The 117,852-nt window shown below is 38.9% G+C and overlaps 17 protein-coding genes and 1 long non-coding RNA gene across 21 annotated transcripts; 13 read left to right on the forward strand and 5 right to left on the reverse strand.

Annotated features, from left to right (window-relative positions):
- The first annotated feature begins 6,419 nt into the window (after positions 1-6,419).
- On the forward strand, positions 6,420-7,853 carry LOC133724688 (uncharacterized). The gene is made up of 2 exons (XR_009853906.1): positions 6,420-6,487; positions 7,608-7,853. It is a non-coding gene; the product is annotated as an uncharacterized LOC133724688 (long non-coding RNA).
- A 718-nt stretch (positions 7,854-8,571) lies between these two features.
- On the forward strand, positions 8,572-9,755 carry LOC133734535 (uncharacterized). The gene is made up of 2 exons (XM_062162188.1): positions 8,572-8,991; positions 9,132-9,755. Exons 1-2 carry the CDS (start codon positions 8,572-8,574, stop codon positions 9,753-9,755), a joined length of 1,044 nt encoding a protein of 347 aa, XP_062018172.1.
- Positions 9,756-10,572: 817 nt separating this feature from the next.
- On the forward strand, positions 10,573-14,598 carry LOC133713437 (casein kinase 1-like protein 1). The gene is made up of 14 exons (XM_062139470.1): positions 10,573-10,984; positions 11,081-11,121; positions 11,630-11,699; positions 11,801-11,949; positions 12,030-12,125; positions 12,239-12,309; positions 12,453-12,514; positions 12,626-12,689; positions 12,774-12,858; positions 12,945-13,071; positions 13,200-13,282; positions 13,358-13,415; positions 13,547-13,692; positions 13,991-14,598. Exons 1-14 carry the CDS (start codon positions 10,909-10,911, stop codon positions 14,276-14,278), a joined length of 1,416 nt encoding a protein of 471 aa, XP_061995454.1. The 5' UTR covers positions 10,573-10,908; the 3' UTR covers positions 14,279-14,598.
- Positions 14,599-17,901: 3,303 nt separating this feature from the next.
- On the forward strand, positions 17,902-19,215 carry LOC133735691 (DEAD-box ATP-dependent RNA helicase 21). Its single transcript, XM_062163111.1, has 2 exons — positions 17,902-18,333; positions 18,379-19,215. Exons 1-2 carry the CDS (start codon positions 17,902-17,904, stop codon positions 19,075-19,077), a joined length of 1,131 nt encoding a protein of 376 aa, XP_062019095.1. The 3' UTR covers positions 19,078-19,215.
- Positions 19,216-21,041: 1,826 nt separating this feature from the next.
- LOC133727089 (uncharacterized) lies at positions 21,042-21,721 on the reverse strand. Its single transcript, XM_062154718.1, has one exon. It carries the CDS (start codon positions 21,584-21,586, stop codon positions 21,197-21,199), a length of 390 nt encoding a protein of 129 aa, XP_062010702.1. The 5' UTR covers positions 21,587-21,721; the 3' UTR covers positions 21,042-21,196.
- A 446-nt stretch (positions 21,722-22,167) lies between these two features.
- On the reverse strand, positions 22,168-26,843 carry LOC133713440 (diacylglycerol O-acyltransferase 1). Its single transcript, XM_062139485.1, has 16 exons — positions 26,054-26,843; positions 25,807-25,887; positions 25,640-25,713; positions 25,442-25,517; positions 25,261-25,328; positions 24,843-24,966; positions 24,513-24,611; positions 24,267-24,368; positions 24,039-24,175; positions 23,871-23,952; positions 23,730-23,750; positions 23,352-23,414; positions 23,195-23,242; positions 22,898-22,960; positions 22,719-22,772; positions 22,168-22,608 (listed from the first exon to the last, which is right to left on the reverse strand). The coding sequence occupies exons 1-16, from the start codon at positions 26,390-26,392 to the stop codon at positions 22,504-22,506; spliced, it is 1,536 nt and encodes a 511-aa protein (XP_061995469.1). The 5' UTR covers positions 26,393-26,843; the 3' UTR covers positions 22,168-22,503.
- A 1,128-nt stretch (positions 26,844-27,971) lies between these two features.
- Positions 27,972-34,772, reverse strand: LOC133734627 (eukaryotic initiation factor 4A-15-like). Its single transcript, XM_062162257.1, has 17 exons — positions 34,410-34,772; positions 34,283-34,314; positions 34,090-34,188; positions 33,925-34,001; positions 33,729-33,774; positions 33,364-33,424; positions 33,203-33,256; positions 32,954-33,034; positions 32,835-32,874; positions 32,534-32,640; positions 32,297-32,407; positions 32,022-32,138; positions 31,789-31,870; positions 30,242-30,305; positions 29,966-30,072; positions 29,370-29,800; positions 27,972-28,928 (listed from the first exon to the last, which is right to left on the reverse strand). Exons 1-17 carry the CDS (start codon positions 34,602-34,604, stop codon positions 28,293-28,295), a joined length of 2,340 nt encoding a protein of 779 aa, XP_062018241.1. The 5' UTR covers positions 34,605-34,772; the 3' UTR covers positions 27,972-28,292.
- A 550-nt stretch (positions 34,773-35,322) lies between these two features.
- On the forward strand, positions 35,323-37,365 carry LOC133713448 (glycylpeptide N-tetradecanoyltransferase 1). Its single transcript, XM_062139489.1, has 2 exons — positions 35,323-35,488; positions 35,796-37,365. The coding sequence occupies exon 2, from the start codon at positions 35,842-35,844 to the stop codon at positions 37,144-37,146; it is 1,305 nt and encodes a 434-aa protein (XP_061995473.1). The 5' UTR covers positions 35,323-35,488; positions 35,796-35,841; the 3' UTR covers positions 37,147-37,365.
- Positions 37,366-37,768: 403 nt separating this feature from the next.
- Positions 37,769-41,677, reverse strand: LOC133713458 (single myb histone 4-like). The gene is made up of 6 exons (XM_062139500.1): positions 41,382-41,677; positions 40,368-40,636; positions 39,438-39,522; positions 38,730-38,831; positions 38,173-38,518; positions 37,769-38,030 (listed from the first exon to the last, which is right to left on the reverse strand). The coding sequence occupies exons 1-6, from the start codon at positions 41,529-41,531 to the stop codon at positions 37,999-38,001; spliced, it is 984 nt and encodes a 327-aa protein (XP_061995484.1). The 5' UTR covers positions 41,532-41,677; the 3' UTR covers positions 37,769-37,998.
- Positions 41,678-43,645: 1,968 nt separating this feature from the next.
- On the forward strand, positions 43,646-47,049 carry LOC133727090 (lycopene epsilon cyclase, chloroplastic). Its single transcript, XM_062154719.1, has 11 exons — positions 43,646-44,138; positions 44,243-44,408; positions 44,514-44,652; positions 44,740-44,850; positions 44,940-45,042; positions 45,169-45,312; positions 45,389-45,496; positions 45,672-45,768; positions 45,851-45,979; positions 46,326-46,458; positions 46,653-47,049. Exons 1-11 carry the CDS (start codon positions 43,845-43,847, stop codon positions 46,834-46,836), a joined length of 1,608 nt encoding a protein of 535 aa, XP_062010703.1. The 5' UTR covers positions 43,646-43,844; the 3' UTR covers positions 46,837-47,049.
- A 1,187-nt stretch (positions 47,050-48,236) lies between these two features.
- LOC133727091 (UDP-glycosyltransferase 91C1-like) lies at positions 48,237-50,063 on the forward strand. Its single transcript, XM_062154720.1, has one exon. The coding sequence runs from the start codon at positions 48,536-48,538 to the stop codon at positions 49,922-49,924; it is 1,389 nt and encodes a 462-aa protein (XP_062010704.1). The 5' UTR covers positions 48,237-48,535; the 3' UTR covers positions 49,925-50,063.
- Positions 50,064-58,909: 8,846 nt separating this feature from the next.
- On the forward strand, positions 58,910-60,786 carry LOC133727092 (UDP-glycosyltransferase 91C1-like). Its single transcript, XM_062154721.1, has one exon. It carries the CDS (start codon positions 59,236-59,238, stop codon positions 60,661-60,663), a length of 1,428 nt encoding a protein of 475 aa, XP_062010705.1. The 5' UTR covers positions 58,910-59,235; the 3' UTR covers positions 60,664-60,786.
- A 4,340-nt stretch (positions 60,787-65,126) lies between these two features.
- Positions 65,127-69,169, forward strand: LOC133713466 (U-box domain-containing protein 34). Of its 3 annotated transcripts, none has more exons than XM_062139509.1 (9): positions 65,127-65,498; positions 65,602-65,723; positions 65,809-65,924; positions 66,130-66,251; positions 66,331-66,626; positions 66,745-66,846; positions 67,156-67,584; positions 67,902-68,654; positions 68,752-69,169. In XM_062139509.1, the coding sequence occupies exons 1-9, from the start codon at positions 65,351-65,353 to the stop codon at positions 68,944-68,946; spliced, it is 2,283 nt and encodes a 760-aa protein (XP_061995493.1). In that variant the 5' UTR covers positions 65,127-65,350; the 3' UTR covers positions 68,947-69,169. The 3 variants fall into 3 exon arrangements, with proteins under 3 accessions (XP_061995493.1, XP_061995498.1, XP_061995502.1); XM_062139514.1 differs by having other exon boundaries at positions 66,757-66,846; XM_062139518.1 differs by having other exon boundaries at positions 65,360-65,498; positions 65,605-65,723.
- A 4,670-nt stretch (positions 69,170-73,839) lies between these two features.
- On the forward strand, positions 73,840-75,215 carry LOC133734697 (U-box domain-containing protein 34-like). Its single transcript, XM_062162337.1, has 2 exons — positions 73,840-74,325; positions 74,444-75,215. The coding sequence occupies exons 1-2, from the start codon at positions 73,840-73,842 to the stop codon at positions 74,726-74,728; spliced, it is 771 nt and encodes a 256-aa protein (XP_062018321.1). The 3' UTR covers positions 74,729-75,215.
- LOC133713488 (glyoxylase I 4) lies at positions 74,768-76,439 on the reverse strand. The gene is made up of 5 exons (XM_062139528.1): positions 76,280-76,439; positions 76,047-76,191; positions 75,665-75,748; positions 75,366-75,569; positions 74,768-75,271 (listed from the first exon to the last, which is right to left on the reverse strand). The coding sequence occupies exons 1-5, from the start codon at positions 76,343-76,345 to the stop codon at positions 75,183-75,185; spliced, it is 588 nt and encodes a 195-aa protein (XP_061995512.1). The 5' UTR covers positions 76,346-76,439; the 3' UTR covers positions 74,768-75,182.
- Positions 76,440-82,746: 6,307 nt separating this feature from the next.
- Positions 82,747-84,553, forward strand: LOC133713495 (protein ALP1-like). The gene has a single exon (XM_062139541.1). It carries the CDS (start codon positions 82,839-82,841, stop codon positions 84,393-84,395), a length of 1,557 nt encoding a protein of 518 aa, XP_061995525.1. The 5' UTR covers positions 82,747-82,838; the 3' UTR covers positions 84,396-84,553.
- Positions 84,554-86,892: 2,339 nt separating this feature from the next.
- LOC133713501 (uncharacterized) lies at positions 86,893-94,628 on the forward strand. Its single transcript, XM_062139548.1, has 13 exons — positions 86,893-87,142; positions 88,211-88,385; positions 88,680-88,763; positions 90,178-90,419; positions 90,551-90,794; positions 91,394-91,473; positions 91,668-91,752; positions 92,009-92,134; positions 92,224-92,337; positions 93,182-93,229; positions 93,707-93,773; positions 93,960-94,010; positions 94,103-94,628. The coding sequence occupies exons 1-13, from the start codon at positions 86,931-86,933 to the stop codon at positions 94,192-94,194; spliced, it is 1,620 nt and encodes a 539-aa protein (XP_061995532.1). The 5' UTR covers positions 86,893-86,930; the 3' UTR covers positions 94,195-94,628.
- Positions 94,629-99,163: 4,535 nt separating this feature from the next.
- On the forward strand, positions 99,164-110,565 carry LOC133713510 (uncharacterized). Of its 2 annotated transcripts, none has more exons than XM_062139558.1 (15): positions 99,164-99,389; positions 100,978-101,513; positions 101,597-101,876; positions 102,576-102,871; positions 104,746-104,928; positions 105,112-105,873; positions 105,997-106,091; positions 106,208-106,267; positions 106,349-106,431; positions 106,704-107,270; positions 107,611-107,685; positions 107,881-107,951; positions 108,037-108,094; positions 108,976-109,243; positions 109,455-110,565. In XM_062139558.1, the coding sequence occupies exons 2-15, from the start codon at positions 101,098-101,100 to the stop codon at positions 110,165-110,167; spliced, it is 3,927 nt and encodes a 1,308-aa protein (XP_061995542.1). In that variant the 5' UTR covers positions 99,164-99,389; positions 100,978-101,097; the 3' UTR covers positions 110,168-110,565. The 2 variants fall into 2 exon arrangements, with proteins under 2 accessions (XP_061995542.1, XP_061995549.1); XM_062139565.1 differs by having other exon boundaries at positions 108,976-109,231.
- The last annotated feature ends 7,287 nt before the right edge of the window (positions 110,566-117,852 follow it).

Consider the following 117,852-nt stretch of genomic DNA (forward strand, 5'->3'; position numbering starts at 1 on the left):
GACCGCATCCGCTTCCGTCATCATATTTTGTAGGTTATTCATTTAGCCTACTGTACTCTATGTTAAACTTATATTTCTAGAATGCTCTGATTACTAAGGGATATGTGACCCAAACTTGTATGAATTATATTTGAGGTCTATGACCTAACTTTGGTGATTGTAGTAACTTATACCTTTCGGAAATTATGTGTGATGTTGTTAGCTTTGAGATGGGATTGTGGAATTTGGGAGCAGGGTGGCTCCAGGAGTTTGTGGTTGGATTATTAGAAGTGAATTTTGTTTTCCGCAGGATTTTGGGTTATCCATTTTTTAAGGGAGGTTATGCCGAAATTTTTGGTAAATCTCCTTTAAAGGTGGGTCCCGCAGGGCCACTTCGGATTCCAGGGTGGAATTCGGGGCGGGTCTTGTCAGTTGGTATCAGAGCACTAGGTTTCTAGATTCTGTAGACTTCCTTACTTCCTTGCTACTTTATATGCCTAATGACGCCTAGTACCTCCCGAGTGATGGCCCGACCGCGGCGGATCCCCATCGTGTGCTCTTCGGTACTAGTGTGTTATTATGCATGTAAAGTAGATACTTTGTTGTACTGATCCTTGAACTTCTTAATATTCTTTCTTCAGGCACTATGGCTCGTAATCGCCGAGCACGTAGGGAAACTCCTCCTATTGAGGATGATGAACAGATGCCTAGGAGGTTTGCGGATACTTTTGGGCAGTTCTTTCGACAGATTGCTGCAGCGCTCCCCGGGTCACGTACCGACTACTCGGTGGAACGTGCTAGGAAGCATGGGGCCCAGACTTTTGCTTCTGCCGCCTCACCTGTTGAGGCTCAGCGGTGGCTTGACAGGATGGAGAGAGTTTTCTCCCAGATGGACCTTCCAGAGGACAGGAAAGTGAATTTGGCAGTACAGTTCCTTGAGGATACCGCCTGGCATTGGTGGACTGGTGTGGTCAATGATCCTGCAAATGCTGGCCCGATGACATGGGATATGTTCAAGGCCCATTTCTATGGACGGTACTTTAGTGATGCCCACCTTAATCGGATGCAGGACCAGTTTTTGAATTTGAAGAAGAGAGGGGATCAGTCAGTGTTAGAGTTTGAGCAGGAGTTTCTCTCCTTGGCTCACCATGTGCCGGATTTGGTTCGTACGGAGCAAAGTAAGATTCGTAGATTTGTCCAGGGACTTGGAGGAAAGTTTAAGGATAAGATGTTAGGCACACCGTACAAGAGTTTTGGTGAGGCAGTATCTTATGCCATGGACATTGAGTCGGACTCACCTGCTGGATTTCACCCTAGGGATCCTGGTGGCCCTAGCCAGGGTCCATCTAAGAGGGCTACTTCCACATCTGGTTCTGGTTCTTCAGTTGGTAGTGGAAAGAGCAGTGGTTCGAGTTCGAGGTCCCGTAATAGAACCAGGGGACGTTTCAGCAGGAGGTTCTCTCAGGGTCAGTTTAGTGGACGACAGTCTGGGCAGCTTGAGAGGTCCAGGAGTTATCATGGTGGTTCGAGTGGGGCTTCGACTAGCCAATCAGCTCAGTTTGGGCAGCATCAGACAGTGGGATGTTTTATGTGTGGTCAGCAGGACCACTTCAGGAGAGACTGCCCTCTTTTGGCTCAGGGAGCCAGATCTATCCCCACTCAGACTGTTGGTCAGTCCTCTGCTAGCGGATCGACTAGCGGTGCCCGCACCAGCTCGGTAGGCCGAGCTAGTTCTCAGCAGGGCAGGACTCAGCGAGGTCGTCCTGTGACACATGCTAGACTGCACGCCATGACCCAGCAGGAGGGCCGTGATTCACCGAAAGTTATCGTTGGTACGTTGTTTATTTTTAATCAACCTGCTTTAACCTTAATTGATCCCGGTGCGACGCACTCTTTTATGTCAAGTAGATTCGCATGCTTTGCAAATGTGCCGTCATCACTCCTTATAGGCGAGTGGTATGTTTCTTTACCTGCGGGAGAAGCACTTAAGATAGAATGGGTTTTTAATAATTGTGGGGTAATGGTTGATGGTTTTTGCCTGGAGGCTAACCTAATTCCTCTAGATCTTGTTGAGTTTGATGTGATTTTGGGGATGGACTTTCTGGAGACACATGGTGCATTGGTTGATTGTTTCCGTAAAGAAGTAGTGTTTCAAAGTCCTGGAAAACCGGAAATCACTTTCCGTGGTGAGCGGAACATTCTCTCCTCTTGCCTGATTTCGGCCATTACAGCTGAAAAACTTTTGAATAAAGGTTGTCAGGCTTACTTGGCACACATTGTGGATACCAAGAGGGAGGTGTTGAATATTGAGGATATTCCGGTGGTCAGGAAGTTTCCAGATGTGTTTCCTGATGAACTACCTGGTTTGCCTCCAGCAAGAGAAATAGACTTTACCATTGAATTGCTCCCTGGTACTACACCTATATATCAGGCACCTTATAGAATGGCCCCAGCCGAGCTAAAGGAGTTGAAGACCCAGTTACAGGAATTGTTGGATAAAGGTTTCATTCGGCCAAGTGTGTCCCCTTGGGGTGCTCCGGTGCTTTTTGTTAAGAAGAAGGATGGCACCTTGAGATTGTGTATTGATTATAGAAAATTGAATAAAGTCACAGTGAAGAACAAGTACCCATTACCACGAATTGATGATTTATTTGATCAATTGCGGGGTGCCAAAGTCTTTTCTAAGATTGATTTGAGGACAGGTTATCACCAGTTACGGATAAGAGAGTCTGATGTACCCAAAACTGCTTTCCGATCACGCTATGGTCATTATGAGTTTGTGGTGATGCCTTTTGGATTAACCAATGCTCCTGCAGCCTTTATGGATCTCATGAATCGAGTATTTCGCCAATACTTGGACCGTTTCGTGATCGTGTTTATTGATGACATTCTGGTTTACTCCAAGAGTGATGAGCTTCATATTAAGCATTTGAAGATTGTACTTCGGACTTTGAGGGAGGCTAGACTTTATGCTAAGTTGAGTAAGTGCGAATTCTGGCTTAACAGCATAGGATTCTTGGGCCATGTGGTGTCAGCCGAAGGTATTAGTGTGGATCCTCAAAAGGTGGAAGCGGTTTTGAATTGGGGAAGACCCACCACCGTGACGGAGATTCGTAGTTTCTTGGGTTTAGCCGGTTATTATCGACGGTTCGTGCAGGATTTCTCTAAGCTTGCAGCCCCCCTCACTAAATTGACCAGGAAAGGTGCTAAATTTGTTTGGTCGGATGAGTGTGAGCAAAGTTTCCAAGAACTCAAAAGACGTTTAACTTGTGCCCCGGTTCTAGCATTGCCTGATGATAGCGGGGAGTATGTAATTTACAGTGATGCCTCAAGACAAGGCTTAGGTTGTGTGTTGATGCAGCATGGAAATGTGATTGCCTATGCATCTAGGCAGCTGAAACCTCACGAAATGAACTACCCGACTCATGACCTTGAGCTTGCTGCTGTAGTTTTGGCACTTAAGCTATGGAGACATTACCTTTATGGAGCACGATGCCAGATTTTTACGGATCACAAGAGTCTCCAGTACCTGCTTAACCAAAGGGACTTAAATTTGAGACAAAGGAGGTGGTTAGAGTTGATTAAGGACTATGATTGCACTATTGAGTACCATCCAGGAAGAGCCAATGTGGTAGCTGATGCACTTAGCCGAAAGCCCTCTAGCTCTTTAGCCCATTTGAAGGCAGTTCGAGTCCCTTTACTTTATGAATTGCGATCTACAGGAGTTAATTTGGCGATTGAAGAAGGGTCTGGAGCATTGTTAGCTAGCTTCCATGTGAGGCCGAATCTCATTGATAAGGTGCGGGAGGCACAAGATGAAGATGAATATTTAAGACAATTAAAAGAAGCAGTGAGTGATGGCACTAGAACGGACTTTATTCTTAGAGGAGATGGAGCCTTAATGTTTGAGAATAGAATATGTGTACCTAATCTTCCGGATATTAAACGAGAAATTTTGGAGGAGGCTCATAGTTCTGCTTACGCTATGCATCCTGGCGGGACAAAAATGTATCGAACTTTAAAACCATATTATTGGTGGCGGAATATGAAAAGGGAAATTGCAAAGTATGTGAGTAGGTGCTTGATATGCCAACAGGTAAAAGCAGAAAGACAGAAACCTTCAGGATTGCTACAGCCGTTGCCTATTCCGGAGTGGAAGTGGGAGCACATCACCATGGATTTTGTTTCAGGTCTTCCACGAACTCGCGATGGTCATGATAGTATCTGGGTGATTGTGGATCGACTCACCAAGTCTGCTCATTTCTTACCTGTTAACAAGACTTATGGGATGAACAAGCTGGCGGAACTTTATGTAAATGAAATCGTGAAACTTCATGGACCACCCGTTTCCATTGTCTCTGATCGAGATCCTCGTTTCACATCAAAATTTTGGAAGAGTCTACATGAGGCTTTGGGTACCGGATTGAGTTTTAGCACTGCTTTTCATCCACAGACTGATGGACAATCAGAGAGAACTATCCAAACTTTGGAGGACATGTTGAGATCCTGTGTTATGCAATTCAGAGGGAGTTGGGATAGTCATCTGGCATTGATTGAGTTCGCTTACAATAATAGTTATCATTCTAGTATTGACATGGCTCCTTACGAAGCTCTCTATGGAAGACAGTGCCGTACTCCCTTGTGCTGGAATGAAGTGGGAGAAAGGAAGCTCATAGGCCCAGAGATTGTGCGGATTACCACCGAAAAAGTTAAGTTGATCAAAGAGAAACTCAGGACAGCTCAAAGTAGGCAGAAGAGTTATGCGGATAACCGCAGGAAAGACTTGGAGTTTCAAAAAGGTGATTGGGTATTCTTGAAATTGTCCCCTTGGAAGGGCGTTGTAAGATTTGGAAAGCGGGGGAAGCTCAGTCCTCGATATATTGGACCTTTTCAGATAAAAGAGCGAGTTGGCCCAGTTGCTTATAAGTTAATACTACCTCCGAGGTTATCAAAGATTCATGATGTCTTCCACGTGTCCCTGCTCCGCAAGTATATTGCTGATCCTTCTCATGTCTTAGAAGAACAACCTATTCGATTGAAGGAGGATCTAACTTATGAGGAGGAACCGATCCAGATACTCGACAGAAGAGAGCAGGTTCTTAGAAACAAAACAATACCTTTAGTTAAAGTACTGTGGAGTAATCATCTAGTGGAAGAAGCTACTTGGGAACCGGAGGATCTAATGAGACGACAGTACCCCCATCTGTTCTGACAGGTACGTAAATTTCGAGGGCGAAATTTTTTTAGGGGGGGTGAATTGTTACACCCCACACCTGATATGTCTTTTTACCGAGTTACACGAAATTCTTATTGGTTACCGTTCACGATTTTAAATTTTAACGTTTAGGAGGGGGTTAAAAATTGACTTTTTATGAGTTATTAATTTGAGAAAATTTCCTTCATGAAAGTTGTAGAGGACGTTAAACCGAGCGCGTGCATATGTGGTACGTAAAAATCGGAGTTCGTATGTGAAAGTTATAGCTTGAAATGCGGAAGTTACTGTTCATGGTAAAAATTGAATAAAAATGGAAAGTTACCCGGGTAGGTTTCCAAAACCGGAAACCCACCCCTCCTTCTCTCTCCTCTCCCCCGATTCTTCCCCTTTCCCTTCGGGTTCTCCTCTTCCCCTTCGATTCTTCACTTTCCGGCCACCAACCAGCGTGCAACCGGTCACCACAGGAGCGCCTCAACCCGATCTTGACATTAGTGACCTAGGATTGTGGAGTTTTGGCCGTGGAAGTCCGGATCGAAGCAAGATTGCTCCGGCTGCAGTTTTGGGATTTCGCCGGTTTCCAGCCATTCCGGCCACCTCCGGCCGCCATATTCCCATCGAAGGTTTGGTTTTTGATGGTGATCATTTCCCCTAAGGTAGTTCGTTCCAATTTGCATTGTAGAGGTTGAATTGACGATTTTTCATTTCTAGGGTTCTTGAAGCTTCGGGGCTTTCCTTCACCGGCTCGATTCGGCCACTTAGAGGTAAAATTGATCAATGTTGTAGTTGAGAAGTTGTTTGGGTCTGTTGAGATGATGTTGTTGCCGGAATTTGGTGGTCATCGGAGAAGGTCGCCGCCGGCGCGTGGTCCCCACGCGCCGCCACTGTAGGTAGCGCGTGGTGGCGCGTAGAACTACATTTTAATTACCGTTTTAGTTCCATAAATTCTTTAATGATATTGGAAGCTTATACATGAAGTTTGATGGAAATTGGAGGAAGTTACGATTGAGCATGAATTGTTGATTATTGATTCACGTGAATTCGATCGCCGAAATTCTTTCGAATTCACTTTAGAATTTATATATCGATGAATGAATATTATTGGAGAATTACGGATGGATTCGATGTGAATTGAGAAGTTGGATTTTGAAGGGGGACGTTTTGAATTTCAATTTCTAATTATCATAAAGTTAATTTCCGTCCTGTAAATATATATTTATGAATGTTATTCGTACAGGACGAGAGGAGTCTCCATACGAGGAAAATACCGAGCGACGTCAGGATTGAGCATATATTGTGAGTGGACTTTTGTTTTTAAGTAATTGATGCATGCATTATTTCTTAAAGTATGCTCTATTTATTCATCAATTTACATTTCGAGTATGAGATTAGAAATTGATTTCGTATTATCTCATATAAATACTTTCATTATTGATTCGTTTCCGAAATTGCTTTTGATTTATAATCTTAATGGTGAATTATCTTATTTCCGAGGTTATTTCCGGAATTATTCTCTAATTAAATGTTATTTCGATTTGAGACTTTTAAAGGAGTTTCGAAATGGGATTTCGATGGAATTATTTTTCTTGTTTATTTATTTGATCCTTGGTTTTGGCATTGGGAATGCCTTAGCAATAATGGCGGTTTGAGAACTTTGTTTATTTGAAGATTTTATGGCGTGCGGGGTCACGTCATTGGACTATGCTTATTTTCTTTTATTTACTTTTGAACTTGAGATTATCTTGGCGTGTGGGACACGTCGTTGGAGATTCTTTTACGAGAGATGGGGGAAGCCTTATGGATTTTGCATTTACTGGATTTTCGGTTATGTTTCCCTGTGCCATACTGAGGGGTGATTTTATCATGCTAGCATTGATTTTCCGCCTTTGTGGCGCGGTGATGGGATCACCGTAGCCCTTCCGCCTTTGTGGCGCAGGTTACTGTCTCTGTGATAGTAATTCTGTAGCCCATTATCCTATCGCTACACTTAGTGGCGTAAGGGTATATTACGGGAGTTATGGGAGTTCTTTAGCCTGGGAGGCTATCACCCAACCAAGCCTGCGTGGCTTATTCGTATGGCTATCATCTTCCCCTACTTATACTATTTTTGACTAGCGGGGACTAGTCTGAGTTTTCTTAACCAGCGGGGCTGGACTTATATTTTCGAGTATTGAAATTTCAATCTTTTACTCTACTGTCGTGACTAGCGGGGCTAGTCGGTTTTCTGGAGTTCAATGTTTTTCGAATTATTTTCTTAAGTGTTTTATAAATGTTGCATGCATCCGGATTTTATATATATATATCGAAAAATGTGGGAAGGTATAAAATCCATTTGGTTTATATTTGTTAATTTTTGTCCACTCACGCTAACGTTTTTATGTACTTTCCCCTGGGCCCTTCGGTTTCAAATGCCCAGTTTTCAGTGTTGCTGCTCGGCGTTCGGGAGTGAGCCATAGTGACCGCATCCGCTTCCGTCATCATATTTTGTAGGTTATTCATTTAGCCTACTGTACTCTATGTTAAACTTATATTTCTAGAATGCTCTGATTACTAAGGGATATGTGACCCAAACTTGTATGAATTATATTTGAGGTCTATGACCTAACTTTGGTGATTGTAGTAACTTATACCTTTCGGAAATTATGTGTGATGTTGTTAGCTTTGAGATGGGATTGTGGAATTTGGGAGCAGGGTGGCTCCAGGAGTTTGTGGTTGGATTATTAGAAGTGAATTTTGTTTTCCGCAGGATTTTGGGTTATCCATTTTTTAAGGGAGGTTATGCCGAAATTTTTGGTAAATCTCCTTTAAAGGTGGGTCCCGCAGGGCCACTTCGGATTCCAGGGTGGAATTCGGGGCGGGTCTTGTCACAGGCTATACCATCCTACACCATGTCTGTCTTCAGGCTTTCCAAAGGTATTTGTCATACTTATCAGTCAAAGGTAGCTAAATACTGGTGGGGATCGGGTGGGAAGAAGAGGGGTATCCATTGGTGCAAATGGGATATGCTTTGCAAGAATAAGAAGGAAGAAGGGCTGGGGTTCATAGATATTGAGTGTTTTAATTAAGCGCTACTCGCAAAGACCATTTGGAGGATTGTTCTACATCCAGGATCTTTGGTTAACCGTGTACTACAGGCAAAATATGTAAATGGGGGTGATTAGGCAGCAACGCCGATTGGTCCAAAACCATCTTTCATCTGGAGGAGTTTGGTATGGGGAAAGGAGCTGCTGTGTGCTGGTATTCGGTGGAGAGTAGGGACTGGAGCAGCAATCCGGATATGGGAAGACAAATGGCTACCTGCACCTTGGTCTTTTTGGGTGGCTACGCCCAGATTTTTGGAGAGTAATACGACGGTGAATCAGCTGATGGTACAACCATGTATGTGGAATGTAGATTTTATTCGTAGCAACTTTCTTATAGTGGATGTGGAGAAAATTTTATCTATTCCTCTTTGTGAAAGAAGTTGGGGAGATGTGGTTATATGGCACTACGCAAAGGATGGTTATTATACTGTGAAGTCAGGCTATTGGTTAGGGATGGAATTAAAGCGGGTGGGGGTACATACTGCTTGTAGTGGTGAGAATGCTGTTTCAAACTCCAAAAATATATGGAGTATTATCTGGGGTCTTTCGGTCCCAAACAAAGTCAAGTTGTTCCTTTGGAGAGCTTGCCATGCATTCTTACCTTGTGCTGAGCGTTTGTTTAAACGCAAAGTGTGCTCATCTGATGTCTGTGGGAGGTGTGGTGTGGCACAAGAATCGGTTTTGCATAGCTTGTGGGAGTGTCAAAAGGCTCGGAAGGTTTGGAAAATTACTTGGTTGGGAGGGGAAGTGAACTGTTGGCGAGAACGCTCGTTATTGATCTGGTTCATAGAGTGGCTGCAGAAGGTACAAACAAAGAGGTGGAACTGTTTAGGCTGCTTTCTTGGTGGATTTGGAAGGGTAGGAACGATGTACTGCATGGAAAACCTGAAATGGACCCACTGATCCTTGTTCAACGGTGTCTGGAGTGGCATGAAGAGTTATCCAAGTTAATGGGTAGCAACTCTATTGCTGCTACAGGTGCGATTCGAGTGGGTGATTTGGCTATCGAGGTTAGTCATAATTCTAATCCAGTTGTGTTTTTTGATGGGGCTGTGAATAAAGATACTGGAATTGTTGGTTTGGGAGCTGTGGTGTTGCGGTCAGATAGGAGTCTTTTGGGGGCTTTATCGGTGCCATTACCTTTCCTTCTCACTCCGGCAGTAACTGAAGCTCTTGCGTTGTGGCATGGGCTTAACTACTGCAAGGAGTTGGGGGTTCAAAGTGTTGTGATAAAAGGAGATGCCCTTAATGTGCTTAATGGACTAAAGGTTGATGGTTGGGACCTTAGCGAGATTGGAGGAGTCTTAGATGCAGTGGGATTGATGATGCATGAGTTTGAATTGGTGTCTTGGAAGCAAGTGAAGAAGCGCTTTAATGCCATAGCCCATCACTTGGCCAGATCAGCGCTGACTCTGCCACAAGCTTGGTACTGTAAGGAGCAAGGGACTTTATGGATTTATGACTTAATTGCTGAAAACTAGTTGTTTTGCTTGGGGTGCTCCGTTGAGCATAAGTCCCCATTTGGATGTAATCCTTTACAGTCAATAAAATTACCTTTCAATAAAAAATAAAAATAAAAAGTGTTAATTTTGAGTATTTTTGAATATTAACAGTTTCAGAAAAATCAATCAATTCGATCTGATTTAGATATTATCATCTCGGATTCGGACGGTCGTCGCGACCCATCACATTTTTTTGTGACTGTAAGTTGAACGTTATAAACGTTGAGACTTGAGAGTAAACTTTTTAACTTTTCATGATGGTTCCAATTCTCTTACTTTTTACTGTACCGTAAATAATAATCATGGCTGGTTTCCTTATCTGGCCAACTTTAGGTAGGATTAAGATTTAAGCTGATCCCACCTGCCAGCGCATATGCAATGATTCAAGTCACCAAATCTTTATTTGTATTCTAATACATACACGCATCAAGGAAATTTCTTACCGTTATTCTATTTACTAACGCAATTGAAAGGTAAAAAAATATAGTAATTTTACAGTACAGGACTACAGGGGTCCAGGAAAAACCAAACACAGGTGGTCCACGTGTCAGGCACGCTCCACCTCGTTGGAGAAAAAGTCACGTGACACCACAGCTTTCGTCAGCGTGGACGTACTTGTCTTTTCCAATGAGAAAAAAAAAAAAAAAAAAAAAACATTTTCTAATCCCACACACCAAACTTTAGGTCTCCCAAAGTTGAATCAAAAGCAAACGAGACTCTAAAACATTATCAATAAGAGCCCCCCTTGCTTTTTCTCCTCCTCTGTAAATTTAACCCCAAATTGCTTTTAACCCAAACCCCAAAAAAAAAAAAAAAAAATTAAATTTTTTTTTTTCACTAACCCTAGATCTCTCTCTCTTCTTTCTTCTCTCTTCTCTCTCCAAGACGAAGAACCCACACAGCGTGCATTGCTGTCCGTACAAATTTGTGTGCTTTGGTTTTGCTCTCTGCTTCTTCTTCTTTGTTTTGCTTCGATTGGACGGCAATCATTGCGGTGCGAGTCGGCGGAGCTTTTTGTTATGCTGCTCGGCGCTTAGGTTCTCACGAAAGCTTTGATTTTTAGGAGGGTCTGTGATTTTTAGGGTTAGGGTTTATTTATTTATTTCTGAATTGGATTCGGGTGGCTGCGCAAATGGAGCCTCGTGTTGGGAATAAGTTCAGGCTGGGACGGAAGATCGGTAGCGGCTCGTTCGGGGAGATCTATCTTGGTTCGTGTTTCTGATTCTGATTGTGGGTCAAAATTGGATTTGGGTGATTTTCATGGAGGTGATTAAATTATTGATCGGTTTTGGGTGTTGTTGTAGGTACCAATATTCAGACGAACGAGGAGGTTGCGATTAAGCTGGTGAGTGTTGCCCTCCCTGATGTTGACTTTTGTTTGGTTCTGTTTGATGCCAATTTGGATGGTGGAAATTGAGTTTAATCTGTGCTCTGAAAATTTGGGAGAATATGGTTTATGAGTTTGTGGTGTGCTTGGTAGAAATGCTTCAGCTTTCAGTTTAGTAGTAATGCCATTGAACCTTAGTTTTGGGGGAGCAACGAATTCTTTAGATCAATAGATTTTCTGGTTATGCCGATTGCATTAGTGGTATAAGCTTGCTTTGTCATGTACTTTTCCTGTTTTGGTTCGTAATGAACCGCAATTGTCTTCAGTCTCTGACTTTTAGGTTAATAAGAAGAATCAGTACCACCGGCGAAAGTGGGCCAAATCCTATGATTTCCTTGTTTCGTGCTGAGTTCTGTCTAATGAATTTGGTTGATTAATATCTACAAACTGCTTGAAATTGTATTTCCTTGTAAATGATAGTTCTTCTGGAGCATATAAAGCTAATGACCATGTTTCCAATATTTAGGAAAATGTGAAGACAAAACATCCTCAGTTGCTGTACGAATCCAAGTTATACAGGATCCTACAAGGAGGAAGTATGTAATTTTCTGTTGATGAGTAGTTTTGTTATATAGAGTTTCATACTATTGGTTTTAAGCCTGACAAGTTTTCCTGGTTTGTAAATTTGGTATTGCAGCTGGGATACCAAATGTGCGATGGTTTGGAGTTGAAGGAGATTATAACGTTTTGGTAATGGATTTGCTGGGTCCTAGTCTTGAAGACTTATTTAACTTCTGCAGTAGGAAACTTTCTTTGAAAACAGTTCTTATGCTGGCAGATCAAATGGTACGTGCTGATTGAGTGTGTACATAGTCATTGTATTGGTTTACTTACTAATTTCTGACAGTCTTTACATTTATTTTTAGATCAATCGTGTTGAATTTGTTCATTCCAAATCCTTTCTTCATCGTGATATCAAGCCAGACAATTTTCTCATGGGATTAGGAAGGCGTGCAAATCAGGTTTTGCTCTATTTTTTGCATGCAATACTGATCTACTTTGGTTTACTTTGAGTGTGTATTTCATATATTGAGGTGCTTATGCTAATATTCATATTTGATTTCCACTTTTGTAGGTATACATGATTGATTTTGGTCTGGCTAAGAAATATCGGGATAGTACAACCCGTCAACATATTCCATATAGGTGAGAATGAATGATGCATGCCTATGGGTGTGGCTTCTAATAAGTTCTGTGTATATGAAACTGGATATGGTGTACGAGAAATATTGGGAAAGAGAACATGTAGTGACATAAAATTTTCATGTTGCGTGATATGAATGCTGCAGAGAAAACAAGAATTTGACTGGAACAGCAAGATATGCAAGCATGAACACCCACCTTGGGATTGGTATGTTTCAATCCTTCCTTTTGTATTTTGGTGTTCTTTGTAATGTAATGTTGTTCCAGTTAAGTGTTATATCTCATTTAGTAATGATTTCTGCTATTTTGAACTTTATAGAGCAAAGCCGGAGGGATGATTTGGAATCTCTTGGTTACGTCCTGATGTACTTCCTTAAGGGAAGGTGATTATCTCTGAAGACCCTATACTAGTTTTTTTGGCACTGCTACCTGTTGATAGTTCGTTTGATAATGCTATTTGCTCGTAGTCTTCCTTGGCAGGGACTAAAAGCGGGAACTAAGAAACAGAAATATGAAAAAATTAGTGAGAAAAAGGTTTCTACTTCAATTGAGGTATGATGTTTGCAGATATTTTGGTTGTATGCAATTCAGGCCTTTTGTTTATCTTCTTCTGACTGGTCAATTTAATGTTTTATCAGGCCTTGTGTCGTGGTTATCCAACAGAGTTTGCATCATATTTCCATTACTGTCGCTCACTACGATTCGATGATAAGCCAGACTATGTTTATCTGAAAAAGATATTCCGTGATGTCTTCATTCGTGAAGGTTTGAAATCTATTTGCTATGCTACAGTATGCGTTTCTGGTCTCATCTTATGCGTTTCTGGTCTCATCTTATGCTTATGTGCTAAAGTCATATTTTGACGCTTCCTGTATCCCTTGTGTGCCCTACAGGTTTCCAGTTTGATTATGTTTTTGACTGGACAATTTTGAAGTATCAGCAATCACAGCTGGCTACACCTCCCACCCGTGCCCTTGTAATTTCTATGTTAAACTGATTTTGTTTCTTATGGTGTACGGATGGATTTGTATTGACATCTTGTTTCATTTAGGGTGCTGGAACTAGTTCTGGAATGCCGCATGCTCCTGCCATTGTGGACAGGCAGACTGGTAGTTTTTAGCATTGTTTCAGATGAATTTTAACATTATTCTAGGAGATTATCCCATGCTTTGTTCTTGTTCTTATGTTAAGTTGTAAATGTAACTCATTCCTTCAACTACATTTGCTTTCTGGCTTGCAGGTGAGGAAGATGGGCGGATAGCCGGTTTATCCTCATTGGATGCCTCTCGGCGGAGAATACCGGGACCAGCTCTGAATTCTGCGAGTGTGTCAAGGCAGAGAAATTCAATTGCTATGGATTCTGCGATAACTAGAGAGAATAATCTGGTGGGTTGATTTAAATTGCAGTATTCTTAATGTAGAATCTTTTCTTTTCCTATTTTTGGGGGTCTCAAAGGGGTGTGGAAACGCCTGATATGTTTCTATAGGCAGTAATGCTAAGCTCATGGTGGTTAGTGGCTTTTCTTGCCGCATTATCATGGTGGAATACCAGCATTTGATTCAGTGCCTCTGTTACACACATTCCCGACTCTCAAATCTTCTTCCTCTTTGACACACTTGCTGGACAATAAATAATCGCATGCCTTTTATATACAATCTTATGGGCATGCTTTGCACCTTGCAGTTATCAAATCCCAATATGTTGGGCCGATCTAGTGGATCATCAAGGAGACCTGCTGTTTCCAGCAGTCGTGAGGGATTTGGAAGGAGCGAGTCTGAACACCGTGTTCGCACAACCGATGCTAGTCCTGGAACAGGCCACAGAATTTCGAGTGGCCAAAGAAGTTCACCGGTTGAGTCATCGGACCCTACTCGTACCGGAAGACATAGCTCACAAATTAGAAACTATGAAACTGCCATTAGAGGCCTTGAAGGCCTGCAGTTAGACCATGAGGAGAGGATCCATTACTAGATGGTGCTGACTTCTGCTGGTTGCTGTAAATCTCTTAATTTGATTGTATGCTTTCTTCAGAATAGGTTTTCGAAAAAGAAAAAATATATATATCGAAGGTGAGAGTCTGAGAGGTGATTTTTACTTGAACTCAGTTACCCATGGAAGAGAGCTGAAAGTGTTTGTTGATTCAACTTGTGCTTTAACACGTTGATCCATTTGCGTGATAAACAATGTAAATTTTCTTTTTCCAAAAGAAAATAACAAAAATTGTTAAGAGATGGGTGCCTGTTTTGCCCCAGATTTAAAGCAACATGTTAAGCTCTATTCTATTCTTGTCATTTGTACTTCTAAATATGCTACCGGCTCTGTATGAGAAAAATGAAAATGGCATTGGCATTGGCATAGGCTTTAAGGTTATGTTATGCACTAGTGCTCTAACCTGGTTCAGTCTTCCTTTAAGTTTCCACGGTCAAGATGGAAGATCTTATGAGCTAGACCTACTAACCAACCCATGGCAGTTCCCATCAGTGTACTAACCATTAATAAAATATTAACGGAGATGGGTTACACAAAATATTAACGGAGACACACTTTTGTCAATAAAAATTTCGTCGGCAAAAGTTAGTCATAAAGAAATATAAAAATGGACAAATATTTTGCCAAATGAAGTTTACGTCAATAAATTCCTCGTAAAAAATAGGGGAAATGCTCATTTACCCAATTTTAGCTTAAAATGTGCCCACTTGCCCGACTAAGAGTTTTTAAACCCCATTTACCCAAAACACTCTAAGGGATTATTTCCCCTTTACCCAATTAATTCTTTTTATTAATTTTTGGGACTTTTTTGCCCTCTCCTTCAATCTCTCTACTCTCAGTTTCTCTCTCTCTCTCTCTCTCTCTCTCCCCCTCACCGATTTCTCTCTCCTCCCCCCTCACCGATTTCTCTCTCTCTCTCTCTCTCTCTCTCTCTCTCTCTCTCTCTCTCTCTCTCTCTCTCTCTCTCTCTCTCTCTCTCTCTCTCTCTCTCTCTCTCTCTCTCTCTCTCTCTCTCTCTCTCTCTCTCTCTCTCTCTCTCCAGAAGACGTCGGATCTCTCTCTCCCTCCCTCCATCCCTCCGGCAGGTCGCCCACGACGCCTGCTCTAGCCATCGCCGCGCCGAAACTCGTCGTCGTGCTCTCCGCTGCCAGGCTCGACGCCAAGTCGACGGTCCTCGTCGCTGAGAAGCTCGGCGAGGCCGGGGTTGACCTTCTGAAGGAATCGACGACGGACTGAAAATGGCTATCTGCTATTGTGCAGTCATAACCATAAAAGTTGTAACATTAGTGCCCCCCAGTAGACTTTGTATTGGGGGCCAATGATGACTGCTTTATTTATTGACGGACTGAAAACTGCTATTCCAAAGTAAATGTAGTGTTAAATTGCAGTAGTTGATAAATGAAAAAAATTGTGTTGTTTGTGTCAGTCTAGTGGGGGGCAGTAGACAGAATATTGACCCTCATAATGTGGGTTTTTAGACATTATCTGTTGTTTTGAGTGTGAATAACTTGTATAATCTGCGAAACATAGGAAGCGGTGTAATGTTTGATGGTCTATTGGGGGGCAGTAGACACATTAGTGCCACCCAATAATGTCTTTCTTAGGAGACAGTAATCATCTCTTGTTGATTTGTTTGTGATAAAGTGCAATACACTGTGAATCCTTGAAACTGGTGCAAGTTTTAATGGTTTAGTGGGGGGCAGTAGACACATTACTGCCCCCAAATAATGTCTTCATACGAAGTCAGAACCCTTCACTTAACTGGTGCAAGTTTTAATGGTTTAGTGGGGGGCAGTAGACACATTACTGCCCCCAAATAATGTCTTCATACGAAGTCAGAACCCTTCACAAAACTGGGGCAAGTTTTAATGGTTTAGTGGGGGGCAGTAATAATGGTTTAGTGGGGGGCAGTAGACACATTACTGCCCCTAAATAATGTCTTTGTGTTAAGTTTAGGGTTTAGGGGCAGCGTTAGGGGCAGTAGACACATTGCCGATGAACTGCGACGAGGACGTTGGAGTGGCTGGATCGCCGATCAATCGAACGGCGACGAGAACGTTGGATCGCCGACTGGAGCTTCATCGTCGTGTTCAGATTTGGACTGCATCTCCGGCGCGGCGATCAGAGAGAGAGAGAGAGACAGACCGGAGGTGGAGATCATGGGGAGGAGAGAGAGAGAGAGAGAGAGAGAGAGAGAGAGAGAGAGAGTGGAGGTGGAGATCGGGGGGAGAGAGAGAGAGTTTGGGAAGGAGAGAGAGACTGATAAGAGATGGATGGGTTTTAATTTAATTAACAGGGGCTAAAATGTCAATAGATGTAAGATTGGGTAAATGGGGTTAAAAAACTCTTGGTGGAGTAAGTGGGCATTTTTTGGGCTAAAAATGGGTAACTGGTCACAGCCCCTAAAAAATAAGTATAGACGAATGCACATTTCCGAACGAATTATTCGTCACTCAAAAAATAAAGGAAAGGAGCAGATTGTCGCTATTTATGGTGCAACACTTCACCACTTCGTCTAAAAATGTGACACTTATATTGCTCTCTCACAACCCTATTTTTACAATTTAAGGCATTAAGCTGCTTGCATTTCGTCACCGAATTAACAATAAAGTGCAATATGACATGTGTGGTAAATATTTTCCCCATATGTCTTCTACGGATTCGTTGTATCCTAAATTAATTATTGTTTACTTTCCTTGTTGTAGGAAGCTTGAACTAAGGATTTGAGTTCGATATATCCCATAATTATACTTTCCTGGTGATAATTGGAAAGCTAGCCTGTATTATAAATACCTCAAGGTGAGATTGTCAAGGGACCCCTTCGTTAAATTTGTGTATCGCCAAGAAATCTCTCTGGTAGTATCAATTTTGTTTTTGGCAGAATGGAGCTCTCAAAGAAACCCGTTTTCTTTACAAAAGCCGAACGAGAGCAGCTAGCCCTAGAACGCCGCCAACAAGAAACCCAAGTCACGTATCTCTTCCATTCTCGCTCTTCCTCCAATGATTCAGGCCCAAGAACAGAGCGGGAATCATCGGGGAGGCGGAGCCACCGTGAACGCGACCACTGTAAGAGGAAGCGTGAAGAGGAAGCTAGGGCAAGCCGCCTAGAGAAGGAGCTTGAAGCCATTAAAGAGCAGTATCTAGGTTCCAACAAGCCTAAGAAACGTGTTATTAAACCTAGCGAGAAGTTCCGGTTCTCTTTCGATTGGGAGAACACCGAGGACACTTCTCGTGACATGAACCCCTTGTACCAAAACCCTCACGAGGCCCATCTCTTGTTTGGGAGAGGGCTTCGCGCCGGGATGGACCGGCGCGAGCAGAAGAAGCTGGCTGCCAAGCAAGAAAGGGAGCTTCGGAACAAGGACGGCCTAGTGGAGGAAGTAGTGTATGATTCTTTTGATATGAAGGTGGATCAACATTGGAGTGATAAGAAGCTTGAGGAGATGAATGAGAGGGACTGGAGGATTTTCCGAGAGGACTTCAATATTTCATACAAAGGGTCTAGGATTCCTAGACCTATTAGGAATTGGGATGAGAGTAAATTGAGTAAGGAGTTGCTCGAGGCTGTGAAGAGGGCTGGTTATAAGAAGCCGTCTCCCATTCAGATGGCGGCAATCCCTCTCGGTTTGCAACAGCGTGATGTTATTGGCATTGCAGAGACTGGTTCTGGCAAGACTGCTGCCTTTGTTCTTCCTATGTTAAGTTATATTTCTAGGTTGCCTCCTATTAGTGAAGAGAATGAGGCTGAAGGGCCTTATGCTGTGGTTTTGGCGCCTACTCGCGAGCTTGCGCAGCAGATTGAGAAAGAGACTGTCAAGTTTGCGCATGACTTGGGAATCAAGGTGGTTTCTATTGTTGGTGGGAAGTCGATTGAGGAACAGGGTTTTAAAATCGCACAAGGATGTGAGGTTGTCATTGCCACGCCGGGGCGTTTGATTGATTGTTTGCAGAGGCGTCTTGCTGTTTTGAATCAGTGCAACTATGTAGTTCTTGACGAGGCTGATACGATGATAGATAAGGGACTTGAAGACCAGGTTGTTGGTGTTTTGGATGCAATGCCTTCGAGCAACTTGAAACCTGAGAATGAAGATGAAGAGCTAGATGACAAGAAGATTTACAGAACCACTTATATGTTCAGTGCAACTATGCCTCCTGCTGTGGAGCGACTCGCCCGCAATTACTTGAGGAATCCTGTTGTAGTCACCATTGGCAGTGCCGGAACCACCACTGATTTGATCACTCAGAATGTGGTCATGATCAGCAAGGAGTCGGAAAAGTTTGAAAAGCTAAAGAGATTGCTTGATGAAGTACTTGGTGATCATAAGACTGCTATTGTATTTGCTAATACCAAGAAAAATGTAAATATTCTGGCGAAGAGTTTGAGCAAGAATGGATATCATCATGTGATCACTTTGCATTCGGATTTACAACAATCACAGAGAGACTCTAACCTTGAAGGTTTTAAGACCAAGAGATATAATGTCCTCGTTGCAACAGATGCTGCAGGACGAGGTATTGATGTACCTGATGTGGCACATGTAATTAATTATGAAATGCCACCGAAGATAGAAAAGTATACCCATCGTATTGGACGTACTGGTCGTGCAGGAAAGACTGGTTTAGCCACAACATTCTTGACAATGCAAGACACTGGGGTGTTCTATGATCTCAAGAAGATGCTCATTCAGAGTAACAGTTCTGTTCCTCCTGAACTAGCGAGACATGAAGCCTCAAAGTACAAGCCTGGCACAATTCCTGACAGACCACCCAGGCATAACTAGACTACTGTCACTCGTTGACAAGTTGGAGTAAGAGGCTGAGACATTTGCTTTCTGCTGGAACAAAGTAAGTGAGTTTCTTTGAACAGGATTGTGTACTGGAATTGCAATTGATGTTTTTCTATTTTCCGGAATATTGGTTTTGGTCCTCCCGATGTTCATTTTGAATTAGTTAGATGTTTATGGTGATCTCAGTTTGCAATGTTTACCGTTACTGTACTATAATTTTCATAATTTCACTGTGCGTGGTCGTAATTTCATAAATGCTGCAGAGAAACAAGAAGTTGACTCGAGTTTTTGGTATGTTTTAGCTTTCCTTTTGCACTTTGGTGTTCTCTGTGATGCAGCAACTCTGTCATATCTGTTTCGGTATTCAGAATCTCTTTTCTACCCTCCAAACTTTATAGAGCAAAGCTGGGGGATTGATTTAGAATCTCTTGGTTATGTCCTTGTGTTCTTTCTTAAGGAAAGCGATTATCTCAATAACCTATGCTTCTGGTATCTGTTGATATTTTGTTTAATTCCTTCCCAGGAACTAGAGACATGCCGGAACTAAGAAACAGAAATACTGAGAAAATTAGAGAGAAACAAAGGTTGATATTGATAAAATATGAGAGGAAGAATATCATTCCTCTTGATCTTATTTCTGATATTGAGATGATTCAAACATACAACATATGGTGGCCTTATTATATAGGCACCTTACAACCAAATACCAGAAAGTATTAAAGCTTTGTCTATGGTAAAACTGATACAACTTACTAATGCACATGTGAAGGCATTAAAGATGCAGTCAAAGAAATCTGCCTAGCTATGTATAGCTTAAAATAGCTATAAGGAAAAACATGTAGAAGTTGTAGGCAGCAGCCAACATTGACCACTGCTCCTATACTTCCAACAGATATCTATTGTTATTTTGTCAAGTTTTTTCTTATTTGATGCAATTGTATTGACACCTCGTTTGATTCAGGGTCCTGGTGCTGGACTAGGTCTGGGACGTTTCTACATTATGTTAGTAGATCAGGTTGATGTGTGATCAATAAGCATGAAGTTCCTAGCCTTTTTTCTCTTGTTGCCTTATTTTAAGATGTAAACTTTTTAAGATAATTTCTTTCGAGTTTCTTTATCCCTTTGAAATATATATAGAGATTAGCTGAGACAAAGAAATCCAATTGATAATGAGTCTGCGTTCACCAGACAATTTATAAGAAAGGATGTTCATCAAAAATTTTGACTGTGATCACCTAAAATTTAACAATGATTCTGTTCTACTGAACTGAGTCTGAACATCCCGTTCAGATAACTGAAGCTTAGTGCTGGAGCAGGCCATAGAATTTCAAGTGGCCAAACAATTTCTCCGGTGGAGTCATCAGACCCCAATTGTACCAAAATCATTTAGGTACTAAGAAAAAGCCATTAGAAACCTTGAATGACTAAAAAATCAGAGACAGACATGCATACCTCTCAAAAACTGAAATGTAAAATCTCTGCAAAAGCTTGACATTTAGAAAAAAAAAAAAACTCGGACATACCGAATTAAGCCGATTCTTTTCTTAAGAAAACCTACATCCCTGAAACACACATGAAAGGTCCACAGATGATAACAAAGCACTGCGAGACAGTAAAGAAGTTTCCTGAGATGATGACATAGCAATCAGGTCTGGCATTTCCAAATGAGTATCTCTTGTTAGAGGCTATTCTACAATACTAAGGTCCTAAAAGTTCATTTTGAGGTATCATGTCATTCATGTCCAAACCAGGAAAATCCTTGTCATTTTGAAATCTTATGGCACCTATTGGTTGAGCTGTATGGTAACCCAGTAAGAAGACTTATATGATGCCTTGAAAGAAAGTTGAACCCATATATTTACCAATGTCTACTGTAATAAGCAGACTATTATCAACCAGCAGAAACCAAGTTATCAATGGAACTGCAGAAACCGAAATCTCGAATATACAAATACTCATCACCAAAACAACAAAGTACGGATTCATTAATCTTCATAATTTTTGGTAAGAGATTCAGATACAGTGCGCACAAATCAATCAACCAAAACCAATATATATATATATATATATATTATATTCATATTCCTCAGAAAAAAGATTGATGATTCAACCATTACCGGCCATAGACCACTCTATCACAGGTCTCCTTGAGCCACCTGAAGCTCTTCCTGAGAGTCCCCTTCAGCTTCCCCTCCACAGTGTACACCTTGTAGCTAGCCACCCTCTTCTTCCTCTGCAGCTCCGGATCACTGAAGCTCCAGCTTTTCGAAACCGACCCATTTGCAGACTTGCCCTTCTTGAACTTGTTGGTGGTGTTGCTATCATTGTTGTGCGTTTTCGATGGGCATGCATAGGAGGCGCTGTAGCACCTGAGATCTTGCATCCCATTAATGGCGGAGGAATTGGGTCCTCCTCCAGCTCCATTGGACCCAGTTCCGTAGTAGCTATCCCTATCCAGCTCCATTCTTCCGTGTCCATACGATTTGGATCGATAATCGTCCATGGGTTTCTCACTGTGTTTCAGAAAAGATCTGAGCTTTGGAGTCTCACTCACTCTCTTGAGACTTGAGAGTTGAGAGGAGGAGGAGGATCCGATTGTGTCAAAGAGTCAATTGTGAATAATAAGGTTCTTGTGGGGATAGTGACACTTTTAACGGCAAATTATTCATCTTTTTCATTCTCCAAGATATGATTCGACGGGGAGTTGACTAAGATTGTGCTTTTATATTCTTTTACAAAATAAATAAAAGGTTTTCTATTGGCTCTCGTCAGTATCACTGAGTTTTATTAGATGCTGATATTCACGTGAGGATCACGTGACCCCAGTCCATTACGCAACCAAACGGCCTAATTTTTCGTTTCAACGAAACAAGGAGATTTGAGTCCAGTTTCTTCATTTTATTTTGGTCAAGAATGTAAACTGCAAGAACACTCTTCATGAACGTCTCTATGGTTTCCCAAACAACATTTTGGTGAACAACAATTCCCCTCTGTTGTTCACCTCTTATGCATACGAGGAGAAGGTCGCAGTAGTTCTAGAGTTTTACATTCAGAAATCAGAACTTGCTTCACGTGCAATATTCATAAAGAAATATGGAGGATAATGAAATGATCTACTGATGGAACTTGAAAACATTTACAAAAGTTCTAACTATACGTAGATTAGAGAAAAGCAACCAGGTAATTACTGCTACTGGTCATTACATTCCCAAGTTGTATACAGAATTAATTGAATTAACCAAAAAAATATGCTCAAGACGAAAAATTTATGGATCAATGAGTGCATTCCAAAGGATGCGCAGCATGATGCTCACCAGCAGCAGCAATGCCAAGAGGGAAGTTGCCTTGTACAGGAATATGTTGGGCAAAATTGCTTCAAGAACAACTGGATCCACATTTTGGTATGAAGAAGGCGCAAATTTACCAGTTTGCCCCTTTCCGATTCATCAAGTCATGGTAATATAGAAGCACAGTCATGGGTTGACCGAGGATGCAAAAACTGAACCAGAAGATCATATTTCCAACCTACAAAAGTAGTAGAATGGGAAGTAAACTTAAGTTGTAAGGTGATAATATAAAGAAAGTTAACTGGATAGTGAGTAACATTGATATAAATTACTCTTAACAAGACGTACCATCGAGTTCTGGAATTTATCCCACAGGTAATTTGTGATCAAGACCAGTGGTACCTGTGATAAAAAAGAAGATACAACCATTACATCAAAGCATCATCTTCTAAATGAGTACAGGAGTGCTCGTCCAAAATGTCAATTATCTGAAGCATAAAGGCTTACAAAAACTTGAATGTTTATACCTGGAACATAATTCCCGCAAACGCCCACCCCTTGAATATGTGACAAGGAACAGCAATGCATAGCTGTAGATGAATTAAGAAGAACAATTCATGGTGTGTAAGTGGCTCAGCTTAAAACTTAAATCAGTTGAAAAATTCTGAATCTAAATATTCACTCGAATAGATTTTCTGAACAGCACTAAACTCAAAGACTGATCAACTGCTCGTATGAAGAAGAAAGTCATAAAATACAGTTCTTCTTATCAGCAAGAGAGTCAATAATATAACAACAAAAACTGACTTAACAAAACAATATACCTCGTGAAATATAGCAGATACTAGGAAGGCAATTATGACGGCAACTCCCTGAATTAGAAGAAGTCAGAAAGCAAACAATTAATTTGGAAGTTTCTAAACAAGTTAAAATGTGATTCATCGAGCATCACTTCAGATGGAAATAGGGAAAAATTGTTACCTTTGGTATTCCATGTCGCAAGCAAGGAAAGTAGATATGGCGAACCATCCACTTATGCACAGGCTGGAGTGAATGGACACAATTAATACAAAATAAAGAGATTTAAATGCTATAGTGTCACAGTTGAAAATTCAGCGTACACATATTTACAGAAATCTATGCTACAATCAACTATATTAAAGCAGGTGATGTTGATGACAGTGCGAGCTGTAATTGGGAATGCATCTATTCACTTATGAATATCAAACAGAAACCAAAACTTGGAATCTATCACCATACCAGATCAGAAAAGTAGATGATCCAAAACCATAATTTATCCAGGTAATGTTTACACACATGGAAAATAACCAAAGGAACTTAAGAGTTTAACTTACATACCATATTCCACAGTTTCCAATACTGATGCAGCCAAAAAGCCAGAAGACCCATACAACAAAAGTCAATGGTCAGAAATTTCATGTCAGCAAAGAACTTAAAGAGGACAAACTACTAATGCACTTCACAGAACATAAAACCTACCTCCTCAACTGTTTTTGCATTCCACCAATCTTTATAGAACTCTCGATCCCCAAAACACAGCAGCTCAGCAAGAATATTTAACCTATATTAGCAATACTGTATGTAAGCAAAAGATTTTTCGAAATATGAACCAACATGGGAGAGGGAAGGAGTGCACCGTATACACACCAGAGGTGGAAAAAGCAATAGAACATGCATAGCCACACATATAAACATGGAAGAGAAAGCTTCAAAACCCTCTCTATTGCATATAAAAGGTTCCCCTTCAAAGGATGTTGTGAATTCTTGATAATAGGATTGATGTACTGCACAGTGCAGACAAATACAAATGTCACAATCGATGATCAAAAGGATACAAAAGAGCAAAGCTAGTAAAAAGTTCCAATTTCAACTTACTTGTTCTATCATAAATCCCATCACTCCGGTAAAAATGATCAACTTGACAAATTGACGGCATACCCAACTCTTTCGAACACATGGGGTACGAGGGTAACTAGTCTGTAATCATGTGCAAATACATGAGTAAAACCAACAAATATTAAATAAAATAAAATGATTAAAGGCCTACGAACTTATACTAGCACTTCACAGATATAACATAATAATAATCCTAAATTAATTTCTAAAGGAATGTACAACTACCTGGTAACATAACGTTGGAGCAACCATGAAGTATGTCAAACTTTTCAAGCTAAGTTCATGAGAGCAATCACCACTTGGAGAACCAGGCACAACATCCACCTAACATAAGACAAGGATTCCGAGGATTAAAAACAATCACATATCAGGGAAAAAAATGAAAAACAATTGTTGCAAAACATTGAACTTTCCATGTGGTAAAAAATCTATAAATAAAGGGATCATCTGTGGATTTTAGCTTTCTTCACTCTTCAAAACAGGGCGGGAAAAAGACAATTCTAATTGTTAATTCAAAAACTTCTGAGAAGATCCAAATGAGAACTTTGTTCCTACCTTATCAACCGATATGGTACCCTTTCTCATATCATAATTTGTATGCACATAGGAGACGAGTTTTAACCACACAATGCAAGCAAAGAGCATCAATGTAACGCCAGATAAAACAGCAGAGTCACATCTGCAGAAATAGAAGTTATTGATCAAATAGACCATCTTAACTGAATATAAGCCATCTACAAGATATCAGCAACCAAATGGAGCAACAGCCTCTCCTATTGAAGTTTATTACAAATTGAGACAATCATTCCAATAGTATCAGAGGAGCATATTCAGCAAGAAAAAAGAAAGGCACGTCTAATGGTGACAAAGTCATGCCTCCTACAAAGTCACTATGAAAAAAAATTCCCATCATATACACCAAAAAACTGGGAATGCAACTTGATGAAAAACAACCACCTATGTTAAACCTTACCTGAGAATTACAAGAACCGGATACAATAGTGAAGTTGTAGTAATGGCAATATGAAGAGAAATAACAGCCTGTAATGTCAAACCGGAAATTCATATTTCAGAGATTGAACATAAAACATGTCATTTATTCCTCAGACTTGGGGAAAAAATACTTGCGAAATAACACTAAATGGATTACTCACAGATTCGTTTATACGCTTTTGTAGTGCTAACTTCTCAACTAGAAAGGCGGCAAGTGGGAAAATAGGAAGAGTAAGGCTGCAAGTGAAAGCAAAAGGCAGAGTAAATATTACCAAAAAGGAAAGGAAAGAAAGAGAATTTGAACATGATGACCTCAAATATTAACCAAAGAGCATAGCAGAGATACAACAAAGCATTACCAACACATAAGAAGGGGCCAATCTCGCAATGATCTTGAACTAAACCAAAAACCGGTTTTAATCAACCAACCATACTGCAAGCGAAACAAACAATAATCAAAGAGAAATACAAAGAAGTGGGGATGCCAAACGGCGTAAAGAAAAATAATCAAAGACATTGGGGTAACCTTCATTAAATTCTCGATGATGAGCCTGCTGTTTACAGCAACAAGCACTACTATACAAAGGTTGAAGAGACCTGCATGGCTCTGCTCATCAAACAACAAGTAAAACTAGCAATCAGGATCACAACTCAATGTAGAAAACACATTTTTATTACTGAAATTACTTGGAGAGAAACAAAATCAAAAAATGAACTAGCATTCCGCAATTTAGCTTCAAATTGACTAAAAGCAAAGTTTTAGCTATGACTACCTGTCTGAAAATGGCATCGGAGCTAAGCGGACTCTCCTTAATTCTCCGGTGAGCCGGAATTTCAGAAGGCCGGTAAGCGAATTTCGCACCGGAACCGCCTCGATCCTCACCGCTTTGCTTCTTCTCCTCCACAGAAGCTTCATTCTCCACCTTATTCTCATCCCCGGTGATCTTCGAGTCCTCACTGGAGGTCTCCTCCGCCACCAAATTGCCGTCCTTGGATTCCGAATCCTCCACCTCGCCTCTCGCGATCGGCCTCCGCCGGAGATCCGACTCGGCCACGGGACTCGCGGCGGCGACGGTGACGGTTTCGCCCTCCGGCGAATCTGACATCACCATGGAAAAACCACCTCCACTACTCCACAGAGCGAAATTGAGAGAAGGAGAGAGAGTTTGAGAGTGTAGAAAGCTCGTTAGGCTTAAGCAAGTGGCAAAAGGAATCGGCGAAGTGGCGGTGAATGTGTGGAAGAGGTGAGAGCGGTATTTATATAATTATATAATAAGAGACAAAAGCGAAGAGAGAGAGAGAGAGAGAGAGAGAGTTGGTGATTTTGCTACTGTGGTGATGGAGGTGATGATGTAACAGAGAGTGAAATAGAAAGCGAAAAAGATATTGGACGTCTGGGAATTTGAAATCGACGATCAGAAGAACCAGAGAGCGGCTTGGCAGAGGACGCTTGCCTCTTGGGTTAGTGTGATTTGGTCCTTTCTTCCCGGTACCAAAAAAGGGAGAAGAAGAGTTTTTTTTTTTTAAAAGGGAGAAGAAGAGTTTTTAGTGTGATTTGGTCCTTTCTTCCCGGTACCAAAAAAGAAAGAAAGGAAAATGATTTATTAAAAAGAAAACATTTTGGGGGGAATATTTTAGTCAAGGGGGGTTTAATTAGCTTAGCGTCAAATGAAGTTTGCTGTCACTTTTTGTGTAGTATGTCGGCTCCAATTAAAATCTAGATCGACTCCCTAAGTAAATGTTTTTGTCATTTCTGACGCTAAATATGATGTTTACTTGTGGAATGGGAAATTCGTGTATTATTTTAGTTGTGTGTGAACGTATAAGAAATGCAATGTGTTTGTGATCTCAATCAATCAGGACTATCTTAGTGGACTATGTAGGCGGGTTCATCTTATATTGTATGCGTCAGTTCTCTTTATTTTAGTTAGTTTTGAATTTGTATTATTTATTGAATGAAGAAAAAATAATTTAAGTGCAGTTATAGAAAACAATTAAAAAAGAACAGTCTTATCTCACTGTTTATAATAAAGAGTAAGATATCTAGAAATCAAAATAGAGAGTCACTTAGAAGTCTGCTGCAACAACTAAAATTAATAAAATAACTAAGGAGTCAAGAAAGATTATATGTGTGTCGCTAAATATGATAGGGGCATTCGTATTAGCTAGTTGTTCTTGATCTCAACCAATACACGTGGTAGTCCATAATTACTTTAGCGAGCTAAATCTTACCAACTAAATGTCATGTTCACTTATTCAGTCTTTTTAAATATGATAGGAGAAGCTCGACATGCAAACAAGTATTCCGTCGTTGTATGATTGATTAACATCTAAGAGTCGTTAAGAACGCGTAGTTGATGAACTAGGCAATTTAATAGGCTGTCTCTCCCAGTAAAGGAGATGTTGACCCCAAAATACAATTATGAAACAAGAGACTGAAAGATCAACTGCCTCTCCATAAATTATGAAGACAAGAGACAATTCAAAGACCCATTACCACACCATTACAATGGTCGGAACATGAAGAAAACCCTACAAAAAAGAAACACCAAGTTATAAATGCAAAAACCCGAGGACAGGATATTGTTTGTACTACTTTGTAGACCATAACACAATAACCAACCATTCTAGTCATTTTTGGCTACTACTCTATTAGAGTGAACATTCATATGGAATTTCGAAAACTTAAAAGACCAAAACCAAGAAAAACTAAGAAACCGAAATACATACATTAGGAGGTTTAGCAGCTAGAAAGTATGCAACAGCAGTCGCCACCACACCAATTCAGGAATGATGGATTTCACATTGCAAATGTACTTGTACCACTTAAATAATCATTCCAACAACCACAAATTGAAGAACTAGGCCCTATATTAATTAATATAAGAGAGAGACACAAAATGGCGGGGGTGGCGGGGCTGAAAGGACCAAAATGAGAGAAGGAAGAAACGTCAAACAGCACTTACTAAGCAGAACTTTCCTCAACCAACTTCCCAAATTCATAAAATCTCATCAGAGGAGATCAGCAACATTTGAAGGCAGCTCCTCTACTACCACATTGTAGAACTTCTGGATATCAAACAGCATTCTCTCATCATCCTTTGTAACAAAGTTGATTGCAACTCCCTTCCTACCAAATCTTCCACTACGACCAATTCTATGGAGGTAGTTCTCAGGCTGGGTAGGCAGATCATAGTTAATAACAAGGGAAACTTGTTGTACATCAATACCACGAGCCAACAGATCGGTGGTGATCAAGACACGAGATGACCCAGAACGGAATTCCCTCATGATGATGTCTCTGTTGTTCTGGTCCATGTCTCCATGGGTTGCAGAGACTGTATGGTCCCGGCTTCTCATTTTGTCAGTCAACCAATCAACCTTGCGTCGAGTATTCACGAAAATCACACTCTGGGTAATGGCCAAGGTTTCATAAAGATCACACAAAGTGTCAAGCTTCCACTCCTCCTTGTCCACATTGACATAAAACTGCTTAATTCCTTCCAGGGTGAGTTCATCACGCTTCACAAGAATCCTCACAGGTTTGTTCATGAACTTCCTTGTGATCTCCAGGGCCTCAGGTGGCATGGTGGCAGAAAACACACCAACCTGAATCTTTGGTGGGAGAAGCTGGAATATATCATAGATCTGAACAAAAGAGAAAGTTCAATTATCAAGACAGAATGAATCACATATCACCAAGAAATATTGTGAAGCAATTAATCACTCCTGCAAAAGGAAACTAAAGAGAAATACAGCAAAATCAGTCAATCAGAATATTTGACAGCATATAATTTGTAGTGATTGGATCTTAGCCTTTCCATTTCATCATATTTTCTTAATTCTTACTTATTTTAAGTTCTTACAAACTCCAGAGAGAAGTAGAAACAATATAATTTTCAAACAGAAAGGCAATCATCATTGCAGGGAAAAAACCCGACAGAGTTCTGCTTTGTTTGTTACACCAATAATATGGCTTTTAACATACTCTTGATTCTTTTCATTTCATGCATATGTAATACTGCAGGATATACTCATTGATCATAAAAACACAGAAATAAATATGAAGAAATTGTCTTGGAAACAAACCTGGTCCTTGAAACCCCGAGAGAGCATTTCATCAGCCTCATCAAGAACAAACATCTTGATATGATCAGGGCGAAGTGACTGCCTTCTTAGCATATCAAAAACACGACCTGGAGTTCCAACAACAGCATGAACTCCATTTGACAGAATACGTTGGTCTTCACGAACACTAGTTCCACCAACACATGCATGCACCTTAACACCAAGATAATCTCCAAGGGCCCTCATGACCTTCTCTATTTGTTGGGCAAGCTCTCGAGTGGGTGCCAGAACCAAGCCCTGGCAGTCTGTCAAACTATAGTCAAGCTGTTGAAGAATACCAGAACAGAAGGTCGCTGTCTTCCCAGTTCCAGATTGAGCCTGCTGAATCACATCAAGACCCTTAATAAAGGGGACAATTCCCCTTTGCTGAATGGCAGAGGGTTTCTCAAAACCTGGATAGAGAATAATCATGTGTTCAAACATTCACCCGTCTAGAGATAAATAAATATAAATTCATTATGACATCAATGCACAACATGTAACGCAAATGTCAAGGTTATATCATAAAAAACAGAGAGAGAGAGAGAGAGAGAGAGAGAGAGAGAGAGATTATTTACCGTAAGCATAAATGCCCCTCAGCAGGTTCTCTTGCAAGCCCATGGAATCAAAACTGTCGTAAACTTCATCGTATGATGTAAAGAAATCTTGTCCATCAGTTGCAAGCCTGTAACAATGAATTCCCCATACATTAGCACCACGATATAAATACCCATTGGAAAGTAACAAAAAGACAATAGTGGAATCACACATGCCAACATCACTTCCCTACAAAACATGTGTTTCGCACATCAAAACATGTAATAAAGTACAGAAAGAGAAAAAAGTATTCTTACAACTCATTCATCTTGGTGTCGAACTGACGCGTATCAAACTGTGAACCTTCAGGTGCCGCCATGACTGCAAAAGTACAACAATTGAATTATAAAAAAAAAAACAGACAATCTTCAAAAGCAGTGCACCTAATTTCCCATTGTCTCACACTTGTACAATTATAAACCAACTCAGACGCTCAAAACTTGAGGATTGAATATCATGACAACAGCGTTAGCGATTCTCGTACCAACTATGAAGCTAGGAAAAACCACACGGTGAGAAGAAACAGCAATGAATAAAACAGTAGCAGCTGCACTTCAACAAAACTTTCAAAGATTGAAGCCAGAAAACTTGTGGTAACAACACTAAAGAAAAGAAAAAATTACTATACTCTTCTAATAGACAACCAAACTAAAGATCGATACCAAACCAAACGAATTCGGACACCAAACTAAACGAATTTCATTGACAAATACAAAGAAACGAGTTTCATACGGGTACGGACATCAATATAGCTTCAATGAAGAGAATGCAGAAGATATCCAATAGAAACACAGATATTGCACAAAATAAATCTCAATAAAAGAAACACAGAGAAAATCAAAACCAAAGCGAAAGAGACTGATCCAGATTCCACCAGTTTCTATGAAAAAAAAAAAAAAAAAAAAGAGACGAAAATATACAGTAGCGGATCGTAGTGAGCGTAGGAGGTGGTAAAGATAAAAGAGGGGACCTAAAAAGCGAAGAGCTTAGGAAGAAGAGAGGAATAATACCTGTGGATGATGATGTTGATTTGTTCGAAGAGTGAAAAAGGAGGAGAAGGAAATCGAAATCTGAGAAAGGCTAGGGTTTCAGAAACTCCTCGGATCTACGCCGCGGAGTTAAAGAAGGTTTGTGCGAGAAAGAGCGAGTCTCTTTTTAAGTGTGTAACTGGGCCACTTCCCCCAAGGGTTGGGTCCTATACGATATGAGGAGTCCAAGTACGTGTCGGATACTAATTGGTTGTACAGGAATCGAGTACGTATGGGCCTGGACTTGCAATGAGAATTTTGGGTTCGGTACGACCCGTTTCATTTAATTCATTCTTTTTGGGTTGGACGTTGACCCAGATTGTTTCAAGTCGTTTGTTCTGTCCAACCTTTTTTAACCTCAAAAGTGCTCCAGAGCAATGCAGAAGCTCTCATTTTCTTTCAAGAGAAACACTATCATATTTTGCTTTTGAAAATTTAAAGTTCAACTTCTATTCATTTTCAGTAGTGAAAAGTAAAAAAAGTACAAGAATAAATACTCGATATGTGAATAATACACGCATATTTTCATACACCTATGTTATGATTGTTATCTGAATACCTTGTTTCAGAGGGAGGAAAAATGTGCCAGTTACATTTACAACAACAAGGTTCAATGCTTTATATGGTTCTTACAAGGTTTGCCCACCAGAACCTTCCAAAAGCCCATGTAATGTTTACCAACCATTCTGTAGGCTTACTCTTCTTTCGCCTTTCAAGCACACCAAAAAGTGCACTCTCTCTCTCTCTCTGAAGACATCTGCGCGCTGCTTAAACACATTTGCAGCCAAACGTGCACAAATGGCTTCCGAACTGGGAAATAACATCCACAACTCCTCCATAACCTCCTATTGCTGTAACCTGAACAGAAGAATGGTGCAGTGGCATGAGAAAAGAGAATGGATTTTCATGACTAATAAGTATTCATATTCTTAAAAAAAATGACCAACATTTTGAAACATAAGCAGCCAGACAGATTGTTTAAGTACGCAAGATCAAGCTAAATTCTTACCCCAGATGCGTGTAATGAGACAGAAAAGGCTGACTGAGGGGCACATTGCATTTGTGAAAGAATCACCCCATTTATGTCAAAACGGCTAAGTAGAGGCTCTGCTCCAACTGCTAATATCTGGGAAGGAGAGAAGCAACGATGGCTAGTGAGTAAAATGAAGTCTATACAAATACAGAATTTTCTTTTAGAGAAATATGGAAGAAAGTTAGTCTGCTTTTGTATGACACTAGTTAGTAGCAATAGCAGCAAATTATAATAGAGAGGGAAAACCTTACTTGATTTTCATCAAATACTACATCCTGTACAGATGCACGAGTTGAAGTCCTTGAAATGCATTCAGATGCAGGAAGGTTCCAAACTGATAAACTCCGACCAGTACCACAAGCCTATAAAAGAAAATGAGATTAATCAGGTCACAGCACGGACCAACTTGAAGAGAAGAATGATTTGAAGACCAACCAGTTTGAAGAAAAATGAGACTAAACACTTGCAGTAGTAAAATATATGCTTACCAACCAGCTTTCACTTGCATCAAGAGCAATGCAACTGACGCACGACCCTTTCAATTTATTATTCTTTAATGGCTCAATCACTTGAACTGACTTTCCACTTTTGCAATCTACGTAAGAACCATAATACACCCACTAAGAACAATTGCATGTAACTTGCTATCTAGATACAATAAATTGGTCAAAAACAGGACTGTACTACTGTAGTAACTATAAACGAACAAAAAGTTGTTATTGGAGAGAATTCAGTTCCTTAAATAGTTTTCTGCCATAGTCCTTGAAAATTGAAATGATTGGTTCTTACCCCATATACGTGCCGTCCCATCCTCTGAACCAGTTATGATCTGAATTCAATTTTCACTTCTCAGAACAAATCACAATAGAGAGTAACAACAAATCTGAGAAAGAAGAATATAGCTTGACCTGATTTGTAGAGTTTCGGGCGACTATGGAATGCAAGTAATCCGAGTGCCCCTTAAAAATCATTTTGACTTGACCTGTTTCCTGGAAAAGTTCCAATAAAAATCATGCTGAATCAGTTGGTGCAGCAACTAGATTAAATAAACAAGAATGTGACATCGTGGAAGGTAATATAAGTAAATCTTCCTACACTTACACTTGATAATAGAACTTCATAATATGAGTAAAAATTCACCTTCAACGAATACATACCACATCCCAGCAATAGACACAAGAATCGCCAGCAGCAGAGAAAATGGACCCTCCCTGTTGTAGTAAATGAGGTATTAATACACTTGGAAAACATACTTATTTCCACTGCTCATAAGTACACAATATATTGACTTTTAAGAAAAAAATTCACATACTTGAACTTGATTATCAACAGCAAGAGCATTGTTTTCAGGAATTGGAGATAAAGCCCCCCAAGGACCCCTGAAAAAGATGGCAGTAATATACAAGATGTGTTAAAGAGAGTAACCTAATGAACAATCAAAGAGCACGTCATAAAGCATAATGAGCAAATACAATATTTAATGTCTTTCTTCCAGTAGAGTTATACAAGTGTAAGATTTCCGGACACAAACATGATGTTGTCCTCTAAAGAAAATAAAACTTCTCTATATGTTGTAGGTTCATATCTACCTATCTCATCTGATAACCCTACATAGTTAAACACTAGAGTACACAACTTGAACGAAAGAGTGGCTGAAAATCAGGTGGCTTTTCAATAACTTACTTATGTTGAGGATTCACCAGGTCAAGTACTGGCTTCACTTGGTCTCCTGTACAAAGAAGAAGAAACAAACAACTTAAGTGCGATAAAGTCCATAAAAAAGGATCAATTTCAATATCATATACAGAAGAAACATATCAAATTCAAGCGAGAATGCAAAATAATATATATTCGCAAAATGCGGTAAGCCCTATATTACCTTGCAAATGAATAGGCACGTCGGACTGTATACAATCCTTCCACCTCCATCCTCGAATTCGACCATCGTCCCCACAGCTACATGTAACAATCCCACAAAAATCAACTACATCAAAATTAAGAAATGCCGAAACGTAAATTACAATACTACCAGTACACAATGTACCTTAGCAGCATAGACTCCTCGCCGTGGCCATAAAATTTAACATCATATGCAGGCCCCTCATGCGCTTTAAGGAAGCAATTAGGTTCCGCCATTAACAAGCTACACAAAAAAAAAAAAAAAAAAAAAAATCCAAACTCCATCACCATCACAATATCTAAACAGTCAAAACGACACCGTACAGTTGCAAACTTACTATGGAGCTTTCACATTGCTGAAACCTAGTGGCTGCAACCAAAGCAATTCATTTCAGCAAATGAAAAATGATAATAAAATTAATAAATAATAATGTTGAAAACTATAGAGAGAAATGAAGTAGGTACGAGCTTGGAGACGAGGGAGGGGATGGAGTAGGCAGAAACGGATCCATCGCTGGAGGCGACGACGATGGTGTCGGGGTTAGGGTTAAGGGAGGGAGCCCAGGCGGTTCGGAAAACGGTTCGGGTTTGGATCTCTCGCTCCTTTAGAATGGTTTCCCTGTAGGCTTCTTCGTCCCAATTCCTTGCGTCGCCGCACATGGTGATTTGGGCTACGGCGGAGTTTTGAGCTTTGTGAACCTCACTGACTCCGGAGCAGAAATCAAAACGCGACGAATGCTATGACGGAGATCACTGGAAGTAATTGGGCTGGACAATCGGGCCCGGTACTTGGTTGCGCACAACTATCGTTGGGTTGGATTTAAATTTTGGAGTGGAGCTACAAACTTATAATTTTTATTTTTGGATATAAACCTAACGACATTTGAGCACGACTTAGTACGAAATCAACTTATCACATGAGTGTGATTGATATCAGTCTAGAGATGGTAACCGAGGATGGTGAAAAGAAAAATAGTAACATGCGGTGTACGAATACTCGATTATGAGTAAAGTATGGAAACAAGCCCTACTCGCCAACCTAATCTCATTCTTCTTACTTAACTTGAAATCGATCGACACAGTCGTGAGTCGATTGAAGAGAATTCTAACAGGCTTTAAAGGATCGAGTTCATGAATTTGACAAAAGCACGAGACTAGTGACTAAGAAGTAATTTTCTCGTATTTTGCCACATTCGTGGATGAGATCCCCGAGTCCAATTATCGAGTCTGGTTTGGCTCAGTGTGCTGTTTTGAGGTGCCTGAAAAACGGAAAGTGTGATATTATTCATAACCAGAAGGGTTCTCTTGATATTAAACAAAAAGCGGAGGGCAACAGACGCAAAATCGTAAAAGTCTTCGTTGGTTAGTTAATACTGTGAAACACTCCCCCTCGTATTCTCCCCACCCCAGCGGCATCCTCAAAGCCGCTTGCTTTGCTCTCACCAAAAACCCTAAAAGGTTCTCTCATTCTCATCCCCAAATTCCCAAATCAAAATCAAGATCCATTCTCCTCTGCTCACAACCCTAATCGCAGAATCAAGCAAGTAAGCTCTCTTCCACTGTGACTCTATGTCTTCTTTTTTTCTTAGCTCTTTGTGTTAAATTTCACAGATCTGTTTGATTACTACTGGGTTAGATTTACTGTGAGATTCACCAATTGCATGTAGATAAATTTACAGTTTTGGGTTTGGTTTGAACTTGGGTGAAGAATCCAAAGATGAAAGCTTTATGGACTGTTAATATTCTTGGATTAGAAACAAATTGCTAGTCTAGCTAATTTGCTATGTTAGTTTTTGCTACGGTTGTTTAGATGTTTGTTTTAGTCTGAAAATGGTTGTTTGTGTGGTTCAGATTACAATTCTTTGACTTGAGAGGGATTTTGAGTTGAGTAGTTGAAATGGGTGATAACAATTCTCCACCTGGCTCTCCTAAAGAAGCTGATCATGATTCCGATGCTAACGCGCTTGTTAAGGATGATAATAGCTCATTGGAAACAATTGTTCGAAAGTTCCAAGATTCAATGTCTGTTGGGAAGAGGCACGCATTTTGGGAGACCCAGCCTGTGGGGCAGTTCAAGGATCTTGGTGATGTGAGTCTGCCGGAGGGCCCGATTGAGCCTCCGACACCATTGTCTGAGGTCAAGCAAGAGCCGTACAATCTGCCGAGTCAGTATGAGTGGACCACTTGTGATCTGGACTCGGAAGACACCTGCACTGAGGTCTACAATCTGTTGAAGAACAATTATGTTGAGGATGATGAGAACATGTTCAGGTTCAATTACTCCAAGGAGTTTCTTAGGTGGGCTTTGCACCCTCCTGGTTATTATAGGAGCTGGCATATTGGGGTTCGTGCAAAGACGAATAAGAAGCTGGTTGCTTTCATTACTGGTGTCCCTGCTAGAATCCGGGTTCGTGATGTGATTGTGAAAATGGCAGAGATTAATTTCTTATGTGTGCATAAGAAGCTCAGGTCGAAGAGACTTGCACCTGTCATGATCAAGGAGGTCACAAGGAGGGTTCACTTGGAGAATATCTGGCAAGCAGCTTATACAGCTGGAGTGGTTCTCCCAACTCCAATAACGACTTGTCAGTACTGGCATAGGTCTTTGAATCCAAAGAAGCTTATTGATGTTGGGTTTTCAAGGCTTGGTGCAAGGATGACTATGAGCCGAACCATAAAGCTATATAAGTTACCAGATTCACCAGCTACTCCTGGATTCAGAAAGATGGAACTTCATGATGTCCCTGCTGTTACTCGATTGCTCAGAAACTACTTGAGCCAGTTCATTGTTGCACCAGATTTTGATGAAAATGATGTGGAGCATTGGCTTCTCCCTGAGGAAAATGTGGTGGACAGTTACTTGGTGGAGAGCCCAGAGACTCATGAGATCACAGACTTCTGCAGCTTCTATACTCTTCCTTCATCTATCCTTGGCAATCAGAATTACTCAATCTTGAAGGCTGCTTACTCATATTACAATGTCTCCACTAAAACTCCATTGCTTCAGTTGATGAATGATGCTCTTATCGTGGCAAAACAGAAGGATTTTGATGTTTTCAACGCATTGGATGTAATGCAGAATGAGTCATTTTTGAAAGAACTGAAATTTGGACCTGGCGATGGGCAACTTCACTATTATCTTTACAATTACCGGATGAGGAATGCATTGAAACCCGCAGAGCTTGGGCTTGTACTGCTATAGATTTTCAGTCTCTGTTTTGCACTGCGAACTGAAAAGTTTGATTTGGTGTTTTTGTTTTCATGGCTAGGTACCTTTTGCTTTTCATTTGTTTTGTTCCTCTGCATCAACACAACAAAGATTTGAGATTTTGTAATGCATTTTAGAGAACCAGTGACTTGTAATGCTTACTGCTGAGGCCATGGCGCTGTGTTGTTAGCAATGCAAATGTTCCTTTGGAGATTTTTTTTCCCTTTAAAGAAAAGTTTTTTCAGAGCAAGAATTGTGTTTACAACTCATCCTTCTGATATTTCTTGATCCTGTAAAGTGCGCCTTGGTACTAGTTTGTAATCTGTTTCCGCATATATGCGATGCCCCTTAAGTTTCACAATATTGGTATGCATAAACGAAATTGCTTGCTTGTTCCATCGCCAAAGCAAGAGATTGTCGCCAATAGGAAAAGGTATAAATTCCTCTATTTTCTTTAATAAAGTAATTAGGCACGACCAAGTTACGAATTCTTTTTCATAAACAAGCTGGCTATAAAGGTTCCATTTCACCTGTACTAGTGAATCACTATGTAACTGAAGCCCCTAGCTTCACTGGAAAGCTGCAGTTCTTTGATTAAATGAAATAGTAAAAGGCATCAAGAATCATAGAATCTATACTGATAGACAGATCAATCAATAGTACTTCTCCATCACCAGGTCCAGTCTGAAAAGGTATGTAGTATCATTATCCTTATTAGAAAAATGGGCTGCAAAAGTATTTGCTCGATTATACCTCAGGAGCAAATGAAACTATAATAAACAAAACTTTACAAATTCTCTAATCACAGAGGTCATCTTCTAATTGGATAGCACAGCAATTCGGATGTTACACAACCAGAAGAACTTCACCTTGCGAACCTGTCATTAGGAACAACATTAGTCAAAGAAAGTGGAAAATCTGTGATCAACACCACTTCACCCTGCAAAAGCGGCGAATCAGGAACAGCATATAATCAAAGAAAGTGAAAAATCTATGATTATTAAGAATTTTAAAAATTACATTTCTTAAGAAACTCTTCTGCCAACTGGAGCACTGAGTTTGTGTCTTCGAACATCTGTGAAACCCTCTCCGACTCTTTCACTGCTTCTGCAGCCACAAATGATTTGTTTTCTGCTTCGGCAATCTTGTAGGCAGCAGCCACTGCCGCTTCCTCAACTGTTTCATAGGGGATTACATCAGCATGACTCTGCAATTGCGTAAGTTGGACATCATTCTGTTTTGGGGCCGCTGGTGTGTCATTCTGTTTTGGGGCGTTTGGGGCCAGTGGTGCATCATTCTGTTTTGGGGGCGGTGGTGCTTTTGTCTCACCTGACGAGTCACTTTTTATCTTGAAGCAATTTTGAAACTACATTTTCAAAGATTTAATAACTTAAATAAGTCGCTATTCTGCATGTAATTCAATGTAATAGGCAAGAAACAATAGTTGCTGAAATGCACCGATGCATAAAGAACATAGCATTAACAATTTAACATATTCAAGTAGTTTAGTTTTTTAAACAACACCTTGTGAAATATTTTCACTGATAATTCGAGCTGAAAGAGTCAAAACCAATCACCTTTTCAAGTTTTTCTTGTGCAACCAGCCTTCTTAACCTTGAGCTCAATAACCTTCTAAAATTTTGGGGCACCTCATTCTTTTTCTCCAAAACATACCTTTGCTGCATAACAAAATTTCATTCTATGAAATTTCTGTAAGAATAAAAAGTGAAAATCAAGCTATAAAAGGTAACATTCAGTACAACTCATGACAGTACAACAGTAATAGCAGGCGGAGAACATCTTCAGAGGCTTCCAAAACAAACTAAACTGGGAGAGTTTTTATTTAAATTTTCAGAAAACTTCATTCTTGGCAGCAAACGAAGTAAAAGAAAAGATCAAACAAATACTGAATATTTCTATACAATGATTTGGCCTATCTAACTGAAGAAAATTGACATACCGAGCTTGACTGGTAATAAAGTACTAAGATATGTGGTATTAAATTACTGAGTTATAAGTTATATCATCTATCGATTAGCTAATATAGGATTGAAAAAGTACACATGAAGTTGCAGCTTTAACATATGGACACAAGATGTACCATCACTCCCTGAAACTTGAATCTATTAGCTATAACTTGGAAGAGAATCGCAATTATACTTCACTTCACAAGAAAATAAACTACTTTGCCTATAGTAAAACAGTAAATAAAAATTGGCAACATTTTAAAAACAAATTTAAGGGAAAACAGAAACAAAAAATGAGAGCTTAATGTTCAAGCATACCTCAATAAAATTAGCAATAGCACCAGTCTCCAATCCATTTGGATCTGTTGAGTTAGAAAGTGCTTCAAAAATCATTGCATTGTACCTATATTTAATAATTGGGAAAGTCATCGACCCAAATAAGAACACAGAACTATCTCTTGCTAATGAAGTAACTAGAAATTGAGACAATGCAAGGAGAACTGAGGGGTCCAGAACACAAAATTCCTCTATTAATTTCTGCCGTTAACCATAAAGGCAATATAATCTCCAGATGTTTGATGAGAGAGTTAGGAGTGATAAAGCATAGAATTGTGACTAGGGCTAAACTATAATATGATTGCAGGGAGAGAGCTCATCTAATCCCATGGAATGCAAGGCAAAAGAAGATCCTCCCATGATGCTAGGTATGGCACCAAGGTAAGAATTGTAAGGGAGAGCAGTTTTACAGTTCAGATGATGATAGCTACAGTTCCTCATGCAGCTCAGTTATAGTTTCAATTAGTTGGCATTTTTTTTTAATGTGAGAACCTATGCCATGGAACTGTGCATCCATATTGTATGAAGGAGGTACTATACATGCTAAGATGAGGAGTTTTACATGTGAAACTACTTCATAGTATCTATAAAGGTACATAGAACTTCAATTGACCCAGTCTTTATCAACTTAGCTGAAGGATTATATATGTGTTTACAAACTTTAGCAAATGACATCTACTTATTAAGTGAAGGGTCTTTGGCTTCATCCACCATTGAACCAATTCTGAAAAGCTATCTTGTTTAATATTGTATCCACGTATTCTTCTGCCCTCATCATTCCTCACAATATGAAACTCAAAAAATTTTAGTTATTATTTAGTGAAAACTAGTAATACAACATCATGTTACTACCTGTACAAATTTTATGTTATAAAATTAAAAAGCAAAGGAAAGGGGAAATAAGTATCATACATTGGAGCTGTTTTTGCTTCAGTTTTTGCTTCTGTTGGGGAATCATCTGCCACTGGCTCGCCTTTGACAAGAGATGCTGCTGCCTCGCGTTTGACAGGAGCTGCTGATGACTCACGTTTGAGAAGAGCTGCAGCTGGGTCACGTTTAACAGGAGCAGCAGCAGAAGGCTGTGGGGTGGAGAATAGAGTAACAGGACTATCTCTTGGTCTCATCCTTGCTTTTTCTCTGGGACCCCCCACGCCACTAACAGACATATTCCGCCATTTGTCCTACAAGAAGAAAACCAATTTGAGCACAGACCACACTCAACAATTGATTACTAAGATATAGTGTGGTACCATAACTCATTGACATCAAAATTCAAATTTTCAGGCCAATAAGACTACACACAATTCTCCCTTTTTAAACACAAATTCCATGTAGCAAATTAATGAGAGCACGTTTGAAAACCAAGCAGAATCCAATTGCAGATTTTACGCCAGTACAATGCCTCAGAACTTTGCACAATGTAACATTAACAAAAACCATGTCGGAAACAGTCCAACGGGCAGCAGCCACACTGACTCATCAAGCTAATCAAAGTTTAATCAAGTACACTGGACACTGGGACCAAACCACGAATCTGCTAGTTTATTTGACCCAAGGTTCACCATTTGAATCCACAAAACAAATCGAAAAACCACACCGCCTCAAATTCATAGGTCTCAAACTGTTTTTTTTCCAATAACCATTACAATTCACAAGCAAAATTTCAGTCCAAAACACACGTAACACCTTACCTTCACCAAAAGACCAAGGCTATTAGCATTCAATTGCCTCTTATTTAACACCAATAAACCCTAAAAACGCTAAACGCCATCACTTGTACAGCCTAAAACTACTTCCCTCGGGTTTCTTCAACACTAAAACTCAAATTCTTGATTTTCTATACTAATACACACAATATATATACAGTTTGCGATATATAAATATATGTATAGAGAGAGAGAGAGAGAGGTGGAGAGAGAAAGAGACCTTGAGATCAATATTGGAGCGAGAGGAGAGGAAGGGGTTGAACTCGGGGTCTTTCTGGATATCCTTCCACTTTCCGGTGCCGTGCTTTCTGACGCCGGCTCGGAGCGCCTCTTCTTCCTCCGACGTCCATTTTTGCTTCGGATTTCCCATCTTTTGTGGCTCCGGCTCTGTGTTTGAAATTTCGGTATCGGACTCTCTAAGACTGCCGCGACTGGTTTTGCTCGAGCGAAGCCAAAATTGAAAAGCGAGGGTTGGTTTTGGTTTTGGTTTTGTGTAAAAGAGAATGGGAGAGGATTTTCAAGACGACACCTTTAGCTGGATTCAGTCCATAAAAGGAAAACGGGTACGGTCTGAACTGGACCCTTTAATTTGTCTCCGGCCCATGTTTAGGGCCCACGTTGCTTTAAGAAAAGAAAAAAGAAAAAATTCATTCATAAATGAACAACCATGACTATTTGAATTTAATCCTAATCATAAAATGGCACGCAGCAAAACGTGGGCTATCTGACTATAACCGTGCTACATATACATTATTTTCAGCTACCCTCACACATCCGCGAGTTGACATATTAGGAATTACTATGCTAGGAGCCTAGGACAACAATGTTTGATTTCTAACCAGCGTTGATGAAATATTATGCTAAAGAAACGATGTTTTGTAACCATTGTAAATAAAAATCTCCGTGACTATATAATTCATTTTAACATATCTAAAATGCATTAATACAAAGTATAAAGCCCCAGATTCTGCAGGTAAGGTATTAACTTATTGGGTAGGTACATTGTGAAAGTGCTGCACAACTATGATAGAGCAACTACATAGAAAAAAGCGCATGTGTTCATATATAAAGATAAGCACAAAGCCTGCACATAAAGATAAGCAGAAACAAATTGGAAAATAGAAAGAGAAGAATCATGACAGGCATCATGCTTATCTCTCACTGTAGCTGCAGTGCTGAATATACACGCACCGCTGAGATTTGACGGTTTTGAGTGATAAATAATGGATCCCATATATGAACGGCTGAGATTGCATAATTTGTGTATATGGACTTGCTCCGCCGTGTATAGAAGAATTTTTGGCTTTTAAGTAATTTCTTATGTGTCTGGACAAATCTGGGGTTCATATATTGCTTTTAAGTAATTTCTTATGTGCCTAGATTAAACTAAAACTACTATTTATATTATTGGGTTGTTTGCACCAATAGTATCCGGATACTTTGAGGACTGTCAAAGTGATATCTAAATTTTTTTAAAATTTATCAATGTAATTATTTTCTTGTCAATGTAGTACTTATATCAACTTTCCGTCACGGCACAGTCAATTTTGATCACGTGAAGCTGAAAATAAGAGCAAAAAAAACTTTTTCATTCCATCAAACCCTAAATGAATAAATTCAAAATTGAAATTAAAAACTGAATAATTTATTATATTGAAAGTAAAAGATAAATAATTTTTTTTGCCTTTTCTATTAACCAAGATCTCAGTCCAATACTTCTCAAAAAAAAAAAAAAAACCCAATCCAATAAGTATTTGAACCTAACAATTCTTCATGTTCATCTTCTTAAACCCAGTAAAAAAGTGAAAAAACAAAAAACAAAAGAATTAAAACCCAAATGATGTGACCGGGCGTTCGGCGGTTTATTTCACTTGCTCCCCGCCAAAGCTTCCCAACGGAAGCATGCACAACACAAATACAGCCGCAATTAACACACATTCCAAAAGGCAATCGGAGCCCGGCCCCTTTCAATAGAAACTCTCCACGTGTCTAATATCGGATGACCGTCTTAACTCAGTAAATTAAAGCGCACCGTGTAATTTCTTTTTCATAAGAGGTTATTTTCCCCCACTTTTTTTCTTTTCATTTGAAAACTTGTTTGTCTTTTTGTGGTTGCCAAACACATGAAGTAAATCAGTTTTCTTTTCTAAATCTCAAGTCATCAAATTCGCGAACATACCAAACAGTGAATCAGTTTCATTTCCCTAGGTCTAAGACGCCAAAAACCCAAATGGTGTGACTTGTGACCGATGAGTCGGTTTATTTTACTTGCTCCCGCCAAAGCTTCCCCAACGGAAGCACACTCGCTCCAAACGCAGCCACAATTAATACACGTCCCAAAAGGCAACCACGGACGACACGTATTCAATAAGCCAAAATAGGGACCACTTCTCCACGCCCAGTCCAATAGTGTCTCTCCACGTGGCAGATTTCTGGATGACCGTCTTTAACTCCTCAGCAAATTAAAGCGCACCATATAACTCCCTTCCCTATCCGCAACCCCCCAAGAACCAACCAGTTAACTCAGCGACTCCCCAGCTCCGTTGAAGCCCTCGTTTGATATTTCTACACTTCCAAAATATCACTCACATCCCTGGAAGTATCTACAGTGATGATGGTTTGAGTTGTGAGCTGTTACTGTTACTCCCGAGAAAGTTTTAGACCGGCCTTTGTTTTGGTGGTCATGGACTGCATTGGAATCGGAGCTCGGAACTTTACGGCAATGACGGTGTCGTTTTGCCCCACTGGGAGAAGAGGGTTTATCCCAAGCAATAAAAAGGAAGCTTCTTTCTTTCGCTACGGTGCTTTGTGTAACAAGCATTCTCTGCTGCAAGTGAGAGCCACTGCCGGAAGTGTGGCTGTCAAGGAAGGCTTTGCGGATGAGGAAGATTACGTGAAGGGCGGTGGGTCGGAGCTTCTTTTCGTCCAAATGCAGCGGAACAAGGCCATGGAGAAACAGTCTAAACTCGTCGATAAGGTTACCTCTCTGCTTTTCTGGTTTTGTTGGATTGTAGGTGTTTGTGCATGGTCGGATTTGAATTTAGATTCCCAATTTAGTGAAATTGTTACTTAAATATGCAGCTGCCGCCAATAAGGGATGATGTACTGGATTTGGTGGTGATCGGTTGTGGTCCAGCGGGTCTTGCTCTGGCTGCCGAGTCGGCTAAGTTGGGATTGAAAGTTGGGCTCATTGGCCCTGACCTGCCTTTCACAAACAACTATGGTGTTTGGGAAGATGAATTCAAAGGTAGTGAACTCATGATATGTATCATAAAATGTACCAAGTATGCAATTAAAAGCACTCGAAAACTCTGCTGATATTGGTCTCCGATTCAATTTTTACATTTTTCAGACCTTGGACTAGAAGGGTGTATTGAGCATGTTTGGCAGGACACCATTGTGTATCTTGATGACGAAAGCGACCCCATTTTGTTCGGTCGTGCTTACGGTCGTGTGTGTCGAAATTTGCTCCATGAGGAGCTTTTGAGAAGGTAATTAGATTCTACATTTCTACTCCATGATGCGTGTGTGTATAGTACAGTTCTTGGTAGATACATAATTCTTATTGATTCTCTTAGGTGTGTAGAGTCAGGTGTTTCATACCTTAGTTCAAGGGTGGAGAGTATTGTTGAAGGTAGCAATGGCCATAGCCTTATAGCATGTGAGCATGGTATCAATGTCTCCTCTAGGTATTGTTCAATTCAAGTTTTTAGTGATGGTATACATGGTTTTATGCTGCTGCCGGACATTGTTTCAAACATCTAACGCGGTATTATAGGCTTGCTACTGTTGCATCAGGAGCTGCTTCAGGGAAGCTTTTGCAATATGAGGTGGGTGGTCCAAAGGTCTCTGTCCAAACAGCTTATGGAGTGGAGGTTGAGGTAGGAAATTTCGTATTAGTGCTAGGCCGAAGTCAGAAAACGTATATATATGATATGTGATAACTAGTTCCTCTCTGGGGTTGAGAATCAATGACTTACTATGTCTATTCTGACTTTCAATTTCAGGTGGAAAGTTATCCATATGATCCCAACCTGATGGTTTTCATGGATTATAGAGACTACACAAAACAAAAAGTTTCATGTTTGGAAGCAGAATATCCCACATTTCTTTATGCCATGGCCATGTCCCCAACAAGAATATTCTTTGAGGTTTGCCCAATGTGCATTAGCTGTCTGTTAAACTAGTGATCCATGTGCGAGTTATTTACAGGAAGTTAATTTGCAGGAAACTTGCTTGGCTTCGAAAGATGCCATGCCTTTTGATTTATTGAAGAAAAAGCTCTTGTCAAGGTTAAAGACATTGGGAATTCGTATTGTAAAAACTTATGAAGAGGTTAGTTTTATGGACAGAGTATTATTCTTTCTTTCGCTTCAAGAAGGCTGGAGAGGGCTTAATGCATGTGCCATGTGAAGGAACAATTACATATTCATCTTCATCCATTAAAGGAACTAACCATGGTTGTCATTACTTACTCTTAAGGGGTATAACTTTACAATAATCAATGTAGGAATGGTCTTGGATTCCAGTTGGGGGGTCATTACCGAATACAGAGCAAAAGAATTTGGCATTTGGTGCTGCTGCTAGCATGGTACATCCAGCCACAGGTAATATCTAAACCAGAATCATCAAGGTTATTCCAATTGGTTAGTTTAGATGCCTAAATATAGTTCTACCATCTTCAAGCAGGGTACTCAGTAGTGAGATCTTTGTCGGAGGCCCCAAAATATGCTTCTGTGATTGCAAAGATTTTGAAGCAGGATCATCCTAGGGCCAGTCTTAGCCGTCAAATAAATAATCAGAATATCTCAATGCAAGGTATACATCGTTTGGACTTCATACTTGAATCTCCATTGCTGCCTTTCCAATGATAATTTTCTTAGAAAGGACGCTTACATGTTAACATCTGTTTGCCTCTCCGCATTTTGTAATTTAGGATTGATAACTATAAATCATTTGAATTATGCTTCATATGTTTTCCGTACTTGGCTGTCAGACTACCCTTTAGTGAATCAATTCTAAAACACTTTCAAGTTGTTATTAGGATATATACCAATTTAGACTAAATTCTGATATTTAAGAGCTTATGTATGCCGAGAGACATGGTTTGTGATCGATTGGTAATTTGCATTTCAATTCAGTTGATATGATCTTTTCGTTTCAGCCTGGAATACCCTCTGGCCACCAGAAAGGAAACGCCAAAGATCATTCTTCCTGTTTGGACTAGCGCTCATTCTGCAACTGGACATTGAGGGCATTAGGACATTCTTCGATACCTTCTTCCGCTTACCTACTTGGTACGATCAATTTTCCACATCATATCCGATGCATTTCCTTCAAAATTCTTGCTCCTCAGATACTGATCACAAGAACCATACATTATAGCCTACAACTCAACTCGAAAGCATTATCTCGTATACAACTGTAAAGCTGTTTAATTCAACCTTGAACTAAACTTGAATATTGGATGGTGTTGCTTCTTCCCTTGCAGGATGTGGCAGGGTTTTCTCGGGTCTTCTCTGTCCTCGGCTGATCTCATGCTCTTTGCCTTGTATATGTTTGTTATAGCACCAAATAGTTTGAGAAGTCGTCTTGTCAAACATCTATTATCAGATCCTACTGGAGCCACTATGATAAAAACCTATCTCACAGCAAACTTGAATTCCTTCCCTTAGAAGTCAGAACACAGTTTAGATCAGTTATTTATTAAGAGCCCAGCCACGCACTTCTTAAAAGTCCCTTGTTTTTCTATGTAAATACTAAATACATACGCATTATAGGTTAATGGAACAAATTTGATAATGGGTCTCACCTGCTTGACAGAGTTGTGGTAACAATTTAGTAAATAAATATGGTTTATATATATATAGCATTATTTATTTGATATATGCATAGTTACTTATGAACTTTGCTCTTCTAAATATCAACTCGTTTCTAGCACTTTTAGAATTCAATCACTGCTACTTATATTTCATGGACAACACATTACTTTGCGTTTTTCTTTTGGTTTAGTTGAAGCATTGTCCCGAATGACCCGATGCACACTATTTACATTACACCTTTATGGCTAGTATTATCATTTACTTTATAAATTTCTCATATCATCCCACATACTCGTCTCGCTTGTCAAGACTACATGAAAAATTAATTTTACTCTTTACACCTTTATACAATTTTCAGAATGCCCTCGTCTCACCAAAAATTATATATGCTCATCTAACCTAAACCCTTTGTTGTGTACACCTAATGAACCTAACCCAAAAACTATATATATTCTCGCCTAACCCAATGTGTCTTGTCCAAGGAACAAAGCATTTAATATGTACTTTGGGTGGGGTGGGATCCAAAACGGTTCGGTGTATTTTAATTTCGGATCAATTTTCGGTCCTGTAAATTGGGACAGACAGACTTGTATATCAAAAGTGACAGAAGAGACAGACCGACCACCAATGGCTGTATGGTGACTGTCCACAACTCCACATCAGAAATCCTCCTCGACCTGGTTTTGTCCAGTAATTAAACGTTGATCAAATATATTTACAGAACGAAAATTATTGAACCACTTGGGACCAATTGCAAAAATAAAATCATAAAACAAATCCAAAAGCAATGTCGCATCACTGCATATAATTCATCACTTCTTTTTATGCTTCATGGACATATTGCCTTCTTTCTTTTCTTTTGATTTAGTTGGAACGAAGTGAACACACCCGAAGTACACGACTACACGACTTAGCAAACTATTTACAAATGTGAATTTCTCATCTCATCCTACATGCTTGTCTCAATCAAACAGTATGAAAAATTAATTTTGCTCATTACACCCTCCAATTCATCACTTCAGAATGCTCTCATTATTGAACATAACTGACTTCACCTCACCTCGATCACTAAAAATATATGCTTAATTATCCAACCTTAAACCTCGACCAATTAACCTAATTAACCCAAAATATATGCTCATCTATCCGACTATCCCTATCCCTTGGCGAACCTAACAGCTCAGCTTTCTGTTTTCAGGCATGAACAATGATCCAAATTTATAAATAGACGAAGCATGCATGTTAAATATGAACGACGATACAGATTTATAAATAGGATGACACTGAAAAGCACTGAAAACAAGTTGAGAGATGAGCTGGAAAATGCACGGACGACATTGAATACCAATAACTGTCCATGCCATGTCGGAGATCTAAATCTTCCTCTCGATCTGTTTTCTCTATAATATATTGATTAAATATCATAAAAGAAGGAAATTAAACAATGAACAATGGGACCTCTTCATCATTGACTGTGATCTATGAGTATCGGTAAGAGTAGTAACATCCATGTATATTGTTGTCATTACTGGTCGATCTTGAGCTCACAATTATGGAGCACACAGAGAAAAACCTTCTTCACATAGCCATGTTTCCATGGCTAGCCTACGGCCATCTCATGCCGTTTCTCGAAGTCTCCAAGTTCCTAGCTCAACAAGGTCACCGCATATCCTTCATCTCCACCCCTAAAAACCTCCACCGCCTCCCAACCTCCTCCTTATCCCCGCTCATCAAACTCATCGAGCTTCCGATGCCCGCCGTAGACGGCCTTCCTCAGTCGGCGGAGTCCACCGCCGACATACCCATCAACAAGGTCCCGTACCTCAAAAAGGCCTACGACAAGCTCGAGCTTCCTCTCACGCATTGTCTCGAACATTCCGACGTCGACTGGATCGTTCATGATTTCGCGTCGCACTGGCTACCCCGAGCCGCGACTCGGCTGGGGATCAACTCGGTTTACTTCACCATCGTCAATGCCACTTCCATGGCCTTCTTTGGCCCGCCGTCGGAGCTTCTCGCCGGTCAACGCCAGCGGCCGGAGGACTTCACCGTCGTCCCTGAGTGGATCGACTTTCCTGATTTTAACGTGGCGTTTAAGCTGCATGAGATGGTCAGTCACTGGGACTCCATGGAGGATGAGGTCTCCGATTTCCGGAGGTTGGCCGGTGTTATTCAAGGTTGCGATTTTGTGGCCACCAGGACCTGCCCCGAGTTCGACGGCGACTCACTGAGTTTGCTCCCGATATTGTACGGCAAACCGGTGGTTCCGGTCGGGTTGTTGCCCCCGGTTTTACAAGAGGACCAATCGGAAGATGACACGTGGCGGGTTTTGAGAGAGTGGCTCGATAAGAGGAGAGAGAAGTCGGTGATTTACATCGCACTTGGCACGGAGGTGACTCTGAGTCAAGAAGCGATGCACGAGTTGGCACGTGGGATAGAGAAATCCGGGTTGTGTTTTATTTGGGTGTTGGGCAATCGTCAAGTAGCTCAAGGTCCGGACATAATTCCTGTCGGGTTTGAGACCCGAGTTCGAGACCGGGGTTTGGTGTGGAGGGGTTGGGCTCCACAACTTAGGGTTTTGGGTCACTCGTCGATTGGGGGTTTCTTGACTCATTGTGGTTGGAGTTCGGTGATCGAGGCGCTCGGGTTTGGTCGGGTGTTGATTTTGTTTTCCGGGGCAAGTTCGGATCAAGGGTTGATTGCGAGACTGATGCACAACAAGCGAGTCGGGTTGGAGATACCGAGGGATGATCGAGATGGGTCATTTAGTAGTGAAGCAGTGGCCGAGTCGATTAGACGAGTCATGGTGGACAGAGAAGGGGAGCCACTCAGGGCAAATGCTTGGGCCATGAAGGAAGTTTTTGGCAACTTGGATTTGAACAACAGGTATCTGGATGAGTTCACTCAATTCCTTGAAACCTGGCCAGCTTCAATGTCTTAAATAAGTTTGTATCTTTTTAAAGAATTAAGTGTGTATCATTTTCTTTTAGAAACATGTCAATTTATTGCATTGATTAACGAAATTATACACAATGATCTTACCCCCATGGGGCTATCAATAGAGTCATTACCTAAGCAATTCAACATTTTTAAAGATCATGAAGCTCAACCAAAACTACCCAATAAACATCAACAAAAATCAAATGATACATATGTCGTGGGGCACTCTTGGCTACATATTATCAAAGAAAAGACCCTACGAATTCCTTCCAAAAAAAAAAAAGGGATTCTTGCATAAAAACTGTTAAAAGTAAAATAGAGAGCTGAAAGACAGCCCAAGGCCAACGGACCCAAACCCAGGCCTACTGTTGGATCATATTTCATATACATATTTGTGTCCTAAAACATGGAAATTCCTTGTTCTAAAGTCCAATTTAATGTTGACTAATCTAATTCCATGTTTTGTAGAAAATCGTGACAAGAGGAGAAAAAAGTGCAATTCTGACAAATTTTCCGTGCACCACCACTTTTGGGGGCACAAGAGGCGGCGCACCACCACTCACGGTGGTGCCATGTATTTTCCGGCCATATTCATGGAGGAGCAAGGAGGATGAGTACCATAACATCTATTTCATTACATCCATTCACCATCATTCTATCTTAACCAAATTCCAAAACCTTTTGGTTCCAATTCAACCAAAACTCCCTGTTACTCAAAAGTCCATCATCATCAACACTCCAATATCTAACATGTTTTAGGCTTAATCACCATCCCTCACTCATTATTTCCTACTCCAACCTACACCATCACTCCCATGCTATTTTTCCTTGATTTTGGGATCTATTATCACTTTTCTACTCTACTTCTATGCTTCTTGCAAGTTGTGAGTTGCTCCCTTTTGCTTCTCAACACCATTTCACACATCTCTCTCCATCTATTTAAGGACTCATTCTCTCAAGGAAGAGGCATCACCCACACTAAGCCATTACATCATTTTCTCTCTCTATTCTCTACACAATCCACTACCATCTCCTCCACAAAAGCTTCATCTCCACCACTTCATTTTTCAACTATATCCCTACTCATAACATCTTACATATACCAAGCATCATCATCATCCCAAGTCTTGAAGAAGGAGTTCAAGGAAGAAGCTAGAGCACAAGAGAAACCACCACATCGACAAAGTTTCTATGATCAACCACTTCATCATCTTTCACTTGTGATCATTCCTAGTTATTTCTAAACTCTATTATTTGATAGCTTAATGTTTTCCATTATGTTGATGCTATTTTATGTAGATATGTGTGAGTAGTCTATTGTTGGGGCTAGGGCTGAAACTTGTAATGAACTGATATTTGAATCTTATTTGATGCAATTTCCACGATCATCTTTGTGGTGACCCGAGAGAGGGGTCCCACAGCGCCGTGACCCCGAGTCAATGAGAAACCGACATGTCACGAATGACATCCCAATAGCTCATCAACCCGAAATCGCAAGGCATTTTGTCTTTAGATTGTTGGTTTACAAAACACTTTCTTGGACAAATCATTCTAGCAACCAAACAGCATATTTTCAAAAGCGGAATTTAAAGTGGGCTAAAGGATTCGGGCTTACAATAGGAGCCCAATTTGGAAAATAACAAATCACTAAGTAAATACAAGTATGAGAGACGCGCCCCAGAGTTACGGGTTTTCCGAAATTTTGTAAATAAGCGAGCAGAAGACAAATAAAAAGTAAATAAATAAGCTACTTCAAAATCCGATAAGGGGTCAAAACCTTCTTTTAATAAAGTCAAAGAAGAATACGCCAAGCCGAGCCATGTGCCTCCTCTGTACGCTCCCTGACCACGTGCTCAAACCTGCACACTATTGTAGGGGTGAGCTTTCGTCCTCGCATGCCCAGTAAGGGCCGACCCAACCATGCTAGGTTTGAAAAATAATATACTTGAAAATATTTACTACATAATATTGTGCACGTTTATCGAAAATGCTTTAAAGAGAGGTAGCCACAAACATTTATTCTCTTTTATAAAACAAATGCAGCATGCTTCACACAACTTGGAGCTCCGAGATACTTACATGCCGGCTACTCTAAATCAATCGGTGACCGACCCGGTTCGTCATCCTTCGAGAACCAACCAACTACTCTGTAGTGCTTGTGACTACAAGTAGTGAAAGTGTCCATTTCCTGGCCCTGAGTGTCCTATGACTGGTTCACTGTCGGTACTCACCCTTCCTCGACAAACATAAGAGCACAGCCCCCTCCGGAGTTTCACGGTTATCGACACCGTGAGATCCCTAGGAATCAATGCGTCTAGGTCCCATTCACTTTCAGGTCACAAGTACAAACATACTATGGGTACAGTATCTCAACATGCAAGTCTATCCTCGGTTTTTGTAATCAACAATTATTAGTTATGAAAACACAAGTATCACGAGGCATCGACTAATGAACAACCAAAAACGTACTTGCAGGCAACATACTATTTTAGTAGAGCATTCCACGTATATCGAAAAACCTCTAACAAGGAAGGGACAGCTCACCCTACCTGGAATTGGAGTGCTCGCCAAACTTAGTTTCGTTTCCGACTTTGGATACTTCGTTCAATTCCTTGTGAACACGCTCGAGTCCTTTGAAATAAATTCAAACTAATGAGTAACCTCACATTGTCATAGTGTAATAACCGAACAACCAAAACTTTGATTTAATTTCTTTGAAGTCTAACGAATTCCCCTTTAATAGATAAAACCTATTATCCATTCCCAACTAATTCAAATGATATGGCATTTGAACCATTTAAGATATGACCATTATACTTAACACTTTGACCTTCATTTCTTTAACATTTTTGCTTTAAGAAAACAAATGACAATTTCCATTCCCGAACATTCCACTTAGGGCTGTCAATGGGTCGTGTCGGGTTGGGTTCGTGTCGGGTCAAGGCATTTGTCGTGTAGTAAGATACAAACCCAAACCCAACCCATTTAATAATCGTGTCAAAAATTTAAACCTAAACCCAACCTATTTATTAAACGGGTTACCCGTTTCCAACCCGCTTAACCCATTTAATAAATAGGTCATGTCGTGTTGGACAAAATGACTCATTTAAGGGTTAACAATGCGACCCATTTAACTAAAAAAATGCATAAATTGATTAAATTTACTAAAAACTCCACAAGACGAAGAATATAAATAATTATATATAATTCATAAATAATTAAATCCAATAATTATGAAGCAAAATATTTCAAATTGTTTAATCCTATGATCAAATACTCCCAACGTCCAAAATTTCAAGAAGAAGTATAGCTAATCGGGTTATACGGGTTCACTTCGTGTTGGCGGGTTAACCCGTGGCCGACCCATTTATTAAATGGGTCATGACGGGTTGACCCACGGCCAACCCGCTTTTTAATCGTGTGGGTTCAACCCGCTTTATTTCGTGCGGGTTTCGAGTCGTGTTATCGGGTCGTGTCGGAATTGACAGCCCTAAATTTCCACTAAACATAATAAGCTCATTCGGGATATGGTGATCGTACTTCTTTCCTTAATGTAATTTCGGGTCAACCAAGTTGACATTTTTACTTCGTCTTTAAACCTTAAGCAAATAAATAGCAACCACCATTCCCGAATAATTTCATTTTACGGTAATTCCGGGATATGATAGGTTTGGAATATTTCTATTCACGGATCTTAAATTGAACATCCCACATATTAATTCACTTATCAAAACCGGTCCATTCTTATTTACCACTTTTCTCATGCATTTGACCAAACCACCGATTCCATTCTTATTTTACATTTCGACGTCCAAAACAAATTCGTCCTTTTAATTTTCAAGACAACTCTCCTCTATTCAACAAGCCGATTCATACTTATTCATGCCAAGTTTCCAACATAACTGTTAATACACAAGCAGCATAACCATATCTCATTTTGTTTACTCAGTCATACCATAACTTTTATCAATACAAACAGCACACAACCATATAGATTCCAGAATGCACAGTCCCCTTACCATTCTTCTTTTCCCTAAATTAGAAGTCGAATCGTCAAAGCTGCACTCTACCACCATTAATCCTTCAGATTCCCTAGTACGCAAAAATAGGATCAATAATCCATTCTCAACCAATCCATATCCAAAACAAAGTCTCGAGTTTCTTACCATTCCTTAACATCAACGTAACTGACCCAGCAGCTCCTCTCTTCCAAAACTCCAAATTCCGTAACTTCACAGACCTAAAGTCCTCCAAAATGCAGAACTCCTCAAACCTCAAATCAAACGGCAATAGATTAGGGTTTCTCAATCCACATCGAAATTCGGGGTTTTAACCAAAAGAGGGTACGATAATTACCTAATCGAAACTGTGTGGAAATCTGGCATCCATGAGCGGCGGTGCTGTGGTGGCTCACGTGCTAGCGGCGGCTCCAGTCGGAGTCGGAGATCGGGGTTATGGGGTTTTGGTCAAGGGAGAGATGCTGACTCCATGTATGGTGGTGGTTTGGCTCGTTTCGGATTGGAGATTGGAGAACGAAGGCATGCAGAGCCTCGAGTTCCAGCGAGCTTGCACGGCGTTTTCCAGTGTCCGAGTTTGAGGCTATGGTTCGGGTTTTGCACTCTATGGCTTGGTGCTTCAATTTCTGATAGCGGTGGTGTAATTAGCAACTAGAGATCGGATGAGTAAGGATGGCAGTGGTGTCGCAGGTCTGGTCGTCGCGTGTGGAGGCTAGAGTTGATGCATTGCGGTGCTGGGCTCGGGTTTTGGTCGGATTTAGGTGTTACATCGAATGATGGAGGCGGTATGGTGAGATGGTGGCCGGAGCTGGAGTCTCCGGTGGTGGCAGAGAGAGGGAGCGAGAGGTCGGGGGAGAGAGAAAGAGAGAAGGACGCGGGAAAGAGTGTGTATCTCTAGGGTTTTCTAGTTGCCAATTTTCTATTTATACTTATGAGTGGGGAAGGACGTTTTCACCCTTACGATAAATTACGGAATTCTCCAAGTTGATCACTTCCGGGTTTTGGACTCGTAACTTTTCTTTTATTTATTTTTCGTCGGAAACCTCCTAAGTTATTTCTCGACTCCGTCCTAGGCCCAAAACTCGATCTCGTAAAAATCCAAAATCCAAAACTTTGTCACAACTCAATTTATCGTCTTCGAAACTTCAACAAACGGTCGCCTCTCTAAACTTCTGTAACCTTCTAGGCCCAAATGAAAGAATCTCGGCCCAAACTTAAATCATAAGGCCAAATAGGTGGTCTCAACACCAAAACAATCTCCGAAATCGATTTCTTCACTTAAATCACCTTGTGAAAATCTTATTGGTGAAAAATTACATTCTAAAAATTAAACAAAATTTTTGGGGGCTCACAATCTTCACATGCTAATTCAAGAAGTGAATGCTTGTATTTGAGTCTAGCTAATTTGAATACTTTGCATTTGTCATTACATGAACAATGTTTAGAAAGTAGCTAACTTTGAACATTAATAGCATGATAGCACACTAGGTGTGTATGTGAGGGTAATGAGTTAAAATCACTTAGACCTAGGATTGGTTTGCTCGCTTGATTATCTAAACTCAAACCTTTATGCATCTAGGAGCAAGGAATTGATACTTATCCGGTAATATAACTTGTTTTTAGGTAGTTAGATTCGCACTTATCCGGTGGGAATTGATAAATCAAAGGAGTTTAGGTCTTAGTGGTCTTATCCGGATGTTAAGAGGGTAATTGGATACTTGGATTCTTTACTTATAGTTTGAACATCAATGCATGCAAGGGAGGCTATGGTGGACAACCTAAAGCTCTAACTTCCATCCATTCTATCACATCTAGTTTAGAATTGCCTAATTTACATTTCAAGTTTTTATCTTGTGCTAATTTGAGTTGAAACCATCTCTAAAGCCAAAATCAAACCACTACACCATCTTGCATATATTCACCATGAACTTTGATTCATTTGTGAGCCATTGTTTGTGATTTGCACATTTGCATATTCATCCAGCACCCTTTAGGTTTTCCCTAGCTAGAGTGGGTTTTCCAATCCCTTGGGTACGATATCCCCTACTGATAATCCCTACACTATAAATTGGCCTTTATATTTGAGGGTGGCTATTTGGCTAACAAGTTTTTGGCGTCGTTGCTAGCTTTGAACATTAATAGCATGATAGCACACTAGGTGTGTATGTGAGGGTAGTGAGTTAAAATCACCTAGACCTAGGATTGGTTTGCTTGCTTGATTATCTAAACTCAAACCTTTATGCATCTAGGAGCAAGAAATTGATACTTATCCGATAATATTACTTGTTCTTGGGTAGTTAGTTTCACATTTATCCAGTGGGAATTGATAAAATCAAAGGAGTTTAGGCCTTAGTAGTCTTATCCGGATGCTAAGAGGGTAATTGGATACTTGGGATTGTTTTACTTATAGTTTGAACATCAATGCATGCAAGGGAGGCTATGGTGGACAACCTAAAGCTCTAACTTCCATCCATTCTATCACATCTAGTTTAGCATTGCCTAGTTTACAATTCAAGTTTTTATCTTGTGTTAATTTGAGTTGAAACCATCTCCAAAGCCAAAATCAAACCACTACACCATCTTGCATATATTCACCATGAACTTTGGTTTACTTGTGAGCCATTGTTTGTGATTTGTACATTTGCATATTCATCTAGCACCCTTTAGGTTTTCCAATCCCTTGGGTACGATATCCTCTACTCATAATCCCTACACTATAACTTGGCCATTATACTTGAGGGTGCTATTTGGCTAACACCCACAGACCCAAAAAAAAAAAAGGGAACCCTAGCAGATAAAGGCCCATGACAAGTCCAACAGCTAAGGGCACCAAGCCAAACCTGCCGCGATAAGCCACTGTGCCTCCTCCTAGTATAACCGGTTCCACCTGATCAGAACCACTCCACCAACAACGTAGACCATATCGTCTTCGGCCGTTGCCCAGGCCTAAATAGATCCACAAACAACCTCAGTCCAGAACTAACACATGTTAACGTCCGCTTACTGTGATCTGCATTGCTCCATCTAGTCGCCAACCCCACTATAGGTTCAAGAATCGTTGTCTCCTCACCTTTGTTTAGACGATGACCTGAGACAGACCACCACCCTCCACTCCATCTTACCACCCAACATGACGCGAGAGGGCCGAGATCCACCACCGGTGAACATACACACGGGACGGAGAGCAGCCTGCTAATAAGGAAACCAAGCAAAAAAGTTGAAGCCATCGAAGGAGGGAATCCCTACCGCACACAGACTCCCAATCACTAGAGAAAAGAAAAGATCCACCTCTAGCCAAGCTACCATCATCACCACCGAGAAACTTTAGTGGCGGCCTACCGTACTCTGTTGTGTTGAGAGGATTTTTCATAGTTTTTTAGAGTGTAGAGTACGTTGAGTTCAATTTATTCATTAAGTGTGTGTCTTTAGAAGCACTGAAAACACTTTCCGAAGATTATAAAGTATAAACACACTACTAAAAGTGTCTTTTTGTTAAATTTGAGGGAAAACTAATAGTACTAACATTGTTGTGAAATTAGAGGGCAACCTAATAGTACTATTATTGAAAGTGTCTTTTTGTGAAATTTGAGGGCAAACTAATAGTACTAACATTGTTGTGAAATTAGAGGGCAACCTAATAGTACTATTATTGAAAGTGTCTTTTTGTGAAATTTGAGGGCAAACTAAAAGTAACTCCAAGAGTTTGTCTATAATTTTTGTATTATAGGGAAGCAAAAGTCAAAGCTTTCCATAATTTTTCCCCTCCAACTCCAACAAATTCCTTATTTTACAGCAATCTCTAAAATCTCCATAATTCTTCCTTAAAATTTTAGAGATTGCTATAAATTTAGGAAATTTTGTTCTCTCTTTCCTCACTATCTCTAAAATAGGAATAGTTATAGGAAATCTGTTGGAGCAAATTAAAAAAAGTTTATTTTCCCCTAAAACAGAGAAAAATCAATATATAGAGAAGCTGTTGGAGTTGCTCTAACAGTAATAACATTGTTTATATACATTTGAGTGATTTTCATATTTCATAGATATTTTTGTGTGAAATATTTTTATACTTCCACAATTGTTATATGAACCTACCCTGATTTTTGTAATATTTATTGTCTCATTCTGCCCGTATTAAATCTTTACTAAAAAAAACATCGTCTTCTATCTCCATAACTGCAACCAAAGTATGAATATTTTTGGGATCAATCCACTGCCCTGGACAATGTCATAGAATCTCAATATTTTAAGACTCCTCTTGTTTGAATTTCCCATCATTCAACAATTTATTAAAAGAAAAGAACAATTTAATTAATGTTCAATTAAATCCTTTTGGTGCGGCTAAAAGTCAGGTTATAGTGATTTGTATTGGATGTGAATCATCCTTTATCTCTGTAATTATTTGTCTCTATCAATCATGTCCTCCTTTTAAAAAAAAAATTATTATAGAGCTACTGTTCATCATTTAAGAGCTTCGTGTTTCTTATCCTCTCTTTCTTAGTATTATCATCAAACTTTAGCATAGTTGATTGAAGAATGACCCTTGTTTGAGCAATTAAGGGACTGAATTGTCCGGCTGTAATTCATGAAAATCATACCAGTAATCATCTCAGAGCATCTAAATGGCAAATTGAGGGCCTTTCCAGAGTCACCATTGGGAGTGGAATGAGACACAGTTCAAATTATTATTTTTTTGGGTAAAATAGAAAATAAAATTTTACAAAAATTAGAGGAAGTCCCTATAACAAGTATGAAGTTTTGAATAGAACCACTCAAACAGTCAAACTAATAATGAGGAAAATAACCACTCTTCTAGCCTAGGCATGACAATCCATTCGACATTTTGAGTTAAATATCAGCACCAGAATATAAAATTAATCAGTTAATAATACTATCACGTTATTTCTTTTGGCTAAATATATAGCGCTTGTTTTTAGTTGGGAACTCGGGATTATTGAACGGAGCATGAGAGCCCAGCAATGTGTGGTCACTCTCGATCTCTCCTCTCGTGTTACTACAAATATCATATATGTATGTATGATTGAGGATCATTAAAGAAGGAGCACACCTACTAGACTTCCACACACTCCCAGGTTGAGTGTCCCAGCTCTGTTCATCTTGGGGTCCTCATCATCCTTACCGAACGACTTTTCTCTCTGTGGGCCTGTGGGGATCGGACATGATAGTACGGAGAAATTCTTAGGTGGGGGTTTCCCACCACGTGGCTTTAGGCTCTTCAAGTACGTGCATATAATCATTGCTGCTAGATCTATGGAACTCGATCAACATAGCAACAACCATGGAGACGATCAAAGCAGAGAGCCACAACCAGAAAAAGCTTCTTCACATCGCCATGTTCCCATGGCTAGCCTACGGCCATCTCATGCCGTTTCTTCAACTGTCCAAGTTCCTAGCTCAAAAGGGTCATCGCATATCCTTCATCTCCACCCCTAAAAACCTCCACCGCCTCCCAACCTCCTCATCCTTATCCCCACTCATCAAACTCATCGAGCTTCCAATGCCCGTCGTCGAAGGCCTTCCGGAGTCGGCGGAGTCCACCTCCGACGTGCCCATCAACAAAGTCCCGTACCTGAAAAAAGCCTACGACAAGCTCGAGCTCCCTCTCACGCATTGCCTCGAAGACTTGGAGGTGAACTGGATCGTCATCGATTTCGCGTCCCACTGGCTTCCCCGAGTCGCGACTCGGCTGGGGATCAACTCGGTTTACTTCACCATTTTCAATGCTACCACCATGGCCTTCTTGGGCCCGCCGTCAGAGATACTCGGTGGCGAACGCCAGCAGCCTGAGGACTTCACTGTAGTCCCCAAATGGATCGACTTCCCTAATTACGACGTCAAGTTTAAGCTGCACGAGGTGATCACTCACTGGGAGTGCATGGAGGAAGAGGTCTCCGATTTCCAGAGGATCGCTGCCGGAATTCAGGGTTGCGACTTTGTGGCCACCAGGACCTGTCCCGAGTTTGATGCTGACTCACTGAGTTTGTTGAATAAATTGTACGGCAAACCTGTGGTTCCACTCGGGTTGTTGCCGCCGCCGGTGTTAACGGACGCCGACGGTGCTGACGAATCAGAAGGTGACAAGTGGAGAAGTTTGAGAGAGTGGCTTGATAACAAGAAAGAGAAGTCGGTGGTTTACATTGCACTGGGGACCGAGGTCACTCTCAGTCGAGAAGCGATGCACGAGTTGGCACGCGGGATAGAGAAATCCGGGTTGTGTTTTATTTGGGTGTTAGGCAATCGTCAATTAGTCGCCGAAGGACCGGATATGATTCCGGTCGGGTTTGAGACCCGAGTTGGGGACCGGGGTTTGGTGTCCAGGGGTTGGGCTCCACAACTTAGGGTCTTGGCCCACTCGTCGATTGGGGGTTTCTTGACTCATTGTGGTTGGAGTTCAGTGATTGAGGCACTTGAGTTTGGTCGGGTCTTGATTTTATTTTCTGGGGCGAGTTCAGACCAAGGGTTGATTGCGAGACTGATGCACAACAAGCGATTCGGGTTGGAAATACCAAGAGATGATCGAGATGGATCATTTAGTAGTGAAGCAGTGGCCGAGTCGATTAGACGAGTCATGGTGGACAGAGAAGGTGAGACACTCAGGAAAAATGCCTGGGCCATGAGAGAAATTTTCGGTAACTTGAACTTGAACAACAAGTATCTAGATGAGTTCGCTAAGGTCCTCGAAACATGGCCGACTTCAACATCTTAATAATAACCTCATATGGGAGTATAAAAGTGCTCGAAATGTTTTTAGGGCTGTCGTTATTGTCAATAAAAATATGTATTGTATTGTTTGAGATTAATATTATAAGAGTATTGCATGTTTTAGATCTTTGAAAACAGTCCGGTATAAGAACGATTCTAATCTTTAAAATTTGTGATTTTGCATAATAACTCGTGTTTGTATAAATTATATGTCACTTTTCATGTCAAATATCAAATAACTCCAAGCAATTGGACTAATCAATTGTCCCCATTATTTTTAATACAAACCATTGTGAATGATCAACGCAATATGCTAGGTGTATTCATTTGCATCTGTATTAATAGAGACTAGACAGAAAACATTCATGGTATCATAGACACTTACCATCCAATATGTAATAGCTGTTATAAAGTTCTTTCGAAAATATCCGATAAAATTGAAACGATACAGATAACATTTAATGGCGGAGCTAGAATTTAAAAAGAGTTTTTGTCTATTTACCTTATTTCTAGATATTTTTTTTCCCACTTACCTTATTAAGTTGTTTTAATTCTCTCTTACCCAAAACACTCTAAGGAGGACTTTCCTAATACCCCATTAAGTTTTTTTTTTTTTTTTTAATACCATTTTACCCTCACCCCTTTGTTACTTAGAGAGAGAGAGAGAGAATGGAAGAGAGAGAAACCATAGGAGACTTCGCCAAAGCCGATCATCGGCCGCCAGAATTTTCTGAAAACCTCTATTGCCCCTCAACAGAACTTTCGGTCGCCGAAATAGGAACTAATTTTCCTAAAATTAGACAAATAAAATTTTGATTAAAGAAAAAAACAAAGAGATTATATCAATTCAAAACGTCTATTGCCCTCTAATAGACGTCTATTGACCCCCAATAGACATTCAAATTTTTTTTTTAGAAAATTACATATAAGTGTCATTTTGAGACTTATATTAGCCATAAGGCCACCTAAATTTTTTTGTACACATAAGGCCACTTTAGGGTCCAAAACTATCAGCTTCCTTTTATGCTCTGCCTATTTTACCCTCAACTATCTCTCTCTCACTTTATTTTCTTCGATAGAGCTATGTTTTTTTCAAAAATGGATCCACGTTCTCTCTCTCTCTCTCTCAACTTTTTGCTGGAAGGACCGTTCGTCTCCGCCGGCGCACCATCCGATCTCAACCGGCATCCAATTGCTCAATCGCGCGTCTTTACCGGTGCATCGTCGAGTAAGCTTTGGGAGATGAGGTTCAAAACCAAACCCTAGAAAAAGCCAGATTCTCAATTCCACTAGATCCATCCACCTATATTTCTCGATTTCTCTGATAATTGAGCTTTCTGTGAACAAATCGACGTCGGTGGATGGTCGTCCGATTTTCTGATTCACCGGGCTGGAGCGGTGTGCGTCACCAGAGGTAATGGCTTCATCGACGACGGTCGGGGTCTCCTCCATCTTCCTCCGTGACTGGATCGTCGTCGTTGTCATCCAGAAGATCTGGTATGTGAGCTCCAGTGTCGGCAAAAGCACCTGGCCCTAAGACTCCGGCGTCTGGTCCAAAAACGACAGCGACGACATCGTCTCCGCCTTCGAAGGCAACTCCAACCTCTTCTGGCGGCTTCGACCTCGTTCCTACCGCCGAGATCTGAGCTCCGATTTGAATCCGTCAGGATCTGAGATTGCATATCTGAGCTCCGATTTGCTTCTTTGATGCGGTGTCGTTGACGTCCCTTCCCACACCACCTCTGTTTCATCATCACCGACCTTAATTACACCTCCGTTTTGCTTTTTTGGTTTTGTTAATCATTTTTGTTATCGGAAAAAAATTAGACATGTACTGCATGATTAGAATTTGTTTAGTTTGGTTTGGTTTGATTTGATTGTGATTTATTGGAATAAATGGGCTTGGATTTGTTTGAATTCATCTGTTGTGGAATTTTGCAGGGGAGAGAAAGTGTGTTGTGCACTTGTGTGATGGGGGGATGGTATTGTGGTTGAATTCTGTTTTTTGATGGTGTTGTGATGTATTTTGATTGATGAATAATGAACCATTTCTTGTATGTTATTTGTTGCAGTTAGTAACTCTCTATAACTGTTATAGCGGCTTTTCAACATAGTGATAGTATCTTTCTATATCTATGTTAGTATTTTTTCAACATGATGTCAATAGCTTCTATTTTCATTTTCATTATTTCAAGTTAGCAGCTCCGTGTAATTGTTCTAGTTGCATTTCCATATCGTGATAGTAGCTTTATGTGTCTATGTTAGTATATTTTCAAGCTAATGTCAATAGATTTTTTTTTTTTCAAATCAGTAGCTCTCTGTAACTATTATAGTGGTTTTCCATCATAGTGATCGTAGCTTTCTGTACCTATGTTAGTAGCTCTCTAATGTTAGTGAGAGTAGCTCGTTGGTGTTGGTGACAATAACTTTTGTAGTTGGTGAAAGTAGTTTTCTGGTGTTGGTGAGAGTAGCATTTGTGGCTGATGAGAGTAGTTTTTGGTATTGGTGACAGTATCTTTTGTTGGTGGGGATAGTAGCTTTTCGTTTTGGGGAGCATAGGTTTTTTTGGTAATGAGTAGCTTTTGTTGTTGGTGATAGTAGCTTTTGTTATGTCGCCGGAGGTTACCGGAAATCTCACCAGAGTAGCTTTTGTTGCTAGTGACAGTAGCTTTTGTGACCTCACCGGAGGTGGCCGGGAATCTCGTCAGAGTAGCTTTTGTTACTAGCCACAGTAGCTTTTGGTGTTAGTGACAGTAGCTTTTGTGGTCGCTGGAAGTTGGCCGGAGGTCTGCCGGATACCCGCCGGAAGTTGGCCGGTGGTCGGCCGGAGACCAGCCGGAGTTCGCCGGAGGTCGGCCGGAGACCCGCCGGAGTTGGAGAGAGAGTGATTGTTGATTTTGTACTCTAGTGGCATTTATGTAAATATGTTGGTTTTTAATATCCAAAATATAATACATTTTTTAGTCTAGTGGCCTTATGAGGGAAAAAACTAGTTAGTGGCCTTATGGCTAAAAACAAAATCAAATATGCACTTATATGTAATTAACTCTTTTTTTTTCCCTTTCCTTCTGCCCCATTACTTTAAAAAAAAAATTCGGATTTGGGCACCCAGAAATTGTTCTGGGCACCCAAGTCAACAAATTGAAATTCTCTCTCCCTGCCTCGCATATCCGGTCAGTCCAGGACGCCAATCTCGGCTTCAGGTAAGGCATCCCTGGAAGCTTCTCCAATCTCGGTGATCATATGGTCGGCGATGTTGCGGTGGTCAATCACCGCATCGGAGGGAAGAGATCAAGCTCCCAGATGCTACTGGTGGACCTGTAGTTCGAGGTGTTCAGCGAATCGCCGCGGCGGAGGAGGACTTGGGAGTGGAACCGCCGTCATCGTCGACTTCGAATTCGGAGCTGTGGTCATTGCTGTGGTTAGCGGAGAAGTGGTGGCTGGAGGAGGAGGAGCCGAGATAGGCGAGGGAGTCTGGCTCGATGGGGGAGGTGTCGTCTTTCCGACTCCGACGAGGAAGGAGCGACGGGAGGGGAGAGAGAGAAAGAGAGAGAGTTCGACCCCGGTAGCTCCGACAGGAGCTTCAGGCTTGGACGCCATCGCCACATGTCGTCGAAGGTCGTGATGCCGGAGTTCGACGCCATCGGAGAGAGAGAGAGAGAGAGAGAGAGAGAGAGAGAGAAAAAAAAAACCGGAATCTTGGAGAGAGAGAGAGAGTCGTGCTGGAGAGTCTGAATGGCATAAAACATGTCAAGGACAAAACTGTCATTTTGCTTGAAACAGGGTAAATGAGAATAAAAATTTGTTGCTGGGGTAAGTGGGATAATTTTGGCCAATTTTGGTGCTTTGGGTATACATAACCCATTTTAAAATATGGTGGGCTAAAAAAACTTTTTAATAAAAGTTTACTAATGCTTTAATTTTTTTTTTTTTTTTTAAAGTTTTACAAGTAATATGTTTTACTTTTTTCTTAAATTAAACCAGATCATATATTAAATACATATCAAATAATGAAATAGTTAACTGATAAAAAAAAATTAACATTATAACGTTTGATAGAAATTCAATAACAAAAGTGTATGACAAAAGAATATACATACTCAAATTGTATCATGCGCTCTTAAATTGAACTGAAAATCTTTAATTATTGAATTTGTATCATAATTCTCTGCCAACTCTTTTTCTGACCTAATTTATCCAAAAAAAGCAAGTCATGACTCTTAAAGCAGAATAGAAAATAAAATACAATCAAATACTTCAAGCAAAGAAATAAGTCAAATAACACATATATGACAAAAAAAAATTAGCATATAGGATAAGTTTAGAAATGCGAGGTATACTACTTTTTAATATTTAATTTTTTATATTAAAATTAAACTACAAATTAATTTTGTTTTCAAAATTTGGGTGGGCAGAAACCCGTGTGTAGCTACGCGATTGATAACATTAACATAATCTTTACACAAGAATGACCTGCATAGATCAAGAAATGATCCAAAATTTGAAGAAAAAGAAACAGCCGTTAGAAATCCCAGGCCCAATCTTGAGATTCCCCTGGTAAAGAGTGCAGCCCCAAATAGATGTCAACACGACAGATCAAAGTCCTAGTCAACGCTCCAAACTTCAAAGAGAGTTCTCAATAAAGACAAAAACAAACCCAGCCACGACCACCATAAACGCTCTGGGGAACGATGACGTCAGTGGCGGTGGCGGTCAACGGCGGCGACGGAAACGGAAGCCGACGCGCCGTGAGGTGGGCGGTGGAGAATCTCATGCCCACAGCCGGTCGCTTCGTATTGGTCCACGTCATGCCCAGAATCACTTCAATTCCAACTCCATGTAAAATATTTCCCATATCTCTCCCTCACTGAATTCATGCTCTGCTCTCCACTTGTGAGTTGATTATTGGTTGCTTTGGTGTTGTTACTGTGGTCTTGTGCAGCAGGAGATCGCATCCCGGTGACGGAGCTAGACGAGGGTGTGGTGGCGACGTACGTGAATGACATGAAGGACAAGTACGAGGAGGTTTTCACTCCGTTAAAGAAGCTATGCCAGTCAAAGAAGGTGAATTTATCATCTATGTGAAGATGGGTTCTGTTCAAATTTACTCTAGTGTGTAGTAATCATAATGATCAGTAACTTTTTGTAGGTTGAAACATTGGTATTAGAGGATGAGGTTCCTGCAAATGGGATTCTAAGCTTTATATCTCAGTCTGATATCAATTGTTTAGTTTTGGGCTCTAGCAATTCCAATTACATAACCAGGTATGTAATTCTTTGATTTCTATAGTGCTGGGCATTCTTGTAGTTATCTTGATGTTCTTTTGCTAGAACAATGAACTCATATAGGGCAATGTGTTTAGGAGGGTCATGATTTTGAAGGTTTTAACTATATGTGTACAGTTTGACATTTTTACTGTTGTGTGAAGTGACTTTCTTTTCAATGATTTGAGGCTAAGTTTATGTTCAGGAAACTGAAGGGACCAGATGTACCGACAGTTGTTCTGAAATGTGCTCCCGAGAGTTGTGATATTCATGTCGTTTCGAAACAAAGAGTTATCACAAAATCAGCTAGTTCCTCATCTGCTTGTGGTAGGTTACACAAAGTGATTCTTTTTTAGTTGATAGTTGATGCAGTTGTAATGTTCTTAATTTTTCTTGTCATGTTTAGAGTCTGGTACTGCTAACGGGCTGTCTACTCGAGGAGAAGATGGGAGGTTTTCCTCAGATATTAATGAAGGGATAACTGGAAGTCGTTTTTCCTACCTAGAATCCACAGTTAATGAAGGTTATGGAGCACCGTCAATGTCAGACCTTAGTTATCTAAGTTCTGAAGCATTTACGCGTATGGAATTTCCTGCAAACGCTAGTGTGGATCAGGAAAGGAATCATCAGAACTTGGAAGAGAACCTTGAGATTATTTCTTTCCAGCGTGGAAGTTCCTCAATTTCTTCAAACATTGAGCAGGTGAATAATGCTGACCATCTGTACCAAGAGCTGGATTTTCTTTTAGTATTTAGCAGATACATCTATCATCCTGAGGTGGTGGTTTGATGATTTATTATATGAACTATAAATTCTGCAGTCATATGTGCAGATTGAAGTGGAAAAGTTGCGTGCAGAATTGCAAAATACTCTTGGCATGTACAAACGAGCTTGTGAAGAGCTGGTACATGCCCAAAGCAAGGTGAGAGATCAACTATTATTAGATATTGCCAACATGATCAGCACCTGTCACCAAAAAAATAACAATGAACACTGCACAACAGCACTAGTAATGGGGTTGTACTACATTCCTGTTAAATTTGAAAAAGATAAGTTTAACTTCTTCTTCTTTTTCCTTTTCTTTTTCTTTTTCTTTTTCTTTTTTAACATGCCTACAATATATGGAACCAATATGATCTGGGACATACCAAGCACAGTGGAAAAACACAGACCAAGCACAGTGGAGACTTTTTTTATTGATTTATATCAGTGTTGATGGTCAACTTTGCAGGTCCAACTACTTTCTTCCGAATGCCTTGAAGAAGCAAGAAGAGTAAATGCTGCTCTTGAGAGTGAGGAAACTTTGAGAAAAATTGCTGCTGAAGAGGCAGCAAAGCATTTGAAGGCCAGGAAAGAGATTGAGGAGGCAAAACTTCTGCTTGCTAAAGAGGCTTATGAGAGGCAAATTGCTGAATTAAATGCCCTGAAAGAGTCAACAGGGAAAAAGGAATTTGTTGATGCACTCATCTCATGTGACAATAGGTACAGGAGATACAGTAGGAAGGAAATAGAGATAGCAACAAACTTCTTTTCAGAGACTAATGTGATTGGTGAAGGAGGATATGGGAAAGTTTACAAGTGCAGTCTTGATCAAACCCCGGTAGCTGTTAAGGTTCTTCGACCTGATGCAGTTGAGAAGAAAGAGGAGTTTCTGAAAGAGGTATATATTATTTAAACGAAATTAGGAATACTGAAACCATTTTATTGCACTGGTTTACTATTATGGCTCTTTTTTTGTTGCCCGTTAATTTGTTCTTGATATTTGATTTATCTGCAGAAATTGTTATGAAAATTCATTTTAGTTCTCAAAAGTCTTTAATTCCTTCACTAATAATGCTAGACCACTAGTAATGTTGGAAATTATTATGGCATTTAATATAAACAGTGAATAGTTGATGCCAAGTATATCCAGAGATGAATCAAGTTGCTGTTTTCGTCATGTAAACGGTCTCTTATGTTCTCTGCCAATTTCTGCAGGTTGAAATTCTTAGTCAGCTACATCATCCTAACATAGTTTTGCTTCTTGGAGCTTGTCCAGAGATCGGTTGCCTGGTCTATGAATACCTGGAAAATGGGAACTTGGAAGATTATATCTCCCACCGCCAGAATGGAAAACCATCTCTCCCTTGGACTGTTAGGTTCAGGATAATTTTTGAAATAGCATGTGGGCTTGCATTCTTACACAACTCAAAGACGGACCCTATTGTGCATCGAGATCTAAAACCAGGTAATGTCTTACTGGACAGAAACTACTCGAGCAAAATCGGGGATGTTGGGCTGGCTAAACTCATTACAGACATCGTGCCTGACAACATAACGGAGTACAGAGAATCAATTATTGCTGGTACACTCTTTTACATGGATCCAGAGTATCAGAGAACTGGCACAATTAGACCCAAATCGGATTTATACGCATTTGGGGTCATTATCCTCCAACTATTGACAGCACGGCATCCAAATAGGCTTATATACATTGTGGAAAATGCAATTGCAAATGGTTCTTTTGCCGACTTTTTAGATGAGTCAGTCACAGATTGGCCGCTAGATGAAACAGAGGAATTGGCTCAACTTGCATTAAGGTGTTCAAAGCTTAGATGCAGGGATAGACCGGATCTTGAAACTGAAGTTCTGCCAGTTCTCAAAAGACTCGTTGATATTGCAGATCCTAGTTCTAAGATTGAGAGAAACCATATTGATGCACCAAGCCACTACTATTGTCCAATACTTCAGGTAAAGTATTGCGAGTAGTACAACAAAAATACTGAAGGATTCTATATTTTAAGCATGCATTTCTTGCTTGTCTTGATGCATCGTGTGGTTAATGCAGGAAATTATGGACGACCCACACATTTCTGCCGATGGCTTTACCTATGAGTACAGAGCAATCAAAGCATGGCTTGACAAACACAATGTATCCCCGGTGACAAGGCTTAGACTTCAGCATTCAGAGTTAACTCCTAACCATACATTGCGCTCAGCTATACAAGAATGGAGGTCACGTGTGACATACCCTACCGCCTAAGTGGATAGACGATTGGATAATGCACCAGTTCTTGCAAGCTCTCCAAAGCAGAAACTACATATCAGGAGTGAATTTGTATTATATTTTAACTTGGATGCTCGGATGAAAATGAGCATACAAAATTCTATTCATGACAGATCAAAAAAAGTATATAGTAGAATCAGGGTTCAGCTTACAAACAATTCAGGGTTCAACATAAATAAGCTGCTTGCATTTGCTATCATGTCACAATGTCCTTCACAACTTTGAGATTCGATGGGCAGACTTTCTTCTCTCTACTATGGGCAAAATACATGAAAAGAACACATTGATAGATCCCTACGCCACCTCCGTATATTTTAAACAATCAACTACAAGTTGAGTCACAAAAAACAAGTTTGATATCATAAATTGATTACGCATAATCCACATGTAATGACACATTGTCATCCGGATAAAAATGAACAATCAAGCGACCTGACTCCAATAACCGCACAAGTTATACCAAATCATATTCATAAGCTAACAAGACATGTTAACTTGGGGCAACTCAGGCACCCATTTATAGATGCATTCTCTAATAGGTTCTAATTACTAATTCCTATTGGGAACTCTAAACCCTAGTCCTATTAATCCATTGGAAACTTAATTCCAATAGGCAGGTCTACCAATCCCAACAGAGAATAGGACAAGTAATTACACTTTCTATGTCCTCGTGGAATCCTCTTCCACCGACTCAAACAATTGTCTTGGAGAGGCATCTAAGTCATAATCATAATAAAATTAGAAAACATAAATAAGGAAAGTAAATTTCTCAAAATTCTTTCAATTGTTCATTTCTAGGTAAGTATCGAAGAACTCGTTTCCTCATTCCTATCACAAACTGTATGAATCATTGCATAGCACAGTAAATGAAGAATAATATAGAGCATGTTGGAAAACATATTGGACTTGTCATTATCTAAAATGCATTTAAGTTAATAAGCTTTGATTTAATCTGGAAATTGAACGATAGAAATACATATCTAGGACTCTATCCTGTTATCAAACTGAGGTATATGTCTCTCGATTGAAGTAGGAATCTTATCTGTCAAATAACCTGATTGACATCAAGTGTAAGTGATAAACATTAAGCTATTGCTGATAAACTCTTATGCAAACCTTGGACTCTTTATGGGATGAGCACAAGGTCAGTTTAGGCCTCTATATATATCAGGAAAAGTCCCTATGTTAACTACGTTAATGCATTAAGATCAGTCCCATTCTGAAAGCTCTAGTAGTATAACATAGAAGATCTTCTTCCTTACTGTTTTTGTTTTGTGTTGCTCGAGTTTTCTGGTGTTGATGTGGTGTCAAGCTGCTGCTGTCCTTATCTTGCTGTGAAGAAGGATCCTAGTTGCTGAAGCCATAGTTGAATGGCAGGACAAAGCATTGATCTTCATAACAATGGTAATCTCCTAAGACAAGGCTGGAGACTCAAGTTCTTTGATTGTGCAGACGGTTCTCATGGATTAGTTCATGACTTGGTATTGATATGTTGTAATTATGATTCATTGCATCTTTGGTTTTACAAAATGGTATCAGAGCATGGTTTCTATAAAATTCATATCATACGATTTAACAAATGAAATACCATTTTCTAGAAAATTAAATGTTTTCTAAATATTCAGTAAAACGGGCCTTTAGTTTTAGCCCGTACTTTAACCCAGGCCCAAGACCCGAATTCAGAATAAAAATAAAAATAAATTAAAGACATGTTTTTATAAATCGGATAGAGTTAGTCTTTGGCTGAGAATGGTTCTCAAATTTGGGGTTTCTTTAGTTTTTGGTTCTTCCGTGAGGGTTGAGATTGTTGTTTGTTTTATTCTCTTTTGCTTCCGCTATTAATCTCTGCTGATCTTGGAAAGGCCCAGGTATGTACCTTATGAATAAATTGATCAACTTGCATCGATCTGCACATGGAAAGTATTATGTGAGAATCTAAGAAGCACCGATACGGGTACGAGTATCCGGATACGATACGATCGGATACGTGGAAACGGCAAATCTTAAATGTAATAGAAAACGGAAACGTGAAGGAAACGCCAATTAAATATATATATATATATATATATATATATATATATATATATATATATAATTAGAAGAAAAAAAATATGAAACATAAACAAAGTACTAGAAAAAAAACCAATATATATATATATATATATATATATATAAATATAATTAGAAGAAAAAAAAAAGGAAACGGTTTTTTTTTTTTTTTCAATTTTTGCAGAGTAAAAAATAAGTATTACCCCACGTTTCCTATTTATTTACATTCTGGCGTTTCCGCATTGGATACGGACGTATCCAAACCGTTTCCAAATCCGGATACGCGTTTCCGAGCCGTTTCCCGTTTCGATACGGGATACGCGGGCATTTTCGCGTTTCCGTGCATCATAGGTGAGAATTCATATTCAAATTGGTATCTGTTGGTTGTTGGAACTTAAGCCGTAGTTTATGAGTTGCATTCACCGTAGTTTATCATATTCTAAGTATTATGCTATAGGAGTTGCATTCACCGTAGTTAGTTTATGAGGGAGTTAAGGCGCTGATAGGCAGGAAGATAATTTCTACATCCCTTTTGAAGAGCGTCCGATCCAGATTGAATTTTCTCAAGCCGCTGATCGAGGAGATCGAAAAATGCAACTCCCAGCTCCCGTATTGTTCAGCGGAGGAGCTGAAAGGTCTATTACGAGTAATGGAGAGTGGTAAAGAGCTTGTGGAGCGCGGTTTGAAGATCAAAAGTGCGTCGGCCATCTTTAAAGATTATCAATACACCACCAAGCTCAAAAGTTGGAATGAAATTAAATTAATAGAAGCAATTAGGAATAGGGCAATGATAGGGGGTCTCAATGAGGCCTAAAATTTGTGTGTTATGCCATGTAAATTTTATTTTCAATTCCACGTAATATATCTTGTCAAATCATAATCTTATAACACCAATTTACCCTTTTATATTTCCTTTTATATTAATTTAAGGGATATGTCTACAGATTCTTTGACTAATATTTTTCTTCACTTAATTAAATTTTTTCCTATAAATCTTCTCTCCAAATAGCATTAAACCTCGAATATATATTTATATGAATATTATTGTTGTAGAGAAACTGAAATTGAGAGGAATTTGCTGTGTATTTTCATTGATAATAGGGGCCTCTTTATATAGAGGTTTACAATACATAGAGTCTGAATCATACAAGGAAAGATAATATCTAGATTCTTCTAATTAAACTCTATTACCACTAGGTTAAGTAACCTAGAGTTTGGGCTAAACACAAATTAGAGTTTTACTTGAACAAATATGTATTTTTCACATTATGTTTTCATAATTTAGAGGAACCCAACAAAGTTCGAATTCATATACATGTGTTATGCAAATCTATTGATCAAATTATATGAAATATTGTTTATTCTTGATTGAAGGAAAAAAAAAATTCTGAAAGAGCAGTTGGAGCTGCTAAAGGTACAAAATATTAGGGATGGGAAAAGAACTGCTGTAGTGCTTCAAGATATTCAAGGTAATGTGCAAGATATTTAGGGCCATTTGAAGAAAACTGCAACTGCTATGGAACAGATGCAAGTGGATCTGCAGAAAGCCACACTTGCATCTGTTCCATAGCAGTTGCAGTTTTCTTCAAATGTCCCTGAATATCTTGCACATTACCTTGAATATCTTGAAGCACTACAGCAGTTCTTTTCCCATCCCTAATATTTTGTACCTTTAGCAGCTCCAACTGCTCTTTCAGCAAGTCATTCCAACTTTTGAGCTTGGTGGTGTATTGACTTGCTGAGCAGGCTATCGAGGAGCACATGAAGAAAATGGCATTTTCTGCTCAGGCTATGGAGGAGCAAATGAAGAAAATGCAGGATTCAGTCACCAATAGAGAACTGCAATTTAAAGATATACAAGAGGATTCCGTCTTTAAGATTTACAGCAAAAAAATTTGATCCTCTGTCTTGGCTTGAGAGTGAGTACGTGACGCTTCCATTTGCAGGAAAAAAGCTTGATAATCTACCTCTGATTCGGGCTACAGTTGGACTTGAAACTGAGGTTGAACTATTGAAGAACAGGATTATCGAACATGATAGAGTCCCAATTGTGGTTGTTACAGCTGCCGGAGGTTATGGCAAAACCCTCCTTGCCTTAACATTAAGCCAAGATAAAGAAGTGAGAGATACGTTCCGCAACAATATCATCTTTATCAGTTTTCCAAAGAAGGGAAATTTGCAGTGTATCGTACAACGATTGTGTAAACACAAAGGTATTCCCTTTCCTAAATCTGGAGAAGAATTACCAGAGTTACAGGTAGTTCAGTTCCTGGCACAATTTCTCAAGAAAGTATGGACGCAGCCTCTGCTTGTGATTATTGATGATATTCGTAGGGGATCTGAATCTGTTCTGGATTGATCTGAAACCTAAACCGATATGGATTGCTTTAATGGGAAGCTTCTTGAGGTTTAAGTCTCCTATATATATAGATGAATTGGTCACTGATTGCCACCACGGTTAATTGCATAAAGTTCTGTCCATTGAGAAGCAAGTTGGTAAGCAACATAAGACTATATTCTTGTGATCGAGTTTGCAGCTGCAGAGATGGAATCCATGCCAGTGATTGCTGAAGGTAAGCCTTGATCCTTTTATGATTATTGTCGATTTGATGTGCATATGTTGTGAGCATGTATATATGGTTTTACATGAATACCTGGAAAATGGGAACTTGGAAGATTATATCTCCCACCGCCAGAATGGCAAACCATCTCTCCCTTGGACTGTTAGGTTCAGGATAATTTTTGAAATAGCATGTGGGCTTGCATTCTTACACAACTCAAAGACGGACCCTATTGTGCATCGAGATTTAAAACCAGGTAATGTCTTACTGGACAGAAACTACTCACGTTGGGCTGGCTAGACTCATTACAGACATCGTGCCTGACAACATAACGGAGTACAGAGAATCAATTATTGCTGGTACACTCTTTTACATGGATCCAGAGTATCAGAGAACTAGCACAATTAGACCCAAATCGGATTTATACGCATTTGGGGTCATTATCCTCCAACTATTGACAGCACGGCATCCAAATAGGCTTATATACATTGTGGAAAATGCAATTGCAAATGGTTCTTTTGCCGACTTTTTAGATGAGTCAGTCACAGATTGGCCACTAGAAGAAACAGAGGTGTTGGCTCAACTTGCATTAAGGTGTTCAAAGCTTAGATGCAGGGATAGACCGGATCTTGAAACTGAAGTTCTGCCAGTTCTCAAAAGACTCGTTGATATTGCAGATCCTAGTTCTAAGATTGAGAGAAACCATATTGATGCACCAAGCCACTACTATTGTCCAATACTTCAGGTAAAGTATTGCGAGTAGTAAAACAAAAATACTGAACGATTCTAGATTTTAGTTCTCTTTGAATTTTAGCATGCATATCATTTCTTGCTTGTCTTGATGCATCTTGTGGTTAATGCAGGAAATTATGGACGACCCACACATTTCTGCCGATGGCTTTACTTATGAGTACAGAGCAATCAAAGCATGGCTTGACAAACACAATGTATCCCCAGTGACAAGGCTTAGACTTCAGCATTCAGAGTTGACTCCTAACCATACATTGCGTTCAGCTATACAAGAATGGAGGTCACGTGTGACATACTCTACTGCCAAAGTGGATAGACGAGTGGATTATGCACCAGTTCTTGCAAGCTCTCCAAAGCAGAAACTACATATCAGGAGTAAATTTGTCTTATATTTTTAACTTGGATGCTCAGATGAAAATGAGCATTCAAAGTTCGTATTCATCACAGATCAAAAGAAGTATATATTAGAATCAGGGTTCAGCTTACGAACAATTCTCGGATGTAATTATTGTAAACACAGAAAGGAAGGAACTGCTCCATAGAACAATGTTTCCACATAATGCAGCTATGTATAATGCCTATTCAAGAATTGTGACTTTACCATGTATGCACTATATTCCGATCATCATTCTCAACTGACCGTCCGGGAAGTCTATAAGCCCCCATTGGTGCACATTATTTACTCGCTTAGTATAGCTGAGTACATCATTAGCCTATATTATAGTTGTCATTCAAATGCTTAATTATCTGTACAAATTCTATAATCTCTATCATTGCCTGAACATAATGGAACCCCTGAAGGCATTATCAATATCACAACGTAACACTACCGGTGCTTCAACATGTCAGCCATCAGAACTGTGCAAATTCCAGAGCATTTTCATCTGGATCTCGAAAAAAGATCGCTGGCCTCCCAGACTTACTAAGCGTGTATGGAATACCTGCAGTATAGATAATTGCAAAGTAAACCATCAGCATTCCTTCCAAAATCATTCACATATGAAGTGAACTTCAGATGAGGAAATAAAAGCTTGCCAGCTTCATCAAGGATTGCTTTCAGCTTAGACACATCCCGAATCTCAACACAAGTGTGCCTATCACGGCCTCCATGCTCCGGTCTTCCAGTTAGAGGGTCGGGGTTTGGAAGCTCCATAAGGTGAATCATCTCAGAACCCACCCATAACCACGCCCCCCTATAGGGGAGTTTGTCATCTGGCCTAGCCTCATTAATTTCAAGACCTATTGTGGATGGTTTCATTTTTTTTCATGAACTAAGTTAATAACAAGGTACATGATGTGCATAAAAGGAGCCAAGGGGAAAAACCATAACATACCAAGCATGTTCTGATAAAAGTCGAGCGACCTCTCCAAGTTTTCACACAAGATTCCAACATGGTGGAGACTAACCAGGCCATAATCTGGATCAGTATCACCAAATGAGCTTGTAAGAGTTCATGCAACTGAAAAGAGAACAATTATATTCCCCAAATGAAGATTGAAGCAAGTATCAAAACCAGTTTTTCGTGAACAATGTCATGCTCCTTTTTACCAACTACGAGTTACAATCCAATTGAACCAAAAACAACTAGTACAACATTTTATCTTTTGCTGTGATTAAAAAATCAGGCAGAACAAAATTCCAAGATCCAGATTAGAAAATAATATGTTATATGTAGTAATCAAACTAAGTGATAAAGAATGAGATCGAAGAATGACCCTTCTTGTCTTCAGCACTAACTGATTGTTTCTCAAGTACATCTCCTCCAACCTTAGCTCTTGTCACAAAACAAAGCCCATGGCGCCCAAAATTTCTCTTGGAAATTCTGGGTGGTGGGTTTGTGTTGAGCCTGAAATGATCTTTCTGCCACCAAATAAAATCAAAGGGGTAGAACGTGTTAGAACTAACAGTCAACTCCAAAAGAAGAGAAGGAAATAAAGTTGTGAGTTACCTTGTGTTGGAGTGTAATGGTTGGGGTTGGGGTGAGAAGGGAAGCCATGGAAGAGCTGCTGCTCATCTTGGGTTCTGGTCTATTTGGTTCACCACGCACCACTCAATTACCAGAAGAAATTAACGAAATAAAAGAAAATCTTGAGCCATTCGCGTCCTGTTCTTTGGTTGACCAAAAATGAGACCTTTTGTAATTTTCGGAGTGATTCTGTAATATGCCAAAAGATGTGACAAAGATATGTATATATTCTGTAATATTTGTTTATTGTGATATTTCTAATGCTTTGGGGTTGTCAGTTGTGTTTTTGAGATAAGATTACTAATGCTTATCACTAATCAAATTTCTATCTAGAATATATGATCAATGTTTACACTTTACAATAATCCCCGATGTTAGAAATCCGAGTTGTGTGATTATGGTTTAAGTGTACGCTGAATTAAAATTTAGTAGGAGTATCAAGTACCAACTATGAGTTGTATTAACATACCGATGAGCTGACTTATAGCTGTTAACGAGTTAAACTATAAAGACCATTGACTTCAAGTTAAGAGACAAAGATATTACTTTAATTTTGACACCTCGAAAAAAAATCCAATACTAGTAAATAAATCAAAAGAAAATTGAGGGTTTGAAAAAGTTCGTTGACATGCATGAGTTCATATTATAACAATACGAGATGACTAAAAATGTCAAAGGGATGACCATTTGAGTCATTCTTTTAAAATTTTCATTGAGTTTTCACACTAAGCAGATACAATATATGACTAATATGATGATCAATTAGTCAATTACATAAGGTTGTGATTGCGCTATTGATATAACATGAATTGTCAAACGGTGTATGTACTACAGCTAGTAGTATATATTAATGTAACTTGTCATATGATGTTGACAATAATCAGTTGTTCAACGCGGATGACAAAAATGGAGATGTCTCCTTTCTAATTTTCTATGGCAAAGGCGAGTAACGTGTATTCGTTGCATATCGAGAAATACTTATGCTGGAATCCATTGATGGTTAATTTTAAGATAAAAGTTATTAACTTATAAATTTTTCAAATTCTTTATTTTTTAATGTTAACCTATAAAGGATCCAAATTCCTTTCTTTTATGATAAAATTTGTTAACTTAGGAACAATCAAAATTCTTTTCTGTGATACTTTAGATATAGAGATCAAACTTTATGGTAAGATCACTTAGGAATGATCAATTTTTTATTTTGTTTTTTGTAACTTTTTTTCTGACACTTTAGATATGAATAATCTAACTTTGTGGTGTACTCACGAGAAATGTTAGTGACTTTCTCTTTTAGCTTTAAATTTTTTTTTTTAATCCTAGCTCATATGTCAACTCTCTCTTTCTCTTCTTCTTTTCCCAAGTCAATCAACTAAACCCTTTGGATTACATCTTGAATACAATGTGCTAGAAGTACACATATGATGCAGTGGTAGTGGAATATTACATGTACAAATTTTGTATTTTCAAAAAGTTTTACTAAATAGTTACGCATTAAAAGTAAAAAGTAAACATCTCATAACTAGATATCGTGAATATGAAATTAACAAAATAAGAGATATTGTAAGTTTTAGTGATCATATACATAAAGTGTTCGAATATTCGATTATAGATTGTAAATGATTATCGTCTTTAAAGATATCTACTAGACTGCTACTGGCATGACCATCTTGTCATCATAAAAAATAACAATTACTCTATACAGTAAACGACAAAACAATCGTGAGTGACCATCGTTACTACCTACTAAACTAAACAATTCTGATACATGTTGAGTGTGAATTATTGCACTTATGTTCCGACATATATTTTAACGTCTCGATCAATAAATTTTGGTCGTTCTTGAGAAGAATTATTTAACTATAGTACGTGTGGTTTATAATTGATTGCATCTCCTAACATATTTTCCATCTCATGTTCAAATGTAAATAGTAAATAGTGAAATCCTTTTGGTGGAGCTTATCAGATATTCTTAGCGAAACAGAAGTAGTTTAGGCATTTGAGAAGAAGCAAAGGCTATAATTAACAAAATCTCCTCCTTTTGACTCTTAATTTCCTTCTTTCCTTCCTCCCCAAAAACGAAACAAGATTACTAATGCTTTTTTGTTTTGATTTTGAGAAGATTACTAATGCTTAACACTAATCAATTTTCTATCTAGAATATATATATGATCAAGGTTTACAATAATCCACAATGGTACTATGTTAGAAATCCAAGTTGTGTGATTGAGGTTTAATCTTCAGTAGTTTGGACGGAATCAAGTGTTAAATTAAAATTTCAGAGGTTACGTAAATATATAAGCTAGTTGCATAGACATAATAATAAGCTGATCGAATTATATGTGTTAACGAGTTAAACTATAAAAACCATTGACTTGTACTATATGTCTTATCTCTCTCAACTAAAAATATTAGTAAATAAGTCACAAGAAAAACGTGAATTTGTAAAAATCCGTTAACATGCTTGAATTGATATTAAAACAATACGAGATGACTGAAAACGTCAAAGGGATGACCATTTGAGTCATTTTTTTCTAATTTTTATTGAATTTTCACACTAAATAGAGATAATATGACTAATTTGATGATCACATAACCTAGGGGTTGTGATTGGGGTGTCGTACATATATAATGAAGTGTCAAACCATTGGTATGTGATTCAAGGTGTATGTACTGCAGCTAGTCTTGATCATAATTGTTGATGGGTAGTAGTAATTAATGTAAACGAAATTACCAGGTGTTTTATTCAAAGATTACTAATGCTTGACACTAATATATATTAGGGCGGCTTTCAAGCGCTATATACATGTTCGAGGTTTCATCTCAAAAGAAAAACAACATAAAAGGTTTTACAGTGTTAGAAGTCCAAATATGTGTAATCTAGTGTACATTTTAGTTGAAGGGTTTTTGTCCATTTACACCATTTTTAGAGATTTTTTTCTCACTTACCCCATTAAGTTTTTTTAATTCCCTCCTACCCAAAACACTCTAAGGAGGTCTTCCCTAATACCCCATTAAGATTTTTTTTTTGTTTTTTAATTTTTTTTAATACCATTTTACCCTCACCCCTTTATTACTTAGAGAGAGAGAGAAAATGGAAGAGAGAGAAACCATGAGAGACTTCGCCGGAGCCCGGTCGCTGGAATCCGGTCAACTTTCGCCGGATTCCGGTCAACGGTCGTCGGATTCCGGTCAACTTTCGCCGGATTCCAGTCACCGGCTACCGCCCACCGGAATTTGCTGAAAATCTCACCGGAAAGTTTTTTTGCCCCCAATAAACGTCTATTGCCCCCCAATAGACGACTATCAGCCATGTATTGCCCCCTAATAGATGATTATCAGCCATGTATTGCCCCCCAATAGAGGGACAATAGACCTCTATTGCCCCCTAATAGACTACTATCAGCCATGTATTGCCCCTCAATAGATGACTATCAGCCATGTATTGCTCCCTAATAGACGTCTATTGCCCTCCAATAGGACTTTCAATCGCTAGAATGAGAATTAATCTCCCTAAATTTAGACAACTAAAACTTTGATTATAAAAAAAAAAGGAGATTACATCAATTCAAAACGTCTATTGCCCTCCAATAGACGTCTATTGCCCCCCAATAGACATTCAAATTTTTTTTTTCTTTCACTGTCCCGTTACTTAAAAAAAAAAAAAAAAAAAAAACTGATTGGGCACCAGAAAATGATCTGGGCACCCATGTCATCTTCTCCCATCTTTCCGACTGCATACCCGAGACCGGAAGTAGTCTTCCGGCGAGGCAAAGATCGTGGATGATGTCGCTGACGTCCTCCGGGAGCTCGAGCCCAGAGCCTCCTCGAAACCCGATCTGATTCACTCATTTCCATGTCGCTGACGTCCTTCGTGGATGATGGTCGTCTGCTTCGCCGTGACGGGATCGGCCTGGTCCAAATCAGTTCTCTCTTCGTTCTCTGTGACCTAAATTTCAATACTGAGAGGTTCAATTTCGAACAACAGTGAGGAATTGATTTACAGAGCTTGGATTACTTCACTTACTTTGAATTGAGCTTGCTTCATGTCTCTGGAGAGATCGGCGATTTTTTTGCGGAGATCGGGGAGGTCCTCGACGGCGGAGATCGGGGAAGTCCTCGACGGCGGAGTCGAGGAGGGCCAGCCAGCCGGAGACGGCGACGGTGTTTTCGTTGAGGGATTTGCAGAGGGAGAGGCAGTGGATGAGGACGAAGATTTTGCCTTTGGAGTAAGACGACATTGTTTTGAGGGCGGCACTGAGGTCCGCGGCGATGCCCCTGAGGGCGGTAAGGACGGAAGGCGACACCACATGAAACCGGAAACGAAGCCGGATTCCTCTGATCTCCGAGTTGCTGCGTCGTCACTGGAGCTGGAGGGGAGAGAGAGAGAGAGAGGGTCGTGTCGAGCGCCGGAGCCAGAGGAGAGAGAGGACTGGGTCGATCGCCGGAGCCAGAGGAGAGAGAGCCGGAGGTCAGTTGGGAGAGATGGGGGAGAGAGGAGAGAGAGTCAGAGAGATTGATATTGAGTGGTGAAGCTGTAATTTATTAATTGTGTTTAGAGCAAAATAGTCATTTGTTGTTAAATTGTGTAGGTGGGAAGAAAAAACTGTTGCTGGGGTAAGTGAGATAATTTTTTGTTATTTTGGTGCTTTTGGTCAAGAACCCTTAGTTGAATTTAACCGGAAATATTTCCGGTGTTGAATTCGAATCTAATAGCTGTAGGTAGGTTACACTAAAGATGCATTAAAAGTACTAATAAGCAAAATTATACATGTTAACAAGTTAAATTATTGGTACCATTGACTCCAATTACATGTCTTATCTCTCTCAAACATATTACTTAATTTAATTACTTGTCACCTTTAAGAAAAAACAATATTAGTAAATAAGTCATAAGAAAAACAAGGATTTGTAAAAGTTCGTTGACATGGGTGAGTTGATATTAAAACCATACAACACGACTGAAAACTTGAAAGGAGATGACTGTTTAGGTCATTCTTTCCTAATTTTTATTTAATTTTCACACTAAACAGATACTGTACTACAGCTAGTCTTGATCATCAACAATTATGGGTATTAATTAATGTAATACTTGTGATATACTTATTTATGCTGACCATAATCACGCGGATGATAAAAATGGGAATGTCTCCCTTCTTTGAGAGGTGCAATTAACAAGTATTCGTTCCACGTCAAGAAATACTTTTGGGCGTAATGCATTGAATTAAGGTAAAAGTTGTTAACTTAGAAATTATTCAAATTCCTTCTTTTTAAATGTTAACTTAAGAAGAATCCAAATTAGGAACGATCAATATCCTTTTTCGTGATATTTCTGATCAAACTTTATGATAAAATCACTTAGGAATGATCAAAATTTATGTTTTTGTAACGTTTTTTCTGACGCTTTAGATGCACTCACGATAAATGTTAGTAACTTTCTCTTTTAACTTTATTTTTTTTTATCCTGGCTCATCATGTCAACTCTCTCTTTCTCTTTTTCTTTTCCCAAGTCAATTAACTGACTTTGGATTACATCTTGAATACAATGTGCACACACACAGATAATGCAGTGGTATAATGTGCACATTTAATTTGTATTTTCAAAAAAGTTTTACTAACTAGTTACGCATTAAAAGTAAAAATGAAACATCTCATAACTAGATATGATAAAATATGAAATAAATAAAATTTGAAATATTTAAAGTTTTAATGGTCATATATGAAGTGTTCGAATATTCGATTATAGATTGTAAATGATTGTCGTCTTTAAAGATATCTACTACCGATATGACCATCTTGTCGTCATCAAAAAGAACAATTACCCTATAGAGTAAACGTTGAAACAACCATGCATGAGTAACGTTACTAAACTGAACAATAACGATACGTGTCGAGTGCAAATGATTGCACCTATGTTCCGACATATATTTTAACGCCTCGATCATGAACTTTTATCGTTTTCAGAAAGAATAACTTAACTATAGTACGAGTCTCCCGACGTATTTAGCGTCTCGATCGTAAATTTTTCTCTCAAAAATTTACCATCTCATGTTCAAGTGTAAACAGTAACTATTGAAATCCTTTTGGGGGAGTTTGTCAGATATTCTTAGCGAAACAAAAGTCGGTTTAGGCATAATTTGAGAAGAAACAAAGGCCTATTAATTGACAGATCGAATCCCCTCCTTTTGGGTCTTTCCTCCTTTCCTTCCTCCCCAAAAACGAAACTTCTCACCCCCCTTCCTCCTTTTTCCCAACGTTTTCAACAAAACCATCGACCAACAAAAAAAAAACCAGATCCCCATACCCAACCGCGTAAAAGCTCCCTTCTCTCTCTACTATCCCATAGTAATCCAAAAAAAGTCAAGTCACCGTCAAAAGCCAATCTCACAGCGTTCACACTGCGCACACGCTTCTCCAGCGACCCGTATATATACAGACCCGAGTCCACCTTCCATCTTCACACACTCACCATTTTCCAATTCACACCCCTTTCATTTCCTCAAACACTTTCACACCCAACAAACCCAGTTTCTCTGATTCGCTCATGGAAGTCACTCCTTTCACATTTCTTAATCAAGAGGAGGACTTGAACTTCTTCAGCTTATATCCCGAGATGCAAGACTTCGGGATGAATGATACTACTACTACTGCTATTGGGTTGAAGAAGCGGAGGAAGGTCGAGGAGGACGATACCAATGGCGCCGAGGAAGAAATGAAGAAGAAGATTCCTTTCACTGACATTCTCACATCGTTGATGATATTGGACGAGGAAGAGAAGCAGGAGCAACAACACTACTTTGCGCAATCCCAGCTACAAAAGGAGACTCTTGACGCGAATTACAGGAAGAAATCCGAAGTGATGAATCAGTATTATTCTGATTTCCAGCAGAGCGGTTCTGAATTGAACGACTTGGAGCAATCCCGCGGCAAAAGGAGCCGTGGCGCTGCTTTTGCCGCGGCTGCTACCGCGGTTGCCGCCGCCGAGACTACTGTTCCACCCGCGGCGGCCACCGCGGAGACCTCCGCTGCGGCAGGGCCGCACCGGAGGCTGTGGGTTAAGGACAGGTCCAAGGACTGGTGGGACCTCTACAACAGCCCCAACGTTTCTGAGGACGAGTTTCGGAAGGCGTTTCGGATGAGCAAGGGCACATTCGACATGATTTGCGAGGAGCTGGACTCCGCCGTGACCAAGAAGAACACAATGCTGAGGGATGCGATTCCGGTGCGGCAGCGGGTGGCCGTCTGCATATGGAGGCTGGGTACCGGCGAGCCGCTCCGTCTCGTTTCGAAACGTTTCGGTCTCGGCATCTCCACCTGCCACAAGCTTGTGCTTGAAGTCTGCGTGGCTATCAAGACTGTTCTAATGGAGAAGTATCTCCACTGGCCCGATGAGCACACATTGCAAGCAATCAAAACCCAGTTCGAATCCATTTCAGGCATTCCTAATGTCTCCGGTTCTATGTACACGACTCATGTTCCGATCATAGCACCCAAAGCGAGTGTAGCAGCCTATTTCAACAAGCGCCACACCGAACGTAACCAGAAGACTTCTTACTCCATCACAGTTCAAGGTGTGGTTGATCCTAAAGGCTTGTTTACCGACATTTGCGTCGGCTGGCCTGGTTCTATGCCGGACGACAAGGTGTTGGAAAATTCTGCTCTGTACAAAAGAGGCAGCTCCGGCCAATTGAAGGACGTTTGGGTGGTCGGAAACAAAGGCCACCCTTTGATGGATTGGGTTTTGGTTCCCTACACCCACCAGAATTTGACATGGACACAACACGCCTTCAATGAAAAGATTGGGGACATTCAAGGAGTTGCTAAAGATGCATTTGCTAAGCTCAAAGGGAGGTGGTCTTGTTTACAGAAGAGGACTGAGGTGAAGCTCCAGGACCTGCCTGTGGTGCTTGGGGCTTGCTGTGTTCTCCACAACATTTGCACCATGAGGAACGATGAGCTTGATCCCGAGCTCAAATACGATCTCTTTGATGATGAGATGGTTTCTGAAAATGGTCTGAGGTCTGCTGGTGCAGTTCAAGCTAGGGATCACATTGCTCATAACTTGCTTCACCATGGCCTTGCAGGCACTGGATTTCATTAGCCATTTTCAGTACTGTTAAATTTTATATCAGCTTTAGTCGTCTAGAATTACCTGGGATGGTATAGAAGATTGGTATAGTTTGGCTTGGATGATTTTGTGTAGAACAATTAACAGTGTATTTTCTAGTCCCTGTGATCGATATAATAGTTCATTTTTTATTTTTGGTATCTGACTATGATTGACTATAACTGGTTGAGATTTGAGAATTTCAGCTTCTGATATCATTGTCAGCCATAACTATCCGGGTTTGTAATAGCTAGCGAAACTGTAAACAATAACTAATCGAACGACTCTTTTAACTTCGGAGCGAATCTTTCTTAGGGCAATAAAATTGAAGTATGCAAAGAGACCCACGGTACCAGGTTTGACAGAATTTGTGTTGGCAACATCAGAGCCCCAATTTTCAACATTCCAGACAAAGGGAGTTCATTATCACAATTTGTCAAACTTTTCTTTCTGATTTTAAACGCGTTTCGCCTTATCTCTTTGGCACCACCATCATTACGATTTGGCTCTGCCCCCACCTTCCTCTGACCTTTGAATTGTTTGCTTCAGATTGGCAAACCAGTCCTCCTCTGGTCATTGACCTCAACAAACCTTTTTTTAGCATCTATGAACAAGGTGGAGACTCAGTTCTCATTACATCTGTTGAGCTTGATAGTGATGGTTCTTGGTATTATGAGTTTCATTTGAAGCTGCTTATTCAAACAAAAGGAATTAGGTGCATATATAATCATACCAAGCATAAATCAGGCTTTCCTTTCTACCGAATTTTTCTTCAATACCATTGGTTCTACATAATTGTGTCTTTTTTCTTTTATATCACCGACTGTATACAACTATGTATCTATCTTTTTGATCACGTGAATTTTTTTTTTTTTTAAATTTTTTTTATCTCACTACCATATACAACTATGTCAGTATTTGATTAATGAAGACAGCTCGTTAGAATTTCAATTTTCAAAGTAAAGTTTCAAGATAAAGTTGACATTAATTGCATGATAAGCTATGGCACCAAAGTGCCATTGCTGCACTTTGGTGCCATTGCTAGCAAGTGCAGCAACAAATTTTACCACTTGTGAAGATCCGGTCTTTCCAATTGGGAAACTGTTCTTTGTTCTTTGAATCACTTGTACACCTTGTTGCATTTAGTTATCTTTCAAAATTTTCTAGTAATACTTTTTGGTTAACATTGTCATATAATTCTCTCATTTTAATACTTTGTTAGTTTGTTATATACTTTCAAAGTTTCAATATTTTGAGACTCGAGATTTTCATAAATTAACAAACTCTTCATCGCGTAAAAGAAATAGTATTTGCTTAATACTATTTCATCTAATCTCCGAACTCCAATTTAGTTTTTGTATTCAGTTTGGTCAGATGGTGTCACCGGTGACGATGGTTCATAGTTTCATACAAGTACACCATACACAGATCCCATCAGTCAATTTCCAGACATTGTCTCCAACCAAAACGGGCCAAGTTGTTATTTTGGCCTTTTGGGTCCAGCAAGTCCTTGTCCGTACTCCTGGATTTTTGTCCTTTTTGAAAATTAGCTCATAATTCTTTTAATTTCAAATAGGCTTCTCCAAAAAAGATTGTTCTTACAATTTTCTTTGAGTTCAGAAAGATATATTTCTTCCGTCCAAAAAGATGCTCTAGCATGATCTAGAGAAGAAAGGGTGAAGATTGAGAGCAGGTAACAAGATGGGAAAAGTTATATGAACAAATAAATATTAAATATTTTGATTTTGTTCTTATATTCTTTTGCAATAAGACGGAATAAAGCAGACATTATTATCATAATCGTCGTCGAATTCAATTATAAAGAATTTAAAGCCTATTATTGAAGATAATTATTACAAAACCGATCAAATCATAAATCATTCAGTTATCGTTTGTCATATTAGTGTAATATTATATAAAATACTTTCATGCACAATTTGAATGATTGAAAATCATTATTTATTATTAGATTATATTACAAAATAATCGAGAATGATTGAATGTCTGTATTTTCAAATTTACAGCTGTCCACCTTATCATATTTAGTTTGAAATAATGATATAAAATTATTCATTCTCGAGTCCTTATCATTTTAGCTTGATTTTATAGAAATAATTTATGTTCAGAGTTTAAATAATTTGAACGACGGTCATTCACTAGACCACATTACCCAATCACCGAATATTAATTCGCATTTTCAAATTTGCATACATCCACCCTAGACCGCTTCTTTGTTTCTCACAATAATAGACAAAAAATCAATAATAATTTCCAAACCCATAAATTTTTTACCTTTTTAAACAAAATATTACTTTTACCTCTGTTCTTGAGACAAGCTCCCCAGCAAAGGCCAATTTTTTGGAAGCACAGCACAAGTCCAATCACACAGCGCCACGCGTCGGGTAGAAAAAAAAAAAAAAAAAAAGAACGTTGAAGAGTAAAAAACATAAAAATAAAAAAGAAAGCTTTTTTTTGGAGGGGGAGTTGTCACTCGTCACAATCACCAAAAATTTAGAGAGAGAGAGAGAGATGGAGAGGAGGCAGAACAAGTCGGAGGTGGAGGAGGGAATGGAGGAGGAGGAGGAGGAGGAGGAGGAGCAGGTGGGGCCCACGGGCGGGGCCGGGGCGGAGGACGGTCAGGTCGGGTCGAGCTTGACGCTGGAGAGGGTGGCTGCGGCCAAGCAGTTTATAGAGAGCCACTACAAGGCTCAGATGAAGCACATCCAGGATCGTAAGCAGAGGTTAAAAAATCAATCACAACCAAACCAAACCATTTTTTTTTTCACCTTTTTTGTAATTTTTGTTTTTTACTGTTTGAAATGATCTATTATTCTTTTTTTTCTTTCTTTTATGTTCACTACCTGATGGTGTTGTTGATCGCTGCAATCTCCGGGGGTGTATTTGCTATTGCATGAAGTTGAATGATTGAATTAGGTTTGCTTTGATTTGTTTCTGATTGTACAATGCGGTTTCGGCGGCTTGGTTGGTTGGTTTTGTTTTGAAATGAGGGGTGTTTGGGATAAAGAGTTTTGGAATTCATTTGGTGTATGGGAGGGAAATGGGGTTTGTTATATCAGTGTGTTCTTGGTTTTGTGAGGTAGAAGCCTTGGAGGGAAGTGCATTATCCGTAGTTTGTTAATGTGGGGAGGCAATTTCTTTCCTCCTTTTTCTTTTGTTTTTGGTGTTTTGTTCGTGTGTATGCCTGCATGGACTGAAAGTATTATTTGGATTGTGTGTGTACATGTTGCAATGAGCGTATTGTTTGACCTAGTGAACAAAACATAGGAATTTAATAAGGAATACCAAACACTGGATACTGCGTAAGATTTGCAAATTACTGAAGAACTGCTCAGTATTGCAGCCTTTAAAACATGTATTGCAAAATCAACTTAGAAGTAATTAATGAGCTGCAGCTTCAAACAAATTGAGAAAGTTATTAAACCGTGCGGTTTGAGTCCCTTTGCTGCTTCACTTTTGCAATAAACAAACATGTCTTCTTTTAAACCTGTTAGCTAGGGCTCGCCTGGTACTTTTTTTTTTTTTTTAATCATTTTTGCACATTTGCGGACATTTTAACATGGGAATTTGTGCCTCTGGATTGTTTCTCATTTGTGCTTTTCTCATTCCTGCCACTAGGTTCTGTCTATTTCATTCTAGAGAGAAAAAAAAAAGTCTGTTTCTTGTAAAAAAGCTACACCTGTGTCACATTCTTACACATTGCTGAAGTGATATCAGCAATTATTAGACGATAAAGTTCCTATTCAGTGTTTGATCTTGATATCTCCCTCTCATAATTTTATTATATTCAGACGCTCAGTGCTGGAAAAGAAGTTGGCCTCTGAACATGTACCACAGGAGGAACAGGTCAATCTATTGAAGGATTTGGAACGCAAAGAGACTGAATATATGCGACTTAAAAGGCACAAGATTTGTGTTGAGGATTTCGACCTTCTCACCATAATTGGCAGAGGAGCCTTTGGAGAGGTTAGAGTTATGTTTTTGCAACATGCATAGATGCTTGGTTAAATTTTTTCTCTTTTCTGTTGTAAACAAATTTCTTTTTTGGTTGCATCCCTTTTAAGAAATTTAATATGTAGAGAGAGTCAGCATAAGCATATTTCAGTTCGCTATGTGTTGTTTATTGTTCTAAGTGTTGATTAATGCCAAGAAAAGGATATGATGGTCATATGTTTTTCATTTTTCTATGTTGTTGTTCAGTATATTCCTTTAGCTTATGTTTGGAACTTCATTAAGAATATTATTCTAATATTATTACAGGTTAGATTGTGTCGCGAGAAGATATCAGGCACCATTTTTGCCATGAAAAAGTTGAAGAAGTCAGAAATGCTCAGCAGGGGACAGGTAATAATATAAGGCAACTAAATACCTATTTAAACTTTAGCTTATGATACCTTTTAAGCTAAAAAGTTATGAACTTCTGTTGCAGTTACTTGAATTTCCATCCTGTTACAGTTCTATTAAGTGGCTTTTCACATAAGTTCAGCGAGAACAATTGACTTATTTCCTTCCTTAAATGCTAAAATCATTTGATGGATGTTATAGGTTCTGTATTCCACTTACTCGATACTTTTCATGATTATTTATACAGCTGACCATTTAATGCCTGTTAATAATGGGCACCATGCAAAACTTTTCTCACAACCATTTATGTAGATGGTTGACCTGTCTGATCATCTGTATTGCATGATGTCTAGGATCACCAAACAACCTGGTCTATGGTGCACTTCGGTTTTGTTCCTTTTCCATTGTAGGCATATTATATATCTAAACCTTAGGTAAGGACATCCTTACCTGAGAAAAATCCTATATCAGTCCGGCTACACTAAGGACGTCCATACCTAGCCTTAGGTACGGATTTCCGGTTTTCACCCACTTTCCGATCACATTTTCACATCTTAACCGTTCAGTTTTTAGGTCCTAATGTATAGATCACCTCTGCAAAATTTCAGCCAATTTGGTGATCGTTAAGGCATCAAAAATTGCAATTTACCATTATAAATACGAACGGTTCCGGTTCGACAGATTCGGTCCGTTCGTGTAAATTGCAGTTTTGGACGCCTTAACGATTACCAATTTGGCTGAAATTTTGCAGAGGTGATCTATACATTAAGACCTAAAAATTGAACAGTTAAGATGTGAAAATGTGATCGGAAAGTGGGTGAAAACACCAAATCCGTACCTAAACCTTAGGTAAGGACATCCTTACCTGAGAAAAATCCTATATATATATATATTTTTTTTTTTTTTTCTTTTCTTTTCTTTTCTTTTTTTCTTTCAATGTCTCGAATAGTTGGATGAACTCTTGTGAAATATATAATCACTGCTAGTAAAGTGTTCTCTCCTTTGTTAAAGAATAAATACATGATATTCATTTAGTCCACGTGAATTATTCAGCACAAATACTTAGGATTTGCCTCTTTTGCTTAATACAAATGGTTGACTTGATAAAGAAACAGATTTATTATAGTTTGATCTATTAATTACTGTCTGATACGTGTTTTGTCAAAGAACTTTCAGTGTTTATGAGGTTAATTTTTACGTGGCAGCTCCAGTTTTCTTTTTCTGCTTTTTAAATGGTGAAGATGAATAAATGTTATTTTCTGAAACTATGTCAACTTCCATATTAGCTGAACTAGCAACAATAATGATCCCTTCGGTCCTTCTCAAATGTCCATGTCATTTACTAGGATAATATTTCATCGATGTTCTCTTTGTGGAAATAGTTGCACTCATTCGTCTCCTATCTACCATGTAGGTTGAACATGTTAGAGCTGAAAGGAATTTGCTTGCAGAAGTTGCCAGTCACTGCATTGTGAAACTCTACTATTCATTTCAAGACGCTGAATACTTGTATCTAATTATGGAGTATCTACCTGGTGGAGACATGATGACTTTGCTTATAAGAGAAGAGACTTTGACTGAAACTGTTGCTAGATTTTATATTGCTCAAAGTGTTCTGGCAATAGAATCTATTCATAAACATAACTATATTCACAGGTTGGTTTCTCATGTTGTTTACATACTTTTCAATATATGAGGACAAGAATTCTCTACTGCTGCACTATCTTCGTAGGTCATGCATCAACATAACATAATGTAATTCTTAAATTTGTTCTATCTGTTTTCAGAGATATAAAACCAGACAATCTTTTATTAGACCAAAATGGTCACATGAAGCTCTCTGATTTTGGTCTTTGCAAGCCTCTTGACTGCTCAAATTTATCTTCCATAAATGAAAATGAAGTGCTCGATGATGATAACTTGCATGAGACAATGGATATTGATGAATCCTCCCCAGAGACCAAAAATGGGAGGCCCTGGAAAAGCCCGCTTGAGCAGCTTCAGCATTGGCAAATAAACAGGAGAACACTGGTAGGGAAATGATTCTTCTCATACTGCTTCATATTACTGTTAAAGTGCAACCAACTGATGTTTGATATTTCTATATGAAGTAATATGGCATAGTTTTAAAGAGAGAATTGATAGTCTGAAAAGGAATTTCATATGTAACTAATCATCTCCCTATGTCTACAAAAGGTTTTGACCAAAAAAAGTGTCCTTGGATAGAATAAACCATATGCTTACAAAGGTTTTGAGATTGCGATGGGTAGGGTCGCCTGAGTGGTAATAATAGTGTTAGTTGATCAAGATCAGAGGAGCATACAAGAAATGATATATTTCTGAAACAAACTTGAATTCATTAATTTCACTAAATTATTAAATTTGTATCATGCTTGACCCCAAAAACAAATGCATCATTGTGTCTGGGGAAGACCATATTCTGTACCGACTATCAAAAACACTGAAGTTTTTTTTTTCATTATATGATCAGTCAAATTCCTGGATGATGAGCTTAATCTTATCAGTACATCAGAGTTCTTATTATAGTGTATTTTGACAATTTCAGAGATATGTGACGTTAGAAATTTTGTTTTCCCATCCTACTCATACTACTTTATTTATTATGATAGGCATATTCAACAGTTGGCACACCGGATTACATTGCTCCAGAAGTATTATTGAAGAAAGGATATGGCATGGAGTGTGATTGGTAACTTCAAACAATTAGATTATCTGTTCCTTATTGGCTTTCTTACTCAAATGGAAAAATAGAACATTGAGGTTTCTAATTGTGTTTTTAAGTGAAGATCTTTGGATTCTTATTAGATTTGTTGTAGTAGCTAAAATAAATAGTGTACGATAAGATTAATTATGCATTCTGTTTGCTTATGTACCTGATGGTAGGTGGTCACTGGGTGCGATAATGTATGAGATGCTTGTTGGTTATCCCCCATTTTACTCTGATGATCCAGTAACAACATGCAGAAAGGTTAGTTTGCAACGAGTTTATGTTTCAGTTAAATTTTTAATTGGGTTATAGAATATTCATTTGGCTTTTGGTTCATCTTCTTCCATGTTGGTTTTCTCATGTTAAGTAAACCTTATTTTGAAATCGTAAAGTTTGCAGAACCTAACAATTCTTTTATGATGTGCTTAGGCCATTGCTATATATTATGTCTTACTAAAGATTTATTGTAAATTTAAATATAAATTCTTATGTTCAACTTAACGTATTTGATCTATAGATAGTGCATTGGAAAAATCACTTGAAATTTCCCGTGGAAGCAAGGTTGACGCCTGAAGCAAAGGATCTGATTAGCAGGTTTCTCTGTGATGTTGAACATAGGCTTCGTACAGCAGACCAAATCAAGGTATTTTGTCTCCCTCGTTCTTATTTCTGTTACCTTCAAAGTGTTGCATGAGTTTCTTGATCAATATTTTCATTTTAAATTTTGATCAGGCGCATCCTTGGTTCAGAGATGTCCAGTGGGACAGACTTTATGAAATGGAGGCCGCATTTAAACCAGAGGTCAATGGGGAACTCGATACTCAAAATTTTATGAAATATGATGAGGTGAGGTCTTGTATGCTGCTGTCTTCCTTTGATATCGATAGTGAGTATTGCTCTGTGCCCTTGTGTCTGAAAGTCAGGTGAATGCATTTGTTTTTTCACATTTTAATGCCACTTGATATAAGAACATTATGGGTGAGAGCATGTTGGTTTGTTCACCAGTTCATAATTTATGACCTGTGGGAAATGATCTCGAGAACCTTAGAAATTTGCTAATATGACGAGGAATTCATCCTTGAATTTTTTGCTTCCACATTGCTCTGTGAGCTCTATGCTGTTTTTTTTCCCTCCCCTTCAAATGGATTTTAGCAGATATTGTTTCCTCTGTTTAACATCTTTGATATAATATATATATATATATATACAGTCCGGCTACACTAAGGATGTCCTTAGTTTTTCTTAGGTACGAATTTCCGGTTTTCATCCACTTTCCGATCAAATTTTCACATCTTAACCGTTCAGTTTTTAGGTCCTAATGTATAGATCACCTCTGCAAAATTTCAGCCAAATTGGTGATCATTAAGGCATCCAAAACTGCAAATTACAACAATGTAAACGAACGGTTCCGGTTCGACAGATTCGGTTCGTTCGTGTAAATTGCAGTTTTGGACGCCTTAACGATCACCAAATTGGCTGAAATTTTGCAGAGGTGATCCATACATTAGGACCTAAAAACTGAACGGTTAAGATGTGAAAATGTGATCGGAAAGTGGGTGAAAACAGTAAATCCGTTCCATAAGAAAAACTAAGGACATCCTTACCTGAGAAAAATCCTATATATATATATATATAATGTTTCCTCTCATATACAGTACTTAATTTTAGATAAATTCTTATTGTGCTATAGGTAGATGCACCAGCGCCCGGAAGAATTGGATCTGGACTAATGAGAAAGGTATGGTTTCATAGCCTAAATAATTCAAACACTAAAGTGGAGGATTTCAATTCTATCTACCTGGTGCTGGATTTTGTCATAAAAAACGCCTAACAGGGTACACTCGAGATGCTGGTTTGTTGTATTTCAAATTTGATGCTGTGAGCTTCATACTCTGTAGTCTGTAAGGCGTATTTAATTCCTATAGACTAGAGGCCTTCTTAGAATAATATAATTATGCTTTTATGTTGTCATTATGTTATTCTTTCTGCTTTTAGATTGTTTTGGCCTTGAACTTATCTAAGGTCATGGCACAGTTCCTGTTAAGTCCTCATGTGCTTATTTTCTTGTTTGTTAATAAATCATTTGTTATACATAAAGAACCCTTCCATTCCTCAGAAAGGACAAGTGTGGGAAAAAGAGAATCCCTCTTATACTACAACAGTGCTATGCTTGTAACCTCATGGAGTTTTGATTTAATCATAACTTTCTTTGCAGATGTTGTTGACTCCTAAAGATCTCAGTTTTGTTGGCTATACATACAAAAATTTTGAGGCTGTCAAAGGTATGAGATATCATTCTACCGAAGTATAATTTTCTTGACTTCTTTTTTCCCTTTGATTGTCTTGATGGAACACACTCCTAGGTTTTCATATGATGAGCACCATTATTGTCATTTGTCAAGCTTCCCTTTTCATTTTTCATTTACTATTCCCGTATCATCTCACTCTTTATTTTGTTTCATTTACAGGTTTAAAGAGGAGTGCATCACTAAATCGGTCCTCTGTTGACTCTGCAAACAGTAATGGATCTTAATCCGAACTGGCTTCCTCAGCTTAAGTTTTTAGGTGTGATATTGAGTGAACTATGCCTAATCAATGCTGTTCCTCGTAGGTGATTCTGTACTGGACTACTCCAAAAGGTATTCGGTAGATGACATGGAAGCTCAGGTGCTTGCTGATTCAGGGGACGTCATGTCAGAGTGACGCATAGCGCCTAGTGTAACAGGCGGACGAGGCCCTTCTATCAATATGTAGGGCATTCCTGCTTGTTTTTTCCCGTCAGGTTTTGCCCTAATCAACACAGTCGACTGCTACATCTTCCAGAACTCTTAAGTGTACAGTAATGTTGAAGACACTTCAAGATGATCCCATTGATGGGTTTGTTTTGTAGGAATAGCAGTAGATTTCAAAAGCTTTTCAAAAGCTTTCATATGTATCCAGTTAGTTGAGGTTGTATCAAGGTCCTGACTACCCAGGTTGGCAGATAAAGAACATGCCTTCACTTGTGGCAGTTTCTGGTCTTTCTTCCTTTCCTTGATTTTCTAGGAAACTCTGGCTATTTTAAACAATGACCGCCCAGATAACTGGAATTGTATCATTGCCTTTGGCTTTTATTTTTGAAGTTTTATGGTGAATTATATTCAGTAAATCTCCTCCTCGCCCTAATACCAAGGGCAAGGAGAAAATGTAACAAGTTTTTGTTTCTTTGAACTTTGTCTACTTGCTGTGGGAGTGTGGGACTTTCACAGTTTGTAGGCTTGCTTAAATAAGTGAAATTTGATGTCGATTGAGTGGTAGTGTCTTACATACAACTATATTTCTTATCTGCTTTACTATTGATTTAGTAGTTGAATTGTATGTAATGTGTCGTTTTGACTTGAGTATTCTTGAATGATAATTGATATGATTATTTAAAAAAGGATTTTTGTCCATTTACCCCATTTCTAGATATTTTTTTCCCACTTACCCCATTAAGTTTTTTTAATTCCCTCTTACCCAAAACACTCTAAGGAGGTCTTCCCTAATACCCCATTAAGATTTTTTTTTTGTTTTTATTTTTTTTTTAATACCATTTTACCCTCACCTTTGTTACTTAGAGAGAGAGAGAGAGAAAATAGAAGAGAGAGAAACCATAGGGGACTTTGCCGGAGCCCGGTCACCGGCCGCCGGATTCCGGTCACCGGCCGCCGGATTCCGGCCAACTTTCGCCGGATTCCGGCCACCGGTCGCCGGATTCCGGTCACCGGCCAACGGCCACCAGACTTTTCTAAAAACCTCACCGGAAAGGTTTATTGCCCCCAATAGACGTATATTGCCCCAATAGTCTATTGCCCCCTAATAGACGTCTATTGCCCCCCAATAGACGACTATCAGCCGTGTATTGCCCCCCAATAGACGACTATCAGCCGTGTATTGCCCCCCAATAGACGTCTATTACCCCCCAATAAGACTTTCAGTCGCCAGAATGAGAACTAATCTCCCTAAATTTAGACAAATAAAACTTTGATTACAACAAAAAAACAAGGAGATTACATCAATTCAAAACGTCTATTGCCCCCCAATAGACGTCTATTAGGAGGCAATAGACGTCTATTAGGATTTAACAGACCTTTAACAGACCTCTATTACCCCAATAGAGGTGTTTTCTTTTTTTCATTTTTATCTCATTCTGGGCCCTGTGCCCCATTTTACCAACAGAAAAAAAAAAAAAATTGATTTGGGCACCCAGAGAAAAGCTCTGGGCACCCGGATTATCATTCTCCACTGCCACCCGCTTGAGTCGAGCGCCGGAGAGCTGAGTTGAGCGTCGGAGACGTCCGGGCTCTCCAATCTCAAATGATGACGTTGACCCTGACGACGAATCGGGGACAGAGCTCTGGAGCATCGGCATCCGGTCACCAAAATCGTCTTCCGGCGATGTGGATCATCTTCCTCTGTTGCCAGTCACCAAAATTGTCTTCGGGTCCGGAATTAAGGCTAGGCCTTGTCGATTGGAATCGGAGGCGTCGGGTTGAGAAGGATGAGAGAGTCTTGATCTGGATTTGGAGGCTCCGGTCGCCGGCGAGGAGTCTCGATCTGGATTTGGAGGCTCCGATCGCCGTCGCTATCGGTAACTTCGTCGTCGGTGAGAACGTCGTTGACTAAGAGTGGAGCGACGGGGGGAGAGAGAGAGAGAGAGAGAGTTGTATGAGAGAGAACCAGCGTCTGGAGAAAGAGAGAGAGAGAGCCTGACGACGAATCGGGGACAGAGCTCTGGAGCATCGGCATCCGGTCACCAAAATCGTCTTCCGGCGATGTGGATCATCTTCCTCTGTTGCCAGTCACCAAAATTGTCTTCGGGTCCGGAATCAAGGCTAGGCCTTGTCGATTGGAATCGGAGGCGTCGGGTTGAGAAGGATGAGAGAGTCTTGATCTGGATTTGGAGGCTCCGGTCGCCGGCGAGGAGTCTCGATCTGGATTTGGAGGCTCCGATCGCCGTCGCTATCGGTAACTTCGTCGCCGGTGAGAACGTCGTTGACTAAGAGTGGAGCGACGGGGGGAGAGAGAGAGAGAGAGTTGTATGAGAGAGAACCATCGTCTGGAGAGAGAGAGAGAGAGAGAGAGAGAGTCGTCTGGAGACAGAGGAGACAGAGTGGCAGCAGCTGTAATTCCGTAATTGTGTTGAGGGCAAAATGGTCATATTGTGTAAGTGGGAACAAAAAACTGTTGCTGGGGTAAGTGGGATAATTTTTTCTTATTTTGGTGCTTTGGGTCAAGGACCCTTTAAAAAAATATATAATAATAATCCAATGGGTATCTTTCAACTTTCAAGTTTTGATAGCTTTGCATTTAGGTCTCGTTTGGTTCGCAAAATTGAGGACTCAGGAAAGGAATTTTTTGGTAACTATAAACTCCGGAAATACTTTCCTGACAGAGGGGAAAAGTAAGGGGGGAAATCATTCTACTCAGATCCCATGGGATTGATTTTCCCTTCCCATTTCCCAGCATTTATTACAAAAATTTTGGACAACAATACCCTCTCTTGTATAAAAAATTGGTGTACTTTTGAATTTTTATGATGTTGTTTTTATTTTAAAATACAAGGGTATTAGTGAAACATTGATATATTTTTACTTTGGATTAAATACTTGTTACTCCTCATACTTTTCCCTGAAAAACAGTTTGGTCCCTCACATTTTAAATTAAACTGAATAGTCCTTATTCTCTCAAATTCTCATATAACAAGTCCAAAATGATCCGAAATGACTATTATGCCCCTAATTTTCTATTATTATTATTATTTTTATTTTTTTCTCTATTTTTTTTTTATTTTTCTCCCCTTTTTTTTATATTTTCTCTCTCCCTCCCTCTCTCCCTCTCTCCTGGCCGCACAGTCTCTCTGTCGACCTCTATTCTTCTTCTTCTCTTCCTCTGCAACCACTGGAGAACACCATCTCCGGCCACCATTTCATCACGCTGCTACCTCCAATCGATCCAGCACCCAAATCCGACCCAAGCCCAAGCCTCACCATCGACATGCACCGCCTCCGGCCTCAACCCTTGACCACCCAAAGCTGCGACGCTACTGCCTCTCTACCTCCATCGATTTCCGACCATCACCTCGCCATATCGACACCACCGTCAGACTCAGCAAGCCTTAGAGAGCAAAACCCAGAAACCCCTCTGCCCGCCGACGCCTGACGATGCCGTTTGAGAATCACCGGAGCTCTCGGCTCTGCATGCCTTCGATTTCTAGTCTCTAGCTCGAATCGAGCTTCAACACCTCCATAAACGAAGTCGGAGCTACACTATCTTTCGAAACCCCAAACTCCCGACCTCCGATTCTGACCAAAGCCGGCGGTCGCGCTTCACGCACCAATTATGTTTAATTTAATTTAAAAGTACACTATTCAGTTTAATTTAAAAGGCGAGGGACAAAACTGTTTTTCAGGGAAAAGTATGAGGAGTAACAAGTATTTAATCCTTTTACTTTCCTTTCCTGCACCAACCAAACACCAGAAAGGAAATCAAATGGTCTTTCCTGAATACTTTCCCTGCTTTACCAAACAGAGGAAAGGAAACCTGACTGGAACTTTAGTTTCCTTTCCCTATGGGAAAGACAAGGAAATTGATTTCCCTTCCGTGAACCAAACGAGGTCTTACTTGAACTTTTGCAAGTATGACATTCGAAAAGAAGTCGAGAAGTTTTCCCCATCCCACTTATCTATTGAATGCCAGTGAATTTGAACCTATAAACTTTAAAATGTCATTCACAATGACCAACAAGCTACAGTTCACTGGTTCAATTCATTGTATTAACAATAATGTATGTGATTTTCCAATTCAAGATGTCAGACCTTAAGATGGTTGGAATCCAAATTTTATTCTTTTGTGGATAGAAATTTAGTCTGTCTAGGGTGTCCTTGAGGACAAAAACAAAATTGATTTCAATTACCATTGAAATTAGATGTTTGTTGATATTTCACTTTATATGACAATGATATTTAAGATTTTGAAACTTTGAATATAAATTCGAGATCTCAACTTTCAATTTCAATATACTCCACGAACTATGCACATCTATTTTTGATCCAAAAGTAGATGTGCTGCTCATACATGATAAAAACAAAAAAAGCCAAAAAGGAGCTAAACACCGTAGTATAGCTTCATAGATTCTATTGAACTTGCAAAAGTAGGTACGAGACAAAAAAGAAACTTCACTATACTTGGATGTCCAACAGAGTAACTAACCAAATAAGTTAACGTTATAAACTGAACTGGAATTCACTATCGTTCAATAAATACATGTTTGTAAAACTGTTATTTTACTTAAGACAATTATCGCAACTTTACCTACCCTCAATCTTGTTTCAAAAACTACAGATATATCTCCTTTGCTTCACAAGGAAAAAAAAAAAGTAAATATTTTCACCTCCAAATATTTCCATGTATAAATATTTTGCCTCCATTACTTTTCACTTCAGTAATACTTTCACCTTCTCAAAAAAAAAAAAAAAAAACAGCCCCCATGTGCATTTGTACATGCACCATAATACACACATACATTTATTGAAAACACTCCTGCTAGCTGTTTAAGCCTGTAATTTGAGCCGGCTCAACAAATATCTCCCCAAACCACCCCCGCCCCCTCCCCCTATTTTAATTGCCCCATAAAACAGACGCATGGGCACACCAGTAATTTCCCCCAGCGCCATTTCAATTGCCGATCAAAACACAGAGGCTCTTCTTCTTCGTCCCTCCCATGGCTTTGTACGAACCTTCGATTTCGAGCTCCGAATAAGTCAGAATAAATAATTATTAGAAGCCCATCGGAATATTCGATTCCCCACCGTATCGTTGAATCTGCGAATCACGGAATCGCCGCCGCGCCACCGCCGCTGTGACATCATTGTCCCGAGGTATTGCAGATTCAAAGTTTCGAGCTTCAATTTTTTTTTTTTCAATTTTTTGGGTGTTTTTATTTTTGTTTCCTTTTTTTTGGGGGTATGATTTAGGGTTCGTAATGCTTCAGTTTTTTTCTAGGTTTTTTGCAGATTCAACTTCTAGGGTTTCCGATTATTATGTGTTGTAAAATTAATTAGCTGAAATTGGAAAAAGAAAATTGAAATTAAGAGAGTAAACGCAGCTTAGAGTTAACCAAAATTTATGTGACTGAGCATCTGTTTTAGTAGGCATGGATTTTGTTGATTATAATGGAGAATTGTGAGCACAATCGAATAATGGGGCTCATTTAGTAAGATTTTAGAACACATTGAACTGGAGGAAGCTTAATTAGCTGGAACAGCTGGACCCAGGAGAAAAGAGAGTACAAGGAATGAGTTTTATTTCTAAACAAGGAAAAAAATTGAGCAGTAATTTTAAGCGAAACGGAAAAAGTAGTCGTTTTGCGAATGTGAACTTCGGGATAGTGGGTGATCATTTAATTATCTGTAGATGTTGTTATAAGTTAGAATTGAATTGTGAGTTGTTATTGAATTATATGTTTGTGGTTATGTTAATTGGGTCCCTGTATGGGGTTCGGTAATAGCAAGTGTTACTTTTCATCAATTTATAAGATATTTGGCGCCTGTGGAGTCGGACAATATCAGAAGTTCATACTTGAGTGGTGACAACAATGGATATATTGTTAGCTAATGTGATTTGCTAATATACTCTGTTCAATGTGATTGTGTATTGTTAGTTCTGGGTAGTCGCAATTATCTTTGTTATATATGCAATTGCTAGTCTTTTTTGTCCCTGATTAATTGAATTTCATATGAGGAATGAAATAATTGGCAGTAATAGAGATGCAACTACACTGTCCTTTATCTCTGTTTGTGTGCATGATTTCACATACCATGGGCATCGTTGCTTTGATTTTTGCCGTCAGTGTCTCTGATCTATGATGGTTACATTATCTGTGAAGTTTCAGTGCTGCATTATTTATATACTGGGGGAGGATGTTGATAATCTCTTCGATGGGTGTTTCACCCATCCCTTTAGGTATATAACAAGATAGAACTCTATTGAGAAGGTTAATTTCTTTTTTTCTCGTCCTCCTTCGTGTCCAACAGGAAAGTTTGTGAGATAGTTTGATTATTTTGGATTAGTAATCCTGTGAAACCTAAATGTTCCCTTATCGTAATCTAAAATATTTGAGTTTCATTGCCTTTAAAGTAATGAATACATCTTTATTGCTGCATGGTTTATGCTTCTTAGTTAATCCTTGCTTGTATATTTTTTGCATTTGGCTAATTTGCATAGTTTTTCGATCAGTTTTCATTCTCTCTGGTGACAATTGAGGATCTCAAACAGTAATGTAGTGAAGATTTATTGTTTATTATTATTGTTCAAAAGGAACATGGTTTTACGATCGGTTTTCATTCTCTCTGGTGACAATTGAGGATCTCAAACAGTAATGTAGTGAAGATTTATTGATTATTATTATTGTTCAAAAGGAACATGGGTTGGGATATTTTTTCTTCTAATGACTTTTATTTATTTCAGGTGCACTTTCCAGTCATTGTTCTAAAGAGTTGGGCTTTATGTGCTGTAGTTTCCCATCTTTGTCATGCACCTCTGTATTTACTGGCTTTGTGACACGGATAATGTGTGGAAACTGATGCAATGGCAACTTCTAGCAAGTTTGATCTCTCTTCTGGTAGCCCAGATAGACCATTATATACCAGTGGGCAGCGTGGGTCCCACATGGCTGCTTCACTGGAAAGACCTGGTAGCTTTCGCGAGAGCATGGAAAATCCAATTTTGTCTTCACTTCCAAACATGTCAAGAAGCACGTCTGCAATAGCCCAAGGAGATGTGACAAACTTCTTGCAATGCTTGCGCTTTGACCCAAAACAGGTGGCCGCAGAGCACAAGTCTAACCGACAAGGGGACTTGAAAAGACTTGTGAATGTTGCTCTTAGCATTTCACCTGATGAATCTCCGTCTAGTTCTGTGAAAGGTAAGTTGCTACCAGCCCCACTACCGGAGGATGTAAAACGAGTGAAGGCTGGTCTCCGTGAAAGCATTGTTAAAGCCAGGTAGTTCTCTGTAAATTTTGCATCTTTGTTTGAAGTTGTGGCTTGTAAGTTGTAACTAGTCCATAACTTCTAATCTTTTACAGGGAACGCGTAAAGATTTTCAATGAAGCATTATCTGTATTCAACAAGGTTTTTCCCAGTGTACCATCAAAGAAGAGATCAAGAACTGAAAATTTTTCTAACGAACGGTCTGGTGTGGTGTTACCAACTGATCGCTCAATGATGGGGCCAAGCATGGGTAAGATTGGTATGCAGAGTCATGCTGTGGCAGGTGGTTTTGAACTTGAGCAGCAAAAGTCAGAAGAAAGGACAAAAAATTCTGTCCCGAACAAACGCACTCGTACTTCTTTGGTGGATGTGAGGGTCAGTATCTGGATAATTTATGTGCTATATTTGCTTTCTTTACGGATATTTTTTATATCATGATTCCTCTCAAGTGCTGTATGTGAATATCTAGTTTGGAATTAGGTTTTAGGAATTGTTTTATTTTTATTTGTGGTAACACCATATTTTATCTGTAGCTTCTTTTAAAAATCACCATATTCTTTTACTCTCTCTCTCTCTCTCTCTCTCTATATATATATATATATATATATATATATATATATTTATGTAACAATATATATCTCTTTTCCTATAGGGCTTATACACATACACTTGAATATATCTTTTCAAATGGCATGAATATGAATGTTTGCTTTTCTCGCTTGGATGATGAATATGGTTCTTGCTGGTGGTTTTTATTTTGTTGTGTTTTAACTGGCGCCTTTATACCTTTTTCTTCTTTTGTTATAATGCATACTTAGCTGCATATAATTTTGAAAACAAATATATATATATATCTTTTATACTCTATTGATTTTTTTGACTTGGTAGGCCACAGCATTTGTCTTCTTTTTTCGCCTTTGATCCTGTGCATAATAGCCGACTATCCATGCAATAGTCTGTCTATATCATGTAAATAATTGATCATGTTTCTAATTACCTTCAGGTTGACACCAGGGGTATATACTGCATATTACTCATTTAAATGAAGACTGACTAAAACTCTTATAAATACAGATGGATGTGAGAAGTAATACTCTTGTACGACCATCGGGGGCTGTAGAAAGAGAAAGGGAAATGATGAGGCTTGCAAGTAGTGGTGCAGTTCAGGGAGAGGAACGTAATCTATCTATCAGTGTTGATGGTTGGGAAAAATCAAAAATGAAGAAAAAGCGTTCTGGGATAAAGCCAGATGTTTCTCCAATGGTGACCAGTAAACCAATTGATGGCTACCGTGAAACTAAACAGGGGATGCAGCAAAGGCCTGTTAATGATGTCCGTTCAAGGTTGAATAATGACTCCCATGGGTTCAGGTATTACTTTTAAAATTTAATTCACATGCATCTTTTTTTCTTCACTTCACTGAAAATAATATTTGAATTGATACTATGTAAGATCTTTGCAAATGCATCCATTCATGGTTTAGGTCGACTTCCATCAATTTGAAAAAAAAAAAAAAAACTTGATTGTTAGTAGGTTATTTTTGACCGACACAAACCCTCTTCGGGAGAAATCTCAGTGAAGTGTACAATCTGGACCAGCTTATGGTTATTTTATATATTTTCACTCAGTATCCATAAGGGATGTGGGGTGTCATTTAAAGATTCTAAGTTGCTGTTCATCAGGATTTATCTTCAGTTTTTAGCTCAATAATTCTCGATCTCATGTGTGTTGTTGTTTAGCGTTTGATGGACTACTTGTCCACTTTACTTGTATTTTGTTAGTATAGCTTCTGTTTGTTATAAAATACTGTTTATCTTTAGTTTCTATACGAAACTGTACTATTAATTTTGGTATCTTGTTCTGGGTTGTCTTTGTTAGGAGGGCTATTGGGTTTCTTTGTGTGGCTGATGTTTAGTGTTTCATGGACTACTCTTCCACTATACTTGTATTTTCTCAGTAAAGTTTGTGTTAAAATATAAATATTTGATATAAAGAGTGGATTTATCCTCAGTTTTGTTTAGAAAATGAACTATTTAGTTTGCTCTCCATCCTAGGGTCACTGGGATTTAGTGTTTGGCTTGTGTAGTGTTTGATGGACTACTCATCTACATCAACAAGTTCTGTGTTTATATAAAAAGAAAGTATTATCTTCAGTTTCCATATAAAAATGATCAATAATCTTTGGAGTTTTGAAAGGACCAATTGTATTTTATGCATCTGAGGCTGGTTTTTGTGCAGATTTATGTTTTTATCTTTATGTGGATATTGATGATGAGGGAAAAATTGTAGAAACATCAACTTCACATACCTTCAAAAGTTGTAAGAGTTAGACAGGCAAAGAATGATACCTACTGATATTGTGAAGTTGGTTTTTCTTGTAGATATACGAGTATATTATTTTCTCTTTGTTTGCAAATGGTGTTTTATCATCCCATTATTTTAAAAAAATAAAAAATAAATGTGATTTTGAAACACTTTTAGTTGGTCATTATTGAGTGGTGTGATTAATGCTGGTGGATTTTGCAACCTGTTGCTATTAACACTCCCACAATGTCAATCTACACTCCTTTTGTAGTAATAAAGTATTCATTTGTAGTGTAGATTTGCATGATTGGAGTGTTAATAACAACTTCCTTTTTAGTTGAGAATATCATAAAAACCTTAAGCATAAGAAGAAATTTACAAATTATAGCAATAAACAATTCCTTTTGAAAATAACTATCAACCAAGACTATGTTCATTGTACTTTGTTCACTGGTTGAATAAAAGGCAAAGCACTCCATGCTGATAAAGGATATCCATAGGCTGTGGAGTCCTCCAACAAGCAGTGATTGGTTTAATTTGATTAGACTAAAACCATGATTGGACATAGTGAGCAGGAGATGGGCTTCTCTCTTACACTTCCACAGCATAGCAAAGAGAGCGAAAGGTTTTCATCATATCAAAACTTTCTGATGATGGGTGATAGAAGATTCACTCTTCTTCCTGTTGACATGTTATTTCATTGAAGTTCTGTAATTGCTCACTTGTGCATCTTTGTTAAAAATTTCAAAAATATTCCTTTTGGTGTTATACTGAATGGTTAATCAGTTTTGATTTTGGTGGTTGTTTTAGGTGGCTGATGGCCTGCTTGTTCATTTCTTTCTGAGATTTCCTTTAGTTTTTCAGAATAAAATGTGTTTCTCATAAAATAAATTTTCGGAAACACTTTTAAATCTCATATTCACGTCTTGTATCATTACAGGCCTGGAGTCACTAATGGAGCAGTTGGAGTTGGAAAGTCGGACGGAATCACACAACCAACTGGCCCAGCCTTCCGTTCATCCATCCCTAAGACTGAACCAGACAACCCTTCCCTTATCAACGATAAGAGAGATCGTCCTATTGGTTCAGATAAGGAAAGGGTGAACCAGAGAGCTGTTAATAAGTATGCATAAATCCCTAGTGTTTTCTTGAGTTATTATCTCTTAGCATGAACCATAGAGCTGTCAACAACTTTCCATTGCCTGCTTCTGTATGCTATGATTAGCTTATATAACCCTTTGTCCATGTACTTATTTGTTTTTACCAGTATGCCTTAACACTACTCCTTTTGTACTGTCTGTTGCAGATCAAATGCTCGTGATGATTTTAATTCTGCTAGTCCCACCTCTAGTACAAAGATGAATGCATCTGTTCGGGCTCCGCGATCAGGCTCAGCTGTTGCCCCCAAGTTGTCCCCAGTTGTTCATCGAGCAACTGTTCCTAATGATTGGGAGATATCTCAATGTACAAACAAGCCACCGGCTGTTGTTGGAGCTAACAATCGCAAACGCATGACATCAGCACGATCTTCATCCCCACCTGTTGCTCAATGGGCTGGCCAGAGACCACAGAAGATGTCCCGCACTGCTAGACGATCAAATTTCAATCCAATTGTTTCAGGTAATGAGGAAAACCCTGCTATTGATAGTGCATCGGACGTCACTGGTAGTGACATCGGGCAAGGATTCGCCAGACGCTTACCCGGAAGTTCTCCTCAGCAAGTTAAGTTAAAAAGTGAACCTTTGTCTTCAGCTGCACTATCAGAGAGTGAGGAGTCGGGAGTTGCTGAGGTCAAATCCAGAGACAAAGGCAAAAAATCCGATGAGATAGATGAGAAACCTGGACAGAATATTCAAATTCAAAAGGTGCCTAGTCTGGTCTTGCCATCAAGAAAACATAAGTCGGCTCCCGGGGAAGACCTTGGAGATGGTGTTCGGAGGCAGGGGAGAACAGGACGAGGTTTTGCTTCGACAAGGTCTCTTGTCCCAATGTCTGTTGAGAAGATGGGAAATGTTGGTACTGCTAAACAGCTGAGAAGTTCCAGACTTGGTGTAGATAAGAGTGAAAGGTATACCATTGTCTACCTGTGTATGGTTTTCCGTCAAAAATAGGACACAAGTAACATATTTTCTGGGTGTAAAACATTTCTACTTAGATTGAATCTCATTGTTTAATGTAATTTCTTATGCAGCAAGGCAGGCCGTCCACCAACTAGGAGACTTTCTGATCGAAAGGCCTATACACGTCAAAAGCATACAGCAATTAATACAGCAGCAGATTTTCTTGGTAGTTATTCTTTCAAATTTCTTGAGGAATAATTTGTTAACTTGACTTCCAATTAATACAGCAGCAGTTTTTTTTTTTTTGTTATTCTCTATTGACTCTTGTTTCAATTCTCTAAGTTGGGTCAGATGATGGACATGAAGAGCTAATGACTGCTGCAAAAGCTGTCATTGATTCTGGTACCTTTCTTACTGAAATTTATCTCATCTTATTCCTATCTAAATGTCATTGGTTAATTAGTGAAATGATTATTTCCACAGCTCGTTCCTTCTCCAGCTCATTTTGGAAGCAGATGGAGCCATTTTTTGGTGTTTTATCTGATGCAGACATCGATTACCTAAAGGTAATGGCCTTTTTTAATTACGGGATTAATTGGATCAGATATTATTCAAACTGATGTTCATTAACATAAACATGCCGCCAAATTGTTTCACCTGGGATATATGTACAAAAACAATATCCACAACATGTGATAGTATTGTCTTACAAGCTGCTCTTGATAAACATTGCCATACAACCAAATTGTTTTTCTTGGTATATATGTACAGAAGGCAACCGGTCTGTTTGTCTCTGCTGTGGTAGTAAGGTATTCTAAATTTTTTATTAATCTATCAGGGAAACATCGAAGCCAGTGTGACGACTCCAGCCGAAGTCCCGTGTAGTTTAGATGGTAACCATACTGGCCATTATGGACTTGGGTCGAGTGAATTTGAACCAAAGAGTGGAGAGTTCCATTCCGAACAATTAATGCCAGGCACTGGGGATCATTCTGAAATTCCTCTCTGTCAGAGACTCATAGCAGCATTAATTTCAGAAGAGGATTCTAGTAGTGGAAATGAAGATCCTGTGTTTGATGCATATGGAGTTGAATCTGATCTGGATGCAGAGGTAGAATCAAATGGTCTGAATTATCAATCTCAAGTTAACTTTCAGTTTGCTGGGAATTCTGCTTCAAATGGTTATAGGATTACTGGGAGGCCGGAACATGATGAGCTTGAAGGTGGAATCCACATCCCAAACAGAACAATTAGTTCAAACTTTGGTCATTCGCAAAATGGTTTACTTCCGGATCAAGCATTTTTTTCTGGTTTCGCCTGTTCAGAATTCCAGTATGGAAACATGCACATAAATGAAAAACTTCTACTGGAGATTCAGAGTATTGGGATTTACCCAGAACTACTGGTAAATTACCTCTAAAAGAACTCTTTTACTATTTTTTTTCTCGTCTGAAACTATTATTTCTCTCAATTTGCCTGCTGTATCCAGAGGTGGGGTGGTTTTACACGTGCACACACACTACAAAGTCAGCGGGTGATTTCTATGCTTAGCTTCTTAAAGTGTGGTTTCAGTTGATGTACTCATTTGAAGCTTTTTTTCTCATTCTTTTTATTTTCTTCTGCTGCTGAGGTTTGGAGGGCAGAGCTCCTTTTTTTTTTTTTCCCCTTGAATGATTTGAAACGGTGTATTTTTGTAATATGTTCTGTGATTAATTAAATGTGTATATTTGCATGTTCTTGTTAAGCCTGACATGACACAGACGGGGGATGACGAAATCAGTGGGGAAATTAGGAAATTAGAGGAGAAGTATCATGAACAGGTATCTTTGTTTCTATTTACTGTTATTGAAAAGTTTACATCTTCTTACTGCTGTATTAGAGCATTATATGAGTTATATATACCTTCGTCTATCGTTTTGAATATATTGCTACAATATAGTTATTGTCTTTTCATTTCTTTAATGAACCTTGTTCTTAAGGTTTCCATATAACTTTAGTATTTATTGCTGTAAAAGGTCTCCAACAAGAAAGGGCTGCTAGATGGACTATTTAGGTCTGCCTCAGAAAAGAAAGAACGCCAAGCAAAGTAATTAGACCTTTACCCTGTGCAATAGTTTTTCTTTGCGGGATTTTATATATACGTTGTAACAATTGAATCTTCCTTTATACAGGGATCTAGAACAGCGCGCCCTTGACAAACTCGTTGGAATGGCTTATGAGAAGTATTTGGTAATTTATTTCACCTTTGATACATGTCTCTTGTTTTCCATTGGTCTTTATCCACCTGTTCAGCTTGCAAATATCAATTTAACAACCAGATTTTAGAGTTTTTAAGTGATCTGTAGTGGCTTCGTAAAAGAGACTAATGCTTCCTAGGAAGGCCCTTGGTTCTGGTCAAAGGTTATGCTTGCTGTTTTTACTTCAAATAAATGTGACTATTATTCGGCATATGGACCAGTATATTAGTGACTGGATGATTGAGGTATTTCAATATGCCGAATAATAGCACTAATATACTTCTCACCCAAAACTGTGGACATAGCACAAAATTTTAATAACATGTCCAGATTTGTTATTAAAATTTTGTGCTATGTCCACAGTTTTGGGTGAGAAGTTGTCGGGCTTGGAAATGTTCTATTTTTTGTTTGGGGTTAAGTTCCGGGGTCAGTTCTTGGGGTTGGGACATCTTCCTAGTGTGACACACCTTTCTGTGTGCTTAGCCTTGCTTGCATGTATGGGCATGGGCACTGTTAGCCTTGCTTGCATGTTGTCTGGTTAATCTTGTTGGTACTCGAATGATGACTCTCTCTCTCTCTCTCTCTCTCTCTCTCTCACACACACACACACACACACACACGAGATTTTTATGTGCGCACATACCTATTTATGTGGTTGCATCATTTCTTTTCTTTCTTGAGTATAAAACACACATGTTAACAGTGTCTTCCTTTTCTTGTTATTTAAGTTAGATCTGCAAAATATCTTAGAAGAAGAGTTGAACCCTCTGTTGTCACTATTGGTTTAATATGTCATATACTTCTGGAGTTAGCTCTTGACAACTGACTTGCATAGATGGTGGCTGAGTTCATTTATTTTGATCATTTTGATAGGCTTGTTGCGGCCCAAATGCCACTGGGGGAAAGAGTTCCAGTAATAAAATGGCCAAGCAAGCTGCCTTAGCATTTGTCAAACGGACACTGGACCGATGCCATAAATATGAAGAGACAGGAACAAGCTGCTTCAGTGAACCGATATATAGGGATATACTTCTTTCTGTGGCTTCTGATGTTAATGGCGCACGACAAGCAGAGGCTATTGCAGACGGTGAATCCACCAAATCATATGCCTCCACTCGCTGTTTGGAAGGTAGTGTTTCAGGTATTTACTTTGGGGTCTCCTGAACAGATTATGTGCTCTATATACGCTAGTCTTCTGGTGCATTTTCTTTTACTATTATGTTCTCCTTCGTATAGAGACATGGAGGGACTTTGCAGTTTCTGATTTTTTTGTTCCTTTTTGACATTATTCTTCTGTGTGGTACATTCCTTTTTCTAAAGGTTACTTTTCTTGTATCTGGTCTCTTGTGCAGCTTCTGTAGGCTCCAAACAACACCATTCACAGTTTAGTCAGAATATGGATAATAATGTTACTTCTTCAGATGTGCTCCCACCTTTAAATCACTTACCTGAACAAACTACTGGTAGAGAAGAAACATGGACGAACAGGGTGAAGAAGAGGGAATTGTCCCTTGATGATGTTGGTAGTACTATTGGAACTTCAAATTCCCCATCAGGTATTGGAAATTCTCTATCTAGCAGTGCAAAAGGAAAGAGGAGTGAGAGGGATAGAGATGGCAAAGGGCATAACAGGGAGGTCTTATCTAGAAATGGAACTGCTAAAATTGGTCGGCCAGCAGTGTCCAATGTTAAGGGTGAAAGAAAATCAAAAACAAAGCCTAAGCAGAAAACGACTCAGCTATCTGTTTCAGTAAATGGCCCCGTTGGTAAGATATCAGAACAACCCAAACCAGCATTGCCTTCTGTACCAAAGTCTGGCGAAATGACTACCAGTCGGAATCCCAAGCAAAAGGATCAGTTTCCATTAGATGCAATGGAAGACCCTATCGACTTGTCTCACCTGCAATTACCAGGAATGGATGTGTTAGGTGCTGATGATATGGATGGTCAAGCACAGGATTTAGGTTCATGGTTGAATATCGATGATGATGGTTTACAAGATCATGATTTCATGGGTCTTGAAATTCCAATGGATGACCTTTCAGACTTAAATATGATGGTTTGAAGTTGCTTCTCTGTATAGTCTTGTTCATTATACTATTGACAAATGAAACAAAATTGCTGTTTCAAGAATGACCAGTTATAAGAAGTCATTTGACTATCCAGTCGCAGTTACAAGCTTAGTCATTTGGCTACCGGTCCACAATTAGGTTATATAGATTCTTTTGTAGGCTCCTACGCAAGTTGAATTTTGAGTGAACCTTTCGGATGTTTTGGATTTTGCTCCTGTATTAAGTTGGTGACTTTGACTGTAAAGATCTTTTTGTTCAAGGCACTAGTCAGTATGTCTTAGTGATTATATCTTAGAAAACAATGTATCCTGTCTGTAGCTTTTACAAATCAGAGAACAATGGCCTCTTGTACATACATTTTATATTCCTAATAAAATCAGCTCTTACTTCAGTTTATTCTTCTTTAGCTGGAAGATGCAAAGTTAGAGGTTTTGCCTTCCCTATCTGTATTGGTTTATGATTCTTCTACAGATCTTTTGGTCAACTGATAAAACTGGAGAGGTGGATTTTAAAGTTGGTTTATACAGACATGTGGCCGCATGAGGTATAGGTCTCTCCAAGTCAGCTAGCAGCCTATTTTATTTTTGTGGGTGCTTCTTTTTTAATATAACTTTTGATGCTTGTCCATCTTTATTCTGCTTCTAATCATACAGTTTGCTGCAGATTTTGATATAGATACATGCATTTGAGAGGATATACTTTACCTGGGTTTAATAGCTCCAATGTCTTGGATGTGCTTCTGTGGACGTTGATTTTAAACACTGAGGTAAGTGTTTATTCCCAAGTCCATAACTACTGACCATTTGGAATTTGCTTTGATTCCTTACCTGAGTGTGCAATTATAACCTTGTTTCTATGCTTTTAGAAGGCGTTGGTGCTCGGGTTGTTTGAGGTTTATTTGCATTGTAACCCCGAATTTGATATTTAGCTACTCCCAAGTTTGCCATCGTGTGCCTCACTTGCTTCCAGTTTCTTCACAGGGTATGACGCTTGAAACTTCTTTTTTTTCTTAGTTCACTTTCTATAAGACATTGATTACGGAAATTGCATATGAAATTTTAAAACCATTGTATTAGTAAATATCAGGGATTTGCCTCTCAAGCTTGTGATTAATTGTCTCCCACTGCCCCTTATTCCAATCATGTTTTTGTTTTCCATTTTTTTACTAGTTACTACTGTGTTCAAATAGGAATATTCCTGCCCCTCCGGCCCTCCCCTAGACTCTAATTTTGGTCTTTCAACTAAGCCATTGTAATTTACCCTTTCGAATATGTATGAAGTAGTAACATTTTTTGTTACTGGTGTCAGGAGCTTTTGAGTACTTTTGAGGTTTCTTCTTTATTTTTTTCTCTCAAGTTTGATGCCCTAATCATTTCTGGGGGTTGATTGATGCTGTTTCTTGAGATACATGTACCAGTTACCATGGTTTCCACCCACATGGTGATTTATATGTTGTACTGATCTTACCTGTTCATGTGTTTGTGTTGCAGCTGTATTATCCTTGCATACGCGCATCCTCTTGTATAGACCTCCAATAAGGGGAAGTCCTTTTAGTCACTAATTTTTTGTTGGTGTCCCCTAGTTTGTAATCTCTTTCAAATTACTGAATGACCGTCCTTTGCTCACAACCTGATAAACATTATTCTTTCATCACTTTCATGAACTGTTTCTTTTCTATCCCATAAGTTTTACTCGTGAGATATATATATATATATATATATATTGCCAGGTTTTCAATTAAAGAAAGCTCAAACAATTGTGTGCATATTGCGCTAAAAAGTCCTTTTTTAAAATTTCATTTTTCAGGCGAATCCGTACCCACAATTGCTTTCTTCCTTTCCCTTTCAAACCAATCACAAACAGTGTTTTTGGAGTGTATTACTTATTGCCATCTCCCATTCTAGTCATCTTTTTATTTTTATTTATTTTTATTTGAATCTGCCATTCTAATCTATTGCCCTCATCTTATTAACCATTTGCTATACTAATTACCATAGCTTCAAATTCCTCAGGTTTAGTTGGCATTTTTTTTCTTTTTTTTGGAAAGAAATAAGAAATAAACTAGATAAGACTGGCATTGGGGCCTTGGCGAAGAATGCTGGCCTCTTTGGTTGGTTTCAAAAGAAGACAGGTCTCGGGTTCAGCAATCATGAATCAAGCTTCTGGTTGGAGGTCTAAGGTACAGTTGTGGACTTCTGTTGTTTGTTATGTCTATCGGGTTAGAAGCTAGGTTTGCAGATTGTCGCCTTAGGTTCATGACTTGAGTCAGGTGTCACTTAAGGATTTAAGGCACAAGGAGAAGTGGGATACAGAAAATAGATTTCCTATTTGGACAAGATTCATGTCGGGTCTATGCGGGTCTTTTTTTTTTTTCCTTCTTTCTTTTCCAAGTTAGAATTTTTTATGTGCCAAATTATCTCTGTAAATAGCCTGAATTAGAAAAGGTGTTTTCTTCACTTATTTCCTTCTATCTATAACGGAACCAAAAAAAAAAAAATTCTGGAGTCATTTTTCCTAGCATGTATTGTTTAGCCAGTTACCAAATTTGCTAAACCAGTTGGTGTTGGATCTCATTTGTTGCAGACAATCATGTAAACCTGTTTTATAGTACAGCATTTGATAAACAAATTCAATGAGTGACGGGTTAGTATCTTTGTTTTAGAGAATTAAAATCGTAAGGTAATTATCTACACTAGCAATTCTATTCATTAAAAATGATTAGCCTAATGTAGGAAAGATAATGACTGATTGTTAAGAAACATGCATTAAGCACATTACCGAACATTTTCTCTTAATTCATTGTCAGTTCCATCGAATCCGAATCATGTGACATTGCAGAGCATAATAGTGCTTTCATCCATTCTACCTGCATTAGACTTTCTTGAAAATAATAGATTTCTCCGAATGAACGAACTACTTCATCGGCTTCCGGAGGTCTTTCTTTATACGAAATCAGAGTCCGGCCAGAGTTTCCAGTTCTAGGCATTGAGATAATGCTGGGGGACATGTATTTGCGTGTCGGAGTTGGAAAAAACCTAACCCATGACTGGCAACACCTGTCGGCAAATTAGAGGGCGGTGGTGTCAAGCACGAAACTCATGGCACAAAGGGAAAAAAAAAGAAGAAGAGAAAGAATCCCACAAGATTGGTACACTGTATTTTCTTCAAAGTTTGTTTGTGCGTCACAGTTTCTAAGACTCCAGTGCATGAACGTATCCGATCCAATTCAACCATCTGTTTTAGTTTGTTTATCTAAAAAGTGGTACATCTTCCCCAACACTCCACTCTAACCCTACCACGTCACAACCCCTCCTTTAACAACATTTTCAGACTCGTGATGACGTGACAGGTTTACAGTCGTGGACGGTTGGTTGGTTTACAACTTTGTTTATCATCATTGTCAACCTCCCCATTTGAATACTGTGTCCAAAGTTTTGGGTCTGCAAATTACACCAAATTACGACTAAAGGCGGTCGTACTATGTTGAATTTATGATGTCGCATGATTATCGATTGTTCGGTTGAAATTTTACTAATTTTACGACTAAAGACGATCATATTATATTGAATTATAATTTTGCAATGAAAGATTAAAGAAGATTGTATTATATTAAATTATATCCGTGTCGAATGATTATCAGTTATTTGTTTAAAGTTTTATTAATTTTGCGACTGTTACTGCATCTAATAAGGAAATAGAAAACATAAGCATCAGATGCAAAGATTATGATGAGCTATGTTTTTATTTCATATGAAATATTATAAGATGTGTTATTTTGAGTCAATTACAAAAATAAAGTGAGACAAACGTAATTTGTACGAGAAATAAGGGAAAAAGTCACAAACATTACCCCAATTTAAAGTCATTCTACACTTTAGTACCTTAACTTATTATTTATGTATGCATAAGATTCATATACACTGTTAATAACACCGTTAACTTAAGGCCTCGTTTGGTTCACAGAAAGGAAATCAATTCCCTTGTCTTTCCCGTGGGGAAGGGAAACTAAAGTTCCTGTTAGATTTCCTTTCCTGTGTTTGGTAAAGCAGGGAAAGCATCCAGGAAAGACTATTTGATTTCCCTTCCGATGTTTGGTTGGTACAGGAAAGGAAAGTAAAAATATATCAATGTTTCAATAATACCCTTCTATTTTAAAATAAAAACAACTTAGAATGAATTTTCAACACTACCAAGGGTACTCAAGCAATTAATGTTGGGCTATTATTGTTCAAAATTATTGCAATTAATGTTGGGAAATGAGATGGGAAACTCAATCCCATGAAGTTTGAGTGGAATGAGTTTACCCCCAACTTTCCCTTATGTCAGGAAAGCATTTCCGGACTTTGTGGTTACCAAACAAAGGAAAGGAATAACTTTCCTTTCCCAAGCCCTTAAATCCGTGAAACAAACGAGGCCTAAGTTTTATGTAGCTTTTTGCTGTGGGTATTTTCGTCAATTTATGCTTTCCCACCAAAAATTCCATGGGAGAGGATCTAAAATTCCTTTCTTTTTGTTGAAAATAAATCTGTCATCAAGGAAAATATTATATTTGGGTTTATGGAAGATCAATTTAAGTTATTGTACTAGAAATTTTGACTTATTGTTATGATCCCAGGAAACATAATAATTAAAATGAGAAGAGGTGAGAGATTTATCGTTTTCAGCTTGCTAATTCACAAATAGAGAGTGATCTGGATAAGATTAGATTGTCTGCTAGCTTTATTAATTGTTGATTCTATATCATCTTATTTTAGCCCTTCAAATGTAATTTGTTGGGTAGATACTAGTTTTCTTTCAAGTTTAGGGTTTGAGTCTTTCCCCTTTTAATTGAAGAACTCTTCAGACAATTAAAGAAGGAAAAATGCTTGTTCAATTCATTATGCATAATCAATTTCAATACCAATCATGGCAGATATTCTCTAGTAAAGTTGTAGAAATTGCTTGAAACTTTTAGTATTTATGGTTGTTGTAGTTATTTGCTTACTCTTTAAATATAGATCCATGGTTATTTGGTTTCATCGGCAGTGAAGAAAGTTGTAGCAAGTGTTTTTGTTTTTTAATAAAAATAAATATGAATTAACGGATACCATGAAATTTTTGGTGGGAAAATATAAATTGATGAAAATACCCATAACAGAAAGCTACATGACACTTGAATTACTAGTGTTATTAACGGCGTGTATGAATCTTATGCATAAATAATAAGTTGAGGTACCAAAGTGATATATTTAGAAGATGATCCCATCATTTCTAGGAGTCTAAAACCCATTATTTTATGAAGACAAAAGACCTAAAAATGATCCCATCATCTCTTTGTTTTCTGGATTACTGAACCATGATGGGGGGTCATATCGGACCTTATAATCAAACTTGCCAGAAGGTTGGCCAAGTAGATCCCATGTTTCAGTAGCTGCTTTTTCTAAGAGATAAACAGTTTCTGGTGATTTTACCAGTTCTTCTTTTTCTGGTATTTCAACCAGTTCAATATCATCATCGATTTTCTCTTCATTGATGATTTCCTCCTTTTTCGAGGAAGATGGTTGTTCCATGATTTTTTGGAACAAAGTTTCTACTTCTTTCTCTTTTTTCTCGGAGAAATATTCTTCATATTCTTGTTCAACCAATTGGCTGACAAGACCATTCTTGGTTTTTCTTCTTGCTTCAGCTATGAAGCATTCTTTGTGATAAGTCTTTTTTGACTCTTCACAAAACATAGGGAGACCATCTTTTTCGTGACATAAACAGTAGTCACAAATGAATGTACCAGGGTTCACCTGATAAGAAGACATAAAGGGTTCTGTCTTGCTTTCTTCCCAGTTTTTGATTTTCAAAACATTCATTTGTCTGGACTCGAAGTACTCTACTTCAGAATCTGTTTCAGACTCAGATGAATAGTCTTCTTCTTCAGACCAGGCAGAGTAAACTGACCTGTCGTCTTCTTCATCATCAGAATAGGCTATTTCGTAGCCTTTCATATTTGCAGATTCTACTATATGCTCATATTCTTCAAAGAGAGCTTTAGTAAATCTTTTACCCTTTTCCGGGCATTCATTGGCATAGTGCCCTTCAGCTTTACATAACCAACATCTGCAAGCCTTTTTGCCGCCGGGTTGTTGTTTATGCTGATGGGTATTCTTCTTTTTCTTGAAGAATTTCTTTTTAGGATTTTCCTCCTGTTGTTTCTTGTAATTGGAACTTCTTTTGAATTTCCAATCTCTTTTCTTATTACCCTTTCTGAATCTTTTGGGGTAATATTTTTCTTTTCTTTTTCTGAGGAACTTGGATTCATGACATCCCCAGTTAATCATACAGGTTTGATTATCGATTGTTCGGTTGAAATTTTACGACTAAAGACGATCATATTATATTGAATTATAATTTTGCAATGAAAGATTAAAGAAGATTGTATTATATTAAATTATATCCGTGTCGAATGATTATCAGTTATTTGTTTAAAGTTTTATTAATTTTGCGACTGTTACTGCATCTAATAAGGAAATAGAAAACATAAGCATCAGATGCAAAGATTATGATGAGCTATGTTTTTATTTCATATGAAATATTATAAGATGTGTTTTTTTGAGTCAATTACAAAAATCAAGTGAGACAAACGTAATTTGTACGAGAAATAAGGGAAAAAGTCACAAACATTACCCCAATTTAAAGTCATTCTACACTTTGGTACCTTAACTTATTATTTATGTATGCATAAGATTCATGCACACTGTTAATAACACCGTTAACTTAAGTGTTATGTAGCTTTTTGTTGTGGGTATTTTCGTCAATTTATGCTTTCCCACAAAAAATTCCATGGGAGAGAGGATCTAAAATTCCTTTCTTTTTGTTGAAAATAAATCTGTCATCAAGGAAAATATTATATTTGGGTTTATGGAAGATCAATTTAAGTTATTGTACTAGAAATTTTGACTTATTGTTATGATACCAGGAAACATAATAATTAAAATGAGAAGAGGTGAGAGATTTATCGTTTTCAGCTTGCTAATTCACAAATAGAGAGTGATCTGGATAAGATTAGATTGTCTGCTAGCTTTATTAATTGTTGATTCTATATCATCTTATTTTAGCCCTTCAAATGTAATTTGTTGGGTAGATACTAGTTTTCTTTCAAGTTTAGGGTTTGAGTCTTTCTCCTTTTAATTGAAGAACTCTTCAGACAAAGAAGGAAAAATGCTTGTTCAATTCATTATGCATAATCAATTTCAATACCAATCATGGCAGATAGTCTCTAGTAGAGTTGTAGAAATTGCTTGAAACTTTTAGTATTTATGGTTGTTGTAGTTATTTGCTTACTCTTTAAATATAGATCCATGGTTATTTGGTTTCATCGGCAGTGAAGAAAGTTGTAGCAAGTGTTTTTGTTTTTTAATAAAAATAAATATGAATTAACAGATACCATGAGATTTTTGGTGGGAAAATATAAATTGATGAAAATACCCATAACAGAAAGCTACATGACACTTGAGTTAACGGTGTTATTAACGGCGTGTATGAATCTTATGCATAAATAATAAGTTGAGGTACTAAAGTGATATATTTAGAAGATGAGGTACCAAAGTGTAGAATAACTTTAAATTGGGGTATTGTTTGTGACATTTTCTCCGAGAAATAATGTTGTAGCGGATCTTTTTTTTTGAAAATGACCCCATCATTTCTAGGA

Source organism: Rosa rugosa, chromosome 1 (genome assembly GCF_958449725.1).
Source record: "Rosa rugosa chromosome 1, drRosRugo1.1, whole genome shotgun sequence".
Taxonomy (NCBI): Eukaryota; Viridiplantae; Streptophyta; class Magnoliopsida; order Rosales; family Rosaceae; genus Rosa; species Rosa rugosa.

Coding starts and splice junctions, on each gene's coding strand:
- LOC133734535 (XM_062162188.1), top strand. CDS start 8,572: ATGTGGAATGTAGATTTTATTCGTAGCAACTTTCTTATAGTGGATGTG. Junction 8,992..9,131: donor AGTGTCAAAAGGCTCGGAAG/GTTTGGAAAATT, acceptor TGGATTTGGAAG/GGTAGGAACGATGTACTGCA.
- LOC133713437 (XM_062139470.1), top strand. CDS start 10,909: ATGGAGCCTCGTGTTGGGAATAAGTTCAGGCTGGGACGGAAGATCGGT. Junction 10,985..11,080: donor GTTCGGGGAGATCTATCTTG/GTTCGTGTTTCT, acceptor GTGTTGTTGTAG/GTACCAATATTCAGACGAAC. Junction 13,283..13,357: donor CACCTCCCACCCGTGCCCTT/GTAATTTCTATG, acceptor TGTTTCATTTAG/GGTGCTGGAACTAGTTCTGG.
- LOC133735691 (XM_062163111.1), top strand. CDS start 17,902: ATGGCGGCAATCCCTCTCGGTTTGCAACAGCGTGATGTTATTGGCATT. Junction 18,334..18,378: donor AGGGACTTGAAGACCAGGTT/GTTGGTGTTTTG, acceptor TTGAAACCTGAG/AATGAAGATGAAGAGCTAGA.
- LOC133727089 (XM_062154718.1), bottom strand. CDS start 21,586: ATGGACGATTATCGATCCAAATCGTATGGACACGGAAGAATGGAGCTG.
- LOC133713440 (XM_062139485.1), bottom strand. CDS start 26,392: ATGGTGATGTCAGATTCGCCGGAGGGCGAAACCGTCACCGTCGCCGCC. Junction 25,329..25,441: donor AAAAGCGTATAAACGAATCT/GTGAGTAATCCA, acceptor TTGACATTACAG/GCTGTTATTTCTCTTCATAT. Junction 22,773..22,897: donor TTGCGGGAATTATGTTCCAG/GTATAAACATTC, acceptor TTTTTATCACAG/GTACCACTGGTCTTGATCAC.
- LOC133734627 (XM_062162257.1), bottom strand. CDS start 34,604: ATGTGCGGCGACGCAAGGAATTGGGACGAAGAAGCCTACAGGGAAACC. Junction 33,775..33,924: donor CGTGCCTATTCATTTGCAAG/GTAATATAGGGC, acceptor TTCTTTGTACAG/GAGACCAAGTGAAGCCAGTA. Junction 32,875..32,953: donor CCCGAAACTCTACAAATCAG/GTCAAGCTATAT, acceptor AATTGAATTCAG/ATCATAACTGGTTCAGAGGA.
- LOC133713448 (XM_062139489.1), top strand. CDS start 35,842: ATGGGTGATAACAATTCTCCACCTGGCTCTCCTAAAGAAGCTGATCAT.
- LOC133713458 (XM_062139500.1), bottom strand. CDS start 41,531: ATGGGAAATCCGAAGCAAAAATGGACGTCGGAGGAAGAAGAGGCGCTC. Junction 39,523..40,367: donor GAAGCAAAAACAGCTCCAAT/GTATGATACTTA, acceptor TATTAAATATAG/GTACAATGCAATGATTTTTG. Junction 38,832..39,437: donor CTATTGCTAATTTTATTGAG/GTATGCTTGAAC, acceptor TTTGTTATGCAG/CAAAGGTATGTTTTGGAGAA.
- LOC133727090 (XM_062154719.1), top strand. CDS start 43,845: ATGGACTGCATTGGAATCGGAGCTCGGAACTTTACGGCAATGACGGTG. Junction 45,769..45,850: donor CATGGTACATCCAGCCACAG/GTAATATCTAAA, acceptor ATCTTCAAGCAG/GGTACTCAGTAGTGAGATCT. Junction 46,459..46,652: donor TTCTTCCGCTTACCTACTTG/GTACGATCAATT, acceptor CTTCCCTTGCAG/GATGTGGCAGGGTTTTCTCG.
- LOC133727091 (XM_062154720.1), top strand. CDS start 48,536: ATGGAGCACACAGAGAAAAACCTTCTTCACATAGCCATGTTTCCATGG.
- LOC133727092 (XM_062154721.1), top strand. CDS start 59,236: ATGGAGACGATCAAAGCAGAGAGCCACAACCAGAAAAAGCTTCTTCAC.
- LOC133713466 (XM_062139509.1), top strand. CDS start 65,351: ATGACGTCAGTGGCGGTGGCGGTCAACGGCGGCGACGGAAACGGAAGC. Junction 65,499..65,601: donor CACTTCAATTCCAACTCCAT/GTAAAATATTTC, acceptor GGTCTTGTGCAG/CAGGAGATCGCATCCCGGTG. Junction 66,252..66,330: donor TAGTTCCTCATCTGCTTGTG/GTAGGTTACACA, acceptor TGTCATGTTTAG/AGTCTGGTACTGCTAACGGG.
- LOC133734697 (XM_062162337.1), top strand. CDS start 73,840: ATGTCTTACTGGACAGAAACTACTCACGTTGGGCTGGCTAGACTCATT. Junction 74,326..74,443: donor ACTATTGTCCAATACTTCAG/GTAAAGTATTGC, acceptor TGGTTAATGCAG/GAAATTATGGACGACCCACA.
- LOC133713488 (XM_062139528.1), bottom strand. CDS start 76,345: ATGAGCAGCAGCTCTTCCATGGCTTCCCTTCTCACCCCAACCCCAACC. Junction 76,192..76,279: donor CCATTACACTCCAACACAAG/GTAACTCACAAC, acceptor ATTTGGTGGCAG/AAAGATCATTTCAGGCTCAA. Junction 75,749..76,046: donor TAGTGCTGAAGACAAGAAGG/GTCATTCTTCGA, acceptor ATACTGATCCAG/ATTATGGCCTGGTTAGTCTC.
- LOC133713495 (XM_062139541.1), top strand. CDS start 82,839: ATGGAAGTCACTCCTTTCACATTTCTTAATCAAGAGGAGGACTTGAAC.
- LOC133713501 (XM_062139548.1), top strand. CDS start 86,931: ATGGAGAGGAGGCAGAACAAGTCGGAGGTGGAGGAGGGAATGGAGGAG. Junction 88,386..88,679: donor GCAGAGGAGCCTTTGGAGAG/GTTAGAGTTATG, acceptor ATATTATTACAG/GTTAGATTGTGTCGCGAGAA. Junction 93,230..93,706: donor GATCTGGACTAATGAGAAAG/GTATGGTTTCAT, acceptor CTTTCTTTGCAG/ATGTTGTTGACTCCTAAAGA.
- LOC133713510 (XM_062139558.1), top strand. CDS start 101,098: ATGGCAACTTCTAGCAAGTTTGATCTCTCTTCTGGTAGCCCAGATAGA. Junction 101,514..101,596: donor GAAAGCATTGTTAAAGCCAG/GTAGTTCTCTGT, acceptor AATCTTTTACAG/GGAACGCGTAAAGATTTTCA. Junction 109,244..109,454: donor TTTGGAAGGTAGTGTTTCAG/GTATTTACTTTG, acceptor TCTCTTGTGCAG/CTTCTGTAGGCTCCAAACAA.